We start from the raw sequence: 143677 nt of genomic DNA on the forward strand, positions 1-143677 counted from the left end.
TCCATCATGCAATCTACTCTACCTTCTTTCTAGGGGTGCTGCACACACAGCCCTCACTGCATTGGCAGCAGCCTCAGCACTGAGTCAGGGAGTACTAAAATCAGCCCTGCCAGATCCATTTGGAAGGAGAGCTCAGCTCAGTCTTGGCACATGCAGGGACTCACTGGGAAAGCTGGGAGGGTATGACCGTAGCCCTGGGCTGGTGGCCAGGCCTGAGCAGGACACATCCACCACAGCTCTCCTCATGACCTGGGGAAAAGGTTGGTCCACAAGCAAGAGGCAGGGCTGGGCTGTCTGCACATCCCCACGCCTCACTGGGCGCTAACATCTGAACAAGAGATCGCCCTCAGTCAAGCTGAGAGGTAATGAGTTTCAAACCAAAATGTTGTGGAAAACAAAAATAAAACCCCAAAATAAGCACACCACAATCGATAAACACAATCACAAAGCATCATTCAAAGCAGCACAGATCTTGCCAGAATCACCATCCTGTCCCAACCTGTCCAAACTCAGACTCATTGGATGCTGGCAGTCTGGGAAGCGCAGACTTACTCCACCAAGAGCAACAAATGCAGAAGAAACTGGAATGGCAAAGCTTGGCAAGGTGGAGATGAGAGACAACTGCTCGGAGCACACAGGCGAGCGGTTGTGCTTTCTTTCAAACAAACCAGCAGGTGGTTTATGAAAAGGGCCCTATTCTTTAGAGTAATTTGAGCCATATTTCATTGTCTGATAGAAAAATCCTAATATTCATGACTTCCTTTAACTGGAAGAAGTTTGCTCATCTGAGTATCAGCCCACAGACAAATGGGGAAATGAAAAAGAGAGTAAGATAATAGAAGGGAGGTGAAGGGGGAAAAAACAAAGAAAAGGAAAACCAAGACAGAATCAAAGGCAGAATGAGAAGTCCAGGAGGGTGACAGAGAGTGACAGGCCTGTGGGAATACGGAAAGGAAGGAGGACATAAAGGAAAGCAATTTAGCAAGAAAAGTCAAACATTGCCTCATAGAAAAAAGGCTGAGAAAAGCAAGTCAATGAAAATGCAGCAAGAGTGAGCAGAGGAGCTTTCTCTGCAAGTTTCCACGTGTGTGGATCAACTTTGCACAACTGTGATTCTTGTGCTACTGAGCTTCTCTGAAAAATATTCACATGCAATCAAGACTAAAAATCAGACCCTCTCTCCCTAGCCTGTTCGCTCACCCTCTTCCAATCCGGTCCTCCTCTGCTAACATCTGCTGCCTGCCTTCGGGACATGCAGATGGTAATTACTCCAGGAGCAGCTTCCTCTCCTTTCCCTGCTTGCAGACGGCCACTTGGAAGAGAGCTTCAAGCCATGGAGAGATACCACACACACACCCCACGTGGCAGGGAGAGGGGGATGTGGGAGCCAGGGAACTCGACAGCACAGGGGGTGGAAGGTGGGTGAAAAGATGAAGACATTTATCTACAAAACATGTCAACGAAACCTCCCCCTGCCCTGAGGAAGGGAGGGAGACCTGGGGGAGAAGTTGGCTTGACCTGGGGGAGAAGTTGGCTTGACCTGTGGAACTGCTCATGGTCTTCCAGATAGGGGAAGGGGTGCTGGAGAGGAGTGCAGGGGAGCGCAGGCAGGGAGGAGGAGGAGGCTGCCCTGGGCGAGCCGGCTCAGGGAGTGGATTCATACAGGCATGGTGCTGGCAAACACCCTGTGGAGAGGTGGAGCTGCTTTAATGAGAAGATGCTTCTATGACTCAGGCCTCAAAGGGATCGGGACTTTATTATTTTATTTTTCCATAATAAATTATGCCCTGGGATGCCAGGTCCCGCCGGGTTTTTCTGGAAATACCAGACAAAAGCTGGTGTTGCTACCTGGCTTTTGACAGTTTCCCATGTATGGAAGCCCAAAGTTCCTGGTTCTTCCTCCGCTCTGCCCCGGCCCAGCCAATCTCAGGAGAGGGGCTGGCACCATAGCCTCATAACAACAGAAAAGCCCAGCTGGAGCTCTGCACCTCCCTGCCCAGATCCGGGACAGCCCAACTTGCAAGTCCACCACAATCTGTCCTGGTCACACATGGTGCAGCAATAGCTGCCAGGACATGGAGGGTGCCACGGGCCAGGGGGGCACAGGAGCTCCAGGACTGGGAGCAGGCCTGGCTCTCCCACACCCCAGCACCACACCTCGGCTGGAGGGAGGAGCGCCCTGCCCGACCCCCACACCCCCATGGACAGCAGCCAGCCCTCATTCACTTATCTCCATCACTGAAGCGCCCAGCCCTGGCTCTGGGCTGCACAAGGGAGTATGATTATGCCCATTTTATACATTAGGAGTTATTCATCCCACACCAAATCCTCAGACTCTGCCACGTCTCACAGACCTGTTCTGGAGCTCTCTTTGTTAGACTTAGGCTGAACTTGGCCCTCGTTCAGCTCTGGAACTCGCGTTACAGAAATCCCCTGTACAACTGCCTGCCTGCCCGCGGCTGCAGACCCAGCCTGCTGCCAAGGCCATCGTTTCCCCTCTGGCAGCAGGAATGGTGGGGGATGAGCTGGAGCAGCAATGGGAGCAGAGGGACACCTTACACAGGGGGCATAGAGCACACTGATCTCCTCTTGCTGCTAATAAAGATCCACTCTTTGCTGTGATGATGCAAGCACAGAGGAAGGTGATGTCTTTTGAGACCAACTCGGAGGACACAAAGTTCAGCACAACACCAACACAGGCACGTGAGTGTCCAGGAGCATGGAGGTGGGCGAGCGTCTGGGGCAGATGTGCATGTGCAGGACAGGGTGACTGGGATGTAGGTGTTGGGTGTGGGGAACACCTCCAGAAGTGCTCTAGCAGAGTGTGGTGTTTTCACTGGTTTCACAAGAGGCTGTGCTAAAATGTCATCGCCAAAGCAAAACATGTGCATGAAGGTGAATCATCATTTCACACCCCAAACCCAGGAATGGGTGGCAAAATTCTCTAGTGAGGCACCAAATCCTCAGGGGATTGCCATAAAGTGCACCCAGTGACTCTTCTCATCCTTTTTCCCTTGTATCTCCTCCTCTCCACCCCTTGCTGTCTCTTGCCAACCTACACGAGTTGCTCAGCTTTTATTCAGAGCATGAAACTGCCTTAGGACTGGAAGCTTTCAGCAGTTTCCCAGCCTCCAGAAATATTCTGGTTGTGTTTCTCCATGGCAGAGCAAACAATTGCTTCGGTACCTGCCACCACACCTAACTCCCAAACACAATGAGATCTGGGAATTCTTTGGGAAATTCAAACAAGAACATATTTTACACAAGTGAAGTGCATGTGTTTGCTTCACTGTAATTATTTGTTCTGGAAAAGCCTTCACAAATTGTTTTACTTTCTGGAATCTCCGTATGAAGGAAGATGGGAAGGCTCTTGAGAAAGAGGGTAGGAGGCTGGTACCCGGTTAACGCACCAGGAAGAGAAGTTAACAGCTGGACTCAGCCACTGAAAGCACTACAGATGGGCAACAAGGGGCTCTACAGTTTGGGGAAAGGAAAAACAGCAACATCCCTCTCCAAAACACACCCTGCTCCATAAGTGAAGCCTGTGCTTACATGGAGCAGCTTACTAGTCCTGCACCAACCATCAGTATTAGTGTCTATCCAGCCAGCAAGCTCCTGCCAAGAACTAGAGTCTCCCAAGTAAGAAGTGCACAAAAGCAAGAGGAAGCCCAGGGGTACCAATCCCAGCCAATGGCCCTGCTCTGTGTCCCATCTCTCAGTCCAAAGACAGTTCTCACCTACAGTAGTCCTGTGTAGGTAGCCCCTTTGGTACTCACTCATGGACAGTGTCTGGGCTTTGCCTATCTTGCCATCCTGCCAGGTCCATCCTCCTGGGACATCATTGTGACCAGGCCTGTCTTTTGACCCCACTGTGTCCCTCCAGCAGCTGAGCCCTGTGCACCCCTGCGTGTCCTGAAGCAGGCTGCAGTCACTTGGAGCAGCTGCCCAGCCCTGGCGGGTACTCCAGCCTGCAGTATCACTGGTCAAGCAGGAACGGGGATTAGGAGCCCGCAAGTTTTCCCTTTGCTGCTGACGTCTCTGCTTCTGCCATCCCTGCGAGACTCGGGAAAGGAAAGAGGGAGCAACAAGGTCCTGGTCCAAGGGGCTCTCAATCCTCCAAATGGATTTTACCTGTCTCTGAAAGCTGCCTCCATCTCTCACCCCCAACTGCTTTCTCCCTAGGGAAATCAGTCTAAAAGGGGCTAATGGAACAATGTCCCTCTCTCTCTCCCCCCTCTCATTTTCTCTCTTTTTTTTTTATTAGCATTTGTGGAATTTATTCCCAAACTCTCCTAATCTTTCGTACACAACCATTTGATTTGCATAACCCAGCCCCCTCTCATAAAAACTGGCTGCTAGTTTAATTAAAAAATGTAAATTTGCTGTCATCTCGGGGCCTGGTGAATTAGGACGACATCGGCATTTTTTATTGCTGAAGACGTCCAAATTGATCCAGTCCGCACTGAACCGGAGGGGAGGAGCTGCTGCCGCGTGGGACTTGCGGCTGGAGGCTCTGCCCCTCCCCTGCTCCCAGCCAAAGCCTCCTCTGCCCCCTCTTTGCTTTGCAAAGTGCAGCCGAGGACGAGGACGTTGATTCTCCCAAACCCCAGCTGGATCGGCCAGCGTGGCCTCTGCCATGTCAGCACTTCTGAGAGCTGAGCCCTGGGTGGCACCTGAGCTCTCCAAACCCTGGGAACAGTCTTCAAACCCTGGGAGGGAGGGAAGGAGCCTGGCTGGAGGTGGGAGATGCGGCACAGGCAGTGGTTGTCTTCACCTCCCACAGAGCTTTTCATTACTTTCCAGATACTTTCAACCAACTTTTTTAGAGAGAAACGTAAATTGTAGGCTGCATAGCAGCCTAGGGGTGTGATTTGAAGTCATGGGGGAGAGTCAAAGCGGCCAAGAGAGAGAGGAGGGAGAGGGAAGCTTTCACTGTGAGGACAGCCAAGCAATCTGGCAGCATGAGGAGGGGGACACACGAGGCTCCACGGGTGAAAGCCCTAAAAGAGATTCCACACTCAGCCAGTCCTTTCCAACAGCAGCAAGGAGTGCTCAGAGGGGAAGAATAAATCAGAAAACAGAAAGAGAAACTGCTGATATGGGAGCTACGTATTAAATATTTGATCCCTTCCAACCAAGCTCTCTGGAGCACTCACACTTGCTGCCTCTCCCAATCTTGGATGCTGTTCACAGCAAAAGGATGCAGTGCCTGCAACCAAGAGCAGACCCCACTCTTCTCAGTACCAGACCTGGAAGGAGCAGCACCCAGTAGACAGGGTGGAGGTGAAGAAACAGAAGTTCATTATCTCAGGGTTCCATTTTCTGGTCTTTTTGTGAGCTACTGTTTTACAGCACCAAACCAATAGAAACACTCCCATGGGCTTCAACAGGCTTTGAAGCATGCTCCTCAAGTAATAACTGGGCCCTGCTTAACACCATGATGAGGAGGTTAATCCCTGTCTGGGTATACCTCTCTCCAAAGGAAGAGTCTTCCCTAGGTAGACTTAAGCACTTGAATGCTTTCCACTCAACAGGCATCTCATAGGAGCATGGGAAGTGACCTGAACAGCCAAAGGAAGTGCCTGTGAACCTTCAGCAGACCACGAGCTCAGCAGACAAATGGTACCAACCTTGACTAAGCCAATGCCTCTCCAAAAATCTGCACTGAGCTGGCATCAGCCCAGAGAAGGTATTCCTGTCCACTGGGTGTTTCAAACAACAACAGGCATTTGACAAAACAAAGTCACAAAATGACCCTTTGAGTGGAAAATTAGGTGTTCCTCCACCCATTTACCATAGGTTACTTGGTCCTCGTTCTGAGATCAGTTCCTGTAATCTCATACCAAGGATAATTACACTGGGGAAGAGCTTCCCAAAGGAAGTGACAGGTGCTCAGTCACTCAAGATATTTACAATCAGACTTGCAGAAAGTCACATGTAGGGAACATCTTGCACGATCCTGGGCGGATGGACTCAGTCCATGAATTCCTTCCAGCCCTTAACCAACTCTGAATGCTTCTGACCCTAGAAGATCCACGAAAGGATTGAGCTGAGAAAGCCCTCGGCAAGAGCAGACTGTCAGACCCCACATACCGAGCTCCCTCTGGGAAAGAAAGCCCTCTGGACCTGCCTCTGCCAGCTGGCGGCTCGTGTGAGCAGCCCTCGGGCACTGCCTCCAGGGAGCCAGCGCTGCAGGGCTTGGAGAGAATTCAAGAGGCAGCGACTGAGGGAGATAAGCTGGCCCAAGTAGATAAGGGTTAGAGGTGGTGATTATGGAGCAGGTCTCTGCCCCGAGATCATGACAAGACGGGTTCACCCACACACAGACTGTAATGCTGACTTTAACAGATCTCCCAGATCCTCATTTCCATGGCTTACTGCATCCCAGGGTTCCCATACTGGAGCACCCCATGTGTTACTTGGGTACAGCAGCTGGGAGGCCGAGCACCTACAACACACCCAGGAAGAAGGTGGGCCTCTTTGTGGGGAGAAGATACTGCCTTTCTGGAGCTTTTTTGGGCTGGGTGTGCCAGGCAGGGGCAGGGACCCACTGACCAGAGGGCAGAGATCCTGTCAGCAGAGGGCACTGCTGGCCCGGGTGGGGCAGGGGCACAGCCTTGCCTGCCTAGGGCCAAGCCCAGCCGGCAACACCCGGGCAGAAGATCCCACCTCTGGGCTGCCACAGATCCTGGAGATGGAGATCAGGGGTAAATCACTGTTTATTATTCATTAAAGCATTTGCCCTCCTGCAGTTTCACCACATCCTTAACTCCTGGACTGCCTACGCAGCCTCCCAGCCCCTTGATCTAGAAGGGAGGCAGAAGCCACACGCCTACGGCTGGACCCAAGCAGAGCCGGCCCGGCGCGATCACCGGGGGAAGCAGCTCCTGCGCCGCTCGGTTCCTGCTACCAATGGCAGAAATGAACAAATAAAGGAAATGAATGACGACAAAATTATCCTCTCAATCAAAATATCGGAGTACATAGTTCAGTCCCAGTCAATCATCAACCAGTTTATTACCATCTTACTCCTTATTAAAAACAACCAAGACACACACACGTAGCCATGGGCTCCGCGGGCGTGACGTGGACTGTGGCGGATGGCCAGCGCAGGCCTGCTTGGCCCATCGCTGCCAGTTAGTTCTCAAAGGGAGAGAGTGGTTTACTCCTTTTTGGAGAAGCAAGTATGGCTGTGTTAGCAGGCAACCAGGCCAAAGTGACGGGATCGGATCCCAAAGAAGGAGGTACCGTGGCCCAAGGCACTGATACTGGACTCCAGATCTGCCTACCTGGTGGAATCTAAATGAGACCCTGGCCTCATCCCGGCCAAGAGCTGGAAACCCACCAGTGCAATGAGCACCAGAGACCCCAGCTGCAATCACGCCCCAGCCTGATGGTGCCCCGTCCAACACCACGCCCAGGCCAGCCTACCACCAGGCCAGCCCTTGCTCTCCATCCTGATACCTGATCAAAACCCAGTGGACACACCACAAAAACCTACAACCGAAAACACACCCAGCCCCGGTGTGGGGCCTGTAATCTAGAACCAAAACATTGCCCCAGCCTGGCCACCCTTCCTCCTCCCTGCCAGATATCAAGGGGTGGGGGAGGTCTCATACACCTCACATGGAAGGACAAAAACAAACCCATCCCAGATATGCCCAGGTCGGAAAAAAAGAAGAAATACTCATTAAGTGTAATAAGCAGCCTCTTCATCCGACACGGCCGTGTCCCAAATAAATTAAATTCCTTTTCATTTAGCCAGCGCGGAACCTGACAGGCAACCTTCACCGGCGAGCCGCCGGAGCTCCGAAGGGGGAAAAATGAAAGAGAAAACAACCCACACAACTCACAACAAATACAAGGGCGACAGAACCATCTCAGAGCCCCTGCTAAACTTCCCCTCCGCATCCTCTCGCGGCCAGCCCGCGCCTCTCCCCGCCCGCAGCCCCGGGCCGGCCCTGCCCGCCGCGCTGCCTGCACGGACCCGGCGAAGCGGAGCCCCCCGGCTCACCTCACCGGGATCGGGGAGAGCGGGGCCGGAGCGGCGGCAGGAGCGGAAGCCAACTTCCGTGAAACAAGTGAAAGAAAAGTGAAAGAGTCTACAAGCCTCCGGCAGCACCTGGTGCCGCCCCCGCGCCCCACTCGACCCGGCCCGGGAGCCCCTTGCACCGCCCCGCGCCCGCCTCGGCAACGGGAAAAGTTTCGGGGCGGCGGCAGCGGCGGACCCGGACGCCGGGTCCCGGGGAGCCTGCCGACAGCGGCCGGCCCGCGGCGGCGGAGGGGACGAGACGAGCGGTAGGGCGGCCGGGGCAGAGAGAGTTCCGCACCGCTCCGCACCGCGGACACCAGCACCGGCAGCGTCCGGGGGCTCTGCCGACCGGCAGGCAGGGGGTCGGGGGCAGGAAAAGGACAATTGTGCTGTACTTACCATAGTCGGAGAGACGAAAGCCGAATTCACTTAAATAATCAACTTTCATAATACTTAATTAATACCTAATTGCAGCTGATTGCTCCCGAATAACAAGTTGTTTAAAGCACTGATGTCATTGCCGTGCCGGTCCTCCCCGAGTCACTTTGGCAGCGGGGCCGGGGGCGGGCATCGGCCGCGGCGGGGGGCGGTGACTGGCGGCCGGGACACGCCTCCGCGCCGGGCCCGCTGCCGGGGGCAGGTGCGGGGCTGGGGCCGCAGCGGGCCGGGCCGGGCCTGGGTCAGTTCTGGGCGGAGGCGGGGCGCAGACCCCGCTGCTCCAGGCGACGGGCCCGGGCCGGCCGGTGGAGGAGCGCCAGAGAGCGCCGCGCTCGGGGCGCGCGGGGCCGTCACAGGGACCTGCCTCGCGGGGCGGCCGCAGTGCCCGCGCGCCCATCGCCGTCGGCCTCCGCCGCCACCTGCCCGCGGCCGCTCCGCGGCGGGTACCAGCGAGACCCCTGCGCTGCTGCGGGAGCCCCGGAGTAGGCGGAGAAGGAAAGCCGACAAACTGCAGGGGGCTGCGGCGAGCACCGGGGAGTCGCGCCGGTGCCCCGGAGACTGGGCTGGGCAGAACCCGTAGCCCTCGGGCAGGGGCAGGGACTGGGGGCACTGGCGCCCGTGGGGCGCCCGTGGCCATGGGCGGGGGGCGGGGGGCGGCAGCGCTGGATGTCCGCGGCCGGGCCGGTGTCACAACCCTGGAGGGCAGGAGCATCTTGCCCAATGCCCGCAGGAAGCCAGCGCCGCTTGGCTCACGCCGGGGGTGGGTTTTTTCTTCTGCAGAGAATTTCCTCATTTTTTGTTGCTTTATTTTTGTAAGTAGCAAAGAATGCGAGGGAGGTTCTAAGAGGCGTGTTGGGTAAACAGAGATATAAGCCTCTTTCTTTAAAACAAACGGGCAGATTATTTACCTGATTAAATAGGTATTTTGAGCAGGTTGTAGGCTGTTTTTGTGAACACACCACATTTGGCCCCGCGGATTTTGGCAGAGCAGGGCTCTTCACCAGGGCTAAGGAGCAGTGCATGAACTAACCAACTTTTAAATCCTTTTTATGAGCAGAACTTAATGTGCTTTTCAAAGGAGGCCAGCATCATTACCCCACTGCTCAGATGGGGAAACTGAGGCACTAGCCAGCGAAGTGACTCACCAAAAGTGGCTGGACAGGTTAGTCACAGGGCTGCAAGGAGCCCATGTCTCTGGCTCTACGCAGCAGGGCACGCTGCACCCGAAGAGACCCAACACTGCAACTAATCATCTTGGCCAGTGCTGCACTTGCATATGTAGAATCATGAAGGCAGCGCCGGGCCAGAGGGCAGGGAGAAGGAACAGGAGAGAGGGGAAGTAATTTGTGAAAACCACAAGTATTCTGGCTTCTCCCAGAAAAAAATCTAAACAAAGTCTAAGTGAAATGGGGCCACCTGGGGACCTTTCAGGCCCGGGAGCAGAATGGGGACAGTCATGCCAGGCAGGAGGCACGTGTGCCCTGCCCAGCCACCAGGCAGCAGGACCCCAGCCAGGCAGTGCTCCTGAACTGATCCCTGCACGAGGCTCTCCTTCCCACCTGGTGCAACAGCAAAGCATTATCAGCATCACCCTGACTTCCCCTGCTGACTCCTAACCATGCCATCGGCTCCAGCCAGCACTGCCTTCAAAACCCTGCCTGTCTGCGTTTCACTTGGCCCCAACACACGACACAGCGCAGCCACCATCAGCTACAATCCTCACCAGAGCCTGCCAGGTCCAGAGAAGGTCCTACTCCAAAAAGTGATGGACAGCACCAGAAATGTTTGTGCTGCTTCATCTCTGGCTTTGTAACAGCTCAGTTCAGACTCAGGGCTGCTTTCCAGGTGTGAGGTTGCTAACAGGTCCTGTGAGTTCACTGCACCTCATGTCACCCGGATTTCTCCATTTTCACTTCTCCTTTGAACTTAATAGTTAAGTAGTGGGAGTTCTGCTCACTGCTGCCGTTCCCCAAGATAGCAGCCACAGCTGCACCTCAGAGGGGGAACACACAGTCACAGGGATGTGTCACCACACATACACAGACCCTCTAAAGTTAACTGTTGTACGTGCACCGAGCTGAGCATGTTCACACATCAGTATACAGATGCTCCCCTCCCAACCCAGCACGCACACACAACATGCATATGCACTCCGGCCAAGAAAATGATACTCTGTGCTCACTCACATTCAAATACACACGGACATGACACACATGAACCCACACACACCACCTAAACACACCCGCAGGATCCCCTCCGCAGACTTCCCACTGTCCCTCCCACTGCTCCCTGCAGGAACAACTCGCCAAGGTGTTTTTCAGGTGAAGTCCACGCCCTGCAGCTGACGCAACGGCAAGGCCTGATTTCCTATCTCAGCCATCTCCAGTCACAGGATTAGGTTTTATTTCCCCATACTCCCTCCTTTGCCTTTTACCCAAGAAAAGTTTGCTCTTTAGTTTCTCAGAGGCTGTGGAGCTTTCTGCTCCTCCGGAGACCCCTGTGCTCCTCTCAGAGCAGCATCTCCCCTTTTCCCCCACCCCCTCTGGGCTATAGACCCTCCCCAAGCAAAGGCTGCCTCTGACTGTGTGGTGGCACGGAGTGGCTCTAGGACCTCTGCTCCCCAGGAGCACTCGAGGGAAAAGAAGCATCCCCTCATCCTCCTCTGAACTGTGCTCCACCCCGGCTGCTCCCAGCTGCCCTTTCGCGGCAGGTGAAGAGATCTCTCCTTGTCCCTTCCCACCCTCCCAGGGGCATCAGGACGGCTCAGTAATTAGTGTTTGCCAGGTGCTCAGAGATCCTCAGATGAGAAGTGCAATGGGAGGGGGAAGGATGATTAATTTATTATTACTATTGCAGTTTAATGCTTTCCCCGCAGACAGTGTGCCAGGGCTGAGGGGGTGAGTCACGCTGATATGTGGGACATCCCCTTCTTTGTGTCTCTTCTACCTCTGTGTTTTACGCTTAGCCCATTTTCTTGGCAGTTTCTCCCTCCTTAGCTGGAGCTGACCCTGGGGCCTGGGGCCGTGCTCTGGATTCATGTGGGCTCAGATTGCAGGTTGGAGATCTGGCAGCGCTGTGCTCCTCCTCCTGCTCCTGCTCGGGGAGTCTATTAGGCAAATGCTCTTGCCCTGTTTCTGTAATTTTGTTTGATTTCTCTTTCGTCAAGGGAGGTGCCCGCAGGCCTCGGGGCCTGGGCGGCAGGAGCAGACAATCCCTGCTTTCTTTCCCTTTCCTTCTCTTTCTCTTCTTCCTCCTCGATTCAGTTTCAATCACATTATTGGCACATGGTGCCCAGAGAGCATTGCCAAAGTGCCTGCGCCGAGTCCCAGGGTGCTGGGTGGGGCTCTGCCGGGATCACTTCTGCCATTTACTGGTTCTTGGCATTACTCAAACAGTTTGACACCGGCTCCCCACCATGTGGCTGTTGCTCTTCCAGACACACCACAGCTTTCAGCATCTGCTGGAAGCCAAATGCTGCTCATCTCTTGACCACTGCCCAGAGGGAATGACTGTCCCGGGAGCGGGCCATAGGGCCGTGAACATAAACTGCCTGTCCTCCTGCTCCACAGGGGCCCAGAAAGACTTGGGGGGAAGGAGTGGCAGGGGTTTGAATGCACTAACAATTAGTTACAATTTACTACAGCGATTAAAAGCACAGCCTGAGGATTTCAGGGTGAGCAGGCAAGGGGATATGCCTACCCAGGCATTGCATCCAACAAGAAAGGTACCTGGCACCAAAGAGCCTGCAAAACAAGCAAATACTACCCTGAACCAGCCCAGCGTTGGCCTCATGAAGCCCCCAAGTGCCAGCCTGGCACACCAGGCACTGAGATGGCTTCTGGGGTCATCAGGAAACTGTGACTTGAAATAGGTAGTGTCAAAGCAGTAGGCAGACAAAGCTTTTCAACTTGCAAGTCCAGCAAGCAACAGAGGTGAACAGGCAGCAAGAGCCAAGAGAGCAGGCCCTGGACTGCGACCCCTCCTCTAGGGTGTGACAGCAGCATCCCCAGCTCAGCAAAGGGAGGGAAGGCAAAGCACCCTCTCGTGCATGAGGCACTGTGATGAGCACATGCAGAGAGATGCCCATGAAGCAGCAGGCCTGTGCCCGCAGGGGCTGGCCCTGCTTGTGCAAGGAGGCTGCCCGAGCACCGCTGCTGCTGGCACAGGGCATAGGCTGCCACACACTCGGTGCCTGAGCAAGGCTGCCTATGTGCCCATGTTGCCCGTGCACAAGCGCTGTGCCCCTGCCACGGCCACACGGGCACCGGCGCGGAGAGGCAGCAAGACCCCGAGGAAGCGCAGCGGCGGCCCCTCGGGAGCCCTGGCAGGGGGCCGGAGGGGTGCGGGGAGCAGCGGCGGGCGGTAAGTGTGAGGCAGACGCAGCGATTGCATTACTGAAGGAGCCCAGGCTGGCAGTGCCGAGCTATCGTCCCTGTAATCCTGTTAGCCAGCAATCTCCATTCCGAAAGAGCTTCATTTCTTTGTGAATATTTGTAAACTAGATATCTAATGGAAAATTATAGGAAAATTATAGTGAAATTCATGACGAAGAAATCCGATTAGCCCTAATTCAATTATGCCATCTTAGCCCACACAGCACATTTCCCATTTTTTTCCCATAAATACCAATGCCAGGGGTCCGGGTAATCAAATAAAATTGAAAATCATCTTCCCATTAAATTCAATTAGCTGCAATTTCTAAAGCCTATCAGAGATTTTAATTACTAAATTATAAAATTCTCCAATGCTAAATTGAAACTAAAAAAATTGCACATCCTTGTGTTTCAGAAGGAAAAAACCCAGCAGAAACCTTGAAAAATACCCTTCTCCTCCCATCAGCACCCACGTGAGCACGGGCCTGGGCAGGCTGCACCAGAGACACGGCTGTGGAGGGACAAGGAGCAGGCCGAGGGAAGAAGGTGGCTGCCTTTGAGCGAAAGAGCTTGGACATCTGCTGAGACTAAAACCCCGCCCTAGGTACAACTCAGCCAGGCTGAAAAAGGAATGGGGAGAAGTCAGACATCTCAACATCTTTGCTCCCTCTTCCCAGATGAGGTCCTCAGTTCCAGCTGGTTCTCTGCGCTGCTCTGCCAGGGAGTAGTGACAAGCCACCACGCTCCTCCAGCCACTCTAACAGCCAAGACTCTGTAGGAGGTGAAACAAGTTTTGCCTGCAAATGGGCTCTGTGAGGCAGTCCCTGAGTCTCTGTGTGCCAAACCCAGGGCAGGAGAGCTGGTGATGCCCAGAGGGAAGCAGGAGGGCAGATGCTAGCTTTGTGCTTTTGATAAAGCTTCTTGAATAATAGCCATGCAAGCCCAGTCCTGACACTGAATTAAGGGAAGCTGGAGCCCTCAGCAAACTGATTTAGCTTGAAGCGCTACTCCAGCAAACACGTGGGATGTTCCAGAGGAGGGGGACGTGATCACCCTTCCCTGATAGCACCAGGAACTCTCTGAGTTCACAGAGGCACCAGGCAGGCAAGCCCATCCCTAAACTGTTCTTTATTCAACAACCAAACCAAGCAGGCAAATGGGGAACCAACAAAGCCTGTGCCTACAGATGCTCTCTTCCAGCCCTGCTCCTCCGGGGAGCAACATGGCACAGCAACGTGTCAAGGGGCAATTAACTGTGTGAACAAGCAGTGGGAGAAGGGAAGCTCAGCTCTCCACTTACAATGCCTGACCCTCCAAAGGCAGCGAGGGAGGATTTTCCAACACAGCTTTTAAGCCAGAGAGCCCTTTTTAGATGGTATCCTGAAGGGTTTGTTCATGCTCCAACACAAACGCAGCCGGTTTCCAAGGCACCTCGCAGCTCTCCCTGGTGCTCAGGCTGCCCTGAACCAGGCCGATACTCGGTTTAATTTACTGGGCGCCCGAAAGTTGCCAACAGGGAGTTGCCCGCAAACAGAACAACAACAAAAAAGTTAATGATCTGGGCTTTTTCTTTAATAAATAGGCAAACTGGCTGAGCCGGATTGTTGGCTGGGATTCGTCTCCCCTTTATCACCCTAGAGCTTCTGTGACACATTCTCCAAATCATCAGCATTTTGCAATTTGAGGTCGTTACCAAATACTATTTTTTTGCCAAGGAAGGGAGAAAAATAAATTAATAATTAAGAAGGCCAAGCAAGGGAGAGGCTGCGGGTTGGATGGCGCTGCCACCTCCGCGGGGATTGCTCAGGCACCTGGCAGCCCGCCCAGCGTGCACCTTGGTCACCGGCTCACCCTGGAATGTGGTGCTGGCACCCAAGTGCTCCTGGATTTTACTACGAATTAATCAAAGCCTCTTCTGCAAACGCCTAACACTAAATCGCCACTGGCTGAGCCTCAAATGCAATTTCCCTGTTCCAGGCATTCGTGGCAAGGCGATTACCAGCACCAGGTGAAGGCTGAAGGGGGTTTCCTCTCTGCACATCTCCTGGTACTCCCAAGCGTCAGCCTCTCCCAGCTGGAAGGAGAAGAGATTTTCTGCAACTCTCCTCCTGCTCACAGCAGGTAACCATACAGACATCCAAGATATGCTGGGGCAGATCTGTCTGTGCTGCCTGACTGCAGTGCCCTTACACCAGGGAGAAATTTGACTTGACTGTCAGCCGATGGAGATGGCAGAGGACTGTATGCATAGCATGCCTGTGCCCGTGCCCCTCTGTGATGCACACAGATGTGCTCAGCCTCATGGCACCATGTGGGCACCCAAGTGTGCGGTCAGACCTTGTGTGGCTGTCCACAGCCAGAGGTACACAGACCTTTTCTGTGGGCTTCCCTGCCCTTCTGATGTCTGCACAACTCATTTCTCTCCAAACCTGCAGGACCAAGCACCCCCTGGCCCTGACTGGCCCCTTGGAAGGTGGTGTGTGCTGGATGATGCTGGAGGTGGCACTGGCACATATCCCTGCACAGCACTGGAGACACAGTGCTGCCCTGAGCCACGGCCAAGCTGTATTCCCCTCTCCACACTTTGCCTGTCTCAGAGCCCTCTCGTATTTTCAGTGCTCACCAGACCATGAATTCACCTTCATACCAGTTACAGGGTTATTTAGCTTCTCCTGACGCCAATAACCACCAAACTTTCACTGGCAGCTCAGCCTTCTCCCTGGAGATATGAAGCACTCCTCTCTCACCTGCCCACGGTGCCCCCCTGCCACCACCCACACCCACTGGTAGCACAGGGACAGATCCCCAAGCAAGACACAGTGCCTAGGGACATGGCTCACCCGCCAGCGACATCCTCCCCACCCACATCCACACTGTCAGAATGAGCAACAGAGCAGAAGAGTTAAAAAACAGTTGGAGAGAGAAAAATAGAGGAAAGGGAGAGAGAGAGAGAAGAGGAAAATGGTGAGAAAGCAAAGCCAGGATAAACAGCGGAGGGAAAAAAACCCAAGACAATAGAGAAAGGAGCAGGGAGGCAGGAAGAGTGCAGGGACATACTGTGGTGTGCTGCCCCTGCACACCCCATAAAGTCCCACTCTCCAGCGCTTGCCACTACAGTCCTCCCTGAGACCTTCAAGCTCCACCAGACAGCCCCTGTGCAGCAGCAGGACTGGCTCTGCTTGGGCTGGGACACTGCTGAGGAGAGATGAGGACGGGGAACGCAGGGCTCCCCACCGGGGTGCCTGAAGGCCATGGGAATGCAGAAATGAGAGTGTGAGCCCTCCATAGAGGGCCGTGCACAGGGAAGGTCAGGAGCCTGTCCCTCTTAACTGATCCTCTGTCACCAGGAAACCCTCTCTGCCTCCTTTGCTGGCCCAGAGCCACCTCTGCCATTCTCCCTCCCACTGGCTTGGAGCCATCTTTGCCAGCTCCCACTGCTGCAGACCTGTACGGTGCCTTTTTACCACTCCTCCCTCCACTGCCACAGCACCCATCTGCTGGCACCAGGTCTCTGGCCCAAGGCTTTGATGCTCATCCTCGGGCACGTGGGCTTGCTGCTGGGTCTCCTGGGCTTTCCCATCCTGCCTGAACATTCTCCAGCGACATTTCACTCTGAAACCAAGCATGTGCTGACAGCGAGTGGCATCCCCAGGAGCTCCTTCCTGGCCCCCAGGGCTGTGCATGGCCAGACGCAGCTGAGGAGGTGCACAAGACACTGCACAACTTATGGTGTTTCTTCCCACCCACATCGCCCCAAGCTGTGCCTGCAGCAATCCACCCTTCCCACCATCCCACCGTGGCTGTCCCCACCTCCCGGCCCCCTATCCCAGGTGACAAAATCTCCTGTCCTTTGGCTCAGGGATTTCTTCTCTCTGCTGCTGTAACAGAGAGCTCAAGGTGGGCACTCTCAGCCATGGTCCTGGGGCACAACTCAAACCTGACTCCTCTTAACTGGCCGTGCAATGATACGGTCCCATGAGCACAGAGAGTGCACAGGCACAGATCTGCACACGTTAAATGGATCTGGGAAAGGAGCTGGAGCGGGACAGAGCTGCTTGTCCCCGAGGCAGTTGAAGCTGTCCTCACCTAACACCAGAGACCGCCGCACAGAAGGAGCCGCAAGAGCCCAAAGGGACAAGAACAGCCAGGACCGAAGCAGTAGCTCTGGCACAAGCTCATCACAGCCAAATGCTCTCCCCGGTCCTCAAGCTTCCTTGGGACAGTTCCTACCACTGGAGTTGCTGGATTCGTGGTGCCACCCTGCAAAGGGGCACAGCAGAGCCCCCCATTGCCTCACCTGCCCCCAGGCACACACCCCAGCCTCCCGCTTCCCCCATATCACCATCCGAAAAAAGCTCTGTGCAAACAATAGATCAATAGAGCCCTCGCCTCTTCGGAAGGAAAACAAACACCCGGATCACCGCAAATTAGAGAATGTTTCGCTTCACTTCATCCAAACAGGCTGACAATTTTTTTGGGTTGTTGCCACGGCGACAGAATAACACAGCGTTCAGCCTGTTGCAGAACAATCAATTAAGTTAATGCCTCGCAGTGCCTGTTTACTCTTCCATTTAGGAGGTGCTGCTCTCGCTCACTCTCTCTCTTGCTTGTCTGAAATTTATCATCCTTTGCTTCCTGCTCCTATTTCCTCTCTATTTAACCTAAAATAATGGCCCTCCCCTCAACTACCTCCTGCTTTGTAAGGGAACTCCCACTTCTACCTGGAATAAAGTTTTTCCCCTCTCTGACTCCTGTCATTTCTCCTGGGAAAAAAGGCAGACTGGGGATTTACCTTCACCTTTTGCCACACAGCCCTGTCCCCTCCTCCTGGTGTGCTCAGGAGCTCAGTTTCTGAATGTCCCCAGGACCACCTTCTAAAGAGCAGGAATCACTCCGCTCTTAACAAGATGGAACTCTTGAGCTAAAGACCTATGAAGTGACGAGAAACCCTTCCCCTATAGCTATTCATAGAATCAGAATCGTTTTGGTTGGAAAAGACCTTTAAGATCATCAAGTCTTTTGGTCTCTTCTCCCTAGTAACAAGTGATAGGACAAGAGGAAATGGCCTCAAGTTGCACCAGAAGAGGTTTAGGTTGGATATCGGAAGAAACTTCTTCCCTGAAAGGGTTGTCAAACACTGGAGGTGTTTAAAAGAGGCACAGATGTGGTGCTGGGGGCCGTGGTTTAGCACCAGAGGTAGTTTTTCACACTGTGAGCCATAACTACAGCTGAATACTCGCCTTGCACTAAATACTTTCTAAAAAGAACTATTAAAGGACCTCACAAGGGCGTAGGTCTCATCCTATGGTCCACTGTTGAACGAAGCACCTAAACATTTGCTTGAATTACTTTGGCTTAAGCAAAACTCCACTCAGTGCTCCAAGCACTGTGCTGCACTGAAGCCCACACTAAGTTACCTAAGCACAATTACCAAAGATCGTGGCAGAACCACCACTGCTGTCCTTGAAAAGAAACAAATGCCAAAGCATCTCCAGCCTCTGGCCCTGACCACCAGCAGGATGTCAGACTCACCTGCTCTTGCCCCTGATCTCATGGGTTTATTTCTTGCCATACTCAGTGTGAGCAGTGACACTTGGCCATGTGGCTTCACTGTCTGTTGGCAGCCATTCCCCTGTCCTTGCCCAGTGAGCAGAGGTAACAGCCCTGGCTCTCTCCACAGCCCTCCTGCAGACTTTGCAGTACCGTACAGGGTGCTGAAATCACAGCTCCACCATCCTGGGAGGAATGAGGTGCCAGGATTGATCCAAGGTCAGCCTGAGATATAGCTCAGGGCTTCTGCCCCCTGATCTCTCAGCACCCTGGTGCTCTCTTCCCCATGAGCACAATATTCCTACACCCTATGAAACCCCAAAAAGTGTCCACCTCCCTTACATCTTCACACACCCAAATGAAAGGCAAAGGCAAGCATGGTGTGAAAACATGCAGACCCCAGGATATTGTTTTCTCATCCTGCTACCAGCAGCAACTGCCTAAACGACAAGCTCACATTAATTTAGTATTGAACAGCTGGAAATAAATGGTAGTCAGGGCAGGCAGCAGAGTGGGGGGCTCAGACACCAGGAAAAATTTCAGGAACAGGGTCAAACAGGACATCTCCTCTCTGCTTCCTGAGCTGGATCTTTTTCAAGGACCCTGTTCTTGGCTTTCACAAGCCAAGACCACCACCCTGCTCACAGGGGGAGCATGGCTGGCTCTGCACAGGCTGCAGGATGGCTGTGCCAGGCAGATCCCTACCAGCGTCCTCCTTCTCCCCCTCCCTGAGAAGAAGTTGTCAGCAGAACCTGTTGGAGCTGGGGCTCGTTGACTGCTCCCTGTCCATTACAGCCCAGATTATAAGCATATTGCACAGTGCTCTCTGCACGGTGCTGGGGAAATCCAATACGCTGAAAGGTTAATGCAATCAATTAGGGTGACAAGGAAGTGGAGTAAAGCCTTCTGAGTAGATGAAAGGGAAAGAGAGATGGAGACAGAGAAAAGCAAAGCAAGAGAAGCAGGGGGGGAAAGAGCAAAGAAAGATGAGTGGGAGGAGAAAGAAGATGGTACACGGGGCTTGTGTTGCAGACTGCAGGGTGCTGACGTGGCCAGAGGCACTGTGCTGCCCCAACACAGACAGGATGGTGTGATCCACAGGGGCAAGGCAGGCCATGGATCCCCAAGGCAGCAGGTGGGCCAAGACTCCCCCTTCTCAGCTTCTCTTCCACAGCATGCAGAGCCCTTCCCAGGATGTCCTGCTGCCAGCCTGCTCCCTAACACTGTTTATTCACTTGGGGACTGGCAAAACACTCGCTGTGCCTTTGCTGCACAGCTGGCCAGAAGGGATTGAAGCAACTGCTCGGGCTTAGAGATGCCATGCAAGGCAAAGGATCTCAGTAAGCCATGGGGAAGCATAAGAGGAGAAGGAAGAGAGAACAGGAAGGATAGAGAGAACTTCCCCTGGCTGTTCATAGGCTCTGTGCACAGAGAGAGGTGAGGAAGAACACATGGCATCTCTCTGGCCTCCTCTAGACACTAGTCACCACTACAGGGCACTTGCCTCGCGTCCCCTGATGTCACGAGAGATTTTCGCTTAGGTTTGGCTGTGTGGGAGCTCAGCCCTGCCAATCTTGGGAGCTCCTGTACAAGAGCTGAGATCTCTTACTTCTTGCTCTCTCAGCCTCCATCCACATGTGCCAACCTGGGCTACCTTGCAGGGCCAGAGGACAAACCCCAGCCACATCAGATCTACCTCTGCCTGCAGACAGTTTGATGAGGATGTGCTGGCACTCAGCTTGCCAGCACAGCACTGACATCCCAGTGCTATAATGTGCATCCTGCTGCTCCATCTTGCAGGGCCCTTCCTGGGGGCATTCAGCTGAGGGGACAGCCCTTTCCTTCCCCTCCACCCCCCTGCTCATTGCAGGCTGGCTGAGCTGCTGCTCTCTGACCCCCCAAGCCACGCAGTACTTCATTAACCTGGGCTGACAGGTCAGGCAGTGCAGCCCCTTGCCCGCGCGGCTCTGCCGGCGCGCACTCGGCCCAGAACCTGACACCAGCTCATTAGGACAAATTATTACTCTATAACCCCTGCCGCACTGTCCCTTAATATGCCTATTTAGCAGGAGACAAGTCCTGGTGGGCTCCTCGGCATTAAAACAACCTCACAAATCACCAGAGGCACGAGCACCGTGAGCGCCGCTTCCGGGGGCAGAGGACAGGGCAGCTGTGCCCGGCTGGGTGCTGGAGGGTGCAGAGTCCTGGGCTGCTCTGCCGCACACAAAGCAGAGCTGCTGGTGCGGCTGTGGACACATGCTGCAGGTGAGGAGTTGCCATCTGACTGTGGCTCCCTGGGCAGCCAAATACGTGCCCAGTACAACAAGGTGATGCTCCCCAGCTGAAATCCCCTGCAGAAGTATTCTGGGATGCCCAGTCAAACTGCTGGGCCTGCTGCCCTTTGCCTTATCCCTGCCTCACTCCGTCCTCCAGCACGGCCATCAGTGTCATCTTCCACAGGAGACCAACTAGATTCCGAGGTTTCCTCTGTTCCCCTGGGATACACAACAAGTCAATGCTTGCCTTCATGACCAATGCTGACCCCACGGCCAGCTCCCTGCAGGTAGCCAGGAAAGCCAGGGAACCCCTTTGGAAGCTGCTGCTGTTGGCAGGCACCTCCCCATGCCAGGCTGTGCTAAATTCTGGGGGAGTGAGGCCACTGCACATGAAAGCAAGCAGCTGGCACCTTGCAGGAGACCAGGACCACAGGCTGTCTGAGGCTAATCCCAAGATTACAGAACCTCTGCAACTCAGGGCACAGTGAGTGAGATACCACAGGGGTGGGCAGGAACACAGGGTGCTGTCAATGGAAGGCTGCTACTCGACAGGGACTGGGAGCATGAAGAAATCAACCTCCAGCCTGACCTGAAGGAGAGGGGAAAGGGAGAAAGAAAACAGCGATTCATATAACAGAGTGTCAAAGAGGGGAGAGAGAGGGAAGGGGCAGCAGTGCTGTGCCAGGCAGGAGAGAGGGAGGAGGAAGAGCAATGGAAAGAAGAAAGAGAAGAAAGTGTGAGAAGTATGTGATGCTGGGCACAGAGGAGAGCAAGAGGAGAGCAGAACGAGAGCGAGCAGACAGATAGACATGAGGGACCTGGGAGAAAGAGAGAGGGAGGCAGGCAAGGAGGAGAAAAGAGCAGGAACAGCCGAGCAGCGAGAGGCGCGGGCGAGGCCGAGCGCTGTAACCAGGGCTGTGAGGCATGAAAAGGGAAGAATCTGCCTGCTCCTTTCAGCGCTCGGAGCATGGCGCTCGGCGGTGACCTACACTGTGCCTGCCTGTGATCACGTTTTCAGGGCCACTGCCTGCCGATCCCAAACAATGATGGGGAGCCTTTGAAGTCAGAGAAAGAAGCCGCAATGTGAACTGGGGACTTTCTCTCCTTTTTTCCCTTTTTGATTTTTTTCTCTTTTCGCCCCCCTCGCCCCCCCATTTTTTTAAGGGCCAGGGCAAGGAGAGAGGAAAAGGAAGGGCTGACGTGTGGGGGAAGGCTGGGGGAGAGGTTGCAAGGACAAAACAGAAAGTTGCTCTCGGCGGGGTGCCCCGAAAGGCGGGAGACAAAAAGAAAACAAACAGCTATGAGTAGGGCACATGCTGCCTGTGTCTGCGTGCCCCGCGCTGCCGGCCCCCCGCGCTCCCGGGGAGGCTTCTGTTCCCCAGCAATGATGGATGGAGGCACAGGGCCATTCAGGTCTGCCATGTTACAGCAGCGGTATTTACATAACACTGGCCTTCCACCGGTCACCTCTGACACTGCCCAGCCCGCCTTGGGGCCCCCTCCCACCCTAGCCAGGCCGGGCCCCTCCAATACCGCTCAGACCCAGCCTATGAGCTCTCTGAAGCTGGGGCTCAGGGGTCCCCACTGCTGCTGGGATGCTCTGAGCACAGACACAGCACAGTGAGTGCTCCAGGCACCTCTGAGGAGCAGTGAGAGAGACTTGGTGCCATGATGGAGGGCACAGCACAGAGACACGGGGAATAGAGTGGGCACTCTTCAGGTGACTCATATGGCAGCCCATGGTACTCCTGGGTCCATGAAGAACAGGCAAGGACAATGGGAACTACCTTGGCACAGCAGGGACTTCTCAGTGACCACCACCTCTGGTGGCACAGGGACTCTTGCCCAGCAGATGAAGGCAAGGCTTTTAAGAGAGCTGGGCTCTGGAGCTCCAACTCTTGTCAGGCACAGACTAAATGGCCACGCAGCTCTAGCAGACTGTGAAGTTGTTGGCTGTTTTGCTTTTCTGCAGCAGCACAGTCTCTGAGGGTCTGGGTGAAGGGAAAACCCAGAGAAGTCAGGATGCTGCTGGAAACACAGAGCTGCTTCCATCCTACCAGTAAGATGCTGCAGTCTGAATAGATGAAAATGTGCCAGAGGAGGACAGCACGCACATCACCACCTTAAATTATGTGAACTGAGCTCAGCAAAACCTCACAGTAGATCCTATTCAGTGAAAGGACCTTATCCATCTCCCACCAGCCCACACGAGCAAAGATAAAGCAGTACCCTGCTCACCAAAGCCCTTACACGTTCTTTTATCTGTAGATAGAGGCAGTAGAGAAAATACTGAGGAAAACCCACAGTGACAAAACCAGGTGCCCAGAACAACTGGTGTACAAAGACAGAGATCAGGACACACAGAGGCCACGTCTGCATTAGACCTTCTTCTGTTCTCATCTCTCGTTCTAACTAGCAACAGGCCAGTGCCAGAAGTGCCAGTGCAGACTCAGCCCCAGCCAGCAGGCCACCAAATGTGAGAGACACGCAGAGCAAAAGAGAACCCAGGAGGGCATAGTGACATACCCATTGCAGTCTGAAGTCTCTCCTACCTTTCAGAGACTTCAAGGCCTCGTTTCTTGCCTCGTTTTTAGCTCTAAATTCACTTCATCCTGGGGAGGGAAGAGAAAGAATCCAGTCAATGCACAAGGGACACCTGACCAAGAATCAAGGCACAGACACTCACAAAAGCTGGGTGAGAACCCAGCTGCAAGAGGGGCCAGCATGGGGCACTCAGCCTTCGCATGGGAATCAAAGTGCTCCTCTGCTCCTGGCTGCACCACGCAGTGCCATGCACACCATGAGACACACTTCACTGTGCAGGACACTCCTCATGAGGGCTGGGAATAATTTAGTGCAGAGAGAGCAGCCATCACAGGCCTGAATCCTGCTTCCCAGGTGCCACAGACAGACCTCATGCTGGTCTGCACCGTGCTTTGCCCACACATCCAAGAGTGCCTTCCCTTTTCAACCTTCCCGTTCCCTCTGCTGACCCCTCTTGCCTACAGGTTCACCAGCATGCTAACGCTGAGGGCACGAGGTGATGGGGTGCAAAAACTAGGTCCCAAGGGGCTGAACCCCCCTTCTCCACTCCTCTGTGCATCTGTGCAGAGAGCAAGGAGGAAAGAGAAAAGGGACAGGGGAAAAAAAGTCACAGCAAAACACACGAAAAGTAAATTGAATTATTTAAAACCATATGTTCCAAAAATGTGACAGAGCATAAAAGCCGAGCCGTGAGACTTCCGGAGGGGTTATCCTGCACAGGCTGGGTGGGAGCAGAGCTGGCGGGAGGGGGAGGACTGCTCCACAGCCAGCCAGGGACTTCCCTCTCCCAGAGCCGGAAGGTGGCAGGGAGCACGGGGGGCTCCATGCGCGGTGGCATGGGTGCTCGGCCCATGATGCAGTCAGTGTCGTGCAGCCCTGCCAAGGCAGCTAACAGAGCTGCCTGAGATGTGGCAGTGAGATGCCAAACCGGCCCGAGCCCCAGTGCCAAGCATGGGCTCACAACATGCCATGTGTGCCGTGGCCTGGCGCTTGCAGAGACCCTGCCTTAGCCCCTCGGAGAGTAGAAATGAGAGGGACTTGGCTCCAGGGACTCTGCTGCCGCTGTGGCTCACCCCTGTGCTTGGAGGCCCCGGTGCCCTGTGTGCACGGAGAGTCTCCTCCTGCCACTCATACTCACTGCCAAAGATAGATGCCTGCTGTTGGCCGGGACCCAGAGCGGGAAGGAGCTGGTGAGAAATCCCAGATGGATGGATGGACATGGAGTGCCCCTTGGGTGAGGAAGGTGCATAAGCAGCCTGGCTACTTCCTCTCCCACCCAAATCCTGGTGCTAACACAGCAGAGGGCAGGGCTGGAGTAACAACTCCCCCACTCGAGGTCCTTCTCCCACCCTTGACACTCTCGTCCGGTCTCCCACCTCTTCCTTCCCTTTGTTCTTCCTTTCTTCCTTGCTCTTTCCATCGCTTTCGCTGCCGTTCTGTCACACTCTTTCTCCTCTCCCTCCCTTTTGTTCTCTCCCCCTTTCCCAAGCTCTCTGGTTCCTGCTTTCCTCCCTCACCCCTCTGCTTGGTCACCTCGTGGGTTCCAGTTTTTCATTGTTTTTTACTTTTCCCTCCCCTTCCTTCGGCCGCAGCTTATCAATGATGCAAGAGGAATAACGCCAATTTACTTAGAATGTGTAATCCCCAAATCAGATTGGGGGATTGTATGAGGCAATATGACCTTGCATATGTCTCCATTAAAGCCAGCCAGGCCTCCTCTTGTATTCTGTGTTCCCAGTACATATTTAGACAGATAACGCTAATTGTACTTGACATGTCCTCTTAAGGATGGACTCTTCCCTCCCCCAGCTCTGCCTGCTTCCCAGCCTGACAATGCGCCAGAGCAGAGCCCGCCCGCTCACAGCCTGGCACGGCACCTGCAGGGCTGGCCGGGTGGGCGCGGGCACAGCCCGTGTGCCCAGCTCTGCTCCGCCGGCCTGCACCCTGCCTGGCGCTGCACCCTGCCTGGCCTCCGTGTGGGGAGCAGAGCCGGACAGCAGAGCCTGGGCAAGGAGCAGGGGCAGGGGGCGTTGCTGGGACATGGCTAATCTGAGATTACATTGTCACTGCAACAGCCTGGCATCCTCTGGAAAATGAGCAAAGTGTGCCCACCTCTGTGCACCATGGCTGCAATCTCACCCTGCCCCTCTTCCTGCTTACCGCTGTCACCCTCCCTCCTCCTCCTCCTCCTCCTCTTCCTCACCTCATCCCTGCCTCCTTGACCTCCTCTGTGGGGCTTCCCCTTTCACTTGCTCCATCTCCCTCCTCTGCTTCAAGAAACCAAACCTGGTTCTCTCCTCAGCATGCAGACAGCATTCAGACAAAGAGAGGAGACTTGTTCACCATGGCTATCTTCAAAGCTTTCCTCCTTTCCAAGGAAGGGCTTCCACACTGCACCTCTCAGCTCCCACATCTGGGCATAAAGCTCTTTGGATAAATATCTGCATCTGGCTACTGGCCTGTGGATCCCTGCTCCAGCTTCTAGGGAACGTTGTGAAGAAATCACAGAATCATAGATTGGATTGGGTTGGAAGAGCTTCTAAAGGTTGCGTAGCTCAGCTTCCCTGCAGTAAGTGAGACCATCTTCATCTGGAGCAGGTAGCTCAGAGCCTCAAACAACCTGACTTGGAATGGTGCCAGGGATGGGGCAGCTCCCACCCCTCTGGGCAACATGGGCCAGGGGCTCACCACTCTCATTGTAAAAAAATTCCTTCCTTCTACTTAGTCTGAATCCTCCTCCTTTCAGTTTAACCACCATCCCCTGTCCTGTTGCAGCAGGCCCTGCTAAAAAGTTTGTCCCCATCTTTCTCACAAGCCCCTTTCAAGAAGGAAAAAGCTTCCTCTCCCCATCTTGTCTCTGGAGCAGAGAAGCAGGAGGGGAGCTGATTCCAAGGAGCCCAACGGATCCAAACTCTTTGCCAAAGTGGACTCGGATTTTTCTTTTCCCCTTGACACAACATCCTAATTCGACTTTTTCAGTATCTTTCCTTCAACAACCTTTTTTCCTTCCTCCCCTTCCTACCCGGCAACTGCGCATTTATTAATTCATGAGGCACTAATTAGTTCTTTGTTTAATTTTGTGTTAAACAGACTGACCGGAATGATAACGACTTGCAGCGTTGCATTACGGTCCCCAACCGCCCCTGTTTTCTGACAACAAGGGAGCGCAGTGAGACTGGCGTGATGAACCCCAATTCCCACTCCAGTTGCACTTCATTAAGTCAAAATGTGACAAGAAGCTTAGAGAGCAACTTTCAGATCGGATCGCACATAACAATTGGGCAGGAAACTTTCCGAGGGGGAAGCGGGAGAGGCACTGGCAGCGAAGGCTGGCACCACACACAATTCCCTGGTGTGCCCGCCTTAAAGGAGCCGGCTCAGGCTGCTGAGGCAGGGCTGAGGGCACGTGCTGCCAGCCAGGGGTGCTAGGGGAGGAAGAGGAGAGGAAGGGCAGCAAGCCAAGCCAAAGGCACAACAGGCCAGGGCAGGAGGTGTCACTGCTTTTGGCTCTCCTTGGTTTCACTTGATGGGTTGGGTTGTGTTGGCAGCCTGTGGGATGTGCCATCCCAGGTGGGATAACCCACTAGTGAGTCATTCCAGGAATTCTGAGGCATCTTCAGGCACCTTCAGCTCCATGCCTCAGTTTCACTCCCATAGCTCTATGGTGAGACAGTTGGTAAGACATGCAGCTATTAAGAACTACACAATCATGGCTAGACCTGATCTTGAAGGTCTTTTCCAACCTGAAAGATTCTGGGATTCTATAATGGTGTCCCCTAAACTACCAAGGGGAAGGTCCAGTGCGGGCACTCACACTGCCAAAATGAGCAGCAAGGGGACAGCTCTGACAGCAGGGACAGGGGGAAGGAGCAGTGCCTTCCTTTAGCTTTGTACAGCACCCAATGTTCCACTGGCATCACCAATCTCTGAGCTGTCCTGGTCACTCTGGTATCAACAATAAACCTGGAGAGCCAAAAATCAAGTGCCCCACATCCTGAGCTCAGATGGGAATACAGAGCACTGGCAGCCCTGGAGCTCTCTGCTGAGAGTTGCAAGAGCCTCACTCATAGGAGCTACAGCATAAGGTCTGGGTACATGGTCACACATCTGGCCTGGCCCACGCCTCACCTGGCAAGAAAGGTCTGAGCATGACAAATTCCTGGGCAATATGGGACAGACAAACAGATGACACAGCCTGGGCCATAACTACGCTCAGTTGGATCTGTCCCAGGCCATGGTCAGCTCCTTGAATCCCTTCTGGCATGCTGAGGTGCACTGAAGTGTAAACAGCCTATAAGAATGTGCAAAGGATCTCAAAACACCTTCAGAGAGGGTGGGTGGATGTGAAATGGGAAAAAGATCCTCCCAAAAGCACAGAATATGGAGGTTTTGCTGTGGTTCAAAATGCATCTTCTGCTATTGCATGGATGTCAGCTATGGGAATAAGCCAGCGCCATACAGAAGCGAAATGAGCTGGGAGGTCTCAAAGCCTTTTCTATCAGGTATTCTTCCACACATCTCCCTCATCCCTCTCCCTCTCTCTTCAGGAAAGGAGGACTCTGCCTTGCTCTGCTGAGGCAAAAAACTCAACTAAGGTCCAAAATAGTGGTATAGGCACTTGGAGACTCAATCTTGAGTGTCGCTTGAGTGATACTTGAGCTGTGTGGGTGTGCACAGCAGTATGTCCTGGACAGGGCAGGGGCAGAGGAGTGAGCACTGCGACTGAAGGCTCTGCACCTCGGGGGATGCCTGCACACCACCAGTCTCTACGTGCATGATCAGTGTTTTCACCTGAGTGAGCTCACAATGTAGGAGTCTTTGGGGAAGGGCCCAGGCTGCAGCAAGGTATCACAGCACTGTGTGTGCCAGCACACTCACAGCTGAATGACACACAGCTCTGCCAGCAGACATGCTTGTGCTGGCTTCCATCTTTCATGAATCTGGAATGCACCAGGGACCTCTGTGACTGACAAAAAGGCTGTTCCTCCATGACAGAAATCCCAGGAAGACACCAGATCCCTCCGATTTCAGCTCTACATGTGCTCTGGATCCCATTAAAAGGCATATGTAGTTATTAACACTCAGCTCGAGGATTGGTGTCCAGAAAAACACCCATCAACAGCTGAAGGAAGGACAACTGAGATGGTCCAGAATTGCTGGGAACAAGGAACATCCCCCTGCTGTCACCAGCCCAACAAGTCCTGGTTTTGAAGATGGGCTGGAATATCCTAGCTGCTCAACAGGCACGGCTGGGCTTGTCATCTGCTGAGTAGATGTTTCAGAAGGAAAGGCAAATACAAATCCCATCTCATTCCTTCATGAGCCCAGCTCAGGCTCTGGGCCATGGACCCTGTCCAGGCACTGATGCTGAGAAAAACACAGCTCATGCCCTCTCTCAGGAGCAAGGGGATGGGGCAGAGATGCTCCCAGACTGTCCTAAGCAGGGGGAGAAGGCAAGGTAACTGGCACCACTGACAGGCCAAAGCAAAGGCAGCTGAAGGACACCTGGAGTTTCCCAGGAGAGTCCTGCATGCTCTCAGCACACAGGCACAGCAAGCTACCTTCTCCCACCAACTGCTGCTCAGGGCTGAAGGAGAGGAAATCTCCTTTTTTCTCCTCTTTCCCTCCTTCTGGCTGCCACTACAAGGCAATACCAGCAGCACAACACAAACCAACTACAGCCATGGACTGTTCGGGCTACACAGCTCTCTGCAAAGTTATGTGCTGAAAATGAGGGTTGGAAGCACCTCCAGCAGCTCTTGTTCTGCCCCTTCTCCCTAAAACAACACGTCAAAATGTCCTAGACTCCATCCCCAATCCTCTTTAACCAGGAAAACTCTCCTCCCAGGATTACAGGCCCACTGCCCCCCTTCTCTTCCCCTCCATCTGGCTGGGAGCAGCCTGGGACTGAGTGCTCTTCCCAACCCTGGGAGAGCCCTGCAGTTTCTCTCTCATAAAAAAGAAAAATGGCAGCTATAAAAAAGGCAAAGAAAAGAAAATCAAAGCAAAGGAAAATCACTGTGAAGGAAGAAAAGAGCAAAGCCCCCCTTCCCTTCCACCCCTTCCCCTTTACCTGCCTTTCAGCAGTGGGTAAGGCTGTCTGCTTCATTGCTCCTGAGGTCTCCCCCTTGGCACAGCACTCCCTGGGGAAGTCCTGCCCTGCCTCTCACCCTTTCCCGCCTCTGCTCAAACCTGTTGAGTAGAGCCCAGTCCAGCTCAGTAACAGTGATGCAAGAAGGAAAACCAGTGGAAGAGTGACAGGGCCCATCCTGGAGGTAAGGTGCAGCTCAGTGCCCACCAGCCACTTCTGGACTGCTGGAGCGAGGCGTAGCACAGGGCAATGAAGAGATGGCAGCCCCTGGTGATCTCAGTACACTGCTGGTCCCAGCTATCCAGCACTAATGGTACCCAGGAGCAGGAAAGACCATGGACCCTCACCTCTCCAGCACTGCCCAGCACAGCAGAAGAGGGGTGCCAAGGCAGGATCCCATGCAGTTCACCTCCCACCCCTACGTCTGTAAAGCACAGCACTCCTCAAGCTTGGCATTCAGCAGCCCTGGCTGGCTCCTGCTAGTTTGCTGTCAGGCTGCCTAAGCAAACCAATTAAAACTAATCATTAATTATAAAAAAGAGAGAGAGAAAAAGACCCTGCTCAAATGGAGAACTGCAAAGGGCATGGGGAAAAGGACGGGAGGGAGCAGGGTGAAAGGAGAGAGCCTGAAGAAAGGGTGGAGGGGAAGGGCTTTAAAATCCCCATCACAGCCTCGGATGAAGGTAGCAGAAGGGCAAGTGGTCTCCCAGGGCAGGGTGGGGAGAGGTGGAGGTGAGGGAAGCAGAGGAGACCTGAGGGAAAAGCAACAGTGCCAAGGATGATGAGGCACATGCAGAGACCGGGTCCTGTCACGGCAGGAGCTGGCACCGTTGACACAGCCACGCTGCCTCTGCCACCCCAACCCTGTCAGGACTCTGCCACCGTCAGAGGAGCACAGGCTGCAGTTCGGTGGCAGCGTGGGCGCTGGGCAGAGAGCAGGGAGCAGAGCAGGCAGAGCCAGGGGCGTACAGCAGGACTTCGGGAGTGCTGTGCCCCAGGCCGGGCTCTCTCCGAGTGAACGCCCGAGCCGGGGATGAGAAGCGGGGCCGCGGCGAGAGCCCCTGACCATGCGGCCCCGGCTCCCGCGGGCTCCCCAGCAGCTGCCGGGCTGCTGCCGGCCCCGCACACACGCAGGCTTCCAGAGCGCCTTGGGAAGAGCCCCGGGCCCGCGTCGGGCTGGCGGATGGCGGAGGGGTGGGGGCAGCGCCATGGAAACAGGCCCCTGCCTGGGGAAAGGCTGCTGCGCCCCCGCCTCATCCCGGGTGCCCCTTTTGAGGAGCTGTCAGGACCCTGAGTGAGTGTCACACGACCCAAGGACCAGGCGTGACCAAGCCTATTTTCTGCCTCAAATTTGATTGATTAAAAAACTTTTTAGGAAAACCATGTTAAAAGACAAAAAAAAAAAATAAAAAACCTAAACAGAAAGGGACAAGGGGGGAGGGAAAGGCCTCTGTGCTGGGTTTCCCTGGCAATAGCGCCAGGGGACAAGTGTCAGAGGCAGATAAACAGCACAACCAGGCCGAAAATAAAGGTCAGAGGAAGCATGAAACTTAACACAACAGTGATTAAGATAATGATGAAGCAGGGGACCCCAGAAAGGCAAATAGATGTGGCACACAAAAACACACGTATGAGTTCCGAGCGACGGCCCCGCAGCCCTGCGATGTGGGAAGAGCTCATGGAGCTTGCAGGCTTTGGGGGTACCTGGACAAGAGTGGAAACGGAGCAAAAACCAAGGAGGAGGACATGAGGAGTGGGGGCCTGTGATTTCCCCCCGGGCTGGTTGCTGCAGGTCAAGCCTGCCCAGTGCCATGGAGCTCCCAGAGCCCAGTGCATCCCTCCCCTGCCACAGACACTCTGCCCCAGCCAAGCAGTCCTTGAATTTGCAACCAAATTCCTCAAAAGAGTTTCCCTGATGCCAGGAGGAGAGCCCAAGTGGGTGTGAACCAGGGAGGCCCTGCTGACACCTCTGGAGCTGTGCTGGTTTATGCTGGCTTGGGATCTGGCTCTTTGCCTTTAAGCAACTGGTATAAAAAGCCTCAGAGATGCCAAGCGGAAATGACACTGGTTAGACCTCCCTGTCCATCTCCTCTCCCTTGCCAAGGATAACTCTGCAGAGAAAAGCCCAGAGAGGCTGAAGGATTCAGAAACCAAGCCCAAGAATGTTGTACCCTTCAGCATTTTACCTGCTCCATCTCCAAACCTCCAGGATGAGCTCACATTTTTGGAGCTTTAGACTTCCAGCTGCCTGGGCCTGGCTATGCTCCTAATGCCACGAGGCAGCAAAGAAACTGCAAATTGTTCCTCTGTGAGTCCAGGACTTCACAGCTTATGCAACAGAAAGCATGGAAATACAAAAGGCTTCCCACCTTTTCTGCACCACCTTGCCACTGGGAGTAACTCTAATCCCTTGGAAAGTGTCCCTGTGCTGCCTGTTCTGGCACCCCAGAGTCCTGACACGGCGTCAGCTTTAGGGGTTCTGCTGGGACAGAGCCAGGGCAGATACCTGCAGCCTGCACTGGATTTCCTCGTCCCTTTTCCTCCAGCACAGGGACCACTACCTCAGGCACCTCCCTAAGTCCTCACTACTAGCTCAGACTGGGCCAGGACAGTGCTCTGAAGAAAAGTATTGCTCTGCCTGCCAAGAACCTTGGGGAAGGTGATTTTTAAGTCCAAAATCTTCTTCCACATAGTGTTTATCATGAGGAAGAGCAAAGCAATGTCTTCAGAAAGAGAGCTGAAGGACTGCTACATAGATGCTTCTGCACGGGCTCCAAACTGCACTGTGTCAGAAAGCTGCTTCCCACCAGATATATTTCAAGGCAGAATTTCTAGTGTCATATTCATGTGTCTCTGCCCCCTCCCCCATCATTTATATTCATGGTCTTTTGTAAAGAATGATTCAATTAAACCACCGATGGTCCTCGCTAGGAGAGGAGTCTGAACACTCAGAGGAACTCTCCAAAAGTAGAGCTGGGCCAGGCAAGGCTTTGCTGGACTGGGAGAGGAGTCTGAAAATGTGCAGGTTATCAGGGCTGGGACATCACTACCTCACACCTCTGGAAAAACAGCAGATCAGAGTGTCACCTCCTGCTGCTACAGAGAGAAATCACTGCTCTGGGCCCCAGCGTCACAGGCTGAAAAATGTGACTTGAAAAAGAAGAGTGAAAACCAAGGACTTGTTTCATTTCATTTTTGAGCCATTACGGTTCATGTTTTCATTTTCTGTGTTTTCTCCTTGGCAATCAGAAGAGTAAGAAATGTGATGAAAAAGCTACAAAGCAAACAAAACAAACACCACAAAGAAATACTGCAAGCTGAGATTCTCGTCCAGTCTCCTGTGCCTGGAAGCATGGACTGTAAGGGAACACCAACTGTCCTTAGGCACAGGGTAGGAGGAGGGGCTGGCAGTGTTGTTTTGGTTGATGTCGTTATGAAACGCAGAGGAAGTCGAAGATACCAAGGACACCTGTAAACATACTCTTAGGTTTCCCTCCATGCTCATCTGAGAGCAGAGATTCAACTCAGGCTCAGATGTCTGCACACAGCCCTGAAAGGGGATGAGCAAACTGGTGGTGGGGACGCCAGTGAGGAACTGATTTAAAGTGGAAATCCCCTCAGAGACAGAACTGGTTCCACTTTACTTTTTGCAAGGAAATCCAACCTCATCTCTCCAAACAGGCAGTGGGACCTTGGGATTTTTGTGCTCAGGTGTAAGATTATTCCTCACTTTCACCAAAATCTTTTCTAAAACAACACTCTGCAGTTCCAAAAAGCTCTGTAGGCAGAGAGCAGGTTCACCTTCCACCACCCTTAAACTGCTTTCTCCTGCTTAGAAAGAAAACCTAGCAACTTTGGCAACAAAACAGTAAGAAAAAGAGGAACGTGCCAGAGAGGAAAAAGATGTGGAGCAAAAGCACAGACCCTTTCCCAGCAGCATACCTTCCCTCACCTCTTCTGCCAACCTCAGCTGAGCAATGCAGCAGCTCTCTGTTCTGATGGCAGCACTATTCAGTCCTCACTGGCAGGCAAAAGACTGCAGCCACGGGCACAGAGAACACCAGTGCCTCAGATGCCCGGCTGTCTGCCAGCAGGTCAGGGTGGGCACACTCCCTGGGCTTCCAGGCTCACAGGGAACATATTCTGACACATGTGTCCCAGGGCCAAACAGTGGCACACACCTCGCAAACGTGTGTGGAGCACACGAAACTCCCTCGCCGTGGCCGAGGAACTGTCAGGAGAACACAAGCAAAAGCTGCTTCTTGACAGCGAGTCATTTATATTTTAGCTTCGTTCCATTATCCTAACGAATCCTTCATCAGCAGATGCAATATTAACAGCAGAAAATCAGCTCATTACATCCGGGGGGATTTCATCAAGTTGACAATCATATATGCAGCTACCCGAGCCTGGAGAGGACACTGCTCTCGTTATTTAGTTATCTTGGCTTCATCTTAGAGGCTTTTGCTTTCTTTCTTTTTTGGGGGTGGGAGCTGTTGTTCAGAGGGTGTCTCCCAAACAACTGCCAGAGCCCAGAGCTCTTAGAATGCTGGTCCACAGGCAGAGGCACTCCACTGGGAAATGCTCTAGCCCATCCACGGTAGCTGCAGCTGTTAAGGAGGGGAAAAAATCACCCTCACGCAGCCTGCAACCTCTGGAGTTTTGAGGGCAATTCTCCGAGGAGTTGAGGCTCCAGGAGGGGATTTGCAGAATATACAGCCCCTGCCTTGTGTCCAGGGACATTTGGAGTGGCTGCTCTGGTTCTCTGAAGAGCCTCTCTCTGCAGGTGTCCCCACCCAGATGCAGTGTTCCCAGAGTGGCTCCAGAGTGGCAAGATGCATTTAAAGAGTCTGGGATTTTGTGACGAACTTCCCAGCCAAGCTGCAGAAGAGGTAGGCCAGATGAGTTGAAGAGGAGAAGGCAGTAACAGGAGAGTTAAAGGGTAAGTTCAGTAGATTGTGGGGGTTTTCCCTCCTCCCTTGTATAGAGAACGTTAAACGGCACAGATGAAGAAGCCAGAGCAGACTGGCAGGACAGCTTCAGATGATGCATTAGAACATGGATGAAATAATCCACAGACCACCTTGTGTGACATCTAGGTAAAAACTCTGACTCTGTGTTCCTCTCCTTCCACATAATCTCGCTTTCAAACTATGGGAATGGGCTTGCACGCTGCAGGGGCCACAAGCTGAGGAGCCCTACAGCAGAATGGCAGCTTGGCTCCCCTCTGCTAACAGCAGAGCAACCAGACGAGGGCTGACAGGAGCTCCCCATGCCCGAGCACTGCAGCAGACACACCAGCAGCTCCCCAGGCAACTCAGGGAGGGGCATGGAGCACTTTCAGAGCTGCCAAAACCCCAGGAGCACTGTGGAGCATGTTCCTTAGTGCCTGCACAGCTGGGATCTGGCTAATACTGCTTGCAAAAGCCCTTTCTGCTCTGCCTACCCTACCAAGGCTCTTCCTTAACAAGAGCAGCCAAATAAGTCCTTGGCACCTCTAGTCTGAGCAGCAATCCAGCTTTCAGAACTTCCTTTTCCTTTCCATCAGAGGACAAAGCTGGGGCAACCAGTTTGGAACTGGACATGGAGCACTCATGGCAGATACCTGCTTCTGGACAAGCCTCGCTGCCGCTCAGCCTCAACCACCCAACACAGCGGAAGGAAGAAGCTGCACTCGTATCTCCTCCAGCTCAGAGGGGGCTGGGATGGGCATTTTACATTTTCCCAGCAGGGCTGGATTTCTGCACAGCAAGGAATATGTTCCCGGGATGTCAACTCCAATCTCTACTGTGCTCTGACAGATTTAAGCTCCAGTTTGTCCGACAACATCCCAAAGTGTAAGAAACTGGGGGCAGACTCTCTAATCAGGCTGTAGGACAAAGGCCTGGTCTGACCCTGTCACTTCCACTTACTCTTGCTGTCTGTCTTGCTCCCCCCACCCTCTCAGCAGCCTCCCTGCCCACCCTCGGCTGCCCTCCCTTCCCTAACACAGCTGGGCTAATCCTGCTCCTCCCGCGTCCAGCGCAAATCCTCCCCAGAGTAAACCAATCCTGGGAATTTTTATTAGATTATCAGCCTGCCAGCTCAGTGCTGGCTGGACTAATCCTAATCAGCACTGATTTCTATTAGCCAGCTTCAGGGAGGAGCTGTGCCATCCCAGCACCCCCAGCCCACGCTGGGGGAACCTGAGGCCTTTTAGCCCATTCTGTTCAAATCTCCCTTTTAGAAGGGAATGAATTTAGCCCAGGATCACCGACTACAGCAAACACAGAGCCTGCCTGTGGGCTGTGTGCACAGCGCAGCGCTGGGCAGCCGTGGGGCAAACCGTCCCCATCTCATCACTTAGCTGCAAGAGAAGCCAACGGGGCCCAGGCTCCGCAGCCCCTCCGGCTCCTGGCTGGTACAGCCAGCAAGAGCCAGTTAGTGCCACATGGAAAGATGCTTTGTGGCAGGGGACACGAGCCTGCTGGGTAGCAGGCTGAGATGATGGGCTCATTTCAGACAAGAGGACAAGCAGCCACAGCTGGAGTGACCAGGACAGAGTTCACAGCACTGGCTGAGTCAGCGAGGTCTCCATGCCCCATTACCCATGCCCAAAGCAATCTACTCTCACTTCCAACCCCACTTTATTGAAGCCTCTCAGGTATTTCTTTCCTACACCCATCTCTGGCCCCAGAACTGACCTGATGGCAAATGTTTGCTGTTTACTGGCCCATGGACTGAGGTTGGTGAAAGTTTTGCCACTGACTTAATAGGATTTGAGTCCAGCCATGATGGCAGCTTGAGCAGGCAGTTCCCAAGCAGGGTGTTGAGAAGAGAGGGCTGTAGCCGTGCCTCTGTCCTCCTGTCCAACCCAACAGCTCTGTGCTAGACGCACAACTATTAAGAGCAGCCCCCAGGGGACTCCAACGCACTGCTGAGTGCAGCCAGCTGCCATGCAGTCGATATGCTGCTGCAGCGACGGACAGCAGACAAGGGGCACTCAGGAAAGCCTCTCTTCCCAAAAGTGGCCTGGGATCTCTGGAACCTTCCAGAGAAGAGGGGTCATTTAAGCCCAACTGCTGTTAACTTGTCTACTCAGGCTCTCGCATGCACAATTACACTGCCTTCTGAAGGAAGATGACTTGGCTACAGGACTGAAGGATGCACTTCCCACACACCAGGGCTCATTCTGACTTGGTGATTCTCAAGTGAACAGGTTGCTCTTCTGCAGAGTAGCTAAGGGACAGCAATGCACTAAACAGGGCTTCAAGCAAGCCAAAAGATGCCCCAGACTGTGACCAAGATTGAATGTGCTTCATATCCTCACGAGACACCCCTAGATGAGTGCTGAGAGCCACAGCCCTGCCTAGAGCTCAGAGTGCTGCCCTTTGGCTGCCAGCACCACACAATCCCAATGAGGCAAACAGATCTTCTAAAGGAGCAGCTCCACAGCCAGCGCCTCCAGTGACTCTGTGCTGCATCAGCTCAGGACCTTGTTCTGTGTTCAAGGGCATTAGTGCAAACTATGAGTAACTGTCCAGAACATCAGACTGTAACTCAGAGCAGCTCAAGCCCTCTTTCTCCTTTCCGGACAGGCATACAGCAGTCTCACTCTGGTAGGTGGCAAGGTTTCCTAAGAGAGTTAACCAGATGCAGCTGGAATCAGAGGCTGCAGCAGGCTTCCTGATGACAGAGAGAGAAATGGGGCACTTGGCCCAAACCCTTTAGAAACCACATCAAAAAGAGATGTGGGCGAGAGCCAAGAACAGATGATCCAACTGTGAAAGGGCTCTGTATGTGTCTGTGTTTGTGTGTGTGCGTGCAAGCAGAGGAGAGAGGAAAAATCAAAAGAAGGAGAGAAAGGAAAGAGGAGGAGTAAGGATCAACAGAAGGATGGAGAGAAAAGGTGTGGAGGCACGAGATCAGGAAGAGACCAGAACTGCTGCAGTGTGTGTGGCCCACTTGCAGGCACGCGATGAACAGCAGAACACGGTACCGATGTATAGTGGACACCATGTGTTAGCAATGAGCGCAGCCCAGGAGAGCACTGGGGCTGTCTCTAGCTTCTTCCAGCCTGGAACTCACAGCGCCACAGAAACATGGGCCAGACTCCTTTCAGGAAGGCAGTGCAGCTCTGACCTTGGTGGAGCCGTGGCAGTGAGCAGCTTTGGAAAACTGCATGCTCCTTCTTGCTCTGCTGAAGTCCCAAGTGCTGCTCTGCTCTCCTGCAGAGAGCCCTTTCAGGGAGGTGAGGAGAAGGCAGCAGATTTGGGGGAAGTACTGTGGCTGCAGACTGGGAGGCAGGACTCCCAGTTCTGCAACTTAACCACCAAATCAAGGTTTAGCCCACTGAGAAGCAAAGCAGCAAAGCATTATACAGTGCCAGCAGGATGGGGTCAGGCATAGCAGCCTCCTCATTCAGCAAACCCATCAGCAGCGCTGCCAGGGAAGATTTCTCTGATTCGGTTTCACTTTCACTGCAGGGGGTCCCCACAACCTGGTGGTGGTCTGCAAGTCTAAATCAGATTACATATCTCAGTCAAAGTAGCTCCTCAACCACAGCTGCTTCTCCTCCACAGTATACTCACTGCCAGTGGGAGCACCGGAGTTAGGGAGCACTGGAGTTAGCCCTGGCAAACATCCTCTGCAGCTCAGAGGGACACCAGGAGGACACAGTGATGGATGTACCCTCCAATGTCAGCCTGTTCTGCAGTGAGTTTAGTAATCCAGGCTGGGACAGAGACCTGATCTAGGGGGTGTTTCTCACTCCAGCTGTGAGCTCCTTGTCAGCCCTGTGCTGGCCTCACCTCTCTGCAGAAGGCATGCTCTGCAACAGTCACTTCCACACTGTACCTGCAGGAGACACCTCTCCCTTCACACCTTGCTGCCTATGCCTCTCACTTCCATGACCTGGCAAGCAGACCCCAGGTAATGGAGATGAGACTCAGAGCCCATCCAAACCCAAGCCTCTTGCTGAGAACCATGAGAGAACACCAAGACCTTCAGTGCTGAATGTGTGCATCACACATCAGAAGTTAGACAAAAATGCTTGAGTACCTTGGGAAGCAGTGAGGGGGAGGTGAGACAGGCAGCAAACTGGGGGCAACATAAGCAAAGAGAATATGTGTGAGATACGACTAGGTGAATTGTGGGGACACCAAAAGATGAAATGGGATAAAGCCAGCTTGCTTCTGTCCTTTAAACAGGTTGTGGTCTTGAGCAGGGACACTAACACCCACCTGGCCTCATCATCCAGAGAGGCTGAGGGTGGGCAGGGAACGTGCCCAGCTCCACGTGCTATGGAAGCTAGGCCATGCCCAAATGTGACCAGGCAAAGTTTAGACCTTCCTCCTTCCTCTACCTCTTTTTTTTTTCCCCAATTTATCAGCAGATTGTGTGGAGCCGAGTGGCGCTCGCCTCACCCTGCTAAATAAAGCTTTGGTATTTCTGATAAAGCCATCAAATTCCTTATCACGCTGACACAAAGAGCATTTAAAGAGACACACACACTCTCCAGTACCCTCCACTTCCCAGTCCCAGGCGCCTCGGGGTAACCTTTCCAAGCTAAAATGCGAAGGGGGGGAGTAGCTGCTTAGAGCCCTGCTTTTCCGAGCCCACGCTGCGAGGGGACGCAGCCTGTTTAACCTTTAAAGAGGGAGGCTGGCTTCTGTCAGGCTGTCCTGAGGACCGGGACAGGCTGGATAGCTCTGTGCAGATAATGCAAGCTGAGATGTGGCATCGATAGAAATGCCCTGCAACGAGAAGAGTATCGATAGCCGGAAAATCCTATGAGGAGGGCGGCAAACCCAAGTGGCTGTAGGTGCTTGGACGCCAGGAGAAGGGGAAGAGAACCAGAGATCTTAGGCTGTGGTGAAGACAGAACCGGGGCCGCCGTTGTGCCTCGGATGCGCTTCGCCTCACGATGGCCTCCACAGGGTGTGAAAAGACACTGCCGTGCCACAGCCTGGACTTCGGCACTGCCTTTGCCCCGCTCCAGCAGCCCGAAAGCTGCCCCATCCCGCGGGCAGTGCAGCGGCGGCGCAGGCAGCTCGGGAACCCCTGCCGCCCTCGCCGGCGCCGCCCCGAGACACGCTCTGCTCCGTGCCACGGCGCAGGCTGCTGTTTAACCCTCAAATTTATTATTTTTAATTATTTTGATTTATAAAAGCATGCGGCAGTTAAAACCACATTAAATAAACTCGGCGTTACGGCGCTTAACAAACACACATAACTTTGGACTTCTGAGGACTCCATAAAATAATCGTCCCCTGCAAGTGGCAGCAGCCGCCCGCCTGCGCCTGCCCCGGCGCGCCGCCGCCCGCCTGCGCTCCCCCCAGCCACCGCACACCCACAGCCACCGCCCGCCTGCGCTCCCCCCAGCCACCGCACACCCACAGCCACCGCACACCCACAGCCACCGCCCGCCTGCGCTCCCCCCAGCCACCGCACACCCACAGCCACCGCACACCCACAGCCACCGCCCGCCTGCGCTCCCCCCAGCCACCGCACACCCACAGCCACCGCACACCCACAGCCGCCCCAGCCACCGCACACCCCCAGCCACCGCACACCCACAGCCGCCCCCAGCCACCGCACACCCACAGCCACCGCACACCCACAGCCGCCCCAGCCACCGCACACCCACAGCCGCCCCAGCCACCGCACACCCACAGCCACCGCACACCCACAGCCACCGCACACCCACAGCCACCGCACACCCACAGCCGCCCCCAGCCACCGCACACCCCCAACCACCCCCAGACACCACACACCCACAGCCCCCAGCTCCTGGCTGCTCCTGCCCCGGCTGCCCAGGCCCGAGGGGCTCCACGCTGGCACGGCTCCACCGCCACATGCACGCCCACCTCCTGCCCAGCTCGGCCTCCTGGCAGTCCCACTTGCACCCAGGCTCCTCATCTTCCTCTCCCCACTGCTCTTCCCCCTCCACTCAACAGCTCTCCTTTCCAGCTTGGCTTTCTGCCCTTCTCCCGAAGGCTATTTCAGTCTCTGACCTCTCCTTCCCAAAAGGTGTTTCATCCTGTCTTACAGGCTACTGAGATTTCGACAGAGGAGCTCCTAATGTTTTGATACCACAAAAATCAAAGAGCTTTAGGTCTCCACTGCCTTAGCTCAGCTTCAGACCCAGCTCTGAACCCCAGCACCTCTCCCTGCTGAGCAAACAATCAAGCCTGGAGGAGATGAAGCAGAAACAAGGAAAGAGAGGAAGGAGAAAAAGAGCGAATAAAGAAGTGAGAACACCTGTCTGGCAAACTCCACTCGGGAAGGATGTTTCAGGACCTGATCTAGTGCCAATGAGACCTCTGCTTCTGCTGCCTGTGCACAAAACCTTTGCAAGCAGATGAATGCTGGGGGTGGGCTCTGCCTCACAGCCCCTCAGCCCACCTGTGGATGGATCCCAGAGATTTTGGGACCACATACCCTCCTCCTCCTCTTGTCCATCCCTCTCTGCAGGAGCAGTATAACATGCTGATGCTTTTCAGCCCCAATCACCTGCTGTTTCTCAGCCTGGCACGGCCATCCCAAGGAACTAGGTGGCTGGGCCTGAGACACACACACAAAGTTGGGGGAAGAGACTCTCTCTCCCCTGTTTCATTGGCATCTGCAGTAAGCCATCAGTGATTTAAACAGGAAGTAGGTGAAGAGCAATTATAATTGATTGGGAATCATTTCCTGATGGTGTCTGGCTGTGATGCATGGTGCTGGCCAACTGCTAAAGGACAGGAGGCACTGAGAAGAGACAGTTTGTAGCTCCCATTCGCTGAGCTGAATGCACCACAAACCACCAAACCCTCTTCTGCTGCAGACTCCTGCTCAGAGATGTGGCTTTCCCCAAACCAACCTGGCCCTTGGACTTGAGCTTCCCCTTCTCCCACATAACCCTGACTGTCTTCTCACTTGCTGAGGGTGGCCCTGCCTTTCTCTGAGCTGATGGCCCCCACACCTCCCTGCTCCTTCTACTTTTAGAGCTTTTCAAGAAATGAAGCAGCTGTGACAGTGCTGCCATGTCCTGGTGATAGGCTATGTCAGAGGCAAGAAGGTGAGGCCATGCATCTCAGGTGTGAGGCAGGGTGTTGGGCACCTCCACATCCTCCTCCTTGCAGGCAGTGAGCAGCAGGGACAGGTACACAGCACACATGGCTGTGCTAGCAGCATCTGCAGGGCCGTGGAGGTCACCTGTCTGCCTGAATGCTGGCCAAGGGCTGATTCTCCTCACCATCCACAATGGTGTAAATCAGGAGTGAACTTAAAAGCCCTCTGCAATTCACTGGTGTAAAGTAAGAGTGAGGACAGTCAGCCCTTGTTTTGGGAGCAGGTGGAGGCCAGCTCCAGCTGATGGCCTACAGCAAAGTGACACAAAGAGGTGGGACTGGGCTTGGTCCAGCTGCTGGGATGCAGACAGCCACTGAGAGAAGCCAGCACCTTCACTACCACAGACTATCACCTCTGGCTATCTTAGCAGAAGGCTGCAGACCAAAGGCATCTTCTGTTGCCCATCTACCAAGCTACAAGTTTCTATCCAGTCTTCTGGGGGTCTCTGCCTTTTGGTGAAAATAGTTTCTTGCAAGATGTCCCTTCTCCCTTTGCCTGCCCACATTCTTTTCCCTGTGGCAGCAGAGGACTCTGGCAGAGGGGTACCTGGCCAGGGAGTCCTGAACCAGCATAGGCAGACTGGCTAGCAGGAAAGGAGGAATGGTAGGGCAGCCCCAGTCTTTGCTAGATGCAGAGTCCCTTGGTGGCCACAGCCTGACACTGAGGCTTTCTGTGCTTCGATACAGCACAGCTCTGAGTGTTACCTGCTGCTTGTGAGAGCCACAAGGGAAGAACTGGGGAATGTAGTTCAAGTGCTAACACACATCCTACACTTCTAGAACCCAACACATCTATAGTACAGCAACGTCTCCCATCTCTGCAGCAACTCACACCTCAGCCCATGCCACCTCAGAAGACAATCCTCAATGCTTATCCCTCCTCCTAAGGAAGAGCAGAACAACAATCATAAACAAACCTTTTGTTAAAAGCCACAAGCGAGTATCCCAAATGCCTGCTTCAAGCAAAGTTCTACACTCAAACAGAAGCTCCACGAACCTCTCCAGGAAACTCACCAGCAGACATGAAAGGCCTTTGGAGGCTGCAGTGATGGTAGAGATTTACAAATGGGGAAAGTTAGTCACTGAAGATTAACATGATTGACTGAGATAGCACCGTCCTTGGCTGAGCCGAGGAGGAGCTCCTTCCCCAGCACCTCCTGCTCTAACCACCCAATCATCCTGCCTTGTGCTGGAATAATGAGGACAGCAAAACTCTGCCACACTTTGAGCTCAGGAAAGGAGCTTTTACGCTGACAAGTTGGGGGTTTGTTGTCTGAGGGTTTCTCCATTAAGTATCTGTGTTTGTACTGAGCTGATGGAGAGGACAGAGAGGACTGGATGTGGGGCAGATGGGGATGAGACAGCGCAGACCTCCTTGCCTGTGGTTTGTATTTCATTCCCTTGGGAAGGCTTCTGAGCACACTGCGAGTGCTGGGAGCTGAGGCAAGGGACCCAGACATGCTAAATATAAAGGCTGCAGGACCGAAGAGGGTTTGTAGGTTGTTGTTCGTGGGGAGGGGTGGAGGTAAAGGAGGGGGCTGGGTCACAAACTGCCTGCAGTCACAGCAGCCTGTCAATAAATTCTGCATTCACTTCACTTTCCGACGGGGATTCGTTCCCTAATATGGGGCTGACAGCTTTCTGGGTTATTTCGAGTGTCTGTGATAAAGTTCCCTGGATGCTGAGGGCTTCCCAAGAGCAGGATTCTGACAAAGCCCAGCAACGTGCCGTGGTGTGTGGGGTGCAGAGAGGAACCATGGCTGCTCTTCTGCGGACCCAGGCAGTACAGGGCTGACAAACACAGCCTCTTCGTCTAGGACAGAGCCCTCTGGAGCTGGGAGATGAACCCTGGTGCTGAAGAGAGTGCCCTGAAGGTTTTATCACGTGCCAAAGCCTTTCCAAGTATGGAGGGAAGACAACCTTGTGCCCTCCACTATGGTCACTCCAAGAGGTCTGACCCCTCATGCATCAGGCAAATACTGAGGACATGACAGCCTCTGGCCCGAGGTCACTGGGCTAAAATATAAGAGTAAAATGAAAGGGAAATCAAGGCTGAGGAGATGATTTCATCTCTCAGATAGGTTATGGCAGACCCAAGAAAGGAAGCTGGGTCCCCAGACCAGCACTCACATGCTCTGGGTTGTACCATCTTCCCACCCCCTGGCAGTGCTCCCTTGCACTCTGATAAGGCAAATTATCTCTCATCTATTCCCAGGTGATTTCCTTAAACATACCCCAGCAGCCCCCACACTGCACACTCCATTTCCAGCTCTGGAGTACTTGTCTAACCTGAGCCTCTGCTTTGCCCTTACTCTCTGCTTCAAGACTGAGCCGTGCCTGGCATGGGGAAAACTCCCAAACAAATGAGCACTCAGAGAGGTCTGCTCATGTCAGGCTATCCCACGGTGAGCCCAGTGCTCTGCCCAAAAGCCAGCTGGGCCTTCTGAACTAAAGCTCCCACTTTTTAAAGCCCAGGAATGGGAAGTCCTCAAAACTGACCCCAGCAGCTACCCTCAAGGGTCTTTCTGGCTTGGATTAGCTTTTAAAAGAAGAATCAAGCGAAGCATGCCGGAGTTGATGTGCTATGATTGCAAACGTGCCTGGCCATTGCCACCTTCTCCCTGACCCAACCCCAGGCAGCATTCCTGTGGAGAGCTGAAAATCCTTGAAGAGTTAAAACTGTGCCACCCAAGCCAGTGCTCAGGAGTGGCAGAGCCCTCCATGGGCTCTTCTCCAAGCATCCCTGGGGCCAGAGGCCACTTTCTGCTGTGCCTGGTGAGGCTGCCAGCTCCTGTCACCCGCAGCACTGGCCAGGGAATCCCAAGCCTGCATTCCTCTGCAGTGCTCAGCTAAGACTCCTGAGAGCAACTCTAAAGGGAGAGGGAGAACCTGCAAAACCAAAGCTGTTGCCACACTTGCTGGCTTTCAGCAGCAGGTCTTTGGGGACATCTCAGAGAAAGGAGCTTGGAGAGGGTCTTGGTCCACATCACCAGAGCAGCAGGTGAGGCCACAGCTAAGCTCAAGCTGCTCCTCAGGTCACTTGTGTGGCACTCACTGATGTTGTGGTGACCTGCCAAGGCAAACCAGACCCCTGACCATGTCTGTGGCAGTTTCAAGTGAGTCCATTTTCCCTGGGATTTTCGGCAGGCAGGGAGCCTGCCCACGGTCCCACACCGCAGCACAGCTAACAAGTGGGAGCCTGCTCATCTGCCATAACGTGATCACTTACACTCATGCCAGTGTGCCCTTGGATCCCACTGCAGTGTTAACCTCAGTGTCCTGGCCAAAATCCATCTCAAGCCACTGCATGCTGCCTACAGAAATTCCCCAGACAGTTTCAAAAGCAGAGGGTCAGGTTCTTTACTTCCTGCCTGGGGCTGTTGGGCAGCGCTGCTGCCAACATGAAGGAAAAAATTCACTCAGGAGTCTGGGGTAGAGGTAGAAATCCAGAGGTTGAAGAGTGAACCCTCCTACTGACCACTTACACCACCACTCACTGGGTTGGGGGCACTGGCAAAGTTTTTTCCCTGCATTGAATCAAGTCTTCAGTTCCCTAAGCCAGTCACAGGCCAGACAGAGGACAAGCTGTCCCATGGCTTTAAACTACTCCTGGACACCAGGATGAAAACCAGTGTTGTCTGGAAGCACATACACACAAATACATCCCTATGGAGACACCAGGGAGAGGAAAAGAACTGCCTCTAGAACTGAGAGCTGATGGAGACTCAGGTCACAGCTGTGCCAGCCAAGAGGAGAGCTAACATCCATCCCCAGCCCTCAGGCACCTTTGGAGAGCAGCACCTGAACACAAAGCTCTCCTTCCCTCCACAACTGCCCAACCAGCCCCACTGTCTGAGTGGGCAGGGTGAGTCCTCAAGGCACACAAAGGTTCTCCGGTAGCTACTGACTGCTTCAGCCACTGAGCGTGCTCATAGCACACAGATCCTGCAGCTCCACCACCCAAAAGGCCTGACACTGGCACTGCCAGAGATGGAGCAGCCAACAGGGTGGCCAAGGTGCTCCCATGACAGATGGCAAGGAGGGCCTTGTAACAACCCAACTCTGTCTCGACAGGGATGGCAGGGGAAGGCACCATGGAAGTGGATTTGTAGCTGCCCACCATGACCGTGGCTCCCAGAACAGAGCTATGGAGAAGATGCTGCAGTGCTCTAGAAGCTGCTCCCAGCCCTGCCTCTTACTTACTGATATTAGTATTTCTGCTGTGGGCACCAGCTAGCTCTGGGCCACAAGGGGTTAACCACAAAAGCTTCTTTCTCTGCCTTCGCACTACCTCAATTTCCACTGCTCCCATCACCTTCCTCCCCCACCCCCTGATCTTATGAAAAAAACCCATCAAAATAACTATTTTATGTCTCCAAATATGCAGATCATTTTCTTTAATGAAAGATGCTTGACGTCTCCGATCCAATTAATATGCAAATGCAGGCGAGGATTTATTTGTGACATTCTGTCTGGGTGAGAGAAAACAAAAAAGGCCTGTTAACCAAAACACTAATTGCTGTGACTGATTGTCACATATCATCATTTTCATAGGATCTCCTCCATCCCTGGCTTGCAGGGAGCTGTGAACCAGGACTGGGAGACTAGCAGACACCAAGGAGAAACAGGGCAACCAGCTACCTGCCTGGCACGCTCGGATGAGCCGGGGCCTCCTTCCCGCTGTACGCCAAGCCCCTCCAGCTCCCATCGCTTCCCAGCCCGAACAGCAGCCACTCAGAAGCAGCTTTTCAAGACCTCTTCTGTGCTTTCTGGGTAAGATGTTCCACTACCCCTCAAAAGCCTCAGAAGTTACTAGATTTGGCCTCCTCTTGTTCTCGTTGCACCTCACTCCCTCGCACTTTCAAAGAGATACAGCCAGTTAGGGTCTCACCACTGCTGCCCTGCTCAGCACTTCTGGATTCCGCTCTCCACTCTAATAATTCATTCTGCAGCTCAACTGGAAGGTGGGTTGGGTCCAAAGACACTGAAGCAGAAGTTCAAATTTTCAAACTGCACCAGGGGAGGTTTAGATTCGGTATCAGGAAAAAAGTCTTTCCTGCAAGAGTGGTCAGGCCTTGGAACAGGCTGCCCAGGGAGGTGCTGGAGTCACCATCCCTGCAGGTGTTCAAAAATGTGTAGATGTGGCACTCTGGGACATGGGTTAATGGCCATGGTGGTGTTAGGTCAATGGCTGGACTCAATGATCTCAGAAGTCTTTTCCAATTCCATATTTCCAATTCCATGAGCCAAACACCACCAGACTGGGAAAGAGCACACTTGAACTTTGCTGTGTGCCCTCAGATACCCAACTGGACAAATGACCTATCCCAGTCTCAGTCATACCCTGCATACACAGTGTGGAAACACCACAGATGACAGCCAGAGGCAGAGGCTGTGTCTACACCACAGCTTCCAAGAGCTTAGGCACCACAGGCTGAGCAGCCACAGTGGCTCTGCAAGGGCTGCAAAACATCCCAGAGAAGCTGAACTGAGCTGTGGACAGTTATCCTGTACCAGATGCTGGGATGCCCACAATGTGGTCAGACTGCTCAAAAGCCACTGCTGAGCACTCTTGCATGAGACATGAGGCCTGAGACTTGGGCAAAGCTCCCAGGAGAGGCAAGAGGCTGCCAAGCTGCACAGGCTGCACTTCCCAAGGAGACCAAGTGTGCACGCTCCTGTCCCCTGCACCATTTGGTGAGCAGAAGACCCAAGGATTACCATATTTAGAGTCCAAGGTGCATAAGGACGTCAGGGATGACGTATCCCAAAGGCAGCAGGGGTTAAAAAGCAAACGTTCTCAGGAGCTGAGTGTTTGATCCTTGCCCCAGAAAGTCACCTGACGGAGAGCTGACTCCATGTGGACAGTTCCTCCTCCTGCCCTCAGCTTTCAAAGCACTGCAGAAGACACGACCTGCACCAATGCCCAGCACTGGGGTCAATTCTGCTGCCATTGAAGTGGCTAGAGCCAATGTTCTAGGACTTCAAGGAGACCAGCTTTAGGCAAACACAAAGTACATACAAATCCTGCTGTGAGTCTTTTCCTGCCATTACCTCCCACGTAAGCAATCGCTGGAATTGCCACAGGGAGATTCTGTGATTATGTACAGAAAGGGCATCAATCAGGCCAAGAGTCTATTCAGCTGCCTCCCATCCATTGAAAGAAGTCTGGGAACGTTTGATCTAGAAGCAGAGGATTGAGAGGCGGCTGCTCAGGCACCACTCCCTGCTCTGCCAAAGGCTCATGAACACCTGTAAATTATTCATTTAGCTTTTCCTGTGACTTGGTTTCCCCTTTGCTCCAAGAGGGCAACAATGCTCCTTCACCTTGCACAGTCTGAACTTTCACTGATCCTCACAGGAGGATCGTGGGCACCAGACATGAATTAAATGACTGCTAAGGAGTGTGCTCATGTTCCACCACACCACCTTCCACCAGAAGATCCTTCTGTCTCCTGCAAATCTCCATTAACTCAGCACATCAGCTCCCCAAGGCAAGGGCATCATCACCACACAGACTCACGCAGTACCAGAAGCACATCACAGCCCCACAGTCCACACTCATTGCTAAGTGGCTGTGCTCCATCCTGTGCTAGGAGGAGATTTGTCTGCACCACTCCACATCCAGCACTGCCTACCACAAAAGAAAGATTCACATCATCAGATGTGGGTAGATGTATGGGGGTCTCAGGGCAGGTCTGCACTAGGAAGGGCAGCAGATTCCTGACACCACTAAAACTGAAGTGGTATTTGGGCGTCAGTGAAGTCAGCAGGAGCTTTGCCATCCACTTCAACAGAGACATTTTTCATCTGGATAAGGCAGGTTGTAGCTTTAACACATTTTAGCTTATTAGTGCAGCTCTGAGGTGGTCTCCAGGGTTTAGCTTGACCAGCTAATACACACCAAAATTAATTTTTACCTTTCCTGCACACCACTCCTCACAAGGGTTAGCTCTACACAAATCCCTTCCTTTCTTCCTTGTAAAGAGAAGGCCCAGGAGATGAACTCTGCAGAGACTAGAAAAACAATTTCTGCTTTAAACCACACATGCTTTGACATCTGGTTTAAAACCAACCCAGGCCAAAAGGGACTGAAAGTTCCTACTCTGATGGCTGCCCAGTGGTCTGTATAAAATACAGGAGTCGTGCTCCACATCTGCATCCACATCAACCCCTCAGAACAGGTCAGAGCAGCTGTGAGAGGCGTGTGAAGTCATCTGAGAGAAAATACAAATCTGTGATGGTGCAGATAAAAAGTTCCCAGCACAGGCAAGACTGTGAGATGGACAGAGCCAGGTATTCAGGCCTGAAGCAGGAAAACCTACGGATGTAGATGAAGCACAGAATGCTTGAAGACTTCCTGCACCTCCAGATTCCTTGCTGGAGCAGAACTGGGGACATCGCCCTCAAAAGTGCTCGTATCCCTAAATGTGATTCAGTGACACATTTCCTGATCAAGCCAACTTCCAGGGGATCTGGCTCACAGACAGCAAAGGCAACAGAGTCAGCTCTGGGCTGAGCACCCTTGCAATGCAGGGACGCACAAAAACCAACTAGTCAGCACGCTCATGCTTTCAGCAGCTCTGGATTGCTCCCAAATGGGATGCCTGTTGCACTCTGCCACCCAGCTCTGGGATAAGGCGGCACTAAGCTGGAAGAGGAAAGGGCCCCTGAAGAGATGCCTGAGGGATTTGGTGGGCTGGGAACCCGGAAACCGTCTGGGATGTGGGTGGAGAGATCAGTGCGAAAGAGCAGAACTGTGACACACACACTTTCCATTCATCAAACTCTGGGGAGAGAAAAAAGCTCCTTTTCCCTGTGCACATGGGGAACTGAGGCACCGAGACCACCTGGGGACTCCACTCCAGAAGCAGCACAAGGCCCAGCCTCCCAGTACCACAGGCTCTGACACCCATCACATCTGTCCTCACAGCTCTCCTCCAAGCCTGTTATCTCAGCTACACAGGGAGGCAGCAACTGAGGCACAAATGGGGTAAGTGATTTGCTTTAGATCAACACAAAACTCAGCACTGTGGAGAGTTGAGACAAATCTCAGATCTCCTGAGCCCCAAGATAATGCCTTAACAGCTTCTGTTTGTCAGAAAAGACTCCCAGTTCTGTGATTCAACTCCTTCATTATCCCACCCCAAGAGTTAAGCAAGATCTCAGTTCTTGCCTTTCTAATCATTAAAATGAATGCACAGACCAGTTTCAGACCAGTTCTGAAGGCTGTCAATGATGTGATCCTGCTACAGGCAGGAGGTATGTTCAGCACACTGGTGGCAATGCTGGATAAACCCCGCGGGGAAATCTCCAATCACAGATCCACAGCATGAACAGCATTCCCATGATCTTACTTGCAGATGTAAGAATAGGTGAAGGAGATCATGGCAGGTCCTTCTCAGCACGAGGAATACTCCTGAGAGGGGCAGTCACACAAATGCCCTAGGCCTGCGCATGTAGAAGAGCAACAGGAAAGCCTTAAGAACAGATGCCCACCCCTGTTCTAGCTCCTTTGGGCCCACAGCCTCCCTTTCCATGCCTTACAGCTTCAGCACACCCTGTCTCACAAGGCATGATACTCTCCCCAGCACAGAGCAGGGAAGTGAGGCACAGAGAGGTGAAATCACCATGGCACATCTGGCACCTGAGCTAATGACAGACAAGGAGCGTGGAAACTGCTGTGCCCAGGGCTCTGCTCCTTGTGTCTCAGAGGAGGTCAGTGAGTCTGGGAACCCCCAAAAGGCATCATGCTATGATCACTGACACTGCCAAACCCGGAGGGTCCCCAAATCCCATCTGTACAGCCCTATCCACCCCTGCTACCTGCCAGGGTGGCAGGAAGGGCAGCACCATAGGGGGGGGCAAGAGACAGAGAGGCAGCAGCATGGGAGCAGAGAGAAGGCAGGGCTGGTAAACACCCCCCTCCCACCCCCAGTCCCACTACTTTGAAGATCCGTGTGTTTTGAATTTAATTTTGATTTTCTCGACTTCAGCAGATTAAAGTTGAAATAACCTACAAATTACTTAATGTGTTGTAAATCTTCTGAAATTAAGGCCTAATGGGTAACACATGTCGGCAGGCAGGAGACACCGAGGGGAGCTGCTTTCTCACAGCGCAAGGAATGCCGTGGGGATGGGAGCCAAAGGAGAGGGGCTGTGGCAGGGGCTCTGCACTCACAGCCCCTCTCCACCAGCTTTCCAGTGCCTGCCTTGCCAAGGGTCAGAGCGAAGAAGCCACCCTTGGCCAGGCCATCCACACCTTCCTGGCAAAGGGGATGCTGCCTGCAGGGCCGCACTGGGAGGCTGCTGAACGAAGCGGATGGCAGGACAGTGGTGGGCTCGCAAGGGGCACAGATGCCAACGAAAATCCACTTTCCACTTGTCCCCACCGCTCAGCCCTTCAGCACCCCCTGCACAGCCACAGAGCCCTGTCCCCAAAGCAGATGCTCCTCCAGACCAACATTCATGTGAAGAGACCCCAGGAATGCTTTCACCGCTTTCCACACGGGATGCTTTCTCCCGGGGCAGCCGCGGGGAGCTCGACAGAGTGAGGAGCCCTTCTGCTTCCTTCCTCCTGTCCTCTCCTGCAGGGCCACCTCCATGCACCTGCCTCGTGGGTGCCCATGCCGGGCGGTCCCAGCTCCTCTCCCATGCGAGCCACCAGCTCTGCCGCCGCTCCTGCCCGCATGGGCTCCCCCTCCCTCCCTCCCTCCTCTTCAGCAGATTTCTCTCAAGTGCGCTGCCATATGGTTCCAGTTAAGCCCCATATTTTTTCTTGTCGATTGAAAAGACACACTTTCCTCCGTGCCAGACAGTTTACAGATTGCTCCGTTGGCTCAATTTCTTATTGGATTTCGCAAAAAAACTGACATTTTAAATTAATTTACAGCCACAACAAAAAGAGTTCAGAATTTTAATGGTGGTGTAAGTAATTTTTAGCTAATCTGCTCCAGATTTTGATATTAACCTTTGAATGGGAGTTCAGACAGCTACTATGTTACAGCACTTTGGTCGGCCTGGGTATCGGGGAGGGGGGCAGCGGCGGGGCGCAGGGGGAGGTAATTTACTGCATGGCAGCCTGCGCGCCTGAGCGCCTGGGAAAGCACATGGCAGCGCGGGGCGGGCAGCCTGCGCGCCGGCGACGTGAGCGCAGATGTGCGCAGGCATGTGCCGTGCCCAAAGGCGTGCCAAGGACGGCCAAGGTGTGCAGCAGCTGCCAGAGGATGGGGAGCGGGACCCGCGAAGCCCACGGGCTGGCCAGAGCCACGTGCCTCGGCACCGGCGTCAGCACACAGAGCAGAAGCCTGCGGAGGCAAAGCCGCGGCTGGAAGCGCCCTGCTACTGGAGAAGCAGCTCGGCGCGAAGGCAAGGCAAGGGAAGCACTAGTGCAGGTGCGAGAGATGCAGGTGTTGGCACTTTGGCACTGGCACAGAACGTGCAGGTGTGCCTGCAGCCAGTGCCCACACCTGTGCGTAGCATACATTGCCTATGCACCGGTCACAGACCCAGCCCCGCCACCTCCTCCTCCTTCCTCTGCCAAGTGCCATGTCTAGCACAGCACTACGGGTGAGGAGCAAAGCCAGCCAGCCAGGCTGGGAGCACAGCCAGCCACCACTGCTCCCTGGCTATGAACCTCTGCTCTTTCCCTTCTCAATGTCAGCCCTCATCAGGTGTCACTCACTGCGGCCACCCTCCGAGTCCAAAGCCAGAGCCCAGAGGTAAGGAACACTCTGCCAAGTGCTGCAGTAAACGGGCAGCGGCTGCAGGAGCTCTGCATGCAAGAGTGAGGTGTCTCTCTCTGAAGGAAAGCAACACAGCTGGGCTTGGAAACAACACGAGAAAACAGCTACAGACACTGAAAATGCCCAGGGGAGGGGAGAGGGAAGAAGAACAAAAAGCAGAAGGAGTGAAAGAACTAAGAGCGAGAAGAATGAAAGAAGGAAATTAAGTGGCAAACAACAGCAGTGAAAGAAAGAAAAAGCAAATGAGAGAGCAAATGACTGAGAGAACAAATTGAAGAAGAAGGGAAGGAAATTAAGAAATAATTAAGAACAAATGAATGAGAAAACTGAGACAGAGTGGCGAAGACACAAAGCACCAAAGTGAGGGTGACGGCGCCACTCCTCCCTGGCCAGGCCAGCAGTGCATGGAACCACAGTGCCAGCAAATGGGATTTGCAGCACCTGGGGTCTGGCAGCAGCCCTGCCATCCTCTGAGAGCCTTTCGGAGCCTCGCTGCATCAGCAGCCAGGGATCCTGCCTGCCGGGAATGCAATACACCCCCCAGCACCTTCCCCTAAGGCTGCTGGGGCACATCCATCCTCAGCATCTCTCCAGCAAAGGTGCCAGGCTTAGCAACATGCTTGGCATGACCCTGGCTGGCTGCCACGGACCCTCACATCCCATTTCCCTTTATCATTTGCTCTGCCTGGAAATCCCTTTCCACTTTCCAGCTGCATATGGGCAGCAAAGCTCCTGTGCGACCCTGAGCTGTGTTGCCACCGTGCAATTGCCAAACCAACCGAGACAACAGGGGAAGGGGGGCCTGAGTACGGAGCCGCAGCCCTCGCCAGCGTTTCACTAAGCTCTGGCACAGAGCAGACGGTGGCTGGATATGGTGCCAACTTACTACAAGAGCAGATTTTTAGCATTCCACCCCTCCAGGAGTCACTCAAGGCAGCCAGGGAACCTCAAGCAGAGAGCTGTGAAGACAACTATGGCAACCCGAGGTCTGCTCTGCTTAGAAACCCTGCCACAGGGCAGAAGTGACAGCAAGCAACATCTGCCGGAGCACAGGCCATGCTGGCTACCTGTGCAGGTGGGAGTGATCCAGCCAAGAGAGCCGGCTGCTGGCTCAGGGGGTCAGGTGCCAGGCTGGTGTTTCCCTAGACTGCAAGTGTTCAGGATGCATAGGAAAAGGCAATGGAGTCATAAAAGCAAAGCCCAGCAGTGCCGAAGTGCTCCAAAGACCAGAAGAGATGACAGGAGAGGCACCAACAGCTGATTGGTCCTGCAGACCCACCAGGGAGGAGGGGAAAGGGCAGAGGCAAGGGATGGAAGGAGAGGAAATGCTCCCTTTGTTCCCAGTGGCAACTGAACCCCATACTTGGTGGGGAAGCCCATCCTGCTCCCCTAACTTGGCATTTGCCCCATACCACAAAGTGTGACTTCCAGCTCACTTGCCAAGTAGAGCTGTCTCTTCCCAGCCACACCATCACCCTCTGCCACGCAAGAACCTGTAGCACCCATGCACCCTCCACAAACCGAGGAGTTTCCAGGAGCACCAAGTCATTTCCTGGTCCTGCTTCCTGCAAGACGTGACAGTGGCTGATAGTGCTGATCAGACCTGGCGTGGAGCCACACGCAAGGACTGTGTGCCACGTTCTGATCCACCGGGCATAGTGCCACGGGCACAGGGACTCAGATGCCCTTCGGCATCGTGCCAGGAGGTGTGGGGGGATTCAGATGCGCCCCCCTTGGCACTGTGCCAAACTGGGAGGGGGCTGGATGCCCCCTTTGGCACGATGCCGGGTGCTGAGGGATTCTCCCTGTGGCACTCTGCCAGCACAAAGGAGGACCCCGCCGCCCAGGTCCAAGTTCTGGGGTGGAGCAGTGGACTTTCTCCCTTCCCGTGCCAGCTCTGCGCAGCCAAGGCGCCCAGCCCGCCCTTCCCTAGGGCAGGAGGGGAAGAGCTCTGCGCAGGCTGGGGGCGGCTGCGAGACCGGGATCCCGGCGAGCTGCCTGCCCGGGGCTCCCCGCCGAGCGGGGCCGCCCTGCCGCTCACAGCACCCCCGGCTCGGGCAGTGATTGACTGGGGCAAGTTGCTATGGCTACCCGCCTTCAAAAACCCTCAGGAGTTGCCAACTATTGGTGTTGTTGTTTTACAACTGCGGGCAGTGTCACATGAGCGGGAGCCGGCTGGGGGCCTGGGGACACAAAAGCGAATGGCTTTTTAATGGAGTGTCCTGCCAGCGCTTGAAGACTCAATAAAGGGGAGCTGGCGAGACCCCTCCGTGCGGAAGGCCCCGCGCACGGGGCCAGGGCCTCTTTGTAGCGCCGCGGCCGGGCTGGGAAAGTTCGGAGCAAGCAGGGGAAAAGCCTCCCCCCGCAGCCCGGGCTCAAAGTGCTGTCTCCCTGGGGGACAGGTCCGTCCCCAGCTGGCCCTGGCCGTTTCAATGGAGCTTGCTCCGGGCACTTTCCTATGTCTTGCCCAGGACTTCCCAACAGAGCGGGATGGAAGAGCCTGGGGAAGAGGCAGGCAGGGGCACAAAGGGTTTTCCCAGGAGCTGGGGCTGCTTTGGAGCTGGAATAAGGCAGCACCAAAAAGCTGGAAGGGAGAAAACAGGAGGAGGAAGAGATTCACAGTCTTCTCTTTCCCTCCCTACACCTCCCAGGAGCTGTCCCCGATGATAGCTGGACCAGGGCTCTTCCAAAGCCAGAAGATACAAGGGCCACCAGAGCCAGCAGGCTCCACCTCGGGAGCAGGAAGAACCCCAGGAGCAGTTTCAGGGTGCAAGCTGGCAGCGAGGACCAAAGACCAGTCCAGTAGCAAAGAGCACTAAGGGACTTCAGGGCACAGAAACCCCTTCTGATCTGGAAGGCACAAGGAGGAGCAGGTCAGGGGCAGAGGGAAGCATGTGGGACTGGAAGGACACTTCCCAACCCCAAGCCATTCTGACAGGCTCCTCCGACTCCAAGGCCTTTCCTACAGAAGCTATAATTACATTACAGAGTTCCTGTGAAAGCAGCTGAGCTTTATTAATTAATCCTGCTTGGTCTCACCCCTGCCAGGGCCCTGGCCTCGTGCAGAGATGTGGAATTTTCCAGGAAAACTTGAAAATCATCATCAAGGAGAAGAAAATATTTGCACTGAACCTTGAAAGTGTGAGGTGGAGAAGCAGCTGATTTTTCTGCTTTGGCTGTGAGGTGGGGAGAGGCAGTGAACCTGGGGCATCGCTGGCCAGAGCCCTCTGGAATTAGCATGGAATTTTCTTGGAGATTTGCAATTTGGCTTGGGGATTCCTAACTGCAGACTTAGATATAAAGAGAGCTATAAATACACAACTGCAATTTTCATCCAGCACTCAACCCGAGGAGCCAGCAGGACAGAGGCAAGAGGTGCCCTATTAGCATGTGGATGGTCTAAAACCAGCTTGGTCCTCAAACGAGACAGAAGCAGGCATGGCACAAGCCAGAAGGTACCAGGAAAAAATGCACACAGCTGATACTCAGCCTCTATGAAGGGGTCCTGCTTATGGATATGAGTCTGTTTGAACACCACACCGGGATGAAATCTGCAGAACTCCATGGACTCAAACATTTAAAATGGTAGCTAATGTCATGACACATCATGAGAAGCTAATGCCCTCAGACTGACTCATCTCTTCCAGCTCACAGAGAAGAGTAGGACAATACTGCCTGCAGCCTGTGCATTCCCCCCTCACTCCATTCCCAGGCACTTGTACTGGGAGAAGGGACCTGCCTGCCTAGAAGCTGGTCTTGGAGCACAGGCACAGACGCTCTGCACCCTGCTACAAGCTGCAGCTGCAAAACAGGAGTCCTCAATCGTGTTACAAGGACCACACAGAAAAGCTTGGCTTCAAAAGGCAGTGGCAGTTTTTCTTCTGTGGGGGTCAGGATGAATGGAAGGCTCAGCTGGTGGAAGTATCAAACTTCAGAGCTCAGGGCATCACCCTCCTTCCTTCCCTACACTGAACTCAAGCACCTCACCACACTACTCACCGAAGGGTTCAGCATGTCCATGCACTCAGGATTCCATCCCTGCAGAAACACATTCCATGATGCACACCTACACTTCTGCACACACAGCACTGGCAGTTGTGCACACACCTCTGCACTCCTCCCTACCTGCTCCCAACTCCTATTGCTCATGCTGATGAAACTCTGCCACTTAAGAAACGGCAGCAAGACAGCAAAACACAAACAAACTCGCCCCAAACGGAGACGTCCCTCCTCAGCACACTCTCCCCACCCACAGTGGCCAGGATCCTGAGCGTGTCTAGTTCTGTCCTGCCTTAACCTCTTGCTTTAAATTAGGTAAACTGACTCCATCCAGGAGCTTCCACCCTGAAAAAGTAAAGGTGAGTCAGTGAGCAACAAAATAAATAAAGGCAGAGAAAAAGGCACTAATTGGTGAGCACCTGCCTGCAAGGGATGGGAAAAATACCTCTCCCCTCCCCCCCAAAAAAACCTTTAGGAAAACAAAATGCACCAACATCTTTTTATTTTGTTTTTTTCGGTAATTATACTAAAGATGAAAAACTCATAATAAACATCTCCCAGTCCCCACCTGCTAACAGTAATTATAATAGACTCAACAATAAATGGTAAAGCAGAGCAGTGCTGCATCTCGGGAATTCTCTAGGGTATGTGGATTAGCTCGGAAAGCCTGAATGATTAAAATACACTAATTAAAATTTTGTGTTCCTTGGTAACTCGTCTGCCTGGGCCCCTGGTGTTGGCAAAATGGGAATTAACGTGACAAAAGCAACACAGAGGGTTTTTGTTTTAAATAAAGAAAGGGGGGGGGGAGAGATCTATATAAACAAGTTCTCTCTGCGCACACACACACAAATTCAGAGGGACACAAACTCTTAGGGAAGGACCGAGGTGCGCTGCTGCTGTTCGGGAGGAAAGCAGCACTTAAAGCCTTCCCTCACTGCCTTAGTTTCTTCCCAGATCTAGAGGGAAAGCTTGGGAGACAGGAAGGGAGAAAAGGGAGAGTGCTGGCTTAAGAGTAGCAGGGTGGTGCGTGAGCAGGAGCCCGGCTCTTTCAAAACAATTAGAGAAATCAACACGGGGAGAGGTGGAGAGGCTCACGCAGGGAAGCCCCAGCGCAGGACACTCTTCCGCTCCATCTCCCTCACGCACATTCCTCCGTGGACTCGTCTGCCCTGCTCTTTACCAAAGAAAACAGGACTTTGGGATAGCACACCAGAGCTTCTACCCCACTGCAGATACACAAAAGAAATTGAACACTTTTGGGTTGCCCTTAGCAACCTAATTGCATCAGTACATTGCACACAGGAGCCAAAGTAACTGAATTTTGATGAAAAGACGGCGGTAATTTACGGCATCACGAAATTAGTTGTCATAGCGACGGGTTAATTACATCTCAAATTAACAATGCAAGTGTGGTGAAATTAAATATAAATCATATTTTCTGCATAAATTATAGGGGTTGATTAGACCGGGGCTCGGGGAGAGGGAAAGGTTGAGCCGCCATGGGCCTACGCAGCTTTCTGAGCCGACGAGAGAGTCTCCTGGAAACACCGGGAGGAAGACGGAGTAGGGGGGGAATGGGAAAGTGTCAAAGAGAAAACCACTCTGCCTTGCTGCTCATCTTCTGTGGGCTTTTCTTCAGCTTTTTAATTGTCATCTGAACTCTCCCTCAGTTTTCCCCTAACGGCTTTTGGAGGAAGTGGGGAGAGGAGCTAGGCCCAGGCTCTGCGAGGAGCTGCAGCTCCTCGTCCTGCCCCAGCACTGCAGCTCCCAGCTGGGGCAGCTGAGCTCAGCGGTGCATGGGCTGCCAGCCCTCGGCACCTCCCTGACCTCTTCATGGGACAACATGAGGTGCAGCTCACTCCAGAACTCCCTGTGATCTTCCTACCCAGGAAAGTGGCCTCGAGGCCATCCCAGCTCTTTCAGTGCAGGTCCCCACATGCCACTTCACACCTCCGGAATCACACTGCAGCTCTCCAGGCTCTAACACATCCCTAACCTCTAATTTCTTGCCTGGTTCACAGTAACAAGACAAAATGTGGTCTGCCAAACCGAGGGAACCCATCCTTTTCAGAGTCTCTGGCTGGAGGAGTGGCACAGGACAGGGAGAGGAGGGCTCTCTCCTGCAGTTTCTGTTAGGAGCACACCCCAAAAAGCAGGTCAGACCAAGTGCTGACCTCTGGGGCTGCAGGGAGAAAGAGGCAGACAGAGGGCTTTAGTGCCCAGCTGTGGTTCAGCCTCAAAACAGCACCTTGCCAAATACCGGCAGAGCAAAGCCCCACTCGCGCCCAGTGCCAGCCCCATGCCCTGCCTGGAGCTCTGGCATGGGAAGGAAGCAGCAGCTCTGCTCTGGGGCAGTGGCACGGGTACAGGCAGAGACTGTGGCAAAGCTGGGAGTGGGTCACCAGCTACACCACCAAGGAGCTGTGTAGTTGCTCTATTAAACTCTTGGTGACCCTCAGTGAGCACAGAGCACTGCCACTCACAATGGGACACAGCTAACAACAAACAACGACTACAAAAAGAGTGTCTAAAAATACCCACCCCGCACTGGCCCTGCCTGGCTGGGCAGCCCTTGGGAGCTGGGTGCCTGCAGGAGCTCCAGACACGGCTCCTGAGCCTGCTCTCCTCTGCCTTCCCAGGGGCTCTCAGGAGATGGGCACAGCCTGAACCATTCAGTCCACTGTAGGGATGTAAAACCATTTTGCAGTCCGGCTGCCACCCAGCCCTGCTCCAAGCAGGGGATGTGTTAAAGAGCCAGGGACTGCTCTTCTCTCAGGCCCTGGCTGCTGTTTGCAGGCTGGGTGATGATGGGCACCATATAGCTCCACACAGGGCCCCACGGCTGTGCCCAGCCAGCCCCTGCCAGCAGCAGCACGGTGCTGTGGAGGACAGGGTAAGCAGTAAGTGTCCACTGGAGGGAGGGGAAGATAAATCTGTTGGGAATGGACATAGAGGAGCCAACCCCCCCAGGCACAGTCCCCTGCCTCCTACCTCTCTGGGCAGAGTAAAAGAGAACCTCAGAAGTCTGCCAAGGGCAGGCAGGGCAAACCTGCAACACGGAAAGACAAGGGAAAACCTTGGAAGGAGCTGAGTGAGCTGCCAGGGACCAAGGAGGTCTCGCACAGCCCTAAGGACACACTGCAGTCCTCAGCACAAAGGGAGATTCCCATGTTTAACTCCTCAGACATCTCCCGCCCCTGAAGAAAAGCATCCAAGAACCTTTCTCACTGAGCTGCTCCTGCAGAACTCGTTAATGAAGCTCCCGGAGGCTACTCTCAGCCCAAACCCTTATGCTCCAGGTTTGTTTCCCTACCCCAGACCTGCTGCAACCACCCTCCTGCCACAGCCAGAAGAGCAGCGGGAGGCACAAGGCTCTCCGGGGACTTCCCTAAAATAACAGTCCCCTCCCACTTCAGAGATGTTTTTCGCTTAGCTTGCACCTGCCCAGTCTCCTTTACCCTCACACAGCCTGGCTGCTCACGGCAGAACATCGTTTTGCCACCTCCCAGGTGTCCTCTCTGTCACCAGCTATTCCCCTCTGCTGCCGCACTGCCCTGCCTCCTGACCACACAGCCTGCAGGAAGCACTGGCAGTGCCCAGACCCAACGCTGAGAGCCTCACAAAATCCTGCCACGTTTCGTCTGGGCTCAGGCTGAGGAAATTTCTCAGGTGGGGGAATCTGGGCTTTGGTTGGATTTGGGTTTTTTTTCAGAGGGGAAGGAGGGAGAACATCTGAAAGAGGAAGGGAAAAGCCTAAAAGTGGCAGGCCTGTGGTGCTGGCAGGCAGCGTGATGGATGGCGCTGGATTTGCATGTACATTTCATTAATTTTTCAGCATGCATTTTATTTATCTCTGCGCCATACATCTGCTGAAGTTTATATACTTGATAATATATAAATATAGACACACAGCAATCAATACGACATCCGCTTCGCAGAAGCTTCCATTAGCCCCCCCACCTGCCCCCCTTCCCTTCCTCATTTCCACAACCTGCTGCCTGGGCACCTTGCACCGCTCCATCGGTTTCCGATTTTCATTAGCGGTGGAGCAGAGGCTCCCCCGGCCCCAGCCCTCCCCACACCGGCCCAGTCACCTCCACGCGGGCCGGGGAACCGCACCGGCGGCCCACGGGCGCCTGCCCCGTCGAGGGGAGCCTCTTCCCACTCACCCTCCCCTCGCTGTGTCAATAGGCTTCCCGAGCCGCCTACGCTGGGCTGCTGGGGCTGCCCAGCACCGGCAAAGCTGCCTCGAGCCTCAGGGACACCTAAGAGTGCTCTCAGCCATCCCCTTCCTTCCGACAGCTGAGAGGATCTCCTCGGCCCTCAGGGTCTTGGCAAGAGCTGACGGCAGCAGTGGGGGGAACAGAACAGAGCCTCAGCTGGGTCATGCCCACTCCTCTCTGCTCTCACACCGCCTTCTCCTTCCCTTCCCTTTCCCAAGGCTTGAATGCCAGCACTGGGCAACGTGATGGACTAGATACCCTTGGTCCTTTGGCTGTTCTGTTTCTCCATCCCATTTTAACTCCATCATCCTGTCATAGAATCTAAGACCCACAGAACTGTTTTGGCTGGAAGAGACCTTCAAGATCAAGTCCAACCATCAACACAGCACTACCAGGTCAACAGACATTATCTTCACTCTGTTGCAGTGACATGTGTGGGCATGTGGGCTGGAGACAAGGGGAGCAGTTAGCCAGTTCCCTGGGGGGCTCTGACCATGAAGGAGAGCTCTCTCCCCAGAGCCCTCTGCGCCCTGGCACGCTTCTGCCCAGCTGAATTACCTCCTGCGACAGGGCGAAGAATCTTATTAAGGGGACTTTGTAGCCAGGATGAAACTGCAGCTGCTAAGAACAGCTTGGGTCAGTGTAAACTGTGGCCTGAATTCCCATTTTTGTCTCAGTGGACTCCTTTCTGCCTTAATTTCTCCTCAAGGCTTGGAAATGTGACTTGAGCATCCGGTCTGTGCCCTGCGCTCCATTTCTGACCAGTTATGCACCTTGGGCGTGCCAGACTCACTGAACCTTTCTAGTCCCACCTTGCAGCCTGTCACAGGCTGTCCAGTTCACAGGAAGGCTTCTCACTGATTTATCTATCTTCATTCACTACAGGCTTTATCTCAGTTAGCTGGCGAGGGTAACTCACCAACATTTGCAGCCTGGAATGAACACTTGGAGCCACTGACACGACTGTTCTGTAAGAGGCAGCACATCGCACAAGAGCTGTGGTGTGAACGCACCTAGCGGTGCAGCACCTTGCATCACAGGCAAGCACACTGGGAACTGCATCTGGAAAAGGAACTGCTCCTCTTGTTAGAACTGACTGCAAGCGAATCCCTGCGAAGCCTGGGGGGAAACTATCAATGCTTTGCCCTGTTTTAGGGTGGAAAAAGAGATCCTTTTGCAGGAGATAATTCCTGAGAACCCAGAGTAAAGAATCCAAGCTCAAGTCACAGTTTCACAGTGGACAGGTCTGACTCACGAGTGCATCTTTTCTGTCTAAGGAGCCACATAACCTATTAAAAAACCCACTGGACAGGCATGGCCCAATCCTTCACTCTCCAAAATCCCAACTGGGCACTCTGCTGTCCTCGAGCAGCAGGCCTCTGGCAGATGCAGAGATAAGAGTGGAGGGTTTGGCAACACAGACCTGTAGCTGCCCTATCGCTGCCACGCAGGGACCATAGCTTCCTCCCCACAGCCTGTCTCAGATAGCGGAGCCAGCCACAGGCACCCAAGGCTGACCTTGCCCACCACAAGCCCGAGTCACCCTGGCCCCATCCAGCCTTCTCTGGTTCCTGGATGCATCCCGCTCCAAGCGGCCAACACCACGCAGGTAGTGGTCAAGTGGAGGTTTGCAAAGCTGAAAGAGCCTGAAGGTAAACACAGCAATGCCTGTGCCTTTAAAAGAATTTTCATTTATAGGCTCCTCTCCTCTTCCACCATTTCAGTGATCTATATGCAAATATGCTAATGAATGCAAATTAAGACACCACTTTTAGTCCCAATTTAATAGAAAGCATTAAAATACCTTTTTTTTTCCCCCCCAAAAAAGCCCTCCATATGCATGAAGCAAAGGCTTTTTGAAAGTTCTTTCAGTTATTTTTTAGTATCAAAAACCCCACAACTTCTTGTTCAAAGTTACATCCAGCAGCAAACACAGCGCTGGAAAAGTGCTGGAGACAAGGAGGGGAAACCTGACTGACATTCCCAGGTGCCAATTACTCAGATCTCACTCTTCTTCTGGCAGGACTGCCAATTCATTTCTTCTCTCTCTTTTACAAGAGGAGCTATTGCAGCTGATGGTAGAGCTACCCTGGGCTCACTCGCAGTCTCCCCCACACCTCAAACAGTGCAAACCTGGCATGGAACAAAGCACCATGCCTGTGGAGATGTTGTTGTCTGGTGGGTTACACTCACTTTCCTGAGGGACAGGTGGTTGAAAGCACCAGGGAGTGATGAGCATCATCCCAGTTCCACAGGAGGGACTCATCCTGACCACAGGGCTGTGGGAGCTGTAATCAGAGCCTGCTGCATGGGGGGGCTGTAATGGTGTTAAAAGCTGATGCTATTGCCATGGGATCTCCAGGCCTCCACTTCCAGCCCTTCCAAAATATGCTTAGCTTAGTTAAATGAACAACCCCCTCCAAAGCCGACAGATGCCATGTTAGATTATGTTAGCAATGCTGTCAAAGTCTCCAGGAAAATAAACTGTGACTCATCTTTCTGAAAGTCTTTTCAGCACAGATCTCTCCACTCAGGCAGAATCGGGGTGGGGGTTACCAAAACTTTTGGTGAGGAAGAATGTAAATGGCGCAGCGCTCAACCCCTCACAGGCCCAGAGTCACTCTGCGCGGCTCTTCACCTGCAGGAGGAAACATCATTTTCCTTCCAGGGGTTCATTTCCTGGTCCCTAAACGGAAAGTTTCTGCCCTTCCCAGCTTCACACCTACAGCTCTCATTTCATTTCATGTCAAAACTCAGGGTTCGAAACGGTGCAGAAATCTGAACGGTTGCCTCCGTTTAACCCAAAGCAACTTCAAATATTTTTATCCCCGTATTTTAATTGAGAAGCAGGAAATTGCTCCTCACCCAGCCCTACCTGCTGCGCGGCCCCTTCCCCCCGCTCTGCTCAGCCAGTGCCACAAGGCCTGCTCGGAGAACAAAAGCAGCCAGACTCCGCTCTGCTGACTGGGTTTTATCTGTGGTAATTTTACCTCCTCCACAAGGCAGTGGGCCAGGCTCTCTTTGCAGCAACAGTGGAGTAAATCAAGATCAAAGCCTCCCCCCAGCCCAGGATAATAGCACTGTTACTCAGGGGGTTGCGCAGCTCGGGTAAGGACGAGAGCCCTGTCCCTGCACAGAGCAGGAGCCCCCTGCCCTTCCGCTCCTTGCTGAGCGTCCTTCGAAGCGCCCGGAGCGCAGCGTCTGCAAGTGCAAACTGTGCTAACAGTGATCGATAGACAGAGCAGGCAACTGGCTGCATGACACAGTTCTTCCTGGAGCCGAGCAGGGAAAATCCACCCACCCTCTCCAGCCCTCGCTGTGCCAGCCGGGCGGCTGCTCACCCAACAGGGACCTAGCTGCCAAACACCACTCGCCAGCCCCTTCCGTGCCAAGGTGGCAGCTCACCTGGCAGCCCAAGGAAAACTGATTTCTTCATCGAACTGGGAGGGCACCAAGCTAAGCAGGACCCAGCACCTACAGGAGCTACAGCAGAGCAGTTGCCTTGCACAAGGCTGGACACAGAGACACTGGACACATGCTGGGGGTGCCAGCTTGTGGGCACATTTTGAGGTCTCTGAGCCTCCACCTTGCCCCTGTGCTCTGTAGCCCCTACCCTGCGTGCTGCTGCTTTGTCCCAGCCACACTAATTGTCCTGTTTGCTAGAGTTTGCCACGTGTTCCTCCTTTCCACAAAGCTCCCTGTAAGTAACATGAAAGCTCAAAGTGGATAAATAGGCTCCCCTGACATGATTGGGCACATCTCTGAATGTTTATGGCAGAGAACAGATATTTAGATATTTACAGGGAATATGTTTTGTCGGTGCCAAACCCTTGGTTTTGCTGTCAGAAAAAACAAACACGAGCACCGAAACTTGTCTTCAAATGGAAATCTGCAGAGAAGAGAGTGATTTCCCCATCAAACCCGTTTTATTAGATATAAATATCTAATTATTTGCACCACATGCTGGGTTACCAAAGATTTTACATGCAACTTTTATATTGTGTGTAGGAGTCTTTATACAAAAAGACCTATGTATCTGCATACATAGAAATGAACCTGATTTGAATCCGGCTGGAAGCTTTTTGCCTTTTTCCTGGGGTGCTGAAGTCTGAAGAAGTATCTGAAGGGGCCTACAGGAAAGCTGGTGAGGGACTTCTTAGGCTACTGGATAGGGATAGCACTAGGAGGAATGGAGCAAAACTAGAAGTGAGTAGACTCAGGTTGGATGTTAGGAAGAATTTCTTCACCGTGAAGGTGATGAAGCACTGGGAACAGGTTGCCAAAGGAGATGGTGGAGGCCTTTAAGGCCAGGCTGGATGTGTCTCTGAGCAATGTGAGCTAGTGTAAGGTGTCCCTGCCCATCGCAGGGGCATTGGAGCTGCATGATCCTTGAGGTCCCTTCTTGCCCTGACAATTCTGTGACTCTAAATTCTCTCTGTTTGTAGGAATTTTCTTGGCCTTGTGCATCTCCCACTCCAGTAACATTGCCAAGACATCTGCACCTCTGAGTTTTACAGCAAACTCTCTTCCTCGATTGCTCTTCTGACATCTCTTCAGTGCTGTTCTTCTCTGCCCTGGTGAGACCACACCTGGAATACTGTGTCAAATTTTGAGCTCCCCAGTTCAGGAGAGACAGTGACCTGCTTGAAAGAGTCTGGTGCAGAGCCACAAGGATAATTTGAGGACTCGAGCATCTCCCCTATGAAGACACACTAAGACAACAGCTACAAACCAGAACAGAGAGGGTTTCACCTCAACATGAGGAGAATCTTCTATACAGTGAGGGTGACAGAGCACTGGAGTAGGCTGCCCAGAGAGGTTGTGGAATCTCCTTCAGAGAGTTTCAAAACCCTCCTGGATGCAATCCTGTGCAAACTACCCTGGGTGATCCTGCCCTGGCAGGGAGGTTGGACTCGATGACCTCTGGAGGTCCCTTCCAACATCCAAGGTTCTGTGATTCTGTGGCTCCATGACTTTGTAAACGCACATTCATGACAAACACATTCCAGACACACTCAAGACTCACCAAAGGCCAGAATTAATGAAATCAGTCAATATCACAGATACTGCCAGGTAACACAGAGAGTATGTATCCTAAAACACACAAAATCCTTATGAGTCAAGCCCAAACTCCTACATTGGCCTCACACAAGAGAAAACAGAGACAAATCTACATCCATACACACTACACAGGCATATGCCCACACAGCAAACACCAAGACAGAATCAAAACACACACAAACAGCTTGATAAACACAGACAGCTCAGCCATACATACATTACCTACCCAAACCACAAAAAACAGAGCCTAAATATAAACTCCTCCCCAACAATACACAAACATCCCCCAAAAACACACCACGCAGCCAGCGCCTGCCAAGTGTAATCACAAATACACACAGCAAATACCTTCCTCAAAACACACAGCTCATCAGAGGAGGCCGAGTGACTACAGCAAAAGGAGCTCCCTGTGTGTGTTCAGAGGTGCAACACCTTATGTCAGCTTTTCCTTTCTAAAGAGCAAGGGAAATGACAGACAGGCAGACAGACGGACAGAGAGGGGAAGGAGAGACTGGGCAAGGAGGCAGCAGGGAGGAAGAAAATGGAAGTTGCCTTGTGGGGAAGAATATGGATCAGGCTGTCATCTGGAGACCCATCTTCATCCAGAATTAATGCACTAAAGTTCTTTGTTTTTACTCTAAATGGTTTTAAAGAGACAGCAAAAGCTGTGCTCTGGATGCCAGGAGCTGGCTCAGGCACTGGAAAGGCAGCAGGCTGGGCATTACGGGAGCGAGCTGGAGAGCCAGGGCGTGCACTGCAGCCCCTGCACTGAGTGGGAAGGAGGGAGGTGAGGTTTTAGACTGTTACACATGCCCTAAAAAGTTTAAACCACAAGCTCAGAGCGCTGATCCGGGGAGGAACACGATGTGAGCCGAGCGCAGCCTCACACTGCAGCAGCTCTGTCCTACTGCTGGGGGTGAGGAATCAGCACTGGGGTCCCCACACTGACCAGCTGGGACAGAACAGCTGCGGAGAGCCACTGCAGGGAGGGCTGGCACAGCAGGGCCCAGCCTGGAAGTCTCCAGGCACTGCAGCGAGCAGGCAGAGAGGAAGATGCTGTGTGTCACCACTTAGCAGGGGCACTTTCTGGCAGCCCCAGCCTGCAGCAGAGGCACCGTGGGGTGAAGCTGCGAGTCGACCAGGCTGGCAAAGCTCCAGGGAGAGGCCTCACACGGACAGAGGGAAGAGCGACCTTCACTCGCAGCCCCTGCACTCCCACACTGTCCCCAGCACCCAGCTCTGGGGTAATGGTAGGAGCTGGTGTGACCCCCCAACTCCTCCTCCCTCTACTGAATCAATACATCCCTACCTCCGACTCCCATACCCCGGGGGGGATGCTATGGTTGGGGCGGGGGAGGAAGAACTGAGAGCAAACAACAGCAACAGGAACAGAGTTGAGCCATTTCAATTATTCATATGCCAGATGGATTCTTTTCCTGTCCCTTTTTTTTCCACAAAAATAAGAAAAGGGGGAGAGCACTGCTGTCTGGGGAGGGGCCGGAGGAAAACATATCTTCCCCAAAACAAAGTGCAGAAAAGAGAGGGGAAAGCCCCAGCACACCCAGCTCTGCAGAGACCACGGCGGGGGAGCGCTTCCACTCACCAGGGAGCTCACAAACGACTGATCTTTATTTTACACACACAGAGCAGGAGAGAAGGTAAAAGTGCACCGAAAAAAACAACAGAGAGAGCGAGGAAGGGAAAGAGGGATGGTGACAGAGAGAGAAAGGGACACAGACTGAAAGAGAACGAGAGACAGCAGAGAGCAGAGGGAGGGGGGCAGGCAGAAGAGGGCTTTGACCTTCTGTGAAGGATATAAAAAATCCAGCAGCCTCAGGGGACACCCAACTATCTAGCATATTGCTGTTAAAATGTCTGCAAAATTTAATACACTTGGCATGCCATCTCATCAGCCCTTGCAAACCACGGGCTCTCTCCCTGCTGCACTCCAACTGCACTCGGGGATGAGCTTGGGTGTTTTCTGCAGCTGCCACAAAGTTTGGTGCAGGCATACAGGCTAGGCTGGGGGTCTCATTTGGGCTTCATTTGCCTTTTTTTGGGGAGGGGAGGAGGAGGAGGGAGGAAGCAAACAGCTGTTCATTTTCCCGTTGGAAAAAAACTCTGTATAGACCCCTGCATGCAGGAGAGCTGCTGCTGGATGAGCAGGGTCAGGGTGCCTTGTGCAGCACAGGAGTATGTGTGAGTGCAGACATGATGCACGGAGAGGGATGACAGGTGGATGGACAGAGAGGACAGACAGGTGGATGGATGGAGAGGACAGAGAGGTGAATGGATGGATGGATGGATGGATGAATGAATGGAGAGGACAGAGAAGTGGATGGACAGAGAGGTGGATGGATGGATGGATGGATGGATAGATGGATGGATGGATGGGTGAGTGTAGAGGACTTAGAGGTGGATGGATGGAGAGGGCATACAGGTGTATGGATGGAGAGGACGGAGAGGTGGAGGGACAGGAAGCAGAGCAGCACACCCCCACCCCACATCAGGCAGTGCCCAGGGCAGCGTGCACAGCAGTGCTGGCACACCCTGAGCATGTGCACGCGCTGCAGCTGCGCTCGACAGCAAGCCAAAGCCCATGCCCACACGACCCAGTGGCGTGGGCACACTCCCCACAGGGAATGGGCTTGGGGGGCCAGGGAGGGTGAAACCAGCCCCAGGACAGGGAGGCTCTTTGGTGCTGACGCTCCTCATTGAAAGGGACAGCTGTCTGCACTGCCACTCAGCAGGGAAGGGAACCGCTCTGGGGGACAACACAACAGCCAACAGCCAACGCTGGTTACTTGGTGCAAGTGGCTGGCAGGAGCTCAGCAAGCTGCAGGCCTCTAGAACAGCCAGGCCAAGAGTTTCCAAGCCGAGTGGGAAAAGACCTTCAGTGTATGGGGAAGGGGATGGAGGAGCTTCCAGCTGTGCCAAAACACTCAGCAAAGGGCTCGAGACAGAACCAGGCCCTTCAACAGAGGAGGCTGATGCCTCCAGCTGGGTGTGCAGGTTTGTGACCTTGGTGATCTGCCCTGACAAGCAAGGGCAAGCACCAGCTCTACGACTAGAGCACGGGCTCCCAGCTAACACAGAGGCACTGCAGAGCCCCTGGTGAAGATGGGACCTGGGCCAGCTGATTTAGGCATGTGGACATCAAACCTCCTGCCCTGGCAGCCTTGGCCCCATGGACCACAAACGGACACAGGAGCCCGGGGTCCTTCTTAATGTGAGGAGTGTGAAAGAGGTGCTGAGAAAAGGGCTGAGGCACCAGGCAAGGAAGGAACTGAGCCCACAGACACCCTGAGATCCCGGAGCAGAACAGGCACAGCTGCCCACAGACAAGCTTGGCCTGCAGCTCAGGTTCTTCTCAGCTCGTTGGGACTAAGTCATGGGAAAACCACAGTGAAGCTTCTGCATCTGGGAACAAATTGGCCCGCTGAAGATGGGGCAAAAAGGCTCCTGGGTTCTGATTTTCTCTGCAGAAGAAAGACCTTGGTGAGAGTGAGGGCACCCGAGAAAGCACAAAGGCAGCAGACAGCACTGAGAGAAAGCTTCAATGGAGGAAGAGGTGGTGGCACTGGGCCACCAAAGGGAAAAGGCATGGACTGACAGGACTTGAAAGTTTAAACCAAGACACAGGCCCCAGATCCTACCCAGCTCAATCAAAACTTTGTTCAGTAAAAAAAGTTAATTGCTGAGGAACCAAATAAAAGAAACCCCACAGGCTGAAAACTGCTCCGAGTCTTTAATTAGCCAAAAACCCAAAGCGGTTACAGGAAAATGAGAGCGTAAGAGGGGATCCCGAGGGAGTACTTATGCTGCTCCCCCTTCTCTCCTTCATCACCAAACAGCCCGGGGTAAGGCCCTGGTGGCAGCCTCTCTGATAGCAGATTTGGGAAACGCAAAGGTGAGAGCCCCAGCCAGTGAAACTCGGATTGGAGTCAGGCACTCAGCAACCCCAGGGCCTTCAGGTCCTTCCGTTCAACCCCACACCAGATGCTTGCTGGAGACACAGGGAATGCCTTCCCCTCTTTCCACTGAGACAGCTGGCTCTGCAGACCCTTCAGGGCTAAGGGAAGCAAAATTGCCACTGGGGCCTAACTCTCAGAAAGCAAAGAGTAAAAGCTACAGGTTAGCAGCAGCTTGTTCTTCACGGTGCTGAAGGGTCACCCGGACAAATTTACCCACTCCCACCAGCAAACTCAGTGCTCTTCCTAACCCCCACACAGGCTGGCAACTGCAGAGCCATGTGCCAGTCATTTCTTCTACTGCTTTGAGAAGAAACTGGAGTTAAGAGAAGTGCCTGAGTGTTTTAGCTCTTCTGCTACCCCCACACACATTTCACACCTTGCCCCTTAATTCCTGCCCAAGGCAACTGGACTGGGTTTGGAGTCCCACCCACACAATTGTCCTCAGTCTCCCCTCTACAAAGGCTTAAAGTACTCTGGCATGCACAGAGCAGAGAGCTGAGAGTTCTTCCTTCTACACAGGCAATGTGTAAGCTCACCATGTGCACACTGGACAAGAGGAGAAGGACACACAGGCTGGAGTCAGGGAGCCGGAGCCAATGTCACTGGAATGTGTCACCTACAAACAGCATTGGGGTATGTGGGCATCCCTAGGAGCGGGCTATGGAGCCTGCAGTCAGTCACCCAAGCTCAGAGCCTTCCCAGTGGAATGGTTTCATGTGTTAAAGCAAAAAAAAAATATCCTCAAGAACAGCACAAAGGAAAAAAGAACTCCCTATGGAAGAAGCATCCAGCCCATCCTCATTTCCAGGCCAATTCCACCCTGCTCCAGTCTGCCCCCTCCCCTGCGGCCTATCTAGCTGGGAAATCACAGACAAGCAGGGAGGCTGTTCCAGCCAATTTCCTTCAGGGAACCTGCAACTTCCTCCTGGGACTGTTCTCCTCCTGGCTTCCAACTGCCTCCTGGAAGAAACTGAGGGCCACATCTTCTCCAGAGCTGGCTCTACCTATTCTCTTCTGAGGCTCACAAACCTGGCACACCAGGCTCGGACCACGGCAGCAAAGTGGAGGAGGGCTTGAAGAATGCGAGCGGTGACGGCAGGAAACACAGACAAACACAGGCGTTACGCAGGGAGAGAGAGGAGAGGGAGGCACTCCAGCAGGCTGTAAATTCATATTTCTAATTACTTCCTCATGTTTTTCAGCACTCCTCAGTCAAGTTTGATTAAAATTCCTTTCAAGGGAAGACACTCCATAGAGAGAGCTGCAATGGAGCAGGCAGTTCATGAAGTCTGCAAAATTGCTAGGGGTGGGCACCAAGTGGGAGCTGGGCACAGAGCAGCTCCCCCCCAGCACGGCCTCACGTCTCCTAAGGAGCCACCCTTTGGACACAGAATTCCAGGCCAGGTCTCCTGTTCTCCTACTGTCAGGGTATGACACAGGACATGGCTCCTGCCCCTCAGACAAAGAGCTGATGAGAGACAGCTTTGACAACAAAGTTCTCCCTAACTGGCAGAGAAGGTCCCCCAAGGAGCATGCAAGAACCTCCTCTGACATACCTGCCTCGGCAGATGGGGGAAGCTTGTGCTCCCTTCCAGCCACCACACTCCTGTGCAGGGACGAGTCTCCTCCCTGGTGAAAGGCAGGACTCAAGACCTTACATCCTCGTTTGGTTATTTGAAGGAGAGAAAGGCTAAGGTCTGTCAGGCAAGTGCCACTTGTGTGTAGCAGACCCTTCTGAGAGCATGAAAAGCAAGCATGGTGGTGGAGAAAGCGATGGGGAAGGGCTAAGGGGGGGAAGGCCATCTTTGTCACCTCCATCCTTCTATGGTACCAGCTGTCCTTGGGCAGGGGTAATCTTCCAAGTGGACAAGGAGGGTTTAACAAAGCTCCCTCAGGGATATTTCCAGAAGTAGCCTCAGGAAGAAAAGCTCAGAGGCCCTCCCTGCATCAGCTCATAGTCAGTAGTCGTACAGGATATTACTATCCAATCCACTCCCTCTTTCTGCTGACCGTAGGAACCTCTACTGCCTACAGTTAGACAGCTTCCAAGCTGATGGGTCCCCTCCGTACTCTGGCCATCTACAGACAAGACCTTCATTCAGTGCTACAGCACCTCCCACTCCCTGAGCCTTTCAAAGTCCCCAGAAGAAAGGATGGGAGTACTGTCAGTTGTTGCTCTGCCAAGCTCCCGGCAGCAAGGGATGTCCCAGGGTGAAGGCTGGGGACCAGAGAAGGTAAACAGCACCAGGGGAGGTTTGTTTATGCTCCACGCAGCTGTTAGAGTTAGATGGTAGAGATGCTGCTGTGGATATCAGCCTCTGAGTTCCCTCCACAGCTCTGGGGAAATCATGATTATCTTGATGCCTGCTTTCTCCCCCTTCTCTCCATCTCCCCTCCCTGTTCAGAATATCTAAGTGTCTTGATGCTCATGTAGGTAAGGAACAGACCCTGTGACAATCACCTGGGCCTGGAAGAAGCAAGGTTTGATGAGTTCCCTCTCTTACATGACTCTGTCAGGACACACAGCTGACATTCAGCTAACCAGAGCTTCAGCTGCTCTCCATCACATGCGTCATGGAGAAGAGTTCTACCAGCTCCCTGCTCATCTAACCTGTGCCCAGCCTGCAACAGAAGGACCTAAGGACTAAGAGAGGAAGACCAGAAGATTCCAGCTGCACCTCAAATCCTAAATTCTGGACCACTACCATGCTTAGGAACCAAAGTGAGGAAAACTCTGCTTAATGCTGCCCTTGCTGCACGTGCTGCTGACCATGCACTGGGTGTTGGGGGCACCCACATGCCTTGAGAGCAGCAGAGCGTCTGGATGCAGGGGAGGCAGCAGCTTGCGCTGCATGGCAGGAGTGTGGTCAAGCGAGGCAAAGCCCTGCACCATGGCCTCCCCTGGGGAGGTGCAGGAGCTGTGTCTGGAGAGGTGCAGCTCTCCTCTGAGAAGCCCAGAGGTGGTTTGGGGGGGGGCCTCTGACTCCGAATTCATCCAAGTTTCTGAGGTAATTAATTTACTGCTGAAAGAGGGAGTAGGAAGAGCAACAGAAGAGCCTTCGTACTTAGGGTGGGGCAGGAGCATGGGAAGTCATTTCAGAGAAGGAGTTTGGGGCAAAAAAAAATAACATAAAAATAATAAAGGATTGACAAGCTTAGGAGAAAAGGCACATTTTTAACATTCTTAATCCCCAGAGTCAACACACAGGGAGGAATGAGGACAGGGCAGAATGTCCTCAGAGATCACTGGCAGAGACTGAGCTTGGTGCAGGCGAAGGATTTTGTGCTGGAGGCTGCTGTGGATGGTAGCGCCCAGGCCAGAGAGGTGTGAAAGTGTGCAAGGGAACAGAGCAGGGGGTGGTCAAATCAAAGGGAGACCCTCACTCGGATCTCCAGTTTCTCTGCATTTTCATCTCAGGTTCCCTACACTGCTGCTGGTTTAACACAATCAAAACCACACCAAAACACAGAGCCAAAGGCATCCCACCCTAGCCGTGGAAATACAGCAGCACTCTGAGACATCTACACCTTCTTTATCACCCCAGCCAGGTGCCCGAGTAAGGCCCGAACTGCACAATACTGTGTCCCTCCACCTTCTTCTTTATCTGATCCCCATCCTCCCCCAAAAGAATCCTTCCAATTTCTCCAGGACAGCAGGAGTTAACTGGCAGGTTTTAGTGGCAGAGACACGTTGAGGAAGGGATTGAATTTGCGTGTGGTGCAGCCGGTTCCCTGTTTATTAATAAGCTATTTATCATTGGTGTTGCTTCTAATACCATTTTGGCTTAATGTTGTTAATGAAATATAAATACCCACACTAATGATGTTGGTCAGGAGGCAGCATGGGCCACTGGCAGCTCTGCAGGAGGAAGGCCAAACCACGTCTGTGTGTGTGAGAGGCTGCGACGGCTAAACTGCCAGCCCAGCCTCTGGAACAGCCTCCACGCGCGCCCGCCGCACGGCAGCAGGAGGAGGGGTGCCATAGGAAGGGATGGGATGGGAAGGGATGGGATGGAATGGAATGGGATGGCTGACAGGCACGCAGAGACATATCCAATAGCTCTAGACTATTTCAGGCCAATTTTTAAAACCAGGCTGGATGGGGCTCTAAGCAACCGGATCTAGTGTGAGGCGTCCCTGCCCATGGCAGGGGGATTGGAGCTGGATGATCCTTGAGGTCCCTTCCAGCTCTGGCAATTGCATGATACTATGATTCTGACAGCCCAGGCTCAAGCTAGTGCTCACCAAAGCTGCCCAAAAAGGAAAGTGGCTCAGCATCACGGCCCAGCTCCAGCAAGACATGGCTCCCTCTCAGCCTCCTGCTTTCTGAGATGACAAGAAGCAGCCCTAGCCCAGCCCTGGCCCTATGGCCCTAGTCTGTGTGGGGACCCTGCAAGCTGCAAGGTAGCTCTCTAGATGGAAATATGTAGAAGAAGTCAGATGAGTTTTGTTTGCTTAATGCAGTTGCCCCACTGGAAGAGCAATCTGCAGGCTCTGCACTAAGCTGCCCCAGGGTAGCTCCCACATGAGCCCACAACCCCTTCAGCAAAGAGGTGTCTCCCCAGCGACCACCTCAGAGCTGCTTGTGGCTCATGTTGGGGCGGCTGCAGGGTTGGGTGGGGCAGGAGCTCACTGCCTGCCGATCCACAGCCATGCTCCCTAGGCTGGACAGAGAAAGGACCATGCTGCCCTGGATCCGCTGCAGGACAAACAGAGGTGCCTCCTGCCTTCGCAGGGAACAACGTCAAAAGCCTGGCCTTTGGCAAGGGTTCAGAGGCTTGCTCTGGATCTGCACAGAGCTTGCACAGGTTCCTCTCCATTAGCTTGTGTCTAGCACCGTCATGGGGCAGGGATTACAAAGCTCCCTAAGAAGGCTTTTGGAAATCCCATCTTGCATTACCATTTGCATTAGAGCAGCCCCTAGAGAGATCTGAGGCTTGGGCATGCTCTCAGAAAGAACCTTGGTCCAGGAGAGGTTTCAAGGCACCAGAAGAGATTGGTAGGGAAAGGCAACACACAAAATAGTGTTGGGAATGGCCAGTGGGGTGGGCAGGGGAAAAGTAATGCCCAAGGCCACCACCCTACCCAGCAGGTACACAGCTCCTGACATCTGAAGAGAATCTGAAACAGACCTTCATCACCAGAAGTTTCAGACCTCTACAAGCCTCCAGAACAAAACCAAACACTTGCCTCAGGAGCAAGCTCCAAACCCTGTCACTGCCTGCAGAGTCACTGAAGAAGCAGATCTGGAGAAGAAAGTACATCACACTCTCCTCACGGGAACTTCTACGGCTCCAAGCTGATGGGCTCCACTGGTCTCACCTAGCAATCAGGGAACCAAAGAGCTCCCTACAAAGCTGGAAGCCTCATCAAATGTGAAGACTAAGCGCAGAGGATGGCCATGCACCTCCCCTACCCATCAAGCCCTCCTAAGCCAGGAGCACCACAACCACCCAGAGCCCCTAATCAAGAGAGGCAGCATCGTGCCCTCGTTCCTGTCACCGCCTCTCCACTAAAGCAGCGCATAAAGTGCACAAAGGTTCTTCCTCTCGATCCCTGTCCACACCCTTTTTCCCTGAGCTTGGCAGACTTTCTCCCTGCAGCCGGTGAAGAGGAAGCTCCGACCGGTCTGCGCCGGGGACTCTCCTGTGTGCCCTGCCACGAGGAGCACCATCAATTCACGCTGTTCCTTTAAGACGTTATCTTTTAATTTGGTGCTCCCCCCTCCCCTCCTCAGCTAACTGATTTATTAGTTTACATCTCATAAATTGTAACCCCTCGCCTCCCTCTTCACCCTCCCAGATGCCATAAATCCCCTTCAGGGCCTCGACACCCTTCTGCATGTGGTGCAGCCCCCTGCCCCCCAAAGTCACCTCGGAGTCCCCGGGGAGCGCGGGGCTCATTTGCTGGGGGTTTGGTCTAGCTCGTCTCAGCAGCTAATCCCTTGGGTGGCTCCTGTCAGATTATTAATTAGCTAAAGCGGATCGGCCCTGGAACAACATGCGGTTGGACTTCAGATAAAACAGGACGGCGGAGGCTTGGCATCTAGTTGTTTAAAGGGACACTGTCCCTTTTTCCTCTTGCCTTCTCCTGGGAAAGAGAGGAGGAGCTGGACCACTTCCACAGCTGCTCACAACCCCCAGCGCTTCGCCACCCTGATCTCAGGGCTGTGCTGCTCCGAGGGGAGTGAGGAGCAAGGGACAGGAATGGAAGGCACCATCTGACCCTTGCCCTGTGGCAGCTGAAACTTTTCCAGATGCTGGAAAAGCCTTAGGAACCTGTTCAGTGGCATCCGGCACTCAGCTGGAGAAGCTCACTGCCCCTCAGTGTCACCTCCCCTCTGCCGTCCTCGCCCACTCAGGGCTCCCTGCAGAAAACTTGCTCTTTGCAGCTACCCCAGGAAACCAGGCAGGGGCTGCTCCGAGGGGCCACGCACACCCCCTCTGAGAACAGCTATTTTACACCAGAGGCAGCCATCTGCTGTGTGTGTGCGGGTTTGGAAGGCTGTTTTCGATGCGGTGCAGCCTTCCTGGGCAGGGCAAGGGGTAAGCGTAAGCGGGCTCAGGCACACCGCGCTGGAAAGCCCGCAAGAGCCAGCTGCAGCCAGCGCCGGCGCAGCCGCTGCCGGGGAGCCGCTCACCTCCTCGCTCCTTCCCACTCTGGATTGTTTTGACTCAAACCGATGAAGCTGAAATATCGAGTCACAACGGCACTAAACTTCATTACAAGCTCTTAACACAGATTACTTAATAAAAACCAGGCTGCTTTAATTGCTTTTCCCCTATTAGCATTTCTGGAGGATAAAATTCTGATTAATTTGAAGAGGCACATTTCCCCCCACTCCTTGGGGCTGGCCTGTGAACCAGACCTCCTGCCCACACCAGCTCTGTCCAGAACAGCATCCCAGACAGCAACCAGAGTCCAAATCTACAGGACTCTGAAAAACAAAGGGACTAAGGGCATGGATGAACAGATGGGAGTAATGGAGTGAAGCAAACAAGGGAAAGAAAAATCTCCTCTCCCTTCTGGTGAAACCATAAAAAGTGGCATAGGGGAATGAGCAAGAAGTGGGTGAAAGGAGGACGGATAACGTGGCAGGGTTCAAAGAGCAAGCCCAGAAGTTGTTAGGTGACTGATGTGGTGGGGTCCTGAGAAGGGCCTTCCACACAGGAAGGAGGTCCTGGGGGGGCAGCTAGAGCCCAGCTACCTCAGGGAACAAGCAGGGCGTGCAGCAGCACTGGGCTGTGCTGCTACAGCCGAAGATGCCCCAAAGATGTCCTCACTCCATCCCCAAGACAGCTCTCTACTTCTACTGCTCTTCTGGGGTTCAAGGGTGTCCAGTTACCAGCTCTCAAAGATGAATGTCAGAGAGGACAAATGCTCTCAGCCCCACACCACAGGTTACCACTCAGGTAGGATCTTCACTGCTCCACTGCCCTACGGCCCCAGGTAAAACAAGGCCAAAGCATTCCTGGCCTCTGGGGCAACTGACTTCAGTTCCTCTTGTAGCTAGCCCTGAGAAAGAGGCTGGCAACCAGGTTCCTGAGTAGGCTGTTCCCTAGGTCAGCACACTTCAGGGACATGGTAATCAAGCAGGAATTGCTCCCATGCGCCAACCCTCATCAACCTTGCAATGCTTTGTGTTTTTCTTAAAGCCAGAGATCTCACAAGCTGCATTTTGTTTTGAACACCACTGTATGTGTGGTGCTGTCCCTCCCTCTGCTCCCTCTACGCTCCCACTAGCAGGGCACAGCAACCTGAAATGTGATCTGTGCATCCTAAACACATAGAAACCTCCCTGTAATTAAGTCTTATAACTGGAGGGAGGAGGGGAGTAGCTTTTGACTTCTGAAAGGACAAGGCTAGCAATATTGTTTGCTCATTTTACTTTCAAACTCACCTCACTTTGTCCTCTCCTCTTTTCTCTTGTATGTTCTATTAATGTACAGCTAAGACGAACTCAGCAAGAATCACAAGAAAGACACTGGGACAGATCATAAACCGCCCTGGCACAAAGCAGGATAGTTCTACTGGCTGAAAATGCAGCTCCACTGCTTTGCATCAGCAGATGGCTTACCTGTGGCTCTTAATGGTTAATATATAACTGCAACAGTAACAGAAGAGAGCCCTGGTATTAATACATAATTTGTCAGAGGCAATATGTTAAAACAGCCTTTCCATATTCAGCTCAAGTAGTGAGATAAGCCTCACCTCCAGCACTGCCCATGGGCTGAGCCCCAGCTCTGGAATGAGCCCCCAGTGAAGCCAGCAGGGAGCAGACCACATTCACTTTGCACTATTTGCTCATTTCTCACATTTTTTCTTTTTATCAGGTTTCTAAGAACCGCATTTTGAACATGCATTTCCCTCCAACACTCAGGTGTGTACCTAGCACTGATTGCTCCAAGTGCTTTCCAGCTGGTTTTCCTTGAGGAACTCCAGCAGGTCTGTGTACCTGTTGGCTCCTGCTGGACAGCTGCCTGATGGACAGACAGACAGACAGCCTCACACACGCTGCTGGCCAGAGCTGAACCTCAGTGTTTGGTGGAACCCCATGACTGGCAGAGCACTGTGACCCTTCTCTTTAGCTAGCTGCTTCGTGGAGTGGCACAGAACTGCTGCTGGCTACCCAGCAGACAGAACTGCTGCTGGATCTGGTAGGGACAGGAAGAAATACTGTCAGATGGTTAAAGGAATCAGGAGATCTGGCTTCTCCTCCCAGCTCTGCTTCTGAGTCATTATTAGCATAAAATCAGGTTTGTTACATCAGTGAAGCTTGAGTAAATAAACCACGACTCATCACTGTGTTTTATTTTGCAATACCTCAGTGGGCTCCTCTCTACAAATAAACACCATTAATGCTCGTTGCAATCACAGGTAGACAGGGAGGGAGAGTGACAAAAGCACCCAAAGTGGCCTAAAACCTTGGAGAGCAGGAGGGTGAAATCACAGCTCTGCTGAGGGTACTGACCTTTGCAGCACAGGCACTGAAAGAAAAGGCAGCCCTGACTTTGGGAGACTAAAAGCCAAATCAGTTATGCCTGCGGGCTGACAGAGCTGATGGGTAAGAAAGATTGAGAAACATCCCAATCCTCTTCTGAGGAGCCAAGGCTGAAATCCTGACTCCATTGAGGTTTATGGCAAAACTTGTGCTTGCTTTAACAGCGCCAGGATTTAACCTCCATAAAGTTCAAGTGTGAAGACAGAAGCCTTAGGAAAGAGCTGGCTTCATCAGCAGTGGCCCTAGGAGACTGAGAACACCATGAAGGCAGAAGAACAACTGAAGGTGGCAAGGAAAGCAAGGTCTGAACTCATGGAGGCCTGGTCCCGTCCTGCCTCCTCTGGTACTGAACATCCTTTTTCCACCTGAGTTTTTGGGGCAGGCTGGTCCCCTGCGTGACAGTCACCCAGGCAGTGTGAGCTCTTCCTTAAGCACTGGGCTTCTTCAGGGCTAAGCTGCTCCACATACCCACACACGTGAGCTCTGTGCCTGCACCTCACTGTACCAGGAGCTGCTTCAACACCTGTGAGTGATCCCGCTCAGCTGACTTCCCCCATGCCAGAAAACCTCTTCAGCTTCTGCACTTCAGACAGCTATTCCCCCTCGTGCACAGCTGTAGGTGCCAAACCACTGGCTCTGGGCATAGCAGGCCTTCTGAAAGGGCTCTGGGCTGTGCCTACCTTTAGTTTGAAACTAAATCATTCTGTGTCTCTCAAAAGCTTTCTAAGTGTTCCCTTCTCACACTCTGGCATCAGGGCACTCCCCAGATCCCATTGCTACACTTAGCCCTCCAGCAGGAGCCTGTCCTAGTGTCTGCCATTAGCCAAGTGAGCAGGGGGTGCTGAGGACCCGAGTGGATGAAGCTCTGGTGCTATTCCCAGACCAGACAGAGTAAGGACAGCTCCAAGGCCTGCCGAGCACATGATCCTCGCTCCCTCCTTTGACTTCCCCCCATTCAGCTTTCCACAGCCGCCAACCAAACATCTGATCGAAGGCCCGGGGGAGGGAGTCAGAACTGTCCAGTCTGGTTATGAGTGAAGGTCATTGATCTAGCGCAGACCAGGGATGTGGAAAACAGGGGAGGGAGGAGAAAACCCTCCCAGAGCGAGCAGAGGGAGAGAGGCAGGGAGAGACGGCGCGGGCGAGTGCAGGGGAAGGCAGCGGAAGTGGCTGGAACATGGTTTCACACTCCGAGACCCAAGGGCTGTTGTCAACCCGTCCTTCATGCTCACATCTTGTCACACTAGAGGTCAGGTCTCCCAAGCGTTCCTGGAGAGCTGAGCTAGCCCATATGGCAGGCAATATGTTAACAATATGGATCAGCTGCTCGTCAGGGCCTGAGCAGATGGATGTGACAACCCTGCTCTTATCCCAGACAGGCTTTTAACATCCTCCCTCCTCTCCACTCAGCCGCACAGGAAGAGTGCTGCCCCACAAGTGTTGCCTCCAGCCCAGGTGGACTGTGGGGCCACAGGTCAGAACAGGCAGCGTGGCAATGCCTGCCTTGCTTTGTTTGGATGGCAGAAGGCAGGGCAGAGCTCCATCCAGACCAGCGCAGGCAGGAACCAGGCCAAACCTTCACCCGGTGCGAGCGGGCTGCGAACGGGAAGACCTCGCTAGCAGCCAGCTCGGTGCTGCTGCCTCCCAAGCAGGGTGCTGCAGCAGATAGTGTATTCAGATGTATGGATATGGCATGTTACCACCAGATGCCACACGTTACAGTCTAGACTGAGTTTTGTAACTGCCTGGGAAAATTTTCTCTCACAGAACAAGTAATACATAAATAGATGTATATTTTAATGGGCAAGTTAAACTCCTCCTGGCAAAGGCAGGCGAGCTGATTTCATACACAGGCGGGTAAATTTCCACAAAGATTTTGCAAGGCTGTTTCATATTCCTCAGCTTGGGATCTGAGCCGTCAGGGCTGGCTGGGCTGGGCTGCCTGCCCTTCCATGGAAGGCAGAGCTCCCACCTCAGTCTCTGAGCAGTTGTGCCCATGTGGCGATCCCAAGGATCTTAGCAAAAACAATGCAGACAGCCCAAGTCAGCCCCAGACTTAGGCTTACTTCAGGACTGAAGGAAGGAGAAATACTTTGCAAAGTCACCCACTGACAGAGCAGGCCCTTCTAATCCTTTTCCCACTTCTTAGCTTTTTTTCCTGCAGAGAAGGCCACCCTTCACCAAGAACACTCCCTCCAACCCTTATAGCTCTAGGACTAAACAGTTGGCTTGTGCCTATAAACAGAGTGAAAAAGCAATCACAGCCTAGGGATGGGCTCTGGAGGACGTGCAAACAGCCTCTGTAGCTCAAAGTAAACCGAGCTTGTTTTGAAAGTAGAAGCCATACAACTTGCTCCAGGGCTGAAGACTGGAACATGGGGATTTCTAGTCCAGAGCATGAGTGATCACAAAGCCACATGCCTGAAAGGCTAAATGAATCTTCTTCTCTGAAGTGATGCTTCTAGAATTAGGGGGACTTCAGAAAGCAGCTGGAGTCAAGGGAAATAGTTCTATTGTCTCTAATGAGTCTCTGTCCCTCAGAAAACAGCCCCTGAAGGACACTCAGGCAATGCACCCAGCAGGTACTAGGTGGAGAAGGCAAACATTGAGGATTACTGATCTGCAAGAACCTGAGCCTTAAGGGTCCCCTCAGCACCTAAGGAATTCCTGATAGATCAGTCTCCTCCTCCTGCTGCCTTGCCTCAAAGGTCTGCTCATCCCAGCTCTGTGTCAGGTGGACATGTCAGGCTCTCAACACCTGGAGCCACACGAGCAGAAACTCTGTCACAGGAAGAGTTCCCTCTGAAGGAAAAATAGACTGAGTGTATACAGCAGCTTCCTCAGCAGATTTCCCCCCGGGATGTTGGGCCTCTCTGAAGAGGCATATAAGAACATTTGGCAGAAAATTCACCTGCTGCAGTCAGACCTGAGAATTTGTATCTTATCTGGTAAAACCTCAAGGCTATTCGTGTTCCAGTACCTATTCCCCTGGGCAGAGCTCCGATTTGGGAAGCTCTCTTGCCTCTGGAGGCCAGGAGGGTGCCACTGCTCTGAAAGGGGACACAGACATCAGAGCAGCTCAGGCACAGGGATAAAGGCCAGAGTTCCCCACCTTAATAGTTCAAACCCAAGCTTTCCAAATAAAGCATGCCAGACCCTGGAGGAATTTCAGCACTAGGAAGGTGTGGGAAGGCACAGTTCACCCATATCCCATCCTGAAGCACACTGTGTTTACTGGCAGCTTTACTGGGAGCTCTGAACACGTGGCAAGCACTAAGCCCTGCTGAGCCTTAGAGGATCATGGCTGTTGCTCTTTAAGGTAGGGCACTCAGAACATGAGCAAATTCCCCCATGCCACACACAGCCAAGGATGGGCAAGGACAGCTGAAGCCCCAGACTGCTCTCCTAGTCCTGGGACTTCTCTTGTCCTCCCTCTTGCTAAGCGCACACAGTCCCTCCACCCTGGATCCTTCTAGTTAAGGTATCATGGCAGCTTTGGACACAATGCTTTGCCCAGGTATCATTTACAGCAGAGCAGCAAAAGAGAGAGGAACATGGTGATACACAGTCCCCACAGGTACTCCAGGCTGCTGATCTTCATTCAGGCATCATCATCATTTAATGGTTCCAACAGAGTATGGAGACCCCCCCCAACAAAACCTCTACTCCCACCAGAGCAGACACCACACCATACAAAGTCCAGACAGAGCAAGAAGCTCCAGCCCATTCTATCGGCAGTAGCGTGGCAGTGCCTCCAGGTACCTCCCAAATCCCCAAACCCCTGAGAAGAAACACATCATCCCAGTTGTGATCCTACAGCTGCTTTCTTCTAGGCCATGCTGTGCCATACCTTTCTTTGTAGAGAAGCCGTGATGAGAGCCAGGCAGTGAAGAAAGTAAAATGGCTTTTAGAAACAGAGTCCCACCCCCTCACAACCTTTCTGAGTTTCTCACCATGACCACAGACATCCTCAAACTCCTCTTCTTTCATGGAGCGAGTCAATCAGAAACTGTCCCACACAATACTTACCCAGGGACTCCCATGCTGCCTGTCCTGGCACACTACTTAGCTAATTGTTAATGCTGCAGAGCAGCTCATTAGGAAGAAGGAAGCTGAGAAGGAGCTGTTCAAACCAGCGCTTTGCTGTGTCAGCTGGGTGCCTGTGTCTGTGCAGAAATGGGCAGCCATGCAGGAGTAAACCCAGTCCTGCTTGTAAGCCAGCCCAAGACAAACCAACACCCCAGCATGCGTTTGCCACCCAAACCAGTGACTTTCAGCAGCTCCTCTAAACTTTCCCAGGAACCGGAATGGAGGCTCTGGAGAGCCACAGTCACTTACTCCAGCCCTACTTCAGAGCAGACAGACCACAGAACAGAATTCCATACCTTGCACTGAGAAGTCACAGGTTTCAAGGTCCATTCCAGTGTACAAAGCCAGGAGAGAAGTCAGGTTCTTTGTTTTGGAGGTGGTCTCAGGTGGGACAGTGTGAATTTGATGGCCTCCCTTCACTTGGTGAAGTCTCTTTGCCCTGGGGAGAGTTTCAAAAGGAAATGAAGTTCCCTATGGAGCAGTAAAGGAGCTCAGGTGAATCACAAGCATAAGCAATGACGCTGGCCTCAAATGCCACAGCCACCCACAGAACTCAGCCCTTGGTCACACACAACAGTCCAGCAAGACAAGGCTTTTCACACCCTGCCAAACACACTGTATCCCAATCCCCTCTGCCATGAGCAGTGCTGGCAACCCACAAGGCAAGCCACAAGCTGCCAAGGTGGCCAGCCCGTGGGCCACACACTCCAACTTTCCCCAGAAAAAAAAATCAGGTCAGGCAGTTGCAGAAGCAGCCTACAGTCCTAAGCCACTTAGTGCACAGAGCCTCCCCCCGTAGCCAGCCGAGCGCTCCTGCACACGTGAGCTCAGGATCCCATCCCTCCTTCGGGGCACTCCTTCGCTTGTGTTGCAAACGCCAGCCAAAGGCAGCTCTACCATCAGTCCTGTGCACCTCACAGCACAGGGCACCCCTCGGCCCTTGCGATGTGCCGAACACCACAGGATGAGACAGCTTTGTGAGGCACGCAGCAACCAAGTGACTCGACGAAGGATGCTCCCAAGGCTCAGGCAGAACTGGGAGCCACCATGAAACCCCTCATGTTTCGGTCCAAGAGCTGGATGACAACAGTGCCACTTCCCTCCCCATACTCTTCAGACCCACACTGCTACCTTTGCAACAGGTTTCACCCTTTGTCCTACTCTCCCTATAGAGCTAAGACAATTCCCTTCCATTTCCTGCACTGGAGGAAACAAATAAATACACAGAGTAAAAGAAGAGGAACTTTTACCTTAGTCACAAAACTACAAAACGTCCAAGCCCCAGCATTTGCCTGAAGCTCAGCAGCTTCACACTCGCCTGTGAGGTGGGATTTGCAGACTGGAGGGTTTTGGGGGTGGTGGTTTTTGTTTTCTTTTTTACTTTCCATCAGACAAAAATAAAAGAAGCAAAACAAAAGAGGGTTGTTGAGATCAATTTGTGATAGGTGCTGGGCCAAAGAAAATGGAGCCAAAGAAGTCAGAACCCTGCAACCGGCAACCTTTGTGTCAATTTAAGCAAATATTGTGGCGTTTCCATGGCAATCCCTGTTTTGAATATCCACTACACTCACTTTTTAAAGGGCTTTTCCTGTTTGCGTTTCAACTTCAAAACCTGTAAATATTTTCAGCCTTAACACATCCCAACCTCCCCCAGCCCCTGCAATGAGATACTATCAAAGCTCTGACACGAAGCCTCCCGTCTGCAGCACCTCAAAGCTGTGAAAATTCACGGCGAAAGCAGGCTGGCAGCCCACCACGGCTGGGGACAGCAGAAGCACGGATGGACCTTTGCTGGGCGCCCAGCACAGTGCCAGCCTCTGCAGCAGCAGGTCCAGCAGCATGTTCCCTTCTGGCCCACAAGCGCTGAGTGCAGCGAGTCCTCACCAGCACAGCACCGCCGGCACCAGCCCAAGGCAAGGAGTGCTCAGCAGGTGTTTTGCAAGCCACCCTCCAGCCCTTCTGCCAGCTCAGGCCACCTCTGACCTGCCGCCCCAGCCACCACTTCTGCTTGGAGCCTCTTCCTGTGACCTGCTCGGGGTTAGCGGCTCGCACAGCCCCAGTGCTGCCCCCCGGCCTGACCTGTGCTCCCCTCCCTTCCCCTCTAACCGGAGCTGAACCGGAGCTGTCAGTCACCATGATTTATGCCGTGCTGCGTCATGTGCAAGCGGGAACGAGGAGTCAACTCTGTCCTCACTTGCAGCCTGGGCTAGGGTGTAAATTCTCCAGCCTCCTCAGCAGCGGCTTGCAGGTACCTGCTGCGTCGCTGGCTCCTGGCTCCACCAACACTGAGTCCACGGGGAGAGCCCTGATGACAGGAGCTCTGCTCAGGTGCTGTCAGATCTGCACACCAGGAGCTGGTCTTAACCCTCTTCTCCAAGCATAAAGCTGCCTCTACACCTAGCACTGCTTTTCAGCACGCATGGAGATGCACCAGAACACCTTCTGCTGCCAATCAGAGACACACTGAGGACTTCCAGCCCCAAGCCCCCAACTTCTAGAACTCAGCCAGTGCTGCTGGACTGCAGCCCCTCCCAGCAGCCGTGGGAGCGCACTGGTTAATCCTGAGTTTCCTGGCTGTGATGGACTCGTGCCAGGCCTCAAATGTTAGCTTCGTGTAATTTTTGGGAAGTCAATTTCCTTTGTTTTGTTTTTTTTTCTTAGTTTTTTGTTGTTGGTGGTGAGGCTTTTTTCCTCTTTTCTTTCAGATGGAAAAGTAGGAGCATTTGAATGAGCATCAAGACAGGACCATCCATCCACAGGCTGTAGCTTCCCAAGAGCATTTCACAGGCACCGTGGTACGTGCACAGAAGAACCATAGAAACAAGCACCAAGCAACTTCAAAAGCTGCTACGCTGCGTGCCCACAGCGGCAGCCCCGAGGGAGCAGTCCTGTCCCTCGCACAAACAACGCCACTCCTCGCTCCTGACCACCTCTCCCGCAGTGCCAGGTGCTTCTGATACCACCAGCAAATGATGTGTGATACCTGCTGTCCTGGCCAGCTTCCAGCTCAGGTAATTACATCCTACAGGAGTTTCAGCTGGATATTTTATCCCTTCTTCACTTCCGGCCCTGAGCTGCTCCACTGGGAATTGCTAAAGCCCTCTCCAGATCCACCCCGGATGTGAGTGTGTGCCGGGGGCTGGAGAGAATTCTGTGCATCCTGCAGGCCCCAAGAACCTAGTGGGAGAGCAAACAACCTCCTCTAGAAAGGCACAACAATGTACATTCATGCATACATCCATAGTACCCCCACTTAAAAACGAGGTGCAGAGCTGGGGAAAGAAACCCAGCCTGCCAACACTGGGAACCACCAATTTCCGGAGGCGTGTGCGTAACGCTGGCCTTCGGAGCAGTCATCTGGGACATGGACACTGGCTACTCTCCTTCCTTCACGTGGAAACTCTCCTCCTATCACCCCCCGAGCTTGGAGAGATTAAACCTTGTGGTGGTAGTGGTGTAAGGCTGAAGCCACAGCTGCCAGCCTGCCTCAGCCAACAGCAGCAGGTGCCACAGGGAGACCTGTGGTGGGGCAAAGGCGGGTCAGGCTGAGAGCATCTGTGAGAACAAGCCTGGCAAGGTGCATGTCACAAGCCAAACCAAAAGGTGAGAGTCTTCACTGAGCCTCTGACCCCTCTGACCATGCTGCCACTAAAAAACCAAACCTGCCAGCATGATTTCAGTGCATAGGCAAAGACATAGGTCCCTCATCCTCCCCAAGGAGCTGGGCTTTGGAACTCCCCACAGCCACAAGAATTCAGAGCTCTTCGCAGGACATATCTGCTGACCCACTCACCACTGAGGACAGCTCAGGAGTCCTCATGCTACTAAGTGGGGCTCCATCATACCTCTGTTTTGTGCCCTCTTTGTCTCCTTCTTTCAGAAGATTCTGGACCAGATCCTCACCTGGTGTAAAATCAGTGCAGTTTCGGTGGCTTCAATGCAGTCATGCCAATTTAAACGAGTTGAGGATCCAGCCCTCCAAGTTACTGGAGTTGCCAGTTCTTCCTTTGGATAATCCTGAGGGTGATTTCAGCAAGCAGTAGCACAGGCCCAGCCAGACTGGCAGGATCAGCTGTGCTCTCCTACCCACCATAAGTAGGGCCTCCTGTGAGACCCTGCTGAAACAGCGCTGAGTGTATCATTGTCATTACCATCATCATCATCATCTGCCTCTTTTCCTGAGTTTCCTTTTCTCGGTTGTTTAACAAGAGATGGGTACGGCACAGCCTCAATCACTCTAGGCTTTGGATCCAGGATTTCTCACCATTTCTACCAGGGGATAGAGCAGTGTCACAGCTCAGCAAGCACCCCACTTGGCCATGTGCCTGGAGAGGTATAGCAGCCGAGCTGGTCCCCACCAGGTTACATCATCAATGGCTGCTGTGAATGTCTTTATGAACAAACCAGATCTGGTCTTCCCCCCTGACCAGCCTCCATTCCAATGAAGGTCCACCACTGCCTGGCAGCTGCCGAGTGAGTAGCTACAAATCCTTCCCTCATCCCCAGTTCCAGTATCATCCTGCTGCCTGTCCGCTGGGAGGGCAGGCGGCACCACTGGCACGGGGGAGGTTGCACAGCTCCAGCAGGCACTGGGTGCACAAGAACTTTCTGTGCTCTGCCCTCACAAGTCCTTTGCTATCCCCCCAGAGCAATTTTCTAGGCAACAGCACGGTTGCATTCCCTTCCCTATCTCCTAATAAATATCATGCTAAGCAAGATGAGTATCTTCTTCCCAGACCAAGCAGCATGACCCACTTTCTGAATCAGGGCAGATGCAATTGGGCCCTGGAGTCCTGGACCCCTCCCAAGGCAGAGAGATTTTGTAACAATTACAGCAAGAAGCAGAAGGAATAGAAAAGTAATAAGTGATCAAAGCGTGCAGTGGTGGAGCTGGAGCTGTGGGGTAATTACTACTCCTCACCGTCCCACGCGCTGGCGTTTTCCTAGGACACTGCAGCAAGAGCCGCGTGCAGGTTCACACAACACCGCTCCTGCGCTGCCCTACATTCCTCAAAAGTAACAGGTCCAATTTCAAATTGTGGCTGCTGGCTCAGATGAGAACTGCTGCCCTCCCTGCATGCCCACTCTGCTTCTCCCCTCTTCCTCTCCCCACAGCAGAGCAGGACCAGAGGTCTCAGCTTCTAGGAATGCCAATCCCCACCCCTGGCGGATGGACACATCTATACATCCTGCCCTGCTCCAGCAGTGGCCTTAAGGCTTTTAACAAGGGACACTGGCACCTGCCTCATGTCCCACCTCCTTGTGAGACAGAAGTGCCACCATCTCTGCTCCCCTGTCCCGCTGAGCTTCTCCCAGTACAGAGCACCAAGACCCACAGCTCACAGTGGGGAGCTCCAAGCCATGGTCATTTATGGGCACAGCAACACAAAGAGCTCCTGCTAAAGCCTCACACTTTGGGCCAAGCTCTGCCTGGCTTGCTAGCCACAGAGCAGAGGAGGTGGCTGGATCCTGATCCCAGCAGTGCTACTCTCACTTTGGAGAGGTGCCATTTTCCAAGGAACAGCTTTGCACTTTCCCAGATGTAGCTGGGATCTGACTATGACCCAATGGGCATGGAAAGCAGTTTAAAGGAGGTGGGGTGAATGTCAGCAGTGCCCTCACAGCTTGAACCCACAAATAAAACTTCCCTCCCAGAGGACTGGCAGCCGCTGTGGCCAAAAGCCCAGGAAGATCCCATACCAAAGAGGACAATATGCCACAATATGCCTGTGCCCACATCGGCTCCTGTACCATGCTCTGCTCTGGTGCACACAAACCTATGAGTCTCCACGCCCAGTGAGTGCAGGAAGCTCACCAAAGGGTCGCTCACCTCAGCCACCTCCCCTGAAAAGCACCATGAGCAAGCCACCAGAGAGACTCAGAGCAGCACCCCAGCAGCTGCGAGTGAGACAAGCCCCCTGTGCCCGGGATGCACAGACAGCAGAAGACAGCACTTGCCTCAGAGCCAGTCTGACAGACAGCGGAGCGACGCGCAGCAGAGGAGCGGAGCTGCTGCCGCTCACCCAGCAGCTCAGGGCTGGTGCTGGCGTTCAGACTCTCGGCTGCTCCACTGCTCACTGAACAAAGCACCGGCAGCACAGCAACGAGAGCCAGGAGCGCTCTGACCAGCGCAAACTGTTGCCCTCATTGCCTGACGCCAGGAAAAGCAACTTTCGAAGGATTCCTCTGGCAATTTTTCTTCCCAGTTAAATAGAAGAATTCGAAAAAAAGAACAAGAAAAAAAACCCTTTCACCCAAACTTCAGAGATAAAAAAAAAAGGGGGAGGGGGGAAATCTTCATCTTAATTCAAAATCCTATTTGATCTGTCGTGGCATGAAAATGTTTTTCACTGCATTTTTTCAGTGTGATCTCATGCAGGCTGCGAAGGGGTACGCCCAAAACACCAGGTATTTTATGGGACACAAACAGAGCACAAACATACACAACCGAAAAATGGGATTGGTAAATATTTAAATTAATCAGAGCTGGCATCTGTGCAGCCTCCCCTCCCAGAGAGGGATGTGTACAGCTTGGAAAAAAAAAACAACTGAATAACATGACCTTTTCCTTCATGTTTGTTAGCTCACTGCAGCTCGGTGGGTTGGAGCGGCCCAGGCACCTCCCAGACGAAGTCCAGCAAGTGCAGCCGGGGCTCCTCTCCCCCCCGCCTGGCACCGGGGCACTTGGGGCTAGCAGAGAGCTGGTGGGGACGGAGCTGGCTGGGGGAGTTGGTCTGACCTGTTTGCAGTTTCACTCCATAATGCATGGGGTTTGTTGTCTGGGTTATTTTTTTCTTTTCACTTTAATTGTTGGAGGAGTTTATGAAGCTGTTTGCCAAAACACAATCGACTCCAGGGAGCCAGCTTACACAGAAAGGGTGTGTCGCCCGAGAGAGGCCGTGGAGCCATGGAAACCACCACCTTTTGCATTTGCCCAGGTGAAACCAAGGCTTTGTGGATGGCTTGTGAAACCGGCAGAGAGCTCCAAGGAAGCGGAGCACGGACACGCAGTGTGCGCTGAGCGCGCAGGAAGCTGCCCTGTCCGCGGGCACCCCAAGCTCCCACCAGCGGGGGCAAGCGCTCATGCTTCAGTCACACTGGGTCTGGCTGGAAAGTCACCCAGGCACACAGAGAAGGCAGCAGGAGCTCTGCTCGCAGCTGAACGGTGCACACACCCAGAGAGCTCGTGCTCTGCCAGCTTGGCAGTGGCACAGGCAGATGTGTGGGCAGTGGCACAGCTGCGTGGGCAGTGGCACAGGCAGATGCGTGGGCAGTGGCACAGCTGTGTGGGCAGTGGCACAGGCAGATGTGTGGGCACTGGCAGATGTGTGGGCACTGGCAGATGTGCGGGCAGTGGCACAGGCAGATGTGTGGGCAGGCTGGCAAAATTGCCAGCCAAGTGGGCGCCTGCACAGGCAAATGAGACTGTGCAGGAGCGTGAACAAAAGGCAGCACCACAGCATGGGCATGCCCCAAAAGCAGAGGGCCATGGAAGGAAAGATGGTGGTGGCAGCAGGCCGGGGGTCCGGTCAGGGGAGAAGCAGTGTCCCTAAGTCAGTGTGCAGCAGTGGGGCACAAGGACTGTGCACACAGGACCTCGTGTCAGGACGTAGGAGAGAATTTGGGGGAGGCTGTTTGTCCTGTGAGCTGGCATGTGAAGGCAGGTGGCTGGAGAGGGACCCTGGCTGCATTCTTCTCAGTCTTAGAAAAGAAAACAGAGAATTCCTCAGAAGCACTGGCTGCCAGCTGACAGACAACAACCCAGAACCAAAGTGCAGAGAAGGGATTTTAAAGCCACCTGTGAGTGCTTGCTTCAGGACAAGGGAAGAATGTCTTGAACTGCAGCTCCTCTGAAAGTGGTAGCATCACTATTCCCCACCTTCAGCTGCCACAAGCATGCTGATGGTGTTTCAGGTAATAGGGTATCACCCACTCTGGTGACATAAAAACCTTTCCAGGCCACCTCCTAGAGATGAGCACAGAGCACCATGGAGCATGAAGTACAACTTGGAAAGGCTGAATAAGCAGAGAGTCCACACAAAGTGCCAGGATCATCCTCAAAATCAGAGGTGGCCAGAGCCAGCAAGAAGCCAGATCTCTTTTGCCCTGGTTTGGCTCCAGGCTGCCAGAGGCACAGAGGGATGATTCGATCCTGGCCCATCTCTTACCTGGAGTCAAGAGTCCCTGACCACAAACCACATCGAGCAGCAGCTCCCACACACAAGGAACCCTGGAGAAAGGAGTACAGACCCCTCAAGCACAGGAGAGATGAAGGCAGAGATGTCTAGTGCAAGGAAGGAGGAAAACCTTCACAACTCTATCACTGCTTATTCACTGTTGGCTTCCACACACAGATTTACACCAGATCCAAGCATGCCTTCAAGTGCAGTGATCTGGCCTGCTCCCATTAGCAGCCCCTTGTCTACCCCTTTTGTTGGAGAATCCCGAGCTGCAAGCTAGACATCCTCCAGTGCTGTTGGACTGGAAGGTGTCCAGGGCTGCTGCCCAGCAAGGGCAAAGCATCTGGCATCAGGCAGGACTCAAAAACAGCTCCCAGGTGCTCCAGCCACCACCTTCCTGGCTAGGCTGTCCCTAGGCATGGCCCACGGCCACTGCTCAGCCTGCTGCTCCCCAAGGGCAGCTGACAGAGACAAGGGGAGCTCCCTAGACAGATTCTCCCAGCAAGGGGACCAGAGGAAGGGCCCAGCAGGCCCACAAAGCAGGCAAGTGCGGGTAAGGCTTGGTGTGTCAGCCTTTCTGGCATCGACCTCCCAAACTCATTCAAATATTTCCCTTTTTTTTTTAATTTAATGTTCCCTATAATTCATCTGTCCCAAAAGATAATCAATAGAGGCCGTAATGAAAATTTGAGCCATATTTTATGATCTGCTGCAGGAGAAAGGGCCACATCAGCAGGACTAGCCTTGGCTTCCAGCATCATTTCTGTGTGTGTCCGCCTGCTCGCTGGCCACATTCCCTCCTCCGCTCATCTGTGGCTGCTGACAGGGGCCAGCCCCTCCAGGAGAGACTCCAGCCCTTCTCTCCCACTTCAAACAGCAGATGCTGCAGCCACACCTGAAGATGTTCATGTAGGGAAAAGGGAAGTTCCTACAGAGTGTGAAGGGCCCTGACCCAGCAGCCTCAGGGAACCCTCCAAGCATCCCTCAACTTCACAGCTCAGAAACAAATCCTATGGCCCTCAACCAGACACTGGGGGAATGCAGCGATCATGCTGCAGGACCTGAGGCGTTATTTCTGCCCTTCAGGGTAATTCACTAATCCTTGGCACTGTTGCTCAGCCCAGATGAGTTTCACACTCCTCCCAAATATCATCCAGGAGTAAGGGCAATCAGCAAAAGAGGCTTCCCCCCAGGAGCTGCCATACTGCACTGCAGCCTGTCAGGGTTCCTGCCATTGAGCGAAGACCAAGAAGCACCTTTGGCCTCCCAAGTTTGCAACAGCCATGCATTCACATACAAGAAATCAGGGTGGGCTCAGGACTCCCACTCCAGACACTGAGCAGCCCAGCAGCAGCCACAGGAGCAAACTCCCATCTCCACTTAGACTGCAGCAAGCCCTTCATCTCCGCTCCCTCCTGTGCACCAGGGACTGCCAGCTGGTCTCTGCAGTACTCCTACAAGTAAGTACATTCAAGCTTTTGAAGGATTTGAAAACAGGCATCCAGAATCCCAAGTCTGTTCAGCACCACTGGAAAAATAAAGGAGAGAAACATTCCAGGATCCCAAAGAGCATTCTCACTTCTAGCTCAAGCATCCATGACCAGTCACTAGGACTGTGCTCCTCCATGCCGAGTCCAAGGGAATCCCAGGCAATCCCCTTTCTCTTTATTCCTTTTAGGCACAAACACTGCAGCTGTTCCCCAGTTCGTCCATTTTACTACAGCACATATAATTTAGGAGCTGCACTAACCTTCCTCCTCCAGGTGGGTAGTGGCAAGGAGGAGCAAGCACGTCTCAGTGCCAGCCTCCACATGCTGCTGTGTGTTTTTCATTCCACATAAATCCCACAGCACTTTCAAGCACCTTCATCTATTCTCCCAGCACACAACTGGCAGGTTTGTTGTTTTTCACACATGCACACGGACGCAGCCAGGGCTGAAAGAAGGCAAAAGCCTCAGTCCTCTTCCCGGAACCCTTCTCCACCTTGGATTCCCAGCAGCAGGTCCCCTGTCCTCCCTCTCCAAAGGCTGGAGCATATTTCATTGCCTGAAGCTGCCGCGTCCGCAGGCAGCCGGAGGTAACAAAACCATCTTTGATTTGGCCAAGGGAAAAATGTCAGAAGTGAAAGGCCAGAGTGAGGAATTTATAACAGCAGCTAAGGCAGCAGAAATACAAGCGCCTGACCAGAAGCTGCCCTCCTGCTCAACCTGTCATGTTGTTCAGCTCCTGTTTGTCACGGAGGGGCAGGATGCCGCAGAGAGCACAGCCAGACACCACCAATTTTCTCCATGCAGCAGTGTACTGCCAGCCTCATGAGACCCCTGCTGAACAGCACTCAGCCCTGAGGAGTGAGCTGGGAAGCCTCTGCTCACCCAGAGGTGTAGGTGGTGATCTCATATTATCTCACTGCCCGAGACCATTGCCTTGTCTTCACAAAACTGATGTAGCAGCACTGTGCAGGTCTACTGGTAGCACTCCACCTCCCGAGGCAGAAAGTGCTTTGTCCTGACTGGCAGCCTGAATCTCCTTCACCAGTGAGCAGCAAAACCATAGGCAAATATTTCCACCTTTCCTTTTGCTTGGAAACTTGGAAAGTGACCATCATTGTTTATAAAACACAACAGAATATTCAAATTAATTGTTACTTCCAACATATAAATAAGGTGAAGGACTTGCAAGATGCTTGCCAGGACTGTGAATCCAAAGACAAAAGTAAGCAGCTTCATGCTTTACACTTACAGGAGGAATGGGTCTGGCATGCCAGGCAGAGCTGGGCAAGTACTGCACTCTCTGAAGCCCATCTCAGCACCACATCCATCCATTTATCCATCCTCCTTTTAAATCCAGCTGCCAACAAAGTAAGTCTTGCACTGATGCAGGTACCTGCCTACCAGACACTCAGGGCAGAGCACGCAGGGCTGTACCACGGCTGTTGCAGTCACTGCTAGCTTGCCCCAGATTTGAACTGGTGACCCTTACTAATATCATCCAGTTCCCTGATATCCTCAGGGAGCAATCAGCACATTTTATTAACCCAGCCAATTTTAGAAGTGCACACACAGTATTCTAGTTCCTTGTTACAGTTATGCATTGTGGCTCCATTGCATGCATATGCTCGTGCTGGAGTGACATGCAGTACTTTAAGACCATTACTGTGCTGTCACACCAAATGCATGAGGACCACAGGGCTGCAGCAGCTCAGCTTTCTCAGAGCACTGAGCATACCCAGTGTCTACAGGCATCACTAGCAGAACTATTCTACCCTAAGACAAAGCCTCAGAGATCCCCAGAACCAAATCCATTTTTCAAAATGACATGTGTGCACCTATTGCTCCCTGGAGTGAACTAATTGCTTCTGCTGGTTCTAAAAGTCAGAGCTATTTCACTGATAAAAAAACAGCAAACGCATAGGAACTCAAGAGGCATCCTCCGATTTTGGATATGCAGAGAGATTTGCTGCCCAAACAGCCAAACTTCAGCTTTACTGCATGACATGCCACAGGGGAATTCTTCACTTCACAGTGAAGGTGGGAAAAGAAGGAGTTAAAGTAACCTGACCAGACTCAAAGAGCAATTTAGTCAGAGCTGGGAGAAGATAAGATTTCTGTCTGTGCTCTAACCACTAGGTTATCCCCTTCATTGCTACATAAACTTCACAGCCTAAAAGGAGACTGATATTGCCACTCCAAGCCTGGCGTTTTGGTTTGTGCTTTTTTCAACTCTGCACTTTTTGTTTCTATTTTATTTATTATTTTTTGAAGATGAAACCCAACAATAGGAAGCTGCTCAGCAGAGGATCAGTCCAGGGCCACACTTTTTGTTACGCTCTGCTTCAGGGAATCTAACTAGAAAAATGACCCACAAGAAGAGAAGCATTTTTCTGCATCCTGAAACAAGGAGACAGTCTGAGTCTGGCACCCCTGCAAACACAGCCCCACAGGCTCAGACACCCAGAGTCCAGTTCTAGACCTACCTGCTCTGGTACAGGCTGGAGAGTCACTTACAGTCCAGAACAAACTGGCCACAGACAACACACAGGTACAAACTGTGCATAGAAACAAAATGTGAAGAAATCTCAGATTGGAGCAAACCCAGGACACACTGGCAGGGCTGACAACCAGAGGAATCCTGCAGGGCCCTTCAGAAGCCTGTACTTACTGCAGCAGGAAGCGACTGCATGGCCTGGGTGCAGAAGCAAATCCTGGGACAGGCTCATCACACAGCTCCCGTGAAAACCAGTCCTCGCTGGTGAGCAGAAACCCAACAGCAAGCAAGTCCCTGCTGCTTTCTAGGTAAAAGCAGTTCAGCCCCACCATTCGCTGGGAACTTTCAGCTGCGATCTCTTTTCTCTGAGTAAAGTGCTCCTTTACTTGGATGAAGCTCAGCTCTCTTCCAAAGGAACCAGAGCTGAAGGTGACCAGTGCTCATTTCTTCACTCCTCATTTTATGAACGTGTTAGCCTTAATTCAAAACTGCTCTACAGAGGGAATTTCCTTCTATTTCACTTTTCATACTTGATTAACAGTATTTCAAAGACGTGGGGTTTCTAAGAATAAAGAAGTTACTCAGACAAAGTTGGAACTAGATGATCTTTGTGGTCCCTTCCAACCCTGAGTGATTCTATGATTCTATAAACTGGTGACTAAATAATCTGAACCCAGCCAAAGTAACTGTTTCCATGCGGGCTATCAGCTTAACACCGCATCTCCAGTTAAACAGGTATAGATGTTTTATACAGAAGCATTTAGATATATAATACAAACACACCTTCTACCTTCTCCCCTTTTTCAGCACTTACACTCCACATTTCCTTTGGAAATTGATGTGTTGCAAAGTGGGGAAAAAGTCAGCTCCATGGCTGCACTTGGAGGTCTCTTCGCTTTCATGTTTATGAGGCATACAGAGTTTGGCAAACTCACTCAAAGCAAGCACTTGCTCCCCCACTTCACTGTCTCATGGATGTTTTCCTTTCAAGACTTTTATTTATGAAAAGATCCCTTTTTTTGTTTTCCAGAAGCCAGGCTTTATGGAGCAAACATTCTGCCCTCGAACCCTCATCTCCAGGCCAAGGAAAGCTGCTTAGGACGTTCCCCGCAGATTGCGCACACATACCTCTACGTGGAGATTCTTAATCTGCTCCCACCCAAGATTAAGGCAAGGCAAATGATGAAAGCGATACCAATACAGACAGCAACATCTCTTGCAGTTTCAATGTTTCTGTTACATTTTGTCTCAGCTAGGAAAGCAGCCTGATTTTAATGGCATTGTTGTTGTTTATGCAACACAAACTCTCTGCTGTTTGATGCTGTGAGTGCTTATGCAAATGCCCTATTTTCTTTATAGAACCCCTTCCTTTGACACCTCATGCGAGCAAAGAAAATATCTGAGTGTTTGCAAGATGAGGATCCATTTATATTTAAGGCTCCATTACTGATAAGGAGGCAAAGAGTGTCCTTAAGGTGGACATAAATTATAGTTATACTAATTTTAAGGCCCTTAGTCTCCGTCCTAGTGATGCAGCAGAAGAGCTTTTGAATAAAGGAGAATCTCCTCTCGCAGCAGTTTCTGTCCCTTCTGTCCATGAATCAAAAGCTACCCTATATATTTAGATATGTTTTCTCTCTCTGCATGCACATCTGAATGCCTCTTTCAGGTTTAACACTCCTGCTCCCGAGAGTCAAACCTAACAAATCAAAAATAATTTTGCAAGCGACTGTGAGAGGCATTCCAGAAGTTACACCACGTAACAAGGCCTGCAATTAAACCTGAACCAAGGAAGTCAAACCAAACCACCAAGCAGCCCCCAGTGCTCGCTTTGTCTTTCAAACAGTCCACCACACACACAAAAAAAAAGCAGGACGTGAAAATGAAAGAACCTCTGAGTAAAGCTGTGCCGTAAACAATTTTTTCCTAATGAATTCCACCTCTTTACTCCACTGAATCAGCAGAGCCGGATGGAATTTCTCTCCTCTCTTCCTTCTCTCTGTATAAAAGGATGTACTGCTGATAAAACTAGTAACCCATGAAGATCACTTCCCTGAGGTGAGATGCCTCCTGCCAGCATTTCTGCTCTCAGGGGGTGGTAGTCTAACACCCTGCTCCTCCCCAAGATGCAGTGCCTGGCTCTGAGCTGGCCCCTTGAAGCCAGCAGGACCTTTGGCGGTGTAACGTGAGAGCTGGGGCAGGCAGCAGCACCAGAACTGACTTAGGGCAACCAGAAATGTCCATGCACAAGCACCTTTCTCTTGTACACTGCACAGACACAGCTCTCCCCCAAGCTCTACGCACCTGCTGTTTAAGATGTATGACTCCAGCTGAAACTTTGGAAGGCTTCACCTGGAGCTCTAAGCCTCCAAAACCTTGCCTGACCCTCGACATCCTGCTCCTCTCTTTCAACCTCACCTTCTGCTTATATTTCTCCACACCTGCAAATGAGAACCTTTTAAAATCCAACCTTTTATTTCACGTCTGCTGAGATCGTATCAGCTGATGAAAGGAAACTGCAGTTTATGCAAGGACAAGAGACCAGAAAGGAGTTGTCGTTTCCAAACTGCTGTTAGGAAAGGCAAAAAGGAAGCAGAAGAAGGGTCACAACTGGACCACGAAAAGCACCACAGCCCTGGACTGGGGCACACACAAACAAACCCTTGAGCAGCTCCACTGGCTCCAGTTCAGCCACTGTGGCAAAGCCAGGACTTGGCACGGTGAGAAGTAAATTCAAGCTCGTACAAAGCAGGACACCTCCAGCCTCTCTGTCTCTCCAACAATCTCTTCCCTAATGCTTGAATTTGAGGATTTTCTGCAGCATGCAACAAAAGCAGCTCTGAAATCCAGACAAATTTTACAACGTTTGACGTAATTTACTTGTCAACATTTATCTTTCTCACTGTAGCTCCTTTGGATAGTGACATAATTGGTTTGTTTATGGCTTTGATTTTCTTGACCTAGCCTCCCTAAACCATCATATCTGGACTCTGGATGCTGCAGAGGGAGACCTGAAACAAAATTAAAATGAAAGTCTGTAAAATATGTGAGCAAAAAAGAAATCATTGGGAAGGTGTCAGGGCCATGGTTTTGTCTTTAAGACTTCTTCCCCGCTTGCGTAAGGAAGGGAAGTTTGGACTGATCAGCACCGTTATTCCTTCCCCCACCTGCTAAAATGGATTTCAGTTTTTACCCAGGCTGAGTTTCCTTAATGCATTTAAACGATTTTCAGTGAAACATACATTTGGACAGCATTTTTTTACAGGTCACTGTATTGTATTTCAAAAGCAAAGATGTGTCTATAAGAAGAGAATATTCTCTTCCAGTTACCAAGCACCCTTCCTCCCAGGGTTTCGCCATCAGGTAAGGTCGCTGCCATGGAAATGCAGCCAGCCACCTCTGACAGGCAAGAGAAGACAGCCTGGTCTGGGCAGTGGGAGGGGGAAGGCAGCTCTGGTCAAAAGGAAAGGGCCAGATTCCCACTGCTGAGGGAAATTTCCTCCTGTGCAGGGAACCTACTTCTCTTCACAGGCACCAGTTCAGGGACACTGATAAATTATAGAAGAATTTTTTTAAAAGCAGCTCTAAAATCTCAAGTGACAATCTGCAGACATCTGCCAGTGCCAGGAAAATGCTCTACACTTTGGGGTAAAACCCAGGGGCCTGTGCCATAGGAAAGAAACAGGAGGATCCCTGTCTAGTCAGGAGAAACACCAATTCACACGAGAAGGCAGTCAGAGCTTCCATCCTCAAGTGTCCCGAGGAAGAGATGCAAGAAAATTAGAGCAGCTGCTGGGGTTTGAAACAAATGAGAAAGACACCTGCAGGGGGAATCAGAACCATGGTCACCAGAGGAGGAGGAATCCCAGCCTGCTCTGACCACATCTCCACGCCACCCCTTAGCACAAGACAGTGCCAGGCACAGCGCTAAGCACAGCAAAAGCACCCAGATGCTGGCCTTTAAAACGGTTTTCATTTGGAGGCTGGAACCTGGCAATGTCTCACCCAGTATAGGTTTGCCTCTATCCAGAGCTTGGAAAGACTACTGCCCTTTCCCGAGCCTCCACCCAGATCACACACAGACCTCCTGCCTCCCCCGCACTGCTGAATGCATTGGGGTTTCTCTCCCACACACCAGATTGTTTCTCCTCATTTCAAACGTGCCACAGGTTAAAAAGGAGGCAGCACATTTGGTTGGGTGTAGCAGGCCGCACTGACGAGCAAAGTGCTCCTCTGCAGCTTCAATGAAGAGCTAGCTCCAGCACACCATCTCACCCGCTCAGCATGAGCAGGGAAGAGATCCCATCAAACAGGAGCTGGGCTGGGCTGTGAAAGCTGGGATTAGACATCTGGAAAACCATCTGAGAAAGCAGGCTTGGGAAGGCAGTGGGGGACTATTCAGTCTATGCCCAGTTTAGCAGACTATCCTCCCTGTCTGGTAAACACTCCAGCAATCTCAGCACACTCACTACGCATCCTCCCAAGCTCAGGTGTGTGACAGGACAGGCGTGTAGAGACACAGCCTGCCAGCATCAGCAAGGGAGACACGAGGAGGCACGGGGAGAGCAGGACAAATGAAAGGAGGCAGATAAAGACCAGAAGGCAAGTGGCAGGTACAGCTGTGCCAGACAGCAAAAATGGCAGATTGGAATCCACAAAGTATCTCCAGTACTGCAGGAAACCACAGTCCACCTTGAACCAGAGGGCAGACCTGGGGGCCCCAAACCTGGGTGCAGGTGGAAGGGACAGGCTAGAAGCCATACCAAGTAAAACTGTTCCTTTCAGAGACCCAGCCCAGCCACAGAACAGCTCCCCTAAACCACTTTTCAACACTAACCTAGCTGCATAGGTTAGAAAGCACTTCTTGTTTGCACTCTGGAGCTTGTCAGTTTCCTTGAGGACGAAGACTGGTGAAGCCACAACTCCAGACTGATAACGAAAGAGAGAAAGCTCGTGGGCCTGGGGGTTCCCACGACTGCCTCAGCAGAGCAGTTCTTCCTGCCCGGAGCCAGGAAGAGTTGTACAGGGAGACCAAACCTGCCCTGCAAAGTCCCAAATCCAAGTCATGCAAATCCCAGCCTTTCTCCAAGCACTGATACCAACACAGGGATTCTGGCTTCATCAGATGGATGAAGGAAATGGAAGAAGTGGGGGGGGGGAGCTTGCTACCTACACATAGCCCCCTCCCACCTCAGGCAAAAGAGGGGGTGTGAATAATGGAGCAGGTTCAGCAGCCAACAGTGCTCAGGGTCAAGTCAGTAATCCTCTTTTTCCATTTCCGTTTGCTATTTGATGTAATTATAGTTTTTGATTGAAATCCACCCGGAGTGCAACCCCTCTGCTTAATGCACTGCTTAAATCCTTGGGTACACAACCAGGCTGCTCCCCAGACTCACCTGGAATAGGAAACCATTTCAATGCCAAAAAGAAGTCTTTGCTTTCTTTGGTAACGCCCTCAGACTTGGCTCAGCTTCTGCTACACCCACCAGAGGAGCAGGGCAGGGAGGCTAAGAGGGCTGCCTGATACCACCCATTGGCCAGTGGCTTTGTGCTAGAAGTTGAAACTGCAAAGAGGGTAGAAAAACTTGTGAAGACCTTCTTTAATAGCCAGACAGCAGGACAGATTCATGGCAGCAAGAATACACCATCCTGGAGCCTGGCTTCAGCTTTCCCACTGGATTTGCTGCTATCCAAGCCATAAATAGTAACAACCTGAAGCTCCATCCTGCCTTCGTGTGGGGTGAGCAGTGGTTTGTGTCCTGAAAGGCCTCTGGAGGCTAAAATTAAGAGGTGATATTCCTAGCACAAAGGAACGCTGGGAGATCTACCTCACTGCAAAATCAGATCACCAGAGCTGGTTCTTCCTCTCCAGCTCACTCCGCACCACCTGGCCAAGAATGCAGGGCAACAGCTAGACCAGGCCAGCCACCAAAGCAGTCCCTGAGCAATTACAGCCTACAGAGGGAGCAACCCACAGCAGTGTGACTGGGCTGGCAGCAACACCTCTGATACTTGTGGTCAGAAACTGCCTAGGAATTAGCAACGCTTCGGGCGCTCAGTGGACACTGGGTATCAAAGGGAAAAGGGTTCTTGGAGGACTTCACATCCAGATTGGAACCTCAGCCACTGCACAAAAACCTGATGTAGACTTGCCCCCAAAATCCACTCCATCCTAGTAGGTGGAGTGAGATAATGCCAGGACAATGATCCAGGGCACAATTTTAAGTCAAGATTCAGGACAAAATGTTCATGCCCCCATACAGGAGAAACTCAAGAGTGGTTCCCTCCACGCTAGTATTGCTTGAAGCAGTCTTCAAGCAAGTGCAAGGTGAACATGATGAGAAAAGAGTAATCCAAAGCCTTCCCCAGCTGGGGAACTGGACCTCTGGGATTTGAAAAGGGATGTAACAATTCCTGTTCCACATCTCCATTTGCAGAAGGAGAATGAAGCCCTCAAAGTTACTCTGTGAGATTTCCAGACTGTTACAGAAGTTCAAGAAAGGTGCTAAGCTCGGATGCTTCTACACCCTGAGACACCCTGAGTGGCACGAAGCCAACTCAGTGACCTTTGGAACCAAACATGGCTCTTCAGACCTGATTCTGTGTGGCTCAGCCCTTTACAGCATCATTTATGTCAAGGCCAAGCAGCCAAAGCAGTGTGATCAGAACAGGACTGTTATGAGCAACTCTACGAAGGTGAAAGGGACCAGATAATCTGCCCAGCTCTTTCCCTTCCTTGCTGAAGAGGAGTCTTGGGTGAAGGAGTAGGTCACTGAACCATCCTCTGGGGCTGGAGCCACCTTTGCTGGCAGCGCTGTGACTCAGGAGTGAATCAGAGACAGGCTGGGCCTGGCTGTGCAGGGGCTGGGCGATGGCAGGAAGGTGAGGCCAGCAAGGCAAGAGAAGCGTTGGCCGCATGGGAAGTGCAGGTCCCCCGGGCTGGAAAGCAAAGCCTGCTCAAGGCTTCCACGCTTCTAGGAGCTCTCCGTCTTTGACAGCACCTGTTAATAAACTGAGCCCCAGTTACTGGTGCCTCCTTCACCAGCAGGAACTGGGTAGCCAGGACGGGGCCCAGCCCAGTGCCCACTAACACACCTGCAGCCCTGTTCTGCCCCTTTTTGATGCTCCCCACAGCCGAAGCAGCAGAAACTTGCTTTCCAAACAGCTCTTATGACTCTGCTCCAGCCCTTCCTCTCAATGGGCCCAGGCAGGCAGTTTTTCCTCTCTCCTCATCAGATATCTGCGTCTCTCTGAAATATTCAGATCATTTGGTTTTGTTCTCTTCTCCCCCACATCAAATCCTCCCCCTGCTTGTGGAAGCAGTGGATTTCACCCAGGCACAGGAGGCTAATTTACACCCTTCAGGGTTTAAAATAGCAGTGGCGTAAATGAAAAGTCCAATTTCTTCAAATTTGCATTGTAAAACCATCCTTCAACTTCCTCGAAATAAATTTTACTATTTTATTAGTGCAAACAAAATGGTAATAAAACACTAATACAGCGCCTTGTATCCAGGGGAAGAGCTAAAATTAACATAGACCGAGCAGTGTTTGCTATTACATTCAATTACCTTTTTACTTGAGATTTACATTCTCATCCCCTTAATCTCCATAGTGGTGGCTTTGAAATCGTTCCCCACAGTCACTCCTGCATTCGGAAGGGACAACAGGAAAGCCACTCGCTCGCCACCGCCGCTCCTGCTGCCAGCATCTGGGTGCCAGCCGCTTCCCTCGAGACCCCTGGGCAAGCTTCCCCAGAGGCCCTCGGCAGCCAAGTACAGTCACCTTCCCCTGTTCATCTCGCTCAGGTCTTCAATGCTCCAGACAAACCCAGCAGCAGCAAAAACACAGCCCATGTTCTGTAGCTGCTTTCCACCTGGCTCTGGAAAGTGTTCCTTAACTCTCAGCCACTAGCCGTGCTGCAGGCAAGGTTTATTATCTCCCCTGGACAGACACAGAAACTAAGGCAAAGACTGAGGCTGATGGCAGCAGCTCCCAGTGTAAATCTGGAAGAGAGTATTTTGTAGTGGAAGTATTAGAGCTTTCAGCTGGGACTCAATGGATTCAGGCTCTTCTCTGAAGTTATTTAATTGGGATTGCCTCCTGTAACCCAGGAGTGCCTGATCTAGAGGCTGGATTGAGGGAAAGAGCAGCTTCAGAGTTGTCTGATGAGAGAACCTGTACTGAGAAGAACGGATGCTAAGGATCCAAACCCCAGTAAATGCAATACAAGGATATCACTTGCCCAGGATCGGGGAAGAGCTGTAACTGGCAGTATCTTTGGGTGCTTTCTTTTATCACAGTAGACATGTGGGTGAGCTTGGCCATCACCAGAAGAATGTCAAGGCTTCATTAACACACCACAGTAAAGTGCTGCACTGGTCCAGCTCCATGCTGTGACTTGGACACTGTTTTAATTTCTCCATTTTCATCTACTGACTGTTGGACACCTCTCTTCATACAAACCAAAACAAAACATTCACCCTTTCTCTGGAGACCATGGCCAGCACCTGTTCTACCAGTGATATCCACAACGTTGTCCAGTAACTCTGATACCCCACTTTGCGACGCCCAAATGAGATTAACTAAGCAGTGTGTAGCATCTATTTAACCTGGCCAAGAAAAGACTCAACAACCTTTCAGCCCGGCATGCTCACCACCCAGCCACTACAGCACTGAAGAGAGTCAGCAGCTAAGGAGAAGTAAAGGACAATCTGAGGAGGTACTAGCCAGCGTCCCAAAGAGCATCTCCTGAGAGAAACAGATCTGGAGTGTCGCCCAAGCCCAGCTCAGCTGCAGTGAGCATACAACACATGGACTGCACGCAAGTGCCTGACAAGAGCTGTCACCACCTGTTCAGGTGGGACAACGCTTCTGAATGTCCCAACCAAGTTCCAGGAAGCCCACAGGCGCTGTGTGGCCCTGACAGTACCTGGAGTAAGCACCAATGAACTGGCTGCAACAACCCTGCTGAAACCTAACCTCATCAGAATCCATTTTGTCCCATCTAGCACAAGGTGACTCTAATTTCCAGTGCTCCTTGGGCACCTATCCCACAGCCCCCAGTTCTTCTTCTGAAAGAACTCCACAGGTGATTCAGCACCAGATTTTGTGTCAATGAGAACCTGCAGATCAGTTTTCCTGTGACAGGGAGGTCTATGTCCTAACATTCGGTGGCACTCAGGAGTCCTCTAGGCAGTATTCCTGATGGCTGCCTCCAAGGTCCTCTCCCTTTTCTCACCAACAAAACCCTCTGATCTCCACATTTTATCCCATCACTTGCATGTCTGTCCCCTCAACTACTCACCTCTCTCTTCTCCTTACTAGCATGTCCTATTCTTCCCCTCTAGCCATCCTGATCTCCATGACCAGAGAGGAAGGACCATGCAAAGCATCAGTCTGCAGAACATCCCTAGAATAAATGATAAATCCTCTCCATCCCTGAACAAATATGTCCCCAGGAAACCTTTCATCTGTCCACCTTCTAGAAGGCAGCACACAAAGGCCCTTGTGCAAACAAAATTATCAGAAGACATCTGAGCAAAACAAAAAGACCCAAACAATAAAGAGTAGGAAGAAACATGCCCAGCAGCAACAGGGCTCGGGTTGGTTTCAGCTGGTCTTCTGCCCCTTTTTCTGTTCTCTTTCCTCTGCTCCCGTGAACAAAGGAAGTTTGTTGTCAGGCTCAAACATTTCCTGGGCCTTGTCCGAGTTCCACCTTGTTTTCTTTTTCTCTTCTCCCCACCCTGTACAAATAAAGCAAAACCCAACTGGCACCACCTGTGATGAAAGCACTAAATGTAGAATTTTATCTTTTCTTTCTTTTCTCCCTCCTTTTTTTTTTTTTTTCCTTTTTCTTGGCTAGAAGTTTTGGGCAAAGGACAAAAGGTATTGTTGGGTAAGCACAATCCAGTGGCTGAGTCATGTTAAGACACTAAAGTGTTGGCTGCTGATGGGGTGGAATAAGCCAAGCTGTTGCTTGGCTAAATGCAACAAAACTTCCAGCAGCACCACTGCAAGCTCTGCCAGCTCCAAAGCACGAGGGCAACAGAAGATTCTCCCAGTAAGAAATGTTGCAAAGAACTCAAATAAAACCCTGGTACAAACATCTTCACATAAGGAATTTCAGGAGGAAAGACTATCACAAAGAGGCTGTATGGGCTCCTTCCTGAAGACTTGAAAGGTTATGAAGGTCACAGCAAAGCCAGCTAGGAGCCTTACTTCTGAGGAGTGAAGGCAAGGATGCCTTCTTCAGTTCTCCATCCAGGCCTACAGCTTTGATCTCACAACACAAGTCAACCCCAGTGCTGTGAGCAGCCTCCTTGCCCCCAGCTTTAAGCTCTTTGAGGTGGGGAGGTCAGGTTGCTCTGGCAGCCCCCAGTGCAGCCGAAGGGCAGGGGGCTGCCGGGCACTACCATGAAGCAGAAAATCACCATCCCATTCCTGGCTGCAAGTTAAACGGTGCCCCGAGCGGGCACTTGCTGGGAGCACATTCTAAAGCACGCTGCAGACCCTGCAACTCAATGGTGCATCTGGGGGAGCTGGAGCACTGGCTGTTTATTTTATGATGCACTTTGGTCTCTCTCAGTTGCACTGTTATCCTACACCTGTTCGCTCCCCTCTCCTGGGCTGATAACAGCCGTCATGTGGAGCGGTGCCTGGCCCAGCTCTTTCTGGTTTTAATGAGATATGTATTTGGTTCCAGACTATCAGCAGTCACGGGCAGGGAAGAGGCAGAAAATTTCCCTCAACAGGCATAATCAGTTCAGCAGAATGATGTCAGTCAAGACCCACAAATGGGTCTGAAGAGGACAAACACCTTGGCTGATCAACCCTCCCTGGGGCAAATCCTGCTCCCCTTGTGCAGCACAGCTCCTTCGGAGCCCAGGCTCACACAGGGTGTTACACTGCTGCTCAGGCTCTTTAATGCAGACATAGGCCTGGCCTCTTTCCACAGGCCTGGCACCTCTTCATGGCAGACCCCATGACACATGGAGGCGGCTGAGAACAAGGGATCATGCTTTTCCAGGAACAGGGAATCCAGATTTTCTGGTTTATAAATTTTCCCATCTGGAATTGTTTTGCTGTTCATAGGGTAGATCACCAGAGATAAGGACAGAAAAGTAAAGAAATATCAGCCCCACCAGGCTCAGATGAGTTTCTTGGATGTCACAATCTCCTGCTTGGGCAGAAATTTGAATGCATTTTCCAGCAGCAACACAGATAAAGTGGCATCTCCCCCCGGGGCTCTTTCACTTCTGCTGCTGCCTAAGGGTTCTGCGACGTAGGAACTGAGGAGCTTGGACATGCCTGCTCTCAAGACTCTCTGTAGGGACATGGTAACTTCTCTGCCACTTGCCTGGCAAAAATTAAGATCAGCTGAGACTTCTAAGGGTGAAGTCCCTGTGAGAAGAGTTTATAGCAGAGCAGGCTGTCACTTGAAACAGCTGCAAAGAATGAATGCGTTAGGGAAATCCCGCACAAGTTCCCAAATGGCACAGGAAGGACTGAGTAGGTAATCTCCACGTAACAGAACCAGCAGCTCCAGCTCTCTGTAGCACAGGGCCTGTTTCCTGGGGAAGAATCACAGCTGAGTGGCCTGGGAACAGATCTCTCAAGCCCTACCAAGCCCTCCCCCAGCTCTCAGTCAAGACCAGGCCCTGTAGACCTGCTGTGGCTGCTCTTCCCACCTCTGCAGCTTTATCCTAAAGCTCTGACCCAGCTTCCATGGGTGCTGGGTGTTCTTGTACAGAAAGGCACCTTCAGAGTAAAGCAGATATGGGCCTGGACCCTAAAAATTGCTATAGGAAAGAGTAGCCTGAGGTGTGGAGACAAAGGGGTAGGGGCTGCAACACTATGTACTTTGTCTTACCCTGCCACCCCTAAGCCAGGCTGCTGAATTTACACAGCAAGGACAACTTGGTAAAGACAGTGCCGTGGCTGTCAGCTGGGAGCCTCTGTACACTAAGCTCCTGGTTAAATGTTTTCATCAAAACCAGAGCGAGAAAGTGCAGAGCAAACACCACCAATTAGAGGCTGGGATGAAGCGTTCCTGCCAGCAGATCTGGTGAGGGGCATGAGTCACCTTAACCCTTTGGGAGCCAGAGCCAACATAGCTCCAGAGGGGAAAGGAGGAAGATGGGAGAGGAAAGCTCACAACCCTTTCATTTGCATCCACTCATTTTCATTAGTTGGAGGAAGCTGGATTCCAGAGTGCACACTCGCCACGTTCAGAGCCACATTCTCCCCTTAGCCTCTGCCCTCACCATTCTCATCCCTGGAGGAGCCTGAACCAGGAAACACACTCACCCCAGGGAAGGTGGCCATGGGCTGACTTGGAGAGCTGGACAGCAGCCCAGGGCAGAGGCTGCCAGGTGTGTGTTCAGAAGGCCTGGTGTTGGCCATCCCTCAAGCCACCTCTACCTTCCAAGTCCATTGCAGCAAACAGGAAACAGCACATGAGATTTGCTGATGGCTAAGGTGCCAATGGCAGTACCATGGCTGTACTCAGTGCTAGTTCCAAGACAAAAGGATTTGTTTTGGACAAAATGCTTCCGCAGCAGAAACACAGAATCACCTAATTATTTGGCTTGGAAAAAACCTCCAAGATCATGATGAAATGTAGCCAGCAGAAGGAGAACGGGGATTGGGATCATGATTAGGCAGGTATGTGCCTCTTGCCCTAGACTGCCTCTACCAGGCTGACAATTCTCCACTTTCTGAAGATGTAACAGGTGATCAAACCTGATCTACATTCTTGGGCTCAATTCCCTTTCAGTGCAAATAACATTCTCCTGTTTCCAGCAGGCTTCAGTGCTGACAAGCCAAAGTTCAGCTTTCTAGTAGAACCAAATATTGTAAGATCATAGGTGTTTGGAGAGGTTGGTCCCTACCTCTGCCACAAACCCTGATGTCAGAACTACACTTTTGCTCTCTGTCCCTCAAACACCCACTGACTCCACCTCAGCACAGGACTGAGCACATGCTGCAGGAAAGGGCCCCAGACTTCATGTGGACCAAATCTATCCACTAAAGAATCCAGTAGCAACAGCACTGCTGGGACAGGTGGCACTTTGGGAGCTTTCCGCTGGAGTCTCCCCTTGGCCAAGCTCCCCATGCTGAGGTGAGGGACAGAAACAGGTACAGGGGTGGTGGACCTGATGCTATGCAGATTAAGAGGCATCCACCCAAAACAAGGAAGCTAAAAGCTAAGAAAGGATAAATTAACACAGCCAACATCTAAAGGTAAGATCCTTCTCAATATAGGGCATGGTAGGGATGTGTGTGGGGCAGTCTAGGACCTGGCCCTCCACAGTTACATGTGTTCAGTGCTGGGGCCCCCAGAATCTGTGAATTTCAAGCACACCAGGACTACTGGAACATACAGTTTCAGATCCTGCTGAGCCAGCTTGTGGCTGTATTCAAAATTGAGTAAATTTACAGCTGTAAGCTGGGAGTTTATACAACCCGTAACTTGTTAGGGATGGCTGACCAAGCCAGAACGATCGCTCCCCAGCCGACAGCACGCTTATTGGGTAGACCTTTCAGTGCCTGGAAGCTTTTATTATGTTTCTTTCTCTTTTTCTTCTGCATTGGAGGGGGGAGTGGGAAGGGAGATGTCTGGTTTTGTTCCTTTCCTCACCAAAGACAAACAAATTAAATCTTGGGTTTGGTCCACTTTGGAGTCCTCAGCATATCAACCAGAGATCACAGCACAACCAGTGACCAGCTCCTTGGACGAGGCTGCTGTATGCTTTCCCACTTTGTGCTAATTCTTGCAACATGAATAGCTCCAGAGAATTCAATGTATTACCTCCAGAGTTAGCAAGGCTGCTCTCAGGCTGGCCTTTTTTGCATGGACACTTCCCTCCCCACCCCAAATCCCACAAACACTACTCTGCTCCAGCCTGGGCTGCAAGAAAGTGTAGCCTGAGTTTAGTGCAGCAAATACCTTCCTTCCATCTCCTTTGCAAGGATAAACAGTTGGAGCAGTATCAGACCTGAAGTGATTTGAACCTGGATTCACAAACAGCAACAGAAGGACTCTGCCAAGTAATGGGCAGGCAGCGGGCAGCAAGTGTAACACGGGACTCCAAGAGCCCTCTGATGGGAACAAAATCAGCATCATTCACTGTGCCTGCAAGTGAAAAAACTCTCCAGCCCTAGGAAAGCCTGCATGAAATGGTCTGAACCTCACAGCCTTGGTTTTTATTACAGCACAGTCCCAGCTCTTGTCTGAAAGGCATATTCATCAGGAAACCCAAACACAATCCAACTGCAACAAGGCTGGATGAGGAGCAGAAGCTCTCCTGGGACTCTCAGCTCTGTATGCCCATGGACAAGACAAGGACAGCCCCACCAGCTTCAACGATGCACACATTCGTGAGCATGAGATGCTCAAGCATGACGAGAGCGACAAATACCTACCTCAGTCATTACACTGCTGCAGGGTCTCCATTCGCTGCCTGGGGAGAATGCAGGCTTTTAGGCTAAGGAGCATTAACAGGTCTCCTCTTCACCCCCAGTTCCACCCTGAATACGTAACAGCCCAGAACATCAATAGTTTAAAAGAGTTAAAGAGACAGATGAAGCTTTAGGGACTCACTCAGGCAGGATAAAACACTCTTTAGCATCCAGCCACCACATAAGAAAATCAAGTAAATGGGGACCTTTGGTAAAGTCCTAAACAGGAGACTGAGAAAGGGGAAATTTCCTCTCTCCCCCACTCTGTGAGCAGAGATCACACTGCCTGCTGCCTCTCCCACAGTTTAAAATACTTAAGTCCTCCAAGGTGCAGCTTAATTTTCTTTTTTAAAAAAGAAAAGTGTCAGTCTAATTAGATAAATCCTCCAAGCACGTGGCCCGGAGTTCGTCATGGAAATTAACCTCCTTGAAAGATCACAGTGACTGAAATAAGAAACTGTGTATTTTGGCATAGTGCAGTGAAATGGGAGATGCAGGCTGCATTTCATACACCTTCCCTTTCATAAACCTGCCGCGTTTCATATCTGCCCTGCTGGCCCTTCGCTCGGCACCAAGACTTTATCTCCGAATGCCTGTTTGCAAATCGCTGCTGAGAGGTTACAATAACCCCTGGGAGAGATTTTGCTGGCTCACCAGTGTGAAAGGACACTGCTCCCCTGGTATAAAGCTGGCCCAGCCTGAGGCATTGGTAGAGGGAGGGGCTCATCACCAGCAGCCCTACAGAGAGGATGTTCTGCAGACACAGCCGCCATGGGGAGGCTGCCAGGCTGGGAGCTGTTTGCCAGCCTCCGAGCTGTTTTGCCAGCTTCATCATCCAACACGCAGGCAAGTGTGATTCTGTGCAGCCCTGACTCTCACTGGGCACGGGCTGAGTGGGGCAGGAGGGAGATACAGATACCTAGAAGACACAGGCCGAGATCACGTAGCTCAGTTTGCATTTATGCCACCTACACTTGTGTTTGTTATTTAGAAGGCTCTACCTTGCCACACTGGGAGTCATGCAGCTGAGGAATAAAAAATCCTTGTCCCTTTGCAATTGGAAGCAGAAATAAAACTAGGAAAGAGAATTAGCTTACAAATGCGAGTCAGCTGCCATCCCTACCCTCCAGTCAGTCACGACAAGAACCAGACGATTTTGTACCTTAAGGAAACAATGGCCAGCCAGCTTTTCTCCCAGCTCACTGGAGAAATGTGTGCTAGGGTCACACTCTCAACTCTTGTTCCACGAGGACTACTGTAGGCCTACTGAGTGACATTCCACAACACATTTTAGTACATCTCTGAAAGCAGACCCTTTTCACAGCTTCAAATAGTCCTTCTCATGAAGGGGATCTAAGGATTCTTTTTAAGCTTTCCAATTCACACTCTCCTTTCAAAGGAGAGCATCCAAAATTAACCAGCCCCTGAAAAAGCTGTAGAGTCCATCTATCTCCTTCCTTCCCAAGCCTGATAGATGCTGATACATGTAGCACTGTGATACCCTCCCAGCACTGAGACCAGCCCTGCCAGCTGACTTTGCACATAGAAGGATCAGGACCAGCCTTGGAGACCAACTCTGAGGTGACTTCTTCTGCTGTCATTGAAATGACAAGCCCTGTGGCTCAGAATTCAGAAGCAACCTATTCTGTTTCAAAACAGCATCACTGGGGGCAGAACAAAAATAGGAGACCTTCTGGATAGAAAACTACCTCAAAACAGCAGAGCAAGGAGCCAGAGGCCCCAAACAACTGCCATTTCTGCAGACACAGACCCTTTTCCTGCAGCACTTGTTACACGCCAGGCCTCTGCAGCTGGCCAGCTCTAGAGCTCGCCCTGGGAGCAGAGACTCCTGTACCTCTGGGTTCTATTCTAGACCAACTCAATCACGCATGAAAGGTATTAGCCGACACCTCATCAACAGCCGCTGGACATGGAAAGCACGGGGGGGTGCAGATCCCTCAGTCCAAGAGCCCATTGCCTCCTTGCTACAACTCATTAGCTGTCAGGAAAGAGTTCAGAAGGCAGATGAAGCACAACTCCATCCATGTCTTCTACTGCTCCCTCCAGCTCAGGGCTGAGGCATGCTGGAAGGACACTACTGGAGAAACCAGGATGAACTCAGCCTTAATACAGTTTCTTAGCGGTTCTCTGCCAAGTACAGGCAAGCCCCACAGTTCCATTACTAATAACTTAATACCTAATAATACTACCAGTGTAACACTTAACCTTGAAGACAAGCACCTGGACGCAGAAAAAGCAGCATTTAGCAAGACTTACACCTCATTGTATTCGGTATCTGGTGTCAACTGATCAAAACTCAGCATCCACAGCTCCTTCCCACCTGCTCCACGGCACTTGGTGTCCTTAACAAAAAGGTGAAGGTCCTGCTTCAGCCAGGAGCTATGGGCTGAACAGAGACTACAGGAGGGGAAAAAAATCCAAGTGCATTTCCACACTCCTCTTTAGGCTTTGGATACTTTAGGCAAATTCCCAATTACAGCCTGCAAGTGGACTTGAGATAAGAGCCCAGAAAGAAGGGGCAGTGGGCACCAGGTGAGGCTTGGCGTCTTCCATTACGCACCAGCACACTCAGCCGAGCTCTGCCAGCCCTGAAATGTTTTCTTTTCCAAAAGGCGCACACACACCCTTTGAAACGGGTATGGTGAAACCTGCCTGGAGAGGGGAAGGACCCAGCAACGCAGGCAGGTTCCTGACTCCTTAGCATCAGAGCAAGCAGCCCAGCCCCTGAAGTCACTCCAGCGGCATCCTCTCGCACTGGCCACACGGGCTTCACTCTCCGAGGCGACCGCAAACACACTGCCAAGGAGGGCTGAGATACCTGAATCCAGCACGGGCTCCAAGACACCGCCAGGCTTTGCTGCCAGCCTGAAGTTTGCGGGCAGGAGCCCAGCAGAGCGCGGCCGGCGGCAGCCCGAGCCCGGCCGCGCTGTGCTCTAAGCCACCTAGTGTCGGAGCGGCGGGCGCTGCAGCGCGGCCGCTGCAGGTGCGGGGAGCCGAGGGGAGCCGGCGGAGGGCAGGAGCGGAGACACCCCAGAGCACGAATGCAGAGCAGCTAAGGGCAGGGTGCGCAGGCTGGGCGGGGAGCGAGGTCTCGCCCCGAGCTGAGGCGCAGGCACCAAGCCAGGGGCCTGGCACAGCACCCGGCCTACGGCCCAGTCGGGGCAGCCAGGCCCTTTACCACAGGCCCAAGACGGGAGGCCAGCTGCAGCCTTCCTCCTCAAACCAAAGCCTGCCAGGGAACACCACCCTTGGAAGCCCCCGTAGCAGCCCCAAGGTCCAGCCCGGTTGCTTACCACCTCTGCGATGCAAACTTGGAGACAACTTTCCTCGGCACGGGCCTGTGAAACAAGCCAGAGGCACCCCAGAGCCCAAGCCCTGCCAACCCCTGCCCGCTCCCCCCGGCCCCACTCTCAGCCGCACCTCCTCTCCTGCCCCCGCCGAGCCCCCTCCTCCCCGCTCTCTTTCTCTGTGTCCTCGAGACTCCTCTCACCTTGAGGAGTGTTAGGATTACCCAGCATTTACACTCAATGCTCCTCTTTATTCCTTAAGACTTATTAAGAATGATAATGAGCTCCAAAGCAGTGACACGTCTCTCTCTCCCCCTCTGTCGCGCTCTCTCTCTCTCTCTCTACGTGCCTTTTCCGTCAAAGGCACACAGGACAAATCCGACCAAAAAAAAAAGCCCTGACAATATGGATCAAGGACACATGAGGATTTGTACTCCACAAATCCAGCCTTTTTGGGGTTTATTCTTTCGACTCGCATTCTACCCTTTCCTCTTTTGACTCCTACTCTCCCCCCTCTACCCCAACCCTCTCGGACTTTGAATGAGGGAGCAGAGGAGAAGCAGCAAGCTGCTTGCCTGCACAACCTCGTTAATGTGGAGCTCTTAAACGGCTGATTAATTCTAGCAAAATTTACGATGCGCTCTTGCTTTTCTTTGCAGCTGCAGTCTTACACACCAAAAGCAAGTTAACTTTAAGATCCCTCTTGTGAGCCCACTGCCCCTTAATTCCTGGACGCCCCATTTAGGTGCACAAATACACAGGAGAGAAACACTGTGCAGGGCATGGAAGCCGTCTCCCTGCCGGGTGCTCAGAGTGGTTTGATTCCAATAACCACAAACTGAAAACTCCCAACTTCTACCTATTTAACTTGCCATAAAGATTAGGAAAAAAAGAAATGATTAAAAATCACTAGTCAGTCCTTCAAAGCCCAAAAGAAACAGGGCGACATAAGCCCCGATGCCAAGTGAAGCCTCTTCAAGCTGCATCTGCTCACGCCACAGCAATGCCACTAGAAACGCCAGGTTCTCCCACTGCCACCTTGAAACCAGCCGCGTCTCGCCAGAGGCTAAATCCGAACCCCAGAAACGCAACGTACAGGTTTACACAGACCCTGAACTACACTTCGGTATTTCAGTCATCACCCCAGCTTCCTCCTACTCAGTATTTGCTTTTATTCTTTGTCTCCCTCTGCTAGACTCTGTTTTTCTGATATAGACATCAGGAGGTTAAGGGCTCAATTATCAAGTCTGTTGAATCCTCAGCTTCATGTTACTGGGGGGGTTCTCAGTGGCTCTTTGGAAACTGCACTGCAAAATCCCTTTCCTTCTTGGCTCTTCTTTTTATTAACTTCCAATGCCCGTTTGTTACACACCCCTATGCATGAACCCACAAATCTATCGGGGGTGAACCCTTCCAACCCCTAACATTCTGCATGTGTGAAGAGAGAGAAGCGGTGAACTGGGAGAGAAAGACATTAATGAAATCACCCTAAGAGTGCCCAGGCAGGCTGGAGCTGAAGCATTCGCGATCTTGAAACCTACAGTAACAGCCACATGGAATTTACAAAATATGATTGGAGTGGTTCTAATTAGCCCCAGTCTGTGGAAAAATTGGAAGGAAGCGGCTCTTTGATTAATGTTACAAACCAGAAAGGAAACAGATTTTAAAAGTTAAAGTAGCAGCATTGTGGAACACAGCATCATTACCAGCATACGTTTATGATACCTGCTCCGAGCAGATGGCTTGGGGTTTTGGTTTTAGGGTTTTTCCTTTTCACTCCAAGGAAAAAAGGAAGACAGGATGCAAGTAAAAGCTTCTGTTTATGGAAGTGTGCGGCACTTTTATCTCCCAAGGAATTTATATAGCTGGCCTGTGTATAAATCCTTCTGAAAATGAAATTAGCAAAACCAAAACAGGGGTGAAGGTGCTGGGGGGGGGTGGGGGGGAAGGGAAATCACCACCTCAGTAAATCATAGAGGATAACCAGCCCCTGGCTCGGACAGATAGCAAATTCAGCTTTAACAGGAAGAAACAGAGTTGGGAAGGGAAAGAAGAAGATTCATACCTGCAACCAACTGCTGGCAAAAAACAGGGGGGGGCTATTTTTAATAAGCTTTTGAAAGTCACAGTGCAAGTTTGCTTCAGCTTGAAAAGAAAAAGGAAATATTTTTTTTTTCCAGCTAGCTTGATTGTTTTGGGTGGAGCTCAAGCATGTGTGTCTATATGCTGTATATAAAAATGAATTACTAATTCTTTCCTGGAAACTGTTTGAATTGCAATCTGCAAGATACAAAAACACACCTTTATTTTAACACTGATTTTAATACAGATAGAATGGGGGGGGATGGGCAGCAAGGGGAATGTTTCTCCTAGTACACTGTGAAACCCATGAGCAAGAATAAAATCTCTCCACACATGGACACCCAGAGGCACAGGCACACTTTGCTCAGCTGCACAACCACCAACTGAACTCCAGCTCTCAGTGGCTTTTCCCTGTACCAAGGCTTCGCTCTGAAACTGCAAGAATGACAACGTCATGTGTGTGGAAAGCTGACACTTGGAGCTTTTAAAAAGAAATGAGGAAAAATAAGCTGTTGACTTCTTGGTTAAAGTATTTTCTTGTTCTAACTCATGTTCTTATGTCACTGGGCTAAAAAAAAAAAAGAGAGAGAGGGAGAGAGAGATATGACTTTCCTTGAATGATCTGTTTAACCTAAGCCAGAGAAAAAAAAAAGAAGTCATTAATTACTTATGTGAGCTATTGCTTCTGAAAGACAATAAACCTGCCTGGTCGCCATGGATATGACATATTTGCTCTGAAAACAACACAATAATTAGCAAAGGGGAAAGATACAAGGAGAATATGCAAACTCCTGAGTTTAAAGCCATAGTGTTTCCTTTTTTCCTCCCTCCTCTTTTTACTTGTCAGAGTCAATTCTGTTTGCAATTCAAATCAAACAAATAAACAGAATATTTACCCCCAAAATTTTTTAAATGCTTCAGCACGCTCCAGAACACACAAACATAAAAAAAAAAAAAGAAGGAAAAATAACAAGGCAAAAAGATCAAGTCCAGTATGCAGAGATCGTAAGCCACATACATGTGCTCTCCACATACACGTGTGTGTATGTGTGGACCTGTGTGGAATCCAAACGTACACAGATGTGGCACACAAGCGGGGCAGTTCCCAGCATTACAGGCACCATTTCCTCTAGGATTATTTTATGCCCAAGATCAGCCCAGAAGCACCCCAAGAAGAAAAGCACCCCTGGTTTCAGGGAGTGGGAGACACTCTGAAGAAGCACTAAGAGAAAGTACAAGGGGCTGTGACTGTGTTAAACGTGTGTCGTGCTGGCAGCCTTTTTCTTGGCAAGCCTTTTAACTTTTGTGCAGGAGATGAGCGAACCCCACAGCTGGAGCGCACCCCGCGCCAGCCCGAGAGCACGGCAGCTCCCCGGGGCTTCTCCCAGTTGAAGCATAAAAAAACCCAAAATAGAAAATTTCTTCTCTGCCCTCAGTTACTTGTTATAAAAGTGACATTACACCAAGGCAGACGTAACAACAGTGACTGAGTTAGGAAATAATGAAAAGTGAGTTATATGCTGAGGGACTTCTTGGAAATAATTTACAAATGTGACGGGGAAGATGTTTTTTAGATTTCTCTCTCATTAGGATGAGACAAAGACTATTAAAACCGTCTCTAATGCGGTAGCTTACTGGATTCTGACCTTCCACATTTAGAAACCAAGTAATAAAAACACCCTAACAAGCACTTTATCTTTAGAGATATTTGACTTTGAACTTATTTTAACATTAAAAAGACTTTGGAGGTATAAAAATAACAATATAGTTGCCACAAGTTTCTGTTGTTGCTCTTGTTTTCACTGCTAAAAAAAAAATAAAATCTTTAGAACAAAATAAGCAGATTAAGGAAACATCCTCCTAATTTAACTGGCTTTTTCCTTTTTTTGAAAAACAATAGTTTTAGCTGGACTCTTTGATCTTGAAAGGCTTCTGCTATCTTGTGTGATGAGGGGGGGAAAATGATCTGTTTTAAATGATGATGCAAAAAAAAAAAAGGATCAAAGCCCTGACTTTCTGTTAGCCATAATAAGCTCTGTCTTGCACAAAGCTTCAACTTCAGGCTTTAATATATAAAATATACAAGAGCCCAATAAAAGCACCGAAAAGGTACAAAGTCTGAAAACAAAAGGGGACGCTGCTCCTTTAAACGTTTTAGTGCATATGGAGTTTGATTTCTGAAAGAGATCAGTTTAACATCTCCATAGAAACCAGCAACAGATTATCATCAACAGAATAAATAACTAGTCTAATAAATTAAACAGGAGGCATAAGATCTGGAAACTTGATTACTGAAGTTCAACAATATTCCCCCATAAACTCTTCCAACCCACCTTTAGGGTAGCTAACAAGGTGGCAGCGACACACAGATAAAAGGGAGGTGGGAAGCAGGCAGGACTTCTGAAAATGATAAGTCCAAAACCTTGGCGAGAAATTATTCTCCACTAAGAGTCAGCAAATCGATAGAGGAAATAAACTGATCCATCAAGTTTTTGGGAGAGCCAGCTCCTCTTCTAGGGTGCGGGTGGCGCGGCCCCGCCGTGCCGAGAAGCGCGGACAGGAGGGGGCACGCAGAAGGCTGGACCTGCAGCACCTGACAAGTTTCGCCTCCTCGGCCCCAATGGGCAGGAGGGCTCAGGGCGATCGATCAAACCCGCCGGGACTCCAGCGGTCTCCAGCCGCACCCCACCCCGGAAAGTTTGCCGAAGAAGTTGCTACCGCGCAGCCCGCCGGCCCGGCGCCCGCCCCAGCCTCTTGACAGCTCGTCCGCCGCCCCGGCCCGCGTCGAGCCCCGCTCCTCCTCTGCGCCCCCGGCTGCCCCCCAGGCCGCCCCTCCGCCGGCACCGGCGCTAGGCGGCCGACGGCGCTCGGGCTGCCGGCCCGACACTGCTCCTCGCCTGCTCCGTCAGCACCCCGCCGCGCCCCCCCCCGCCTTGCCCCCGCCGGGCCGGCTCTGAGTGACGGCTCGGACACCTGTTCCCCGTCCCTAGAGCCTCCGAGGCGGGCAGCAGCTCCCCCAGGGAGCCCCGGCCCGCGCCCCCCGCCCGCCACCGCCCCGGCCTCGGGCGTCCGCCCCCTGCCCGCCGCTGCCCCGCCGCGCACGGGGAAAGGGGGAAAAGGGGGCGAGGCGGGGAAGGAGGTGGCGGGGGGAAAACTTCCTGGCTCCGGATGGCAAATCAGCTGCGCATTCTGCAAATGCCACCGGGTAAAAATAACCTGCTGCTTCGCCCGGGGGGCCGGGCACCGGCTGCCCCGAGCCGCGCTCGCGGTCGCCCCGTCCCCTGCTCGCCCCATCCCTTTGCCGGGGGGCCGCGCTCGTCTCGCTGCAGGCACCGGGCAAAACGCTGCCGGCCCCGACCCGACCACTTTGCAGAAAGTTCCCCGACACGACTCTCCCCGCCGACACCCGGCCCTGCCTGCCAAGCGCTCCCGCCGCCGCTCGCCCAACTTTGCTGCCGTTGCCACCCCTCCTCCTTTCCCTCCCCCGGTGCCTGCTCGCGGCCGCACCGGACCCCCGGGCGCTGCAGCGCGGCCGCGCTGCGGTTACCTGCGCCCGGTGCGGAGCGGGAACACGTGTTCCCCCGTCCCCTGCTCGGGCTCCTGCCAAAGTCCTGCAAATTGACGGACGCCACCGCGGCCCCGGCTCTGCCGCCGAGCGGGCACCGGCGCTGCCCCGCCGCCTGGCCCCCAACCCTCGCCCGCCGCCGCGGCACCCCCGCCACTGCCCGCCTCCTGCGGAGCCCAGCGGCCGCCGCTAACAGCCGGTGCCCGCAGAGGCTGAGCGCTTGCCCCGCGGGAGCTGGGCGCGGAGCGGTGCCCACCTGCCGGGCAGCGCCGCCGGCCGCCCGCCCGCGCAGCGCTCCGGCCCCGGAGCCAGTGATCCCAGGCTGGCGGCGGCGGGGCCGGGGCCGGGCGGGAGCGGACGGGCTTACCTGCACTTGGGGCTGCTTTGGGTGACTTTCCAAGTCAAGGGAAATGTGTGTGTGTTTGGGATGGAGGCTGCAGCGCGCATGCGCCATCAAACTTGCCCTGATCCCGGATTTTTCCTCCTCGCGCTCCCCTTCGCTTTGATTATTGAATTTTCCTATTTCTAACAGGAGGGCGGGCGCTGCGCAAAACCCGGCCCGGAGCCCCGCGCCGCCTGCCCCGGCCCGCCCAGGGAGGGGAACGGGAGAGCGGGCGGGGAGACAGCGGGCACGGAGCGGACTCGATCTCCAGGCAAGCAGGGCAGGCAGGCAAGGGAACGGCGCCTGCAAAACCCGGACCGGATCGCCCTCCCCTGGCAAAGGACAGGGCGAGAAGAGTGCCCGTTTCCCAGCCCGCGCGGGTAGCTGCCGAACTAAGCCCTGTCCCCGAACTCGACGATTCCTGTCCCCCGCCCGTCCTCCTTTCCAGCGAGGCACGGCAAGTTTTGTACACTTTTCTCTTTTGCAGCCTGGTGACCTCTACTCAGTTCAATTCCCCAAGACTAAACTTCATGGAGATCAGCCAGAGCTAGGCTGCTCGTATGCTTTATTCTCCCTTCCCAGCCATAATGTTGAGATACTACTTTACAGACTTCTAAACTTCAATACTTCTCTTTCACTTATGGCCTTAGTCTGGATTTCACTCAAGTTTAGAACTATTCACTTTCTCCTTGCTCTCACAACTGTTGTGCTTCTTGGATTAGTACTCTGCCGTACTGCCTTTGTGAGTCTTTAAGCCAAGGACTCTCTCTTGCAGGTAGGCATCCTACAGAAAAGATCAAGGGACAGACACAGCAGTCTCACAGACCAGGCTGGGTCAGGGGATGTCTTGCAAGATCAGAGATAAACGTTCCCCTACATTCACATGTACCTGGACTCCCAACAGACAGGCCTCACTTTCTGTGTTAAGAAGTGACTTTCTCCATCTCTGCCTTTGCTTTCCCAGCTCTATCCCTCACCTCACTGAGACAGTCAGTTTATGTTATAGTTATGCTCACACACGCAGTGGTGGTTGTTCTGCAAAGCTCTCTACAGAGATCCTTTCCTTCATCCCTGGAGCCTCGACTCTGGAGCCTTGTGGTTCCCCTGCCTGCCTACCTCCCCCGTGTCCCTGCAGGGATTAACCTAATGGATTAACTCAGGTGAACAAATCTGCTCCATCCCAGGGCCATGCAGGATTTGGGCCCTAAGCTCAAACTGTGCAGAGCTGTAAACTCTGGAATAACTTCAGTGACTGAGAACAGGGAGCTCTGCGTCAGCACACCCACACAGAACCCCTTGCAGGAGTGTCTCACTCTTCCGTGCGCTTCCCTGTCTGTCTGTCTCCACCTGTTGCCTCTTGACTGCTGTAAGCTCTTTGGGGCAGAATCCACAGTTTTGCTCTGGATTTGTCAGTGCCTTGCACAATGGGGCCCTGCTCCATGATTGTGGCTCCTACTTGCTATTGCCACACACATAAATAATAACAATAATTAATAATAATAGACTAATTCCACTGATTTCGATGTGACTACTCATGTGAGTAAAAGTGACTCACATACATGAGTGCTTGCAGGACTGCTGCCAGCTCTTGAGCTTTTATTGTGAGTCTGCGAATATTTGGTGTTCTCCTTTGATCCCCAGCTCCTGGAATGACATGTTTCTAGCACTGGTGTTTACACAAGGAAGCTTGGAAATGGGGCTTGGTGCTCCCAAAAGCCTCAGGAGCTGTAGGACAAATCAGTAGCTTCCAAAGAAATGGATGGTTCATCGCTTTGGAGGCAATCCTGAAATGTGGCAGCTAAGGGAAGAAGGGGGAGTCTGAGTCATGGATTTTGAACAGACAAGTTTAGTGCTGCACATCTATTGAGTTAAATATTTAGGTCCCTGCAAAGATTGGATTTTAACTAACCCAGCTGAATCTACAGCAGGGAGATCTCTTTCTGTGGGGAAACTCTCAGCGCTTAAAGCATCTGTGTCTTTGCAGAACCTGGGCTTCTGATTGTTTGAATCTTGTTTGGTAGTCATCATTCAGTAGTTATTTATTTTTGCCTGCTCACACTAAGTAAGCAGGAAAATGGGGATGAAAGTGGGGTAATTAAAGTAGCTAGAACTGCGTGAGACTGTTATGATAACTGCTGTGAGTATCCGTAAACTGCTGAAAATAAAAAGACCAAACTCCTTGAATTTGTGTCCCAGAGAGACACTGCCAGGTTACAACCTCTCTGTTTCTGAAACAAAATGTCCCAACTTTAGTACAAAAGTACAGCAGAGCTGGTCCTAAGCTATGAATTCTTGCTTATGAGGCATCCCTGAAGAATGAAGGGTTGGGAGAATAGGGCCCTTTAATTAAATCTGCATCGTTACTTTTAATTGCTTTTACTTCTTATTTTCTCTTGTTCACTTTTTTGCATTTCTCTCATCTAGGGTGCTGAGCACAGACTGAATGGCTGTTCTCCTGCTTGGAAGCTGGCTAATTTTGGAGTGCTGTGGAGTTGTCCTAGTTAGGAGGAGAACTTGGGGACAGTCAAGTGTTTGTGAGGCAGTCCTGTCTAGCGCCGAAAGCTCTCATGCCTGTGCTGCCTGCACGTGGGGAGAGGCTCAGACACCCTACAAACCCTACCGCTGACAACAGCTTCAAGCCTCTTCCAAACCACAGCTCACCCAGCATCTCTGCCTCTGCTTTAGAGCCTCACTCTGCGTGTTTAACCTGTGTCTTTTGACGTTCTAGTCCCTGCTTTCTGAAGGCTGCTTGCATCAAGTCTCTCTCGGCCCACCTGACGGCCTCTGTGCCAGCTCCCAGGAAAGGCCCCAGCATGCGTGGCTCCTCAGCCAGAGAACACGAGGTAATGACACCTTACACAGCCCCTTCTAGATAGAAAGAAAATAATCTAGCAAATTGCAAATGATGCATACTTAACTATTTATGCAGCATCTTCCTGTCATCAACCCAAAGCAATTTTACTTCCGTGTTGAACAGTGGATGAAAATGTTCTATAGATTTAACCATTGCAGGAGTTCCTTTTAAGTGGTGCAGTAATCTCGCTCCAGCTAATTTAGTGTTGTAATAAGGCACCACCCTCACAAGTCCTTTGTGTTCTTGTGTCAATACTGCCCCCAAACCATAAGTGCTGGCATCTGCATCTATCATCAAAGTGGGTCTGAAACACAGACAGATGAAGAAAGGAGCAACTTGGCCATTGGAGGAGCAATCTCCAGAGCCTCTTACCTATTCTGGACATAGCCAATTTCATTCAGATTCCCTCCAAAACACTATTTACTCTCTCCACAAATCTATGCTGTGGTTTACAGCACTGGCAAACTGAACAATAAACCTTCTCTCAGAGAAGCTGAGCGACAGGTACCCACGGAGCTGGGTGCTTCAATACAGACTCTCTTTTTTTGCCAGTGAGGGTTCCTTGCCTACTGCTCAGGGTTCAACATGAACCAGGCCACCTCTCTCTCTCTCGTTGGGATTGAAAAGCTTTTAAGCAAAGATTTCTAGCCAAAATGTCTCTCAGTTTTGCCTTTTTTCTTTTTTATGTATCCAAAACAACAGTGGAAAAAATCCCAGAGGAGTTTTGGACATCACTATCAGTCCCTTTCACCTTACGGTTCTCTTTACCAGCATTTACTGAAACCAGTGAGATCTTAACATAGTTGTGGTCTCCATTTTCACTATTTCCTGCTTGCCTGAGCATTTACAAACAAGTAGTTCAGTTGCACAAGATCATTGGCAGCTCAGACTCCACATGCTACTCCAACCCCAGACAGGTTTCATCTATTCCCAGTCCTTTTTTAGCCACCATAACATGTAGCTGTCCCATTAGCTGCTGCCCTTGGGGAGAGGACATCCTGCTCGTGACAAGCTCACTGCCCGTAAGACATTTGTTGTATTGAGCTACATATTTCAAATAAATTTCCAGGGACTGAAACTGTAGGACACCTTTCATGCTATTTATCATTCAGCAATTAGCAATAATAGCATCCAAACTCATCATTAGGTTGTCCTCTGAGTCTGCTGTCCACAACTCTTGGCTAAATCCAGACATTTCTCTCTTAAACCAAACTTTGTGAACAGTTCCCCTTTTTACTCAGGGTCTCCTCTTACTGCCACCCTGGGATGGGGTGGCTCTGCTGCAAGTACCTCTGGGGTGCAAGGACACGGTGAGTGAATACCTGTCATGTCCCTCCCTGCACTGCTGGCCAGTGGTGAGAAACAAGTGTGACAGGGTAGTAGAAGCCAAATAGAATGGAGTGGAATGGAACAGAATATTCAGGCTGATGGCAAAGCCTTTACTGGGGACCAGGCATTAACCTTGCTGCTCACACCCAGTACATACCCCAAACACACTCCATCTGGCTAAGCTCTGCAAGTGCAGCCTGAGAAAACTTGATGTACCCTTAAAAAATTACTCACACAAGAAAAATGATACTAAGACAACAGGAGTAGGGGCTGGACTAAAATGACTAAAGTAGAGAAATGCAGGCCGAGGGCTCAGACTGTCCTCAGCTCACCCTGCTGTGACCTGGCTACCACTTTTTAAGAGGGGACGACAAAGGGCTGCAAAAGGGCTTCCTGTTGCTCTGAAGCATGTGGCAATGGAGAATCAGGGCAAGATGCCTTGTCCCTGACTGCCCAGAGCAGCCAGCATGCTTTACACAGGCTTACATGCCACAGTCATTCCTCACAGAGGCACTGCATCTCTGGTAAGGGAGCAGAAGGTTGAGGTCTAGGCTGATCAAGCCTAGCAAACTGGGCTGGAACAATCATCTGTTTCATGTAAATAACCCAGTGGCCATCAGGCACCACATGGGCTGTTTTCCAAACCCAGCACAGGCCAAGGTGCTACGCAGGACCTCTCACCCTGCTTCACAGCTCACTGGAAGAATGAAGAAATCGCTCAGACATGCACTCAAAAAATCCTATGGATTTACTTAGTTTCGTAATGGAAAACGAAAAGTAATTACAGAGGAGGAGGAGGCATTTCTTCAGTTGCCAGTATAATATTATCTACTCTCATTTTTTTATGCTGAGTGGCACAAGCAATCACAGAACACCATGTGGTCACTGTTTGTCAAGTGCCATTCTCATGCAGGCAACTCTTTCTTTGCACATGTACCCTTCAGAAGAAAAAGCTCTGCACCGGATCCCCACCACAGCCTGCTCTAAATCCTCAGCGCAGCGGCATTGCTTCACTGTGCAGTGGAGCACAACTTGGTTACACCGAGGAGGATCAGCCCCCTTGTTCTGAAACCTCAAACTTTTGTTTAGGAATAGCTATCTACTGAATAGCAGCATGTAAGTACAGGCTAAAAATACCGAAACTGTGGGGCAAATTAAAGGCCCACAGATTGATACTGATTTCTGGCTAGCATAAGTGAGGGTAGACAAGGATTAACTCAGCTCAGAATCTGTCCTCCTCTCATTTATTTGCCTTCGATCTGTATAAAGGTTCAAGCCAAGGACTTGGCATTCAGCAAGAAATATCTGGTGTCTAACCCCAGTGCCTTCCCAACATTTCTCAGTGTCTTCACTATTCTGTGTATCTGGGTGATATCTACTGCTTTGGGGCTTAGTCATAAGGGAGGCTACTGAAGACAATAAATAAATGCTGAAGAAAACAACAATAAATAAGCAACAAGAAAAATAAAACTGGAATTGAAGTGTGAAGTTGTGTGTTTGTAGCAGCCTGCCCGTGTTAGAAAATAATCAACTAAACAGCAATAAATAATAAAAATTTATATTAACAATTCATTTGTGCTGATACAGACCTTCAAGTTAGAGTTCATTATATTAATTTCCTAATTAATTAAGCACTACATCACCTGGCACCTACATAGGTTTTATTACACTTTATAGATGGAAAACTTAAGAGTCTTGCCTAGGGACACAGTGAATCAGTGGCAGAGCCGGACACAGAACTGGAATATCCTCCGAGCTCTCACTCTGTTTACTGCATAAAGCTGCCCTGATTTCCTGACTAATTTTGTTCCACAGATGCAATTCTCAGTGTGGAGACTCCAATTTGGGGGCAAGAGGGAGTTATTTTGTTTGAGCTTAAATCAGTTCTTAATTATATCAAGCTGGTTATATAAATGCAGTTTTAAAAATATCCTTGTAGGCATCTACATTTCGGGCCCTTGACTTCAAACACACCTTTAGCTTAAATGCAGCTATTTTCCAGATCAGTCCCAAATCACAGCAGCTCTTCAGGTCCCTCCCATCTGCACTTCCCCAGCAAACTTCAGCTATTAAACTGAGATCTGCTATTCTGAGTGTCTTTCTGTAGGAGCGCAAGCGTTGCTGTGTGCTCTGACTCTGGTTGAAGACAGAGTTACTGCGATTTAGTTTGGCCTTTTAAGAGATGGTTTAAACTCACCAGGCTTTGCAGCCAATTTTCCGTAGCTTAAGGAGCTGCTGAGCTGCTCTAACTGCACAAAACTAACTACAAGACAACGGTCACAGAATCATAAACATTAGAAAACACCTCTAAGGACATCAAGTCCAACTGCTAACCCAACGCCACCATGACCACTAAACCATGTTCTGAAGTGCCAGGACTACACATCTTTTGAACACCTCCAGGGATGGTGACTCTCTTCTACACTCCATCTCTCAGATATCACAGAACACTTTCATCAAGGCACATTTATCCATTTGACTTTTCTGAAGGTCAGAAAAGATCTCTTCCAATATGTGTCCAGTGTTGAGACTTGCTCCCACTTGGTCACCCCATACCAATGTCCAGCCCATGGGTATCTTCCTGTGCCAAGGTACTGAGGGACCTCTCTGTACGATCTCTGCCTTGCTCAGTGTCCCCTGTGCTCATGCTGGCACTGGGCCATGGACACAGGGAGTTGCTTGGCCCTATCCTTTTTTCCCAGCAGTGTGCCAGCCTGATGAGATGGCATGGGGTGGGGGAGTGGGCCTCACAGGCTCACCAAGCGAGATGTAAGCAAACCAAGGGCTGCGTAAGGAATGCATGAGAACTGCATGGGATAATGGGAAGGGTTATTTACAGCCTGGATGTTGCAAACCTCCCCTCCCTCCCCCCTCGCCAACAGACAAACCCATGTCCAGTAATGACAAAGTCATTACCTTTTTATTATTTGTCAATAGGGTTCAGCTGCAGCATGTCTGCTCCTCACGGGCTGCCCCCATGGCTCTGGGCTCCTGGCTCCCTGACAACACTCGGCCGAACCAGCCACTGGGTGTGGAGTCACCAGCCCTGCTTCAGAAAATTTGGGCCTTACCCTCCCAGCAGCCTGTTATCTCCCTTATTAAGGGAGAATTAGAATGTTTCCCTTCCTCCCAGGAGGCATTTGGGACTACAATAAAGGCCTTGTGAGAACTGCTGCAAGATGAAAGCAAGGATCCCATTGGAGAAGTTCAGCATAGTGCTGTTCCTGATAAGATATGGGTTTGGGGGTTCTAATAGAATCTATGGGCTTTTCAATAGCTTTATTTCTCCAACTTGAATACTATCCTTGAAGAAAAGTAACGTAGGAAATTCTAAAATGCTGTGCTCCTCAGATACTGGAAAGGTGGAAATTCCTTTGCATTTGGTGCCTTTTCAAGCTTTCCATCCCAGCTTCTCCTGTCCCATGAGAAGGCCCTATTGTGGCATGCTTCTGCTCACTGATTATTTCACCACTGATCATGCTCCAAAAAGCTCCTTCCTCCTTCACCTGCTGCCCCTCTGTAACTCCAATCCTTTTCTCTTGCCTCTAATGCCCTATCTAAGCTTCGTCTTTGTCTTTGTCTCCTGCTCTTTAAATGTCATCCCCCCACTTGCTATCTCCAACGAGACCCCCGTGTGCGGGTGTGATAACCCACGTAGCACCCATGTCTCTGGGATTTATTTTGAGATCTGCTGCTTGTTTATTTATTTCCCTTTCAGCACACCCAGCCAGGCCTGTGTGGCAGGAGATGTGAAGGGAGGTGATTACGGGAGACTATTTCCCCTCGCCGCTCATTCATGACAAACAAAGAGCAATGATTGATGATTAAAAATGCATTCTCTGGGCTTGTTTTCTTTTGTTTTACCATTATGGAGATATTATAAATACTGAATACTAATCAATCCAGACCCGGCGGGGACCTCACAGACCTTCTGCACTCCCAGGGCTTTGCTCTTCCTTACAACCTCTGCAGCTTTCCCTTCCCTCCTTTGTTTCTGGAGTCCTCCATCCCAACCCAAAAGGATTAGGTTCACTTTGGATGAATTCACAATGTGCTTTTGGGCTGGCTGGGCCCTCGCCTCTCCCAAACGGCCACCCTCTGCCCTAGGGGACAGTCTCTTTGTGCGGGCACCCTGGCATTCCCTTGCCCTGCAGTGGGGTGAAAGCAGGAATTCACTCTTCAGATCAAAGCAAAATTCCTCTTATTTAGGAAGCCCAAAGCACCACAAATTTGCTTTCAAAGTGGATGCCTTGTGGAGAGAAAAGACGAGGAAGCCTCTTCTGCCGAGCTCTCACTCCGGCTCGCAGTCAGGCTGGGTCTCTCCCTGGGCATTTCTGTGCCCCAGCCAGAGTGCCACATCTGATCCGGCAGCATTACACAACGGCTGGTAAACAGCAAACTCGGTGGCGCTTGCATTCTTTTATCTTTATTCAGCCCAATTAACTGCTTGCTCTTCCGCCTCCCCCACGCCCCCTCGCCTGGCTCTCCCTCACTCGTGTCACACAGAGACACGTCGCACTGGCCACTGCAAAAATGCATCAAAATCATCTCTCCTAAATGAATGAGAAGATTCCTCTTCACTTTGGCCTCAACTGCCACTCTTCTCTAATCAGCTGCTTCCCCGTGAGATTTTTCCAGTGTTCTGCTCCCTGCTGAAGTCAACACTATATCTCCCACACAGCAAAGCTCTGACTGGCTCTGGTGGGAGCACAGTTAGGCTGAGGCTCAGCTTTTGCAAAAGTCCACTCCAGACTGCAGGCCGAAGTCCCTCTTCTGCTCTCCGCTGCATATGGGCAGACCCCAGGCGCTGGCAGAGCCCTCATGAAGCCAGCGGTTCATAGCACCTCAGATCACTGAAAATAACACAGTGGCACCAACATACTTCTTTTTGTAATGAAGATGCTTAGAACCAGCCCAGGAATAGCTGAGCTCAGCTGGAGCATATCAGGAAGGAGAAGGAAGAGAATCTGAGCTGGGCTAGCAAGAAATTTTAGTCTGAACCATATGGCAAGAAACTGCAGTATGTTCTTATCTTGAAGCCTGAGGATTTCTTTTATGCAGATAATTCCCTGATCATCTTGATGTAGCATCTCTTAGGAGGATGGTGTTACACTATCTAACCACCGCTGCTGGAAGTTGACAATCTCTCCATCATCTTAACTTTCTTAAATAATTTTAAATATATATCTGTGTTTATAAAATATCAAGGGCCTGATCCCCTTGAAGTCTGGGGAAGGAGTCTAATCAGTTTCAGTAGGCATTTGGATCAAGCTCATAGATGTTCACTGCTCTTTTTGAATACTCTATCTCCACATTGCATCTTTGCATGCTCCTCTTCCCTAGCACGCACAGGATCTTCCTCTCCCTTTGAAATCTGTGACATTTTTCTATGAGAGCAGCATTTCTCTGTGATCTCTGTTCAAAAATGGGAGCCCCCGCTCAACAGTAATGAGACCAGAATGCTGATTCTTCGTCTCTACGCTTCATCCCTCTGTCTTGCCAAATTTACTTCTTCCCCCCTTCCAGGAGCAGTGTGAAACCAACTCCCAGTGAAAGGAGCTTTGCAGCAGGTAATGATAATTAATATGCTTCAGATCGTTCAGCCTAGCCTTGAGTCTGTAAGCAACCCTCAACTGCAATGTAACCACCAGCAGTTCACCAACCAATTCTGCTTTGCAGACTTGCTTCACCAGATTCAGCAGGCAGATTGGCTCAAGCCAGTCCCGGGTGAGCCTCTGCAGTGGAATGCTACCTTCACGCAGTGGTCTGTTCAAAGGCACTGCTGTTACTGCTGCTCTTTCAAACACATACACTTTCACCCAAAGATCCCCACTCTCCCGGCAGTTTTTCCAATGATACCACTCAGCATAAGCTTGGCACAGGGAGGCCTGCGTGTGCCTGCACGCCCGTGTGTACCTATGCACATCTCCTACACCCACACCCCAGTTACTAAGCCACTGCCTGATGTATTTATGGCTATTTTGCTTACAAACCACTGCCCTCTGAGAAGCTTACGGCCGCCTTCTGCAACCACGGGAGGTAGTCGCTTGCCTCAGCAGCAAGGTCCACGCTTCGGAAAGAGAAAGGCTGCCTTCGTGCCCTGCCTGGGGAGGGTGACCTTCGTGCACACCAAGGATCGGCCTGGCAGGCCGGTCCAGCGCAGAGCCGCCCCTCGGCAGCGTCACCTTTAAGCCTGGCTTTCCTGGCTGCCTGGCAAATGCACCACCCAGCCCATGTCCCTGCAGCCACAGTGACCCCCAGAGGCCGGTCCCAAGCCACCAGCGGGAACGCCCTGCCGCTGGTGCCTGCTGATGGCCACTCTCTTCTGCAGAACCTTCTTCACAGAGCCACAGAACCAAGGAATGTCAGGGGCTGGAAGGGACCTCGGACGCTCATCCAGCCCAAGCCCCCTGCCAGAGCAGGATCACCTAGACCAGATCGCACTGGAACGCATCCAGACGGGACCTGCGTATCGCCAGTGGGGGAGACCCCACACCCCCCTGGGCAGCCTGTTCCAGTCCTGTTGTTCTAGTACTCTTAACCCTCACAGAAAATGGGACCATGCTGGGGTTAGGTAGCATGGCAGAAACGAAAATCGCCAGTCAGAAGGTAGTTTTAGGAATGAGTCTGGAATGTTTTCTCTGGGAAAATGTACCCAGGACCTACAAGTGAAGATACTGGAAATGCTGCTGAGCCCCACCTGGCTCCCTCTGCTAGAGGCAGGGCAGGACTGCACTCTGCTTCGTGCTTACTGGTGTCAAGAAGAGAAGGTGGAGCGATTCTTCAGCCCATGATATGAAAGAGGTCAGACAGAAAATCACTCTGGTCCTAGAATATATGAATCAGATTACAAGGTATGACGACACTGCCCAGAACAATGCTGGTCAAAGATACCCAAGCTACTGCTGAATAAGTACAGCCAGCAGTGGAAAATTATACCAGACAGATCACTGTGCTAATAGAGCTGGACTCTTCTGATATCAGGCTAGCTCAGGTATCTCTAAAAGGCACTGTGCTGTGCAGTGTACATATATACCAAATGCTGCAACTAGTACTTCTGCTGCTTTGTCACTCTGCACCTCAGCATCCTCAGCTGTAACATGGGGGAAAAGATCACCACCGCATTCAGAAGGAGCTATGAAACTTATTTGATGTTTTTAAGAGCCCTGAAACCTCAGAGAAGGGCAATTTATTGTTCTTATTTTCCTGTGATCACACTATTCCCACAGGGATTGTTTATTTCTCAGCTCTGGGCTTCAATTTATTTATTTCTCATTGTGTTCTGGGTTTCCATACAGAGCAATTTCCACTAGCAAAGACTGAAGGGACTATTTTCCCTTTCCGGCTTCAACTTAACAAACGTACAGGCTGATAAATCCTCTTGTGAAAATCCTACAGGGTGAAACAGGCTACAGATCAAAGGGAAGGCACATTTGTCCTCTGCTATGATACCAGTACCAGCAGAGCCTCCTCACCTTCAAAAAATGATCCTTCATGAAAGCTTGTGTCCCATCCTCCCACTCTCAGTTCCCAGACTCAGACTTCTGACCTTGCCACACATTTCTGCCACCTAGGTCTGCCTGTGGAATCTGGCTCTGTTGGCATTAAAAGTTCAATCTCCTTGTGAAAGATACCTCTGAGACCAGCAGGAAATAGGCCAGCAGAGAAGAGGACTGGATCCCAGGCTCTGCTCAGTATTTGGAGCTACAAGTCACTTGTGAGCTCAGGGACAAAAGCTAACCAGCTCTGCATAGCCAGTCCCAGCTCCACCTTGGAATGCCACACAGAGAGCAACCACCTCAGTGTACTCTCAGTCCATGAGGTACTCAGATCTGTGCAGACTTTCCTTGTCTCTGCTTTGGTCTGGTTCCAGTTACACACTGTGCCTGAGCCACCTATGGCAATACAAAGGTCACTGCACTGCTGTGTCTATCTGCCACAGCTTGTTCACAAGCAGAAGAAGGGACTCTCAGCACACCTAAGGACTTTCTTCACTATGATGCCCATGAGATGATGAGTTTGGTCCTGGGAGAAGGCAAAAGCAGAGTCTTGGGAAACCTAAATTCAGTCTCACTCCTTCCACATGCTGGAGTGGTTGTGAATGTCTCACAAATGGCCTTGGACCCGGTCCCAAAGTCCTTGCTCCAACCCAGGCACCAGAGAAGGTGCTGGAGTTGAATTTGTACAAAACCTGACCAAAGGAAACAGGATCTAGCCCTTGGATGTAAAATGGCTGGGGCATTTATACAGCCAAAGTCAGACAGGACACTCAAGGTGTGAAGTGTCTGACATCTTCTTACTTCACTTAAGTCTAATGCACAGCGCAGGCAGAGAGCAGAAGAGCAGCTGAGCACTTGCTTAACCAGAAGTACTGGAAAGGTCCCAAGTGGTATCAAAGAGTTTTCAACAAACTACTGAACCAGCTGCTTTCAGGGGTGTATCTCACATTCTAGATGTCCCAGATCACGATTGACAAACAGCCATTCCCTTCAGTGGAATTAGGGGAAAACAAGGAATTTTGCTTCCCTCTCCTCTGTTAATAAACTGTTGCTCTCTGGAACTGTTACGAAGTAATCTGAATGTCCACCACCAGCTCACGTACTTGGAAAAGGAGATTTTCTTGCTATGTGATGAAGGTTTGCAGGAAGCCTTTGAGGACTGTCTGCACACTCTGGGTATGCACTCAGTATCCCAGGTGCCTGAATTACTGCTCCACTCTCCCCAGCTGAGGCGCAGCACCTGACCGTGCTCCTGGCTGGCCACAGTGGTAAAGTACAAAGTATTTGAACCAACATAAATGGTTCAATCAGGTGAATTTTACTTTGGAACTGCACTGATAATTACTGTAGCAGTTTTACTGGCACCAGTTAAGCTGAATCATACCCTAATGCCAGTAAGTTAGGCTGGGTGCTGTTGGAGACACTCTGCCTTGCCCTGCCCTGAACCAGTCGATTGGTCTCAATGGCTTACAGTGATAAAGCAAGTTATATAATGGGGCATATCAAAGTGTCCCCAGCAGACTTGCACCAGTCCATACAGCCAGGCTTTAAAACTCTATCTTTAGCTGAAGAGCAGTAAATTTTAAACCTCAGCCTCCCCAAGGCTGAAAGCACACTTAGAGTGCAAGCCAGAGCAAACCAGGGTAACTTCCTGCAGGTGAGTGAGAACCCAGCGCAAACTAAAGCAGCCTTTGCTTCTTGCTATTAAAATTAAGCTCTGTGATAATCTATGCTGAGGGAAAGTACCTCAGAACTGGCTGTGTAATTTCAGGGGCTCAGTGGGAAGAAGGATCTGAAATCCCTGTAGGCACTTCTCTAACAACATCCCTCCTGAGTGGAGCTAAAATGGAGAAAACAATTCGGGTGAAAAATTAGAAGGAAAACTCTAGAAAGCTTAGGTGAGCCACAGCTGCTAATCAGTCCAGAAGGGTGGGGAAGGAAATTTATTGCTATAAAGTGGACTTATGTTCCCTTACCTGTGAATGTTATCATCTTTGATAAGCCATATGCATGCATATTTTATATTTCTCTGTTAAAAAGCAAAGTACAACCTTATAAAAACAGCCCAGTAGCTGCAAGGCCAGGTTGCCCGTGGAGGCAGGTGTGTGTGTTAATGAAAAGCTCCTTCCTCCCTGCCCCAAAGAGACTGCCTTTACAGCCTGGTCACGAGCTGAAGTTACTGTAAACATGGCCTTCTAAAGTCACCAAAAAAGTTCAGCACCCCTTGCAGGAAGGATCAGTTTACACCATCTAATTTTTCTGTCTGACTAATACATTAAGCCAGATATCGTTTCCTGCTCACCGACCGTTTTATCCATTCAACCAAGCTTTCTCCCTGTCCTCCTCTGGATTACTTCTTGAATCTTTCTGCCCCTTTCCTCTTCCCTGTTTTCCCACTGTGTTCATTATTTTCCCCACAAGCCATTTCCCCTGAGCTGTTTCCAATATAAAGCCAAACCAATACGGGCAGCTGCAATTCCCTCTGGCCCAAATCCTGAGAGACCCATTCAGTTTATATCCCAGCAAATTTCTATCCTAGGCACTTGGAATGCTGAGCTTCCAGCACACCTCATGATCTGCCCAGCAGAAAATGCTCAGCTATCCCAACGGCCAGGCCCCAGAGCTGGGGGTAAGCTCACTGTCCATCACCAAGCCTCCAGCAGGGCAGCGAGCAAGGGGAGTGCTCTGTGGTGTGCAGGAGCTGCCTGTCTCTGGGCAGAGCCACAAAAGCGTTTCCTGCTATGCTCCTGTGCTGACCTAGTCCAGAAAGGTTTCTGGGCACAGATGGCTGTTGCTGCTGCCAGACAAGGAGATGTTAGCCAAGACACTTAGGAGGAAGGGAAGGCAAGGAAGAAGGAGCTTTACAGAGGCAAAGGTTGCCCCTATGGTGAGAGAAGAGAACCATCAAGTGCCTGCAGTGTCTCCTAGTCTGCTGAGAAGACTGTTGGGAAGTAGAGGAGTTGTACTGCTCTGGGAAGTGGAGAAAACCCTGGCTATGCTGCCCACACATCCCCACTGCCCACGCATTCCCGCTGCCCACACATCCCTGCTGCCCACACATCCCCACTGCCCACAGGGGGCAGTGCCCAAAATATTTGAAGACAGGCAAAATTCAATCGACCCCAGCTCCCAACAAGGGGTGGCTCTGATCCAGACACCTGTCCACTCACCACGTTTCAATTTGGCTTATTCTCAGTGGGCCAACTCAGGAGGCTTTCTCCAGGAAAGCAACCACTGATTTCAGATGGATTTTACAGCCTCCACAGTCTGGACCTGAACAGCATGCAGTGGACTGTGGTGGGCGCCTGCATCTCTCTCACTGTGTCACAGGGCTTGAAGGAGAGGGTGTCCTATTAGTTCACACTTTGTGAGCCTATAGCCCCTTGGATGATCCTGGTTGGAATTTCATTAGTCCCAGTAAAGCTCCCTGCAGACAGAAAGGGGAAATAGCTCTGTGCTCTGTTCCCCTCCTGCACCCAAACATGGTATCTGCGTCCAGGGAACAATGACTTAAAAAGGACTTCAAAAACAGGCATTATTTGTCATCTGGAAGAGCTATAAAAAGAAACACTTCTCGAGTAGTGAGTGTGAATACCATTACTTTACAGATTCAGGGGAAAAAAAGCAGATAACCTTGGGAAGACCTGACCTTCAAACAGGTTCAAATAACTTTACCATGCTTGCGCTTCCTCTCTCCCACACGAGCAGAGAATTGCATACATGCACAGGAGTACACTCCCCCAGAAAGAGCAGGCTGCAGACACGCATGTGCCCTTCCTCACACAGGCACACACAAAAAGCCTCTGGCACAGGCTCTCTGACAGGGGCATTTGCCCACAGCCACACGTTCCCACACTTGTTTTGCCCTGGCCATACCGCTCTCATGTGCACATAGACAAGGCAAGCGTACTATGCAAACAGTTTGGTAAGTGCAGGAGAAAGCTCAGACCTCACTATGTTGAGTGTGCTGGAATGCAGTTTGGAAAGGAACTCCAAGGTTTGTTCCATACCCAGAGTGTGTGGATCAACAGAATATAACCCTGTGAATTTAGATAGTTAAAAATCAGACTACCTGTAAAACAAAAGCCCTTATTTTGCAGTTCCCTGTCCCTTCCAATCCAGCTTTCTAGGAGTCTGGAGCAGCACAGATCCTAACAAGACTTACAGAGAGAGGTGTGTGCCTCTCTGAGGAGGTGCACTGGCTGGGCAGAGATCTCCACCCAGAGCAGAACTTTGCAGGATGTTGCTGTTGCAGTCAAGCCCTCGATGTGACACTGAGGGGGAGCTGTGTGGCTAGCCTCACACACTCCTGATTTTGAGCCACCTTTCTGCACTCTGCGTGTGCTGGGGGAACACCTAAAATCCTCCACCAGTGAACACCACACATCTAGCTTGTGAACATGCAAAGCAGCAGAACCAAGGAGGAGACTCAAAGCTGGAGTGCATGGCTACCCACTGTGTCCTCTGTGCCAGAGTCAACTGAGGCAAACATTCTTTATGGTTTTCAACATCAGCTGAATATTCAGTTCAGGTGGGATCTGCTTAAGTCCTTGGCAGTGCTAACAACAATGCTGTCTGCTCCTCTACTTCCTCCCACACAGGCACCTCAAAGTTCAGTGCATGTTGATGATCCCAGGTATGTGGCACCTTCAGTATGCAGCCCAAGGGACAGCTGTGCACTAGTTCAGCAAACCAGACCCTAGCAGCTCACCTGACAGCACAGAGACAGGCAGTGGCAAGTCTGCCACCCTGGCCTGTGATCTCAGAGTGATTGTACTGTGGCACACGAGCACAACCTGTGTGCTGAAAATAAACTCCTACAGAAAGCAGAGGTTTACTTCTCAAGTATGATAGTTGTGGAAATGTTTCCCCTTGGACAGTGCAGTGAAGCAGTGGCATAGCAGGGTGAGGAGCTCAGAAATCCTGTTTCCTAGATCCTGCTATAACCATTAGATAATAGAGAGAGTCCTTCCTTGCTAGGGAAAACAATGATTTCATCCTTGCCACAGAGGCTGAGTCTGGTGGAAGGTAGGGCTACAGCCAGCACTGCATTTGCTTCTGCTGCAAAACCAGGTACCTGCTGCAGATCTCATCTGGAACTCGCTCAGCTTAATCTCCAAAGACTGGGTAACACCAAAGCTCAACTTTTCCCTGTGGTTTAGCTCTGATCCACATCATCCCTGGAGGTGTTTAAGGCCAGGCTGGATGAGGCTCTGGCCAGCCTGATCCAACCCTCATGGCAGAGGGGTTGGAACTGGATGATCTTTGTGGTCCTTTCCAACCCTGATTGATTCTATGATTCTAAAGCACAATGAAGTCAACACAATCACTCAATATTTTACCTATTACCATGAGGCCCAAAATTCATTGCCTGGTGAATTTTGGTGCCACTTATTAAAAATAAATAGCCTCACTCAGGCAAAAAGGATCTAGGAAAAATATTTAGTTTATGGTCATAGTTCTCAGAACTGCAACAAAGAGAAATGTTGGAGTTGGTGAGGCCCTCTCTTGGGTAGGGGCAAGCCTAGGCAGTATTGTGCCAGCTTTCACCATCTCAGGAGGAGCCGCTGTGGCCATGGAAAAGCTTCTTTCTCATGCCATTGCACCTGTAGTAGGGGATATCTCAGCATTTATCACATGCTTCCATGCAAGAAGGGGAAGGCTGCGAGGCAGGGAGGCCACCAGGCAGGATCAGGTGCTCAACTGCTTGTTTCTGTTGTCTTCTGTGAGAAGAGAGGAAAGGCTTTCGCAGGGTCAGACAGCAACTGCAGAACTCGGGATGAAAACCCACAGCCCAGTTCCACCCACCTCCATACACACCCAGAAACCTCAGCTGCTGGCTCCCTGCAGCTGCTGCTGAGGCTTTCAGGAGTCAGAGAGTAACAATCTGCTTCTGGAGTGCCCACAGCGCAGGCTGGCTGGGGCTGGAGTGGCAGCCACTGCAGTGAGAGCCACTGAAGTGGTCCTGCTCAGCCACACAGGGCTCTGCAAATCCACTGGGGCTGTAAGGCCCAGGTTTTAAACCACACTTGCTGTCCTGGAGAGTGGTGTCACAGCTCCAGCACCAGTGCTCCTTCTGCCAGCCACAATGTTTTCTCCAGTTCACAACTGGAAACAGCCAAGCCATCCAAAACCTGCTAAAGACCTTTCTCACTCCTACTCTCTGTGGCAGTAACACTACTGCCCTGACAGAACAGCCCTACCTGCTCTGCAGTGGGTTTGGCAAAGGCAGCAATCACACTTCATGTATTTTTACTGGCTACTGCAAGGGAATCAGTTAGGAAAGTCAGGAAGCTGAAAAGAACAAGGAGACAGTCTGCAAGGCCAGTCTGTTGGTACCAGAGTTTCTGCTGCTGGTCTAAAAGGTCTTCCCACAAACTTTGAGCAGAGAGAATTGAGCTGCTGTGAAAATGAGAAGCAATGTCAGCTGTCACATGAAATATGTCACTGAGAAGGGTTGCCTGGGCTCTGACAGGCTCTTTGGGACAGAAAGCAATGCCTGGACAGTGAAAATGTTCCTGCTGGCCCAGACATCAATAGAAATGTCTTCACTGCCTTTCAGTGAGAGCCAGAGCACACCATGGCCTAGATGACTGCTAGAAGAAATACCTGTTCTGGTTAACTAATGCAAAGGCTGTTTCAGCTTGTAAAACATTGGGAAGATCTCTCTCCACAGGTCCGGCTGAAGAGTCAGCAGGGGAAGCCTGTGCCTTGCTCAGCCTCAGAGTATATCCATCTTCAGAACAGAAATGATGTTGAGACCTTCAGTTTTCTCCAGAGGATGTGCCAAAAGGTCTCTAGAAAGCTTGAGAGTGGCCAGCTGTGTCACTGAGCACTGCCTGCCTCTGCTGGCATCATGGATGTGATAGAAAGCTTGCAGCGGAATGGCAGTGAAGCAGAAACTTAAGAAAGACCAAAAAAAAAAGGCCTACCCTGGTGCCTGACATTCTTTTTAGGATAGCAATAAAAGATAATGTTACCTGTAAAATGTGCAAGCTGCTTCTAGCACTGTGCCTCTCTCCTCTCCTATGCCCTTCTTCTGAATTGTACCAGCCCTGCAGTGGACAGAAACTCAGGGGAAAAGAGCACCAGGGCAAGAATGTCACAGCAGCCCCTGGAGACAATGTCAGTAGTTAAAGGCAACAGTGGGCGAGGTGCTGGGAATCAGAGGCTTTGGCTCCTGCGCCACTTACAGCCACGGTGGTTCAGGGGAAGCTCTTGCAGTCTCTGAGCTTTGGCTCGAGCTTTATCTCAGAGTGGGGTTCCAGTCCATGGTAAATATGGGACAGGTATGAGAAAAGATGGGGGACATAAGGCTAGGAGAAAGAGAAGGGGCAGGCAGCGTAGTAGAGCAGCTCCACTGTGTCAAATTCAGGCCTGGGAGCACTCCAGTGGGTTGTGTTTGTCCCAGTGTGAGTGGTTTCAGCTGCCTTACACTCCAGCACAGTGAGAAGTTCAAGGACAAACGCTTTGATTCGGAGACAGAGGCATAGACTATGCAGTGAGGTGCTCAGAAGGTTTGGCTGCACCTCGGTTTTGGTTCCATTTTCTTGTGCACTTGGGCTGCTGCTGCTACTGGGATCTCCATATGTAATATAGATTAAAGACGACTCTGCGCTGATGCAGAGAATTTCATCAGAGGATCTCACAGCCTTTGCAAATTAATTAATTAAAGTCTCATGGCACCCTACTGCTAGTATCACCATCTTATTTAGATGGCAACTGAGGCACTGAGGAAGAGCTGCCTGTGCCCTGGACCACCCAGAAGGTCTGTAGAAATGTCAGAACAGGAGCTGTGCAGGCCTGATGCTGAGTCCCTTCCTCCACCCACCCAACTAATTCCCTCCCCAACCATTAGCACCCAGGCCAAGGAGCTTTGCTGTGGCTAACATGACATGAAATAGTTCAGCAGAGGAGATTTTAGTGGGAGGATACAGAATTGCTTTGGGGCAGCAAAGTATGATAATTAGGAGGGGTCCAGGGGGCGAAAGCAGAGGTTTATTCCTTGGTCTGAATTGAATTGTAGAGTTAATGCCTACAAGACTTTTGTAACTTTGGCAGAGGACACCTTGGACTTGAGCTTTGATGCTTTCATCTGCCTTGCAGTGCCTCCAGTGAGCAGGATTTATCTGAAAGAGGCATTTTCCCTCTGGGAAGCTGCTGTGGTGCCTTTAAGATTTGGAGTGATGCCCTCTGAAAGAGAAGCAAGAATATTTCAGAGGGACTCTCTCCTTCAGGGAAAAAGCCCAAACCATGTCTTTCCAAGATGGGGTCAACTCCTCAGCCCTTTATCTGGAAGCACTTACTACACAATTAATGGAAGGAACTCTCATCAAATGAGGGACAAATCATAAAATTAGGGAGATGGAAATTAGGCATGGACAAATGATCCAGGTGCAGGGGAGATTTATGGGGGAGGCTGTATTATAGCTAATGATTTCTGCTAATGATCCTCCAAAGTGTAAAGTGGCACAGAGCCCACTCTCAATGGGACGAGAGAAAATCCTGTGTGCAGTGAAGGGCATTCCTCTTGGGAGGGGTAGCTGGACCCACAGCATGGCAGTAGCATCAGACCACTCTCTCCACCTCCTAACGCAGAGATGCTGGCTGTGGAACTCACCAGCCAGAGGGCCAAGAAGGCAGTGAGGATCTCTCTGATGTGAATCAAGTCACTCAAAAAGCAGCACCTTTTCCTGTGCCTCTCCCTCAGCAGCTTGCAAGAATATCCTATCCCAACCCTTCAGCACCACTTTATTTTTCCTGAAAGGAGCTTCTGACCCAGCACTCAACTAGATGGAGGTTCCCCTCCATCACCACCAAACAGAGCTGGAATCAGACTGCCAAAAATGTAGAGGAGGAACCTGGTCCTTCCCAGCTCTCCTATCCCCTGCAATCAACTTATGCCAGGGCCAAATGTTCTGGTGTTCAGCAGAAAGGGTCTGCCTCAAGCAGAAAGACATTTCCTGAACTCTCATTTTCCATCTGACAGCTCTTTCACCTTCCCCCAGCAGAGCAGCAGAACTCCATCGGAGCCCTGAATGCCACTGCTTTGACTGTAGCTGCAGGCTTTTCACCAAGACAGAGCTGGCGCAGAGCAGATCTTTGCTTCCCAGCATTACATCCCTGCTTATTGCATTTCTCATCTGGAAGAGCAGCTGCAAGCTTTCCACACAACCAGAGCTCCTTGTGGCATCTGTACCAGTGTGGGCTTGCCTACACCAGCATTTCTCTGTCGTTCCCTGTACCAAGCCTTCATACGTGCCCTCTGCTATGTCAGCCTCCAACTCCTGCTAAAATCTGTGTCTAGCCAAGGGTTGGGAACAATTTTTGTGTGCTCATCATCTGTTGTGCTCTAGTCCCAAGAAGTAAGGCTCTAGAAACCTGTGCTTGGCTCTACCCTTAGGCACAACATCCCACCTCTTAGTGCCTCTGTGAAAGTAAAAATCATTGTGAAATGGAAATAATGATCCTGAGCTGCTTCACACAAAGCTTTGAGATCCAGAGATAACAACGAGGAGGTTCTTACTAGCGGAGCCATTAACGATTTGTAACGATCAGACTATCAGTGAGAAATTCAGCAACCATTTCCAGCCACCAAGGCAGCATCCTTCCAAACCTTCAGTAAGACTGCCACAGGAAAGGGAAATGACAGGAACCGAGTTTTTGGAAGAACATATAGGATGCGGGAGTGGGAAGGGGGTTGGAGTTCCTTGCCTACTGTGTCAGGGAGAGGGAAAAAAAAGGACAATTAAAGCTGTGCTGCCCTGTGCTCCCCTGGGAGCCCCATGCTGCCAGCTCTAGTGATTGGTAGTTTGGACTATTACTTCACTGTTCCTAGAGCAATAAAAATTCCTGGTGAGTTTCATTTGGAGCTCTGATCACGAATGGCACAATGATTCACAGAAATATGGGTAGGACTGGATGCCAAAACAGTACCAAGCAAAATCTGCTGAGCTGGCGGGTTCATGCATTGCAGGTTACGTTCCCCCGCCTCCTCGGAAGGAACTGGGTCTATCTGCTACAGGGAGGAGATAAAGAAAGAGGGACCGGGGGGAAATGTGAGAGGAAGAAAAGAGATGTGAGGCTGTGAGAGACAGAGGGTGTGGAGGTAACGGGAGCAGAGAGCTACATTGTACGCTGCAGGAGGAAATTGCAGCGGCTTAAATCAGGAGGTCAGCAGACATCTGGAGAGCAGCTCAGTAGACACTGATGGATGTTATCAACTGATATTGCTGCCCTGGTTTGAGTTGGAACAGAACTTGACAACTGTGAGGGGATATTCTGATATTGTGAAGGAGATATTCTGGGTCCTAAAGCATATAACAACCCAGGAGACATGAGGAGAGAGTTAATCCTGTTTGTCCAATCTCGGTGAGCCACTTCAATCTCTACTAGCACAGGAGACTCCTCTTCAGGGCTTGGTTCTGTTTATGCCCTGCTGGATGTACCCTAAACTGGGAGCATGTAACAAGAAGTATCTCCTTCCCTCAGCATTGTCATTAATTACAGTCAGGGTCCTAGTCTAGTCTGTAATTTGGTACACAGAGTTTGCTTCAAAAGTCCTTTTGTACCCACAGCCTTTGAAGAGGCAGTTTTCACAGAGACCAAAGAGAGCTTCAAGTTTTCCTCTCCTCCTGCTGGGAAGAGTTTAGATTAACACTGACGGCAGTCAGGAGCCGTACACCTCAGAGAGGTGTCTCAGAGAAAGGGAACGATTGCAGCAGTCAGGAACAAAGAGAGACGCGTGGCTGAAAATGAAGATTGTGGGAAATGGAATGTTCCCCAGGATCACCTCTGTGTCTTGTCTTCTCTCTGCTCTGTCCTCATCCTGCTAGGATGAGGGCTTTCTCAGATTGGTTTGGTTTTCCTACAGGAATTCTTGTTTTCTACCTCTTATCTTTTTTCTTTCTGCCTGTTAAGGGGATGAGGTAGAACAGTTCTGTAACTCCGAGAACATTTCTTGTACTCATCTTCCCAGCTCTGCTCTCACCCAGTGCAACACAGCTCTACATCAAGGGAAGTTCTCTGCGCCTGTGGCAGGGAGACAAACCTTCATGCCAAGACTGACCTGATGGGGAAAAGGGTCAGGGGTAGAAGGGTCACTTCAAGTCTAGAAATTAAAACCTGCCTCTAAGCTCATTCTCTCAAATTCTCTGTTTCTCTCTCTCAAAAAAGAAAGACACCCTCTACCCCAGAGCTGAGCAGCCTCTATTTATTGCTAGCACATAGCATGTCCAGGAAAGTCTTTGACCTACTGCCACATTTTCCTTCCTGGTGCCTACACCTCTGCCAGCCTGCACAACGCTCACGGTCCCTCTGCAGGATGGATGCACAGATGAAGGTGCTGGGCTGACACACAGCAGGTAGTGGCTCTGGTACCACAGGAAAGGTTGTTTTTCCCCACTCACCTCAAATCACTTCCAAAGGAATGCTGTGAAGGTCACAAAGAGGTATTTTTGGATGAGCTCTGGCTTCCAGTGGTCCTTGGTGCCATTAGGTTCTCACCAAAACAGGAATTTTACCTGTTGCATCCCAGTCATATCCAGGACTGACAGCGTTTCTCAGTCTGCCATGCTTTTCTCTACATCCCAGCCACCATATCCACTGGGTACTCTGTTTCTAACGTAAGTGGGAATTCTGAGGCCAGAAGGGATCAATGAGATCATGCAACAAGCTGAGAGTGGCCAAGCAGAGATCATCATGCTGTGTGCACAGTACTAGTTCACAGCTCAGTGGGACCTGGTCCTAAATTCCTGTTGTTCCTGACCCACCCTCTCTTGGGCCTTTGAAAGAGACCTCTGAGCCATGGGTTACAGGACTACATACTGTGTGATTTGTATGTCCATAGTGGTATTGATCACAGCATTTGGAATGGTTCTCCACATTCAAAGAGCAAGTGGATGCTGCCAGTCAGAATAACATTCATTTCAGCCTGCACAGGGAAACTAACTATAAGCCAAAGCTCCACGAGGCAGCCGTGTACGAGCTGTGTCTTTACCTTTTTCTTCCCCTTCCCTCTGGCAGGCTGCAAGGAAATTAACACAAAGGAGCCCTTAAGAGCTTGCAAAGTGCAGATAATGCTCAGCTCTCCTGGAACGCCTTTCCTTTGCTCTCACAGCAAACTTCATTGCCCATACTGCACAGGCAGGGTACTGGGGCACAGAGGGACCAGGAGATGTTCTCGAGGCTGCAGAAGTGACTGGCAGAGCTGGGAAGAACCCCCACGACTCTCCGCTCCCAAACCAGTGCCTCCAAGCCCAGCAGCCATGCACACCGAGCAACACGCAGGTGCGAAGAGGCCCTTCTCATCTCAGGCCTGCTCTTTAACTACTTTGTCCTCTTGTCAGGCCTCATTCCTGAGCCCAGAAGGACCTGATTGTTGCGACTGCTCACACATCACTGTAAGGTGAAATATACAGCTTCACCCCACTGACTAAGAAAAATAAATAGGACGCTCTCCCCACCACCCACACCCACTCCCACACTTCCCTTCCAACTTGAAATAAGAAAGCCCTGCAAAAAGATTCCCGATGGCTTTGTCAGGGAGGGGGATGGTGAGGATTGGTACAGTATATAACATCTCAGCTCTCCCGGATCAGTCACGCTTCCTAATTCAATAAGGTGAGAAGGAGCATAATTTGATCATATTTGTTTTGCATCACTGCAAAAACAGAAAATGAGGGGCTGCAGAGCCGCACCAATTTACTTCATCCGACCTTGATTAAAAGAAAATTAATTGCCGCATCTCTCAGGATATCTCAGGCAGCAGCCAATGGCTCTCCAGAATGGCACAGGGAAAAAAAGGGAAGAAAAAGGAAGGAAAAAAACAGGGAGCAAGGCACCGAGAATCTTTGCCCTTTCATCTGGGAGCACAACTGTCTCGCTGGAAGTGCTGGCAGGCTGAGGGAAAAAAAACAAGTGTGCAGGAAAGCACAGGGATGTCAGCTCAGCTTTGCCGGGGGTTCAGCCTGAATTTCCCTTCTGCGCTCACCACAGCATTCCCAAGTGTTGGGGATTGCACCAGTCTCACAAGGTCCGTCTTGGGAGGCTGCTAGAGCAGAGCTGAGAGGATCTGAAGGCAAGGCTTGGCTTAGGGCAGCTGGTAATAGGACACAGAGGCTTTGCTTGCTGCTCTTCCCCATTCGCTCAGAGCCAGGTCTGCACTAGAAATTATTTATGGTGATGTCAATTAGGGCCATGATTTTTTAACTGTACTTCTACACTGCGAAAAGCTGTAGTGTAGCTGCAGTGCTTTTACCAAGATAGCTGATTTCCCTCAAGAAACTAATTTAAGCCATGCCAAGCCAACAAAAGCACTCTTTGGCTGAGCCAAGCCCTGTCTCACTAGTAGGATGCACTGACAGCAACACCAGCCAGCATGTTCCAGTGTCAATTAGGAGAGACAGTAAGATGGTGTAATGGGTCCGTGATAGCCTCAAAGAAAGAAAGGGGAATCCATTTCAGGAACCACTCCAATACCCTTGCGTGGGGTACTTGGAAGGGCCAAGGTTTGCTAAGCAAACTTCGGCCTTAGCTTTTCA

The sequence above is a fragment of the Pogoniulus pusillus genome, chromosome 36 (genome assembly GCF_015220805.1).
Source record: "Pogoniulus pusillus isolate bPogPus1 chromosome 36, bPogPus1.pri, whole genome shotgun sequence".
In the NCBI taxonomy this organism is placed as follows: Eukaryota; Metazoa; Chordata; class Aves; order Piciformes; family Lybiidae; genus Pogoniulus; species Pogoniulus pusillus.